This window comes from Jaculus jaculus, chromosome 1 (genome assembly GCF_020740685.1).
Source record: "Jaculus jaculus isolate mJacJac1 chromosome 1, mJacJac1.mat.Y.cur, whole genome shotgun sequence".
In the NCBI taxonomy this organism is placed as follows: Eukaryota; Metazoa; Chordata; class Mammalia; order Rodentia; family Dipodidae; genus Jaculus; species Jaculus jaculus.
In genome coordinates, this window is record NC_059102.1 from 307850498 (window position 1) to 307994676 (window position 144179).

A 144179-nucleotide genomic window follows, 5' to 3' on the forward strand; every position below is an offset into this window, starting at 1 on the left:
CTTTTTTTTTTGCAGAATTATTCACAGTAGCCAAGACATACAACCAACTGAAGTGCCTTACACTTGGTGCATGTATGTTGCAAATATCATATGAACTTTCAGGATACTATGTTAAGTAACATAACGCAGACACCCAAAGGCACATACCGTCTTCTCTCACTTGTGTAGAAAATTTTTTTAAAAGTTGATCTCACAGAAGTAGAAAGTGGGAGCTGGGGAGATGACCCAGTGGTTAAGGGCACCAGCTTGCAAAGCCTGCTGGCCCGGGTTTAATTCCCAAGCCCCCATATAAAGCTGGTTGCAAAATGTGGTGCAAACATCTGTTATTCATTAGCAGCAACAAGACACCCTGGTGCACACATGTGCACATACGCGTGTGCACGCGCACACATACAGATAAATAATTGAAATTTTTTATAAAAGAAAAATAGAGTGGAACAGTGACTTCCAGAGACTGAGAAGGATGGAAGGAAGGCAACTGCACAGCATTAGTTAAAGGATACAAATTTTCAGCAAAAAAAGGAAAAATGAATTCAAAGAACCTATTGTACAACTTGGTAACTATATGATAATTTATTGTATGCTTTTTTAAATTCTTCAAAATATTTTAAAACACAGTTCGGGGTACACAGGTGGCCTTAACGATTGTGGAGTGCATACTGCCTGCAAGAATCTTAACGTCAGTCTCCTGGAGTCACAGAAAACCTGCAGCAGGAGTGGCGTGGAGAGATGGCAAGTCGCCGGGATGGCAAAGGCACATGCAGGCCTGATGGTGGGGTCCGTGGCTCGGGCCCGAGTTTGTAAAGCAAGAGGCCCAGCGCGGGCCAAGCCACTACTTGCCGTTCCTAGGCTTTAGCTCCTCGGCCGCATTGCGGAGGAAGATGTAATTTTTCCTTTTGGGATTGTAAAACTCGTGTCCCTTGGACCAGTCATAGCTGGAGGCATAAGCAAATATGTTTCCGTTGTGGTTGAAGCAGCAAGCCGAGATGGGCTGGTCCAGCGGTTCCGAAGTCTTCAGTTTTGCCCTGCCATCTTTGTCCCAGAAGTTGAAGCGACCGTCAGACCCCACCGTGGCCAGGGTGCCGTGGATCGGGTGGAAAGCCATCCCGTTCACCGCGTAGATGTCCTGGGAGCCTGAAGAGTTGGCTCTATTGGAACGATGGCATTTGAAGGTGAAACTGTCTTTGACCGAATTTGGGACGTTGAGGTAGTGGAAGGCGATTTTCCCCTCGATGCTCCCCAGGGCAAAGCCGTTCGGTTTGTGGTGCTTGTCCTTAAAAATAGCCACGCAGCGATTTTGGAACTTCAGCGAGGACTCGACCCTCCTGACCTCCGAGGGCTGGTTCTCCAGCTGATAGACGATCAGGCCCCTTCTGGCCGTGGCCACCACGGCCATGGGGTACACCACGTCAGCGCAGTAGCAGCGTTCTGGGAGCTGTAAGGCCATCACTGGGTTTGACGAGCGGGTATCCCAAAACTTCAGCGTCCGGTCCCAGCTCCCGGTCATCACACACCTGTAGTTGGAGGCTTTGATCCAGTGGACGGTTTTGATGGGGGCGTCGTGCTGGGCGATCTGAATGGCGAGGTTGCTGTTGAGGTCCCACATCTTGGCAGTCTTGTCGCACGAGGCGGTGAACACCTTGCTCCCGTCGTCGCTCCAGCACACCCCGAGCACGGGCCCCGCGTGGATGTGCTGGGCTTTGGGGACCGTCTGCCCGTTGTCCTGGACCTCCCAGCAGCGCACGTCGTTCGCCCACGACCCTGCCACGAGGAAGTTGCCCGGCAAGGATGCCGGGCTGAACGACAGGCAGCCGATGCTGTCGTCGGGAGAAGACGTCACCTCGATGTCCTTCATGGGGTTGTGGTGATCCGCGGCCGCGCTGCCGAACGTGCCCACCGAGCTCCCGTTGCTTCCAAACTTCGAGGTCGTTCCAAACAGGCTCATGTTGGCTCTGCGCCCGAGAAACCGGACTTAGGAGGGAGCTGGGGACGAGCGACCAACGCAGCCATCAACACCGTGAGCTCGGTTCCCCCATGGAAAACAGGGAGGAAGGGAGACTCCGCGTTGCTCTTCCAAGGCCACTTCCAACTCTGATCCCGCCTCCAGGGACCTCTGAGGAAGCTCGGCCAGTAGGTGGCTCGAGCCTCCCCCCTCCCCAACGAACAGTGACGCATGCACTGGGCAGGGGGGTCAGGCGCCCCAGAACAGTAACTGCGACCCTCACAGGGCCTGACTGAGGGTCTCACTACCTGGGAGCCCACAAACCTGCTCTGGTTCCTGGAGTGTCCCCAAACCCTGGGATTCAGTGTATCATGGGGAAAAAAAAATTGCTGGGTGGATATAGCATTCTCACCATTTAAAAGACTCCAACACCTCTCCACTGTTTTAACCCACCCCATCGTACTTTAAATGGTTTTACCAGGGACCTTCTGGATGTTCCATGTATCGCCTCTTCACTGATCTTTCTTCACCCTGGTCCCCTTCAGAGGATTTACTATACCTGCCAAAGACATCATTTTAAAATATAATATATGCCAATTCTCTTTGAAAAGAATCACAGTTCCACTTTTATGAATGATACTCAAAGTCTTTTGTAACCCAAGCCCTTCTCACCCATTCATTCCAGCAACATCTCTTGCTACTGTCTTCTCCTGAAACACCTCCAGCAGCCACGATGGCCTACTTGCTGTCAGGCACCTCGCCAGGCTCTGAGCCTCCCTCTGAGCCTCTGTTGTCACTGCTCGCTTTTCCTGATAACGGGTCCCCTCAGACACAGACGGGCATCTCTTGCTCACCTTCCTGAATTCTTTGTTCAATTGTTGTTTAAAGCTTCCCCTGAGCACCAAATTTAAGACGACAGACACACATCGATCCTTGGATGATGTGATCTCTCCTCTCTGCTCTGTTTGACCTCCAAAGTCTTCACACCTTCTAATAAAATAATGGTTTACTTTTTGGTTTTTTGATTGTTCTTCTCCTTCCAGGAATTCTTTGTCTTAGGGGGGAAAAAATCTTTATTTAATTATTTATTTGCAAGCAGAGAGAGACAGACACACACACAGAGGCATGCCAGAGCCTCTAGCCACTCCGACTTCAGATGCAGAAGCCCTTGGTGCATCCGGCTTTACATGGGCACTGGAGACTCCAATTTGGGTCGTTAGGTTTTGCAGGCAAGCACCTTAACTGCTGAACCATCTCTGTAGCTCCTGTTTGTCTTTTATTTTAATTGATTTCTTAGAGAATAGTATAGTGCCTGGCACAAGGGAGCTGCTTGATTCCTGTAACCAGAATAAACCTGGGTATGAGAGTGCAAGTATATGAGTGAGTAAGCATGCATGAGCAATGAAAAGTAAACATTTATACCTACAAAGTCTAATACCACACACAACATATAACCCATGTAATATACAACCCCTTATAGAATATACTTCTATGCTTCTTCTATTTTCCTATTAGTAACTTATCTTTTTTTCTTATTGGCATGTCAGAATTCGTTATGTATTACGTCTAAATTATTGTCATGGATATTGCAATTTTTTTCTCTAAGTTCTGCTGCTTGATGTATTCATGGATCAGATGAATGTAAATTATTTTGAATGTTCAAGTGCTCAGATGGAAGGTAGGTTAATGGCAGTTCATTGAACAATTTGATTAATTGAATAAAATATAATGGTCACATGTAGGCTAATGCTGATAATGTAGACCTAATTGTATTATTCAGATCTTACCAACACAAATAGAATGCAGATTTTTTTTTGTTTTGTTTTGTTTTTTGAGGTAGGGTCTCACTCTGGTCCAGGCTGACCTGGAATTAACTCTGTCATCTCAGGGTGGCCGTGAACTCATGGCAATCCTCCTACCTCTGCCTCCCGCGTGCTGGGATTAAAGGCGTGCACCACCACGCCCGGCTAGAATGCAGATATTTCTAATCAGCTGTCTGTCTTGGAGACTGTCCTCTGAAAGTGACTCAGGAAGCAAGACTGCTCTACACTTGCCAACCCCTATCCTGGAGAGTCCTAGAGGACATGACAGCATGGACAGGCTTACCTATGCTTAACCACCCAGAAGTGGCATGGATTCTTTCCTTACATTTCATTAGTGAGAAGTGGTGATGTAATCCCATCTGGAAATGAGTATTTAATGGGACAGTGGGGGATGGGGTTGAAGCTGGGAAATATAATTGAGATCAGTGCAAGATTATGTGCAAGCGTGTTGCAGTCAGGTTCACATTGGTGGCAGCAATCACCCGACAAAGAGCAGCTTGTGGGGGAAAAAAGAAGATTTATTTTGGCTTACAGACTTGAGGGGAAGCTCCACAATGGCAGGGAAAATGACGATATGAGCAGAGGGTGGACATAACCCCCTTGCCAACATCAGGTGGACAACAGCAGTAGGAGAGTGTGCCAAACACTGACAAGGGGAAACTGGCCATAACACCCATAACCTACCCCCAACAAAATACCTCCTCCAGGAAGCTTTAATTGCCATCAGCTGGGAAGCCTAGTATTCAAAACACCAAAGTTTATGGGGGACACCTGAATCAAACCACCACAAAGTGTCAATAAGTTCAGCATGCCCTCTCACAAATATGTGTTTAAGATTAATCCAATTGTGCACCTAATACTCAATTATTTTAAAGAAAAAAAAATTTAAGTTTTTTTGGTTATTTAACTATGTCCCAGTACAATTATAAATTAAAATGTTATATTGTAGTTATTTTTCTCCCTAAATAGTTTGATATGCTTTTTCAGATAAATACAGTAACATTACTGTAAAGAAAGTTTAGACACTATGGAAAAGTTTTTAAATAAAATTTTAATTAATATTTTATTTATTTGAGAAAGAAAGAGGCAGAGTGATAGAGAGAGAAGAATGGGCACACCAGGGCCTTAGCCACTGCAAGTGAACTTCAGACACATGTGCCATCTTGTGCATCTGACCTACAAGGATACTGGGGAATTGAACCTGGATCCTCAGGCTTCCTAGACAAGTGCCTTAACCACTAAGCCATCTCTCCAGCCTGAAAAGATTTTTTAAAGTAATTTTTATCCCATTGCCCAATGATAATCTCTTAACCACTGTATGTGGATATTCTTCCAAACCTCTCTCTAGCTCAATAGACCTATGCATTTATCATTCCACACTCTGTCTGCAGCATTCGATGGTTGTTTATCTATCATATGTGCACAATGTGGGAGGTCTGTGCTAAGCACTAAAGGGCATTGACCCATTTAATCCTTCAAGCAATATAATGGATTAAGGTGAATTATTATCTACATTTTATAAATGGAGAAAAAAAAACTGAAGCTTGGAAAGTTTAGAAGGCCAGGAACTCACTTGCTCTCACAAAGCTCAGAAGGAAAAAGTGAAGACTCAAACCCAAGTCTGCCAGATTCAAAATCAAGGTATTAATCCATGCCATCTACTATCATATAATCTCTGATACACCACAGGATGCCCTTTTGGTGGACCCTTAATTTATTTTTACTGAACTAGACCACTGTGCAATAACAATGTATACGTTTTTTTTAGTTCTGTGCTTATCTGAGGATCTCTTTAGCATGCTTCTTCAGGAAGCTTGTTTGAGTCTACCTCTGAATTTGAGACATGCTGCTTTCTTGAAAAGCTGGGTAAAGGTTATGTGTATAAAAATAAAGCTGGCTGGGCCAGCCGTGGTGGTGCACACCATTAATCACAGCACTTGGGAAGCAGAAGTAGGAGGATTGCCATGAGTTCAAAGCCACCCTGAGACTACATAGTGAATTCCAGGTCAGTCTGAGCTAGAGTGAGATTCTACCTGGAAAAAAATAAATAAATAAATAAAGCTAGCTGGAAGATAGTTCTTGGTGTTCAGTGCTTATCCACTGATCCACAAAGCCAAATTTGTGCTACAAAAGGCAATCTATGAGTACTGATACATAATTTATGAAACTGTAGCTTATAATATGATACAATAGGATTTAATTGACATTCCTACTAATAAGGTATGAAAGTATCTGTTTTCCAAAACCTTGTCAATACTGGGTTTCAACAAATTATTTTAGCCATTGAATAGATATACATAATAGGTTATAGGTGATATTTCATTGCTATTCATTTCTAACTGCTCGAAGAATAAAGCCCATAACCTTTGTGAATTCCTTATAAACTCCATTTTCATTAGACGTACTCACAACTATTTTTTAATTACATTTTCAGGGATAACAATGCTAATTATGCAGAAAAAGTGAAGGTCCTATGTAGGCACATGCTTATGCAATTCTGACTTTCAAGCAACTGCATAGCCTGCCTGCAAACCTCAAGAGTGTCTGCTCTAAGAGAAAGTTTCAGCCTTAAAACAAAATAAATTTTTTTCCTTTCTGTTTCTTGCCTAAGATCAAGACCAGGCATTTCTATGAAAGAGAAAAGTGCCCTGTAGCTGTGATATCTTACACAAATCCCTGATGATGAACACTATTGTTACCCAGAACTTTTCTACCGTGGGTCTCTTACTGACCATGGGTACCAGGAGAAGCTCTCCCACAATCAGCTTGAAGGAAACAGCCAGTCACTTGGGGATTTCAGTGATGAGTGCTCTCATCTTTATACAGGAAATTGTATTTGTCAACATCATTGAAATAAGGTAGCAACTGGTGACACTATGTATGCAAAATATTTAATAGTAAGATAATATGAAAATCACACATCTAACTATCATACTCTTTCTTGCTGCATATAAATTAGACCACAGACTCTATTAGATGTACAGTGGTACAATTAAGGAAATGAAAGGAAGAAAGTTGGGTCATTTATGACTACATTTTTATCTTCAACTTCAGAATGATTAACAGAGACAGTTGTATCTGATATGAATTGAACACATTGTCTAAGTACTTTATGTAAAATATTGCTCCAGTCAGATTCGCATTGCTTCCAGAAATCACCTGACCAAGAGCAGCTTTGAAGAAAAAAGGAATTATTTTGGCTTACAGACTTGAGGGGAAGCTCCACAATGGCAGGGAAAATGACATGAGCAGAGGCTGGACATCACCCCCTGGCCAACATAAAGTGTACAATAATAACAGGAGAGTGTGCCAAACACTGGCAAGGTGAAACTGGCTATAACACCCATAAGCCCACCCCCAGCAATACACTGCCTCCAGGAAGCGTTAGTTCCCAAATCTCCATCAGCTGAGGAAGCTAGCATTCAGAACACCTAAGTTTATGGGGGACACCTGAATCAAACCACCACAAAACTATCTTAGAAACAGGAAAAAATAATGAAAGAATAAATCATGACTCGTACTCTGATAAGTGACATACATATTTGAATATGAATATATATACATATATAAACGTCACTGCAATATGGCAAGCACCATGGTAGCTTTATCAGTTACTAGAAATGAAACATTGACTCTATAAGGTCCACAAATGATTCTGGGGTGACTAAGGCATAGACTCATTCTCGGGCACTAACATGGGACTGTTAGTGCTGATTATAGACTGTCACACAGTGAAGCCAAAGAAAGTACCAGAAAAAAGTGCACTGCTTGGGTAGTTTGGTTTTGTTTTTGTGATTAAGTCTCTTTATGATCCTAATGTTTTCTTTTGGACCTGTATCAATAGTGTATGGTAATGATACCACAGCAGCACCAACCTCTGTGCTCCCAAAGCACGTCCTCTGTATGCTTGTTTCTTCTTCCTTTCTACGTATCTTTTATATTATTTCTGCTGTAGAGACTTCCTTAATCCTGACATAGCTAAATCTGTTAAATTCTGACTTCATTACAAAAACAAAGGATGAAATATCCTGACCTTTAAATGGTAATTTTGGGGCTGCTTAGTGGTTCAGGCACTTGCCTGCAAAGCCAAAGGACCTAGTTTCATTTCCTCAAGACCCACATAATCCAGATGCCCAAGGTGGTACATGGGTCTGGAGTTCTTTTGCAATGGCTAGAGGCCCTGGCATACCCATTCTCTCTCAGTCTCTCTCTCATAAATAAAATTAAAGTATTTTTAAAAATGGTAATTTGGGGGTCGGAGATTAAAGGCACTTCTTGCAAAGCCTGATAGGACAGGTTCAATTCTCCAGTATCCACATAAAGGCAGATGCACAAAGTGGTGCATGCATCTGGAGTGGCAAGAGGCCCTGGTGTGCCTATTCTCTCTCTCTCTCTCTCTTTCTCTTTCTCTCTCTCTCTCTCTCTCTCTCTCCCCCCCCCCACCTCTCTCAAATAAATTAAAATAAAATAAAATGATTGTATATGTTTGTCCCCTTTGATCAACAGTGCTCTTGGTTAAAGCACTTGGCTTTTATGGGTGGCTGTGAATAGTGGTGAGACCCAAAACCCATCAGAATGACAAGAGAAAGTTGAGTACCTTACAAGAGAAAATCATACCCACCAGGGCCAGAGAAACATTACAGAGGAAGAGGCAGATTAATTATGAGTGCTGCTCTCGTGACTAGCTACAGAACCTTCTTCAAGGAGATTGTAGTAGACACTAAGAAGATGAGTTTTGACTCATCAAAGCAGAAAATGAGAGACTGCCAAGAGCTCAATAATAAAGCAGACTTCTAACATACCCTCCAAAGCTCAGAGAACATTACAAAAGAGGGGATAGAAAAGATATAAGAGACACAGGGTAGGAAAGTCTACTCTAAGGCATTGGCCTTCCCACAAAAACTGGTGCAACCACAACCACACTGCGATTACCAATGCATCACTGAAGAGGACCCTCGGGGGGAAATAAGGGCAGAGGAGAGGAGACATAAAAGGAAAACCCAGCCGGGCGTGATGGCGCATGCCTTTAATCCCAGCACTCGGGAGGCAGAGGTAGGAGGATCGCCATGAGTTCAAGGCCACCCTGAGACTACAGAGTTAATTCCAGGTCAGCCTGGACCAGAGTGAGACCCTGCCTCGAAAAAAAAAAGGAAAACCCAATGGGATTATGGCCAATCTGCAACATGGTTACATATTAAATTTCCTAATAAATTTAAATTAAAATATATGTAAAAGCTTAACTACAGTGACAAATATAACTATTGGGAAATAAATAATTATACTCAAAAGAAATAAAAAATCAACTTGGAGAGAGAAAGTTCCAATTAGAAGCTGTGTTTGGGAAGAGTTCGATTGTGGACACTAGTCATAGAGTTTGCTGTCTATTAGATTACTTGACTATTCTTTTTAATCATTGTTTTAGGTTTATAGAAAAATCCAGCAGCAAGTACAGAGATTTCTCCCAAGCCCCTTCCTCTTGTACAGGTCCACACCATGTCAACAGCTCTTACCTGAATGCTACACTTATCATAATTGATGACCTTACATTGACACATCTATAATCCACCATCCATGGCTTATCTTTGTGCTATGCATCCTATAGGGTTTGACAATTGTGACATGTCATGTATTCTCCCCAATGGTCTAAACAAGTTGTGCTACTCTAGAAATCAAGGGCACTCAGTCTATTAATCCCTTCCTCCCCACAGCCTCTGGAACCACTGAATTTATTTACTAACCTCCATAGTTTTACCGTTTCTAGTTGGCTTCTTTTTTTAATGATAGAGCTTTAAGATTCTTCTAGGTATTTTCCTAGCTTGAAAACTTATTTATATTTAGTACTTGTGACCATTAATTTTCATTGTGAACTTGATTTGAAATCACTTAGAAGACACACTGAGGAGGAAAGACCATCTTGAATGTAAGAAAAACAAATTATGGGCTGGGTTCCCAGACCAAATAGAAATAAGAAAGCAAGTAGAATACCGAAATTCATTTCTCTCTACTTCCTGTGACCAGGCACCTCATGCTTCTCTCACCATGACTTCCCTGACAGGACAGACTGAATTCCTTTGAACTGTGAGCCAAAATAAGTTTTTCATCCTTAAATTGCTTTTTGTTATGATATATTCAGCAGTAAGAAAGGTAACTAATATATTGCTAAATAATACTTCTTTGTATGGTTATATATTTTTCATTTATCCACTTGTCTATGAAAAAACTTTTAATTGTTCCAACAGTTATTAATAAAGCTGTTATAAACATCCATATGTAGGTTATTGTATGAATGTAAGTATTCAATACATATGGGCAATTGTCACAGCACAATTGACAGATCATATGGTGAGACTATTTTTTGCTCAAGGAACTATAAGAATGTCTTCTAAATTATCATTTCTTTTCCAATAATAGTGAATGTGTATTCTTTTTGCTCTATATCTTTGCCAGCATTTGATATCATCAATAGTTTTGATTTTACCCATATAACAGATATGTAATGTTATCTTTTTCTATTATGAGGTATGATGGAACACCTTATATACTTATTTACCATCTGTATGTTTTCTCTGATGATATTATTTTTATAAATCTTTTGCTCAAGTTAATTAGATGGTTCATTTGCTTACTGCTGAGATTTAAGGGTCCTTCCTATAACTTGTGTTTGAGGGCAGTGTCATTCTTCAAATATCCTTTGTAAATACTTTCTTTCAGTTTGCCACTTCTCTTCTTAATCCCTTGACTATGTCTGCCTCAGAACAAAAGTTCTTCATTTTCAGGAAATCTAAGTTATTGGCTTGTTCTTTCATGAAGAATGTATTTGGTGTCATATCTGAAAAAAATCATCTCCAAACCCCAAATCATCCAGACGATTCTCATGTTTTCATCAAAGAGCTGAGCAGTTTTATATCTTACTTTTAGGTCTATGGTCCATTTTAAGTAAATTTCCACAAAAGGTGTTTACTTGTGTGCTGGGGAATCAAACTCAGGAAAAACCAGACCCTCTCAGATTATCTTGCTTTTATGGAAAGAACTTCTATTTATCAAGCCATCTCCCCAGCCTTAATTCCCAGAATTTTTGTGTTTAGTTTTCAAGACTATTTCTGGGCTATTAGATGTAACAATGGTAAAACACTTGCCTAACATGCATGAAGTTCTGGGTTCAACTTCTCAGCACCCCAAAGTATATTTAGGAAAAGATAGATAGATGGCAAAAATGAGGATAAACTATATATCAAATTCCTTTACGTATTTTCTTTTCACCTAAAAGCATTCATCAGTATATGGTACAAATACAACACTTTATCATTTTAATGGCCATAGAGAATTCCCTTGAAAGCATGTGATAAAATTTATTTACTCTCCAGTTAACAGACATTCAGGTAATTTACATAGAGGGAGCTATTACAATAACTGCAATGAACAATCCTTTCCCATATATCTTTATGTGCTTATCCAATCATTTATTTAGACAAAGTCCCAGAAACCACAACTATTGGGTTAAATAAATGGTATCCATTGGTCTCATTGATGAGAATCATTATACCTCAGTAGGAGAAAAAAAAAAGTGCTAAGTTTGGAGTTTTTCTTAATAAAGTAGCACAAAGCTGGGCATGGTGGTACATGCCTTTAATCCCAGCACTCTGGAGGCCGAGGAGGAGGATCATGGTGAGTTCGAGGTTATCCTGAGACTATAGAATGAAGAATTCCAGATTAGCCTGGACGAGCATGAGCCAGTACCTCAAAAAAATAAAAATAGAAAGTGGCACAGAATCCTAATGGCAGTGACCACACTGATAATAGCACTGGCGGTATGAGACCTGATTCACCATGACAGGGTAGCAATGATGTTCGGGCAGCACAGGGCACCTCACACCACTTACTCAGCAGTTTCCATTCTCTGCTGTCTGGTTCTCCTTTCTCTCTCTCCCTCTCTCTCTCTCTCTCTCCCTAGCACATGCTTACATACATACTATATCTTTTGCAGAGTCTTGCTGCTATGTAGTCTTGAGTGTGAACTACATAATGACATTAGTGGAAGTCACAGTGGTTCTATGTGGTTTATTGAAAGTAACCAAAGTTGCAGTGAAATTTCGTCACCAGTAGTGATAAATACTTTCATAACCATTAGTTCTTAGGCTTATACCTCCATCAGATGTTTCTCAGAGGCTAAACTTAGTCACATGAGCCAAACTTTCTCTAGTCAGTTCTTGCCTTTGCTAACATCAGTATCAAAAAAGCCAGGTTTCTTGTCTCAGTATGTCTGACCTCTCCATGTATTTTCATGAGTTCTGACACCAGGCTATGTAAGTAGAAGTTCAAACAACCTGTTTAGGTACAAAGGTTTGATTTTTAGTTTTTGCAAAGGGGAATTTGAAATGAGAAGAATAATCCAAAAATTTACTTTCATTTGGCATGGAATAAGTTAAAAAATAAGATATGATTTCATTTTAAAAAAACCTCTAGGGCTGAGGAAATGGATTAGCAGTTAAGGCACTTGCCTGCAGAGCCACAGGACCTACGTTCAATTCTCCACTACCCATGTAAGCCAGATACACAAGGTGGCACACCCATCTGGAGGTCATTTGCAGCAACTGGAGGCCCTGGGGTACCCATTCTCTCTCTTTCCCTCTCTCTCTGTCTGTCTCCCTCATAAATAGTAAATAAATGTATTTCTTTTAAAACTCCACTTAAAGGCTAGAGAGATGGCTTAGTGGTTAAGCGCTTGCCTGTGAAGCCTAAGGACCCCAACTCAAGGCTCAATTCCCCAGGACCCATGTTAGCCAGATGCACAAGGGGTGCACACATCTGGAGTTCATTTGCAGTGGCTGGAGGCTCTGGCGCACCTTCTCTCTCTATCTGCCTCTTTCTCTCTTTGTCTGTCACTCTCAAATAACTAAATAAAAATGAGCAACAAAATTTTTTTTTAACTCCACTTAAATCTTCAAAACATAAATCAGGCTAAAACCATAAAAGAAAACATTTTCCTCATTTTTTTATCTTTTTCTGCCAAGAATTATTAAGGACAGTACTGAAAGAACAGTGCACGTAGAGTCACCATGGGAAGTTACAAGAATTCTCCATTTGAAACACACTTGAGAAAGATTTCTTCTTGCTATCCTATAAAAGATAGAGTTTTTCATTTGAATATACACTAAAGCTTTGTCATGGGGAAATTTTTGCAATCTGGCTTATGACCAAAGAAATGACTTCCATGCACAATCACACAGCTCAACCATAAGGAAGGTATTCCTGAGAACTCAGAAGAAGGGTTGAGAGGTGAAAAGTGTTGGGGTCAATGCAAAGAGACCCTCAGGAAGAAGACTGACCATCAAGTGCAAGAAAGGGATAACCTGTAATTTATACACGTCAAGACTAAATCAGACTAAGGTGAGTGGAAGAAAGTGACAAAGAACAATCTAACAATCTATTTTGTCCACTTCCCAGAGGTATGAAATAGATGGTGACAAGGCTTATAGTAAGCGTCCTGATGTAGAGCTATTTGATCAAGCAGTTAAGATCGGCCAATCTATTCAAGTTGGAAAACCATATATGCAGTTTCCAATCTCATAACACCCAATGTGCACTAGTTTTGACTTAACATTATCTTCTTTATTTGTGAAATGTTACCCTTAAGAGCTAACCTATTATATAGTGATGAAAAACCCAGGTTGTTGAACACACTGTCATATTCATATTTGGCTTAATTATTTCATAAACACATGACCTTCTGTAGGTTACCAAGTTCTTTTAAATTCTCTGTCTCAACTTCTCTAGCTATATGAAAAGGAGAAAATAATCCTAAATGCCTCATGTGGCTGTCAGAAGAATTAAATGAGTTAGCACATTTAAAATACTTAGACTCATTCCTGGAATGTACTAAGACCTCAATGTGTATTGATTGATGTCATTGATATAGTATTAATATGATGAAAAATCTTAATGTATCTGAGAGTTAATGCTCTTAAAAGAATAGTTTGCACCAGATGTAGTGGCAAATGCCTTAATCCCAGCACTCAGAAGGCAAAGCTCGGCAGATCACTATTAGTTCTAGGCCAGCCTGGGACTATAGTGAATTCCAGGTCAGCCTGGGCTAAAGTGATATGCTACCTGGGAAAAATGGGGGGTTAATAATTTACAATCACATTATGTGAGGGAAATTGCCAACTTAATTCAATAAGTGGAGAATAAAATATGACTTTTGCTTAAATACCTGAACAACCAAATAGTTTTTACCAATTTACTATATACCTAACCTTCATCTTACCCTATTGTTTTTTTACATTTCACTTAAAATTTAAGCACAAAACCCTGACCTCTTTGTACATTATTTGCTGTTACTAGAATGTGCAAAAGGAAGTAAGGTACAAGGAACAACCATATCTGTTCTTCTTTAGTGTCATTTCTTTATCAAAACTGTGTTAAATGCCTTTGAGAATTCCTCCAATGAGGATTGCTGGATATGATACAGGATAGGATTCTCAGTTAAACTTGAATTTCAGATAGACAATAAATCATTTTTAACATAACATTTTACTTATTACATTATACCTATTTATACTAAAAATGTCTTTGTTCTGAAAACCCCATATTTTAATTTGCTTAATCTGGTGGCCCTGCTTCCAACTCTGGGAACTTGAAACTTATGTTTGCACAGGTCTCAGCTGTTACTGGCAAAGAGAACACCACTTTCCTGGTAGGTTTTTTTCCCTAACCAAAATCTACTCTCATTGCTTTTCTAATACAAGCAATTATGATCTTATTTGCATATGACTTTCCTCTCATAAAGCATGTCAGTGTTTCCTGGTTTATTTAGTATAAGCCAGTTAAGGGGAACAGAAAGCAGGACAAATTAACATCTATATCTTCTATTTTTCTCTCTTATGGGGAATGGTTTTCAAATGGGCAAAGATAAAAGAAGCACTTTAAAGCAAGATAAAGTTGAAGATAATGGTAAGTGGCTAGAAGAGAAGATAGACATCTTAATAAGCCCAAGTCTGGACAAGATGAATTAGGTGTATCCAGACCATGGCCTAAGCTCTGCCTCTTCTGTCACTATAGTTGGGACCATTCATTTTTCCCTTGGTAGACAAAGTCCCACATTTGACAACTAAAACATCTGAAAATATCATCATATCCACACATCTATCTTGCTGGGCGAATACCCAAAATAAATGGCAAACAAGTCCCTATTACCCTTTAAGGTAACTGATGGAAGATGCCCCTTTTTCTCTCCCAATCCCCTGGGCACAAGGCAAAGGTAATCAAGTAGTTACTTCTCCCTAAAATTATAAGTCTACCAGGAGTGAGAACATGGTTTGGGACAGTCAGAGATTTCTTGTGATGGGAGTTGGAGCTTCCATTTCAGAAACCAAGACAGCCATTGATGAAGGCAGTGACATTCAGGGCTGCTTAGTAAGAACTCACTGTCACTGTGAATCCATCCCTGGATGTCTGCTTTCTAAGTCTAGTTCTCCAGAATTTCTGACCATCTGGCAAGTTACTCAATAGCATTCTTGTCTTATGCTATCTAAGTTAAATTCTTTCATTTTTTTTTAAATCCCATACTCCTAAAGAGAACAGCCCCTAAGCCACTGCCCTGTACCAGGCCAGCCCATTTCCAGGATGCCTCTGATCATGCATTCTCTGTATTCCTTGGTACTGCCCCCCTTATGGACAGGAGCTCTGAGTAGAATCTAGTTCCTCCCTGATTTGCAGACTACATAAATGAGATGACTGATTTTCAGAAGCACCTGGGCTCAGCTTCCATGGTGCTATGCTGGACCAGCCTATCTGAGTCCTACAGTGAAATCCTGACTGACTTGTGAACATGGACGCACTGACCTCATCCACTGTGTGCCCTTGGGCGACCTCAAGAATACATGCCAGTGTGCTGTGCTAACAATATGAGAGCTGGTCCTACTGTTCTTGCTCTCCTATAAGACTCAGTATGACCTAATCAATCATGGAAAATGAAATGTTACAAGGAGATAGAAAGCAAGCAAACATTGTCTCCATTTTCACATGCAAACATGTGATAGATTTCACTGGCTTGACCTAGCTTCTAGAATAGATTAGTAAATAATTAGGGAGTATTTATTTTTAAAAAGAGTCATGATGAGTAGAAATCAAATTACATTCACTAAAAAATGTCACATCAACCTAATTATATATTCTTTAAAACGTTTTCAACTATCACACATGAACATGGTTTTTAAAATGCCAAATACTCCTCAAAGACAAAGATTCATGATGAAAATAAGAATATTTAATTCACCCATTTTCAGCTGTCAGTGTGTTCTTTAAAAAAGAACCACATTCAACTCTTAGCTATTTATTCTATAATTGCAATTTTCTTTTTCTTTCTGTCACACCCACATTAATGCTTATTTTTCAATTTTAATGGAGTATAGATTTTATTAACTTGCAATTATAACATATCAGATTTTTCTTTTCTTTTTTCCCCCACTATTTTCCCTCTTCAATCCTCCCAATGTAGTAATAGAGGTTTATTCAATAATTCTTTATATTTCTATGAATATAAAGGTTGCTAATGGAGAGCCAAACAATGTATAATCTTTACCTTTTTTGTTTTCCTTGGAATATTTTGTTGTTTTTTTTATTTTTCATTTTGGTTTTGTTTTGGGTTTGAGATAGGGTTTCACTATATAAACTGGCCATGAATGCACACCTTTCCTATTAGTACTTCCATGTGTGAGGATGACAGGGTGTGCACCTCCATGCCCAGATCCTTGGAATTTTTAATTGACTTTTTACTTACATTTCTTGTCCTGAAGCTTTTTAGGAAATGCTACATGCCAACTAATCTCCTGAGTTGCCCTTATTTTTGGAGTTCTCTTGCCTATGTTTTCCAGGTGTTACTTTAAGACTTGCATTCTTGCTATCTAGAATTAAAAGCACTATTTCATGGGGTCCATCTCTTCCTCATCCCTAAATTATCCCCTTTCTTTTGCTGGAGTATATCTTCAAAAAACTTTGTAAGAAAAGATTCATGTAGAGGAAAACAAGACAAAGGAGTTAATTTTTAGATCTTTTCATGGAACATGTCTGGGACTGGCATCTTAAAGATCACAGGCCTGACATCTGTGCTCTCTGAAGACTCCATAAAAAAAAAAAAATCTGAAGTTTTATGTGGTACTCAAAGTACTTCCATGTCTCCACCATTCTAAGATGTCCACTCCTCACATTTGTAGTGTTTCTTAAATTGGAATTAGTCTTATAAAATTTACATAGAATATAGCAGCATCTTTTTTCTAAAAATATTTTCCTTTTAAGTGATTTTACTTTATTTTTTTTAAATAATTTTTTTTGTTCATTTTATTTTATTTATTTATTTGAGAGTGACAGACACAGAGAGAAAGACAGATAGAGGGAGAGAGAGAGAGAATGGCATGCCAGGGCTTCCAGCCACTGCAAACAAACTCCAGACACGTGCGCCCCCTTGTGCATCTGGCTAACGTGGGACCTGGGGAACCGAGCCTCGAACCGGGGTCCTTAGGCTTCACAGGCGAGCGCTTAACCGCTAAGCCATCTCTCCAGCCCGTGATTTTACTTTAGAATAAAACAATGGTGACATTTTAATTAAGCACTTGTACATTCTGAAATATCAAAGAATTCCATGATTCTCTTCTCAGATCCTACAATCATGCCAGAGTCTCAGAAGTTGCTTGAAGCTGTTTAAATTTCTGTGTAATAACAACAAAAATCTAAACTTTAAACAAAAGTAAAAGGAAAGAAAAACAAATCTTTACTAGGGCAAGGGAATTAAGCTAAAAATAGACAAAAGAGACCTTGTTCCTGAACCAGGTGGGAGATGATAATCAGTACTACTGAGTGAACTAGCTTAGACCAGAAAGAAGCTTGTAGGCATCTGAAAAGAGGCTTGAAGCAATTCAGAGATCCATAGAACTTGACCCTTCATCTTCCTTCTGCTTACAGCATGGTTAGCAGCATCTTTTGCCTCATGAAAAGCCACAAGATATATCACAACCACCCTGGTTTTTATTTTAACTGCTTGAAGTCCCAGCCAGATTAAATGGGAATCTCTTGGGATCACTCAGAAGTTTGTAGGAGATAGAGTCCTAAGTCAGATGTCCATCCCTAGACCACTCCACTGCTGCCTGCAGAGTGAGACTGATGATGGCAATAGGGAAGCTCTCATGCAAACATCTGTACAGGTGATAGAGATTGAATATTGGAAGGAGAAGTCATGTAAATAATGCATGACAAACAAAACTAACCTATAAAGACTGAACAAACAAGCAGAAAGACAATGGCACTCATGAAGGCAGATTCTGGAACTTAAATTGAAATGTACCAATTCATCAAGTAGTAGACAAACACACAGCAAATTCCTCCTTTCCTTCTCTCCATTGAGATTGGAGCAATATGAAGATTTATTTACTTGAATCAGAAGTGATGGTACAGTTTCTGTAAACTTATTATAAGTGTAGAAAGGAGCATGCAGAGATAGTAGAAGTGGTGTCAAAGGTTGAAACCTTCTCCCCAGTTCTGGTTTTCGGGTGCTTCTGAAAAGTTAATCCATGATTACATCAAATGAGGAAAAATATAATGTGCTACTACTTCTTTCACGTTGCTCAAAACTTCAAAGATGTAACATATTGTTTATGTTTTATTTCTTCTTTTTTCATCCATTATGTTACATCTAAGACACTGTTATGTTATTATTTAAGACATTCCCACAAGTTGTTCTATCTGGATCACCCTTTCCCTTGAGTCAAACCATGTTGGGTATGGTGGTGTATGCCTGAAATCCCAGTTGTTTGGGAGGCTAAAGCAGGGAATTCCCAACTTCAAGGCCAGCTTAAATCACTAAAGTGAGACCCTGTCTCAAAATAAGAAGTAAAAAGAGGGCTGGGGATATATCTCAGTGGTAAACCACTTGTCTAGCATGGATGAAGTCCTAGGTTTAATCCCTAGTATCATGACATGGCTAAAACACTTTTAAGGTAGTCTTCTCCTATACCTTAGAACACCAATGTGTTAAGATTCTCTTTATTTCTGAAGTATTGTTTATATGACAAAGAATGAGAACTTTTACACATTCCCATCCAAATAGCTATGAAAATACCCATGAAAGTTTGCTCACTGTGAGTGGCTCTTATGTTGACTCTGCCTCTGTCCTGTGCTCTAACCATTATCAGTTCAGTTTACTATGGTTGCTACCTGTCATATTGTAGTAACCTTAGGAATATTTTCCCTGCTACCCGGTGATTGTCCTGCTTAAGGGTAACAAAGGAGACTATGACTCAATACCCAACCCCCTAACCCTTAGAGAAGTTATTCCTCATGATATTCATGTCTTAACTGTGACTGAAAATATTTCCTCCCTAGCAAAAAATGTAATCTATGAGCAGTTGTGCATTTTCTCATGCTGCAAAATTCAAATGCTATTTACAAGTGACAACTGGGCATTTCTGCTTCTTCTGGTTCCTCTCTGCTCCTCCTACTACCTATGAAGCATCCAGGTGCCTTCTAGAGAATATTCCCATCTACTCCCTTATTAGTGATGTATTCAGCATTTCTAAGTAACCTAGAGGTATTGAGAGCAAGTTGTTTTCCATGTTCAAAGATCTCTGAAGGCAAAACTTCCATATCATTTCTCTTGGTTACATTCATATTGACAAGTAGCAAAGTACTATTTCCAGAACTATCCCTATAAGCTCTATTTCCTCTTCATGCTGACCAGCCAAAGAACAAAGTGATTCTTCTGTTGGCCATCCTGGGCAAAATCCTCCTCAGTTTGTTGTACTGCCTGAGAGGAAGGTTAGTGACTTCTCCACTGTCAGTTCAGAATGTTTGTGGTAGACCACCTTACAGCTGAGTTTGGGGCAGGCGGTGGAGTAGGAAGGAAACAGTGTCTATTTTGAAAGTGTTGAGTGGAGGAGAGCTAGAAACAGAGGGGGAAAACTGACCTGTTCTTCACCCCCAAGTTTCTCAGCCTCTGCCACTCCCTGGTTTAAAATCTTACTCAGTAGACTTTCCATTGGGGGGACCTGTAGTGTTCTCAAACCCCTCTGTGGAGATAGAAGGTCCCCTGGGTGTGGGACCACCAACACAGATACCTCAATTGCCTGCTGTGGCGGGGCCATCTGAATGTTTGAGAGAAATCAGAGGTCTAAGTGGGCTGCTATATGAATGGAAAAGCTGATCTCCATTCCATTCACCACTACACAGGATCTCACTGTGAAGCTCTTTTATGAAGCTTCAGCAGAATGTAATGAGATGTAGAATTCAGTATGTCTTCTAGATATTGTATACCACAAAGCACATGGAGCAAAAGATAACTCTTTTCAATGATAACCACATGCCCTCCTGGTAACTATTGCTTTTATATAGACTTTTCCTGGCACTGTTGTGAAATGCCTTAGAGGTCCAGTCTTTGAGAATATTCTTGGCATTCTCTTGGTGTCGGGTGAGCCAAGATGTTCTCTGAACCCTTCAAAGCACACAGTGCATCCCAAGATGCACAAGTTTCTTGTGGACTAAAGTAAGAATAAAATAAGTTAAGACTATGCTTCTGGAATATTCACTGTATGTAGAGTTCCATCTTCCATGGCATAGACTATATAGGCAATTTAAAATGCTAAGCCGTGGTTAAGGTGCTTGCCTGCAAAACCTAATGACCTGGGTTTGATTCCTCAGTACCCACACAAACCCAGATGCACAAAGTGGAAAATGTGTCTGAGTTCTTTTGCAGTGTCTGAGGCCCTGGTATGACCATTCTCCCTCAATCTCAGTCCCCCCCCCCCTCTTTCTTCCCCTTGCAAATAAATAAAATATTTTCAAAATAAATAAACATAATAAAATGCTGAGCCAATCATTACTTCATATTTGACAATTCACTTCTATTTCACTCATTCACTGAATTGATGTTTTGTTGCTCTTTAACAATCTTAGGTTCACTGATATCCTTGAGGATGATGGATGAAGCAAGAAAACTACTCTAACACAGAGGAATAATGCAATCACAGCAAGAAGCAAAGGGCTTACAGAGAGCACAGAGAAGGTCACCTCCTCTTGTAATAATGGAAAGGGAAAAAGAAATCATAAAGGACTGGTCACTCAGATGAAGAGAGATTGCCCAGGTATGAAATAAAGGAAGGGAGTTTCAGCACTCTAGATCAAGAAAAACTCCATAGCATGGGGAAGATGGAAGGGTGAACAGTTTGGACACCAGCAGGCACGCTGGTGAGGAGTAAGATGAAGAAAGCAGAGGTAGGCAGAGGTTAGATAGCAAAGTGCTTCACCTTTTAAACCAAGACATGGGAAGCTGGAAGTGGTGGCACTTACCTGAAACCCCAGCACTTTGTAGGCTACCCTGATTCAAACAGAAAATCAGAGAGAGAAAATAAAAAAAATATGACATCGAACTAATGCATATGAATTTTAACCTCAAAGTGTTTGTGTGCTACCACTGAAATCTTTAAACAAAGCAATCATGTTATCAGGAAGTCCTAAGTAGGAGAATTCTGGTGAGATTATCATCTATCCATCCAAACTAGGGTTCCAATTTTCCTATGCTCCCCTCAATGTCAGGTATAAATGGACCTCTCAAGATCACATGTTAATTTTCCTGTAATTTTTATTTCAAGTCTCAACCTCTTTAAGCATACACAAAACATTCGCATTTTTATCGTCTTACCATGCATGAAAGAATATACAAAAAAGCTTAGACCTGTCTGTAGTTCTTTACTTTTCTGCTGGTCTCGGATGTCATGTTTACTGCGGTAGGGGAAGGTGGGTGAGGCAGCATGAATCTGGCCAGAAACATCAGCACTGTAATGAGTAGAGGCCAGGTAAGTGAACTGTGGTGAGTTTCTCACCCACAGACCAGTAGTTGTACAGTGTGCAACAAGTCAAGAAATCAAAAATGCAACTTGCTCTACCAACCCATTCTATCACCTTCAACAAATTATTGCAGTGAAGTTTCATCTTCCCCTATAAAAACTGAAAACAATGCGATCAACCCAGCCCACCAAATATGGTTTCAAAAAGCAGAGCATGACGGCTTAGGGGGATGGCCTGGTGATTAAAATCATTTGCTTGCAAAGTCTGCCAACTCAGGTTCGATTCCCCAGTGCCCACATAAAGTCATATGCACAAAGTGGTACATACATCTGGAGTTTATTTTCTGCAGCAAGAGGATCTGGCACAACCATACTTACTTCTCTCTCTCGCTCTCCCTCAAAATAAATAAATTTTAAAAAGGGCTGCAAAATAGAACATGAGGACATACCTTGTATACAGGAAGATATTCTAAGAGACTAAATTGCTGTGCTTGTTAGTGGGTCTGCATCTGTGTAGAGTTAACTAAAATTGCTTCTGCATCTTAAAATATTTTGCTGTGCCTAGCTTCACTTACAAATATTAGTCCTATCCTAACCTCTAGTAAAGAATAATAGACAGAAATAATAAATTTACAATGTTTGCAAAAGCATACTCATGAAGCTACTAGAATAAGTTCTTAATGAAGTGGCTTTTCTTGTGATATTGTCAAGAATTACACACATGTTAAACTTGCACACATAGCCTCCTACACCACAGAGAAGTGATACTGTCTCCTTTTAGAAGGAATTGTAGTACTGAGAGACTTTATGACTACCCAAAGTCACACAGATGGTAAGCTTAAAAGTCATTTGTCATCACCAAATTTCTCTATCCTAGCAACAATTCAACAGCAATTCAGTTCTAGGAAACAAATGCATACACAATAAATTGTTAAAATACATAGTCAGGAAAAAATACTGCTGTTATTTTTTTGATAACTGAAAATTTTTTCATGAAAGATTACCATGGTTCTGTGGGTAAGGACATCAAAACGCATTCCACTTAAAAGGATAACAAAAGTCTGTTTAAATGTATGCTTGGAAAGACCAATGGTTAGATCAACTTCTGAGAAAATGGTTTATCTTTACCTACAACTTATTTCCATTTATTTATGCAACCAACAATTAATTGAGGCCTACAGAGTGCCAGCCACTGTTTCTATGAACTAAATGGCTACAGAATTAGACACAATCCTTTACTTAGTAAAGCAAACATTCTGATGGGTAGGAATGACAACAAACAGGATTGTATTGGGGCTGGAGAGATGGCTTAGCAGCTAAGCACTTGCCGGTGAAGCCTAAGGACCCGGGCTGGAGACTTGATTCCCCTGGACCCACATAAGCCAGATGCACAAGGGGGCGTACTCGTCTGGAGGCAGAGGCTGGAGGCTCACCCATTCTCTCTTGCTCTCGCTCTGGCTCTCGCTCTCAAATAAATAAAAATAAACAAAAATTTTGAAAAGAAAACAGGATTGTATTAGGAAAGTGTTCAGCACCAAGTGGTAAGTATTAAAGAGAGGTGGGGAAAAGGAGAATAAAATACTGGTGAAGGAGTAGCTGAGATGTTAGATATGATATCTGACCATGTGGAGCTCAACTGAGGCTATGACTTTTGAGCAAAAAATCTGAAGGAAATGGGGGAATTGCTCATACATACATTTAAAGAAACAGCATATAAATAATCCAAGAAAGCAAAGGAAACAGCAAGTACAAAGGCCCTGAAGTAGGAGTGTGCCTAGGATACTAAAGAAATAGTCAAGATGTCCGAATTACCTGGCTTGAGAAAACAAAGAGAGAGAGTACTGGAAGAAGTAAGAGGGAGAAAGACCATGCTGGGCCTTTGGAATTTTTGTGAAGATGTTGGCTTTTACTCTCAGTAGGAAACAAGATCATTGGAAGGACACAAGAGGAGGCATGACACAATCTGACCTAGGCTTCAACAGGTCCTTCTGGCTGCTATGCAGCCCATAGATTTCAAGGGACTTAAACATGGGAGGTCATTTGGGAGGCTATTACAAATATCCAGATGAGATATGATGGTAGGTTGGATCAGAAAGGTGGCAGAGGCTGGTGAGGCAGAGTCCTGAGCTACTTCTGTTTTAAACATAGAGCTAACATGATTCCCTGACAAACTAGGTGTAGAATAGTAGCTAATGAGGAGAGCAAAGGATGATATCAAAGCTTTGTTTTGAGAATCAGAAGAATGGTGTTACTGTTAACTGGGTTAGATGGGGAAATGTAGAAGCTGCTGGCTTGGGGAAATATTATGAGCTCAGTTCATGGCATATTGAGCTTCAGACAATTAGCAGATGTCCAAATGGAAATGCCACATAGATAAATATATAAGTTAGGAGTCAAGAGGCGCTCTCTGAGCTGGAAATAATCATTCCATAATCTTCACAATATGCATGGCATTTAAAGTCATGCTAATGGGCAAAAACACATAGATGGTAAGAGTTGATAGAAAAGAAAAGTTCAAAGACTGAATATTAGGATTCTCCAGTCTCTATGGGTTGAGAAGATAACTGGCAAGGAAAATTAAGAGGTGATCAAAAACATGGGAGGAAAACCAGATTTGTGTGGTGTCTGTAAACCAAGATAGAAGAATGTAAGAGTAAACACCTTTGTCAAATGTTGTGAGTACATCAGAAAATGCATATTTGGAAGTGGCACTTGGTTTCAACAACATGGTGATCACAAATGATGAGGGGAGAGGTTGCATTCATAGAAATAAAAAGCTTAGTAAATGAAGAAGGGTCAAAGAGGTCTTGGAGATGCCCTAGACAGTTAGTGTATGTAATTCTTTAAAGAGAATATTTGAGACCATAAAGGTCTCATAAGTGTCACTATGGAGATTTAAAGAAAAAAGGGATTGTAGCAGAAGGTGGAAGTGGATTGAGAGAACATTTTATTTATTTACAAATAACACCAAGTTTTATAGAAGTGAGAATGAATCAGTGGAAAGTTTATTAATTAGTACCTGCCCTGTGTTTCAATCATCCCTATTAGTTATCCTTCCAACAATTTGAATTCACAAATATACATCTCGTAGAAAATGGTTATGCATGGATTCTTTGTTTTCAATCTCATTACTTTTGCCTAACTAGTCAAGGGAAAGATTCAACCATAATAATCATGCTTCTTCACTCAAAATATGACAGCTTTTAAAGTATCACCTTTACTATAGATATATAGATATTATCTATCTATATACATATATAATTATATATAATGTTATATAATTATATATAATGTCTATGTAAATAGACATTAATGGAAAGCATTTACCCCATGTTTGAACAGAAAGAAAAGTCAAGCTCAATCCCAAAACTAGAAAAAACTGCGTCTCCAGGCTTAGAATGAGTGCCCTCCGCCCTTCCTCTGCTAGTTCTGATGAGCATCTGCTGTAGTGCTGGGTCTTCATGCAAAGCTTCAGTGGAGGTGGAGTTAACTACTCCTAGAGGTCAGGTACCTGTGGAGCTTCTTGTTGTAGGAGAGGAGCTTTGGTTGGCTTTTGAAGCTTGTCCACAGAAGTCACCACCTGCATCAGCAGTCACTTTCACCACCATTAGCACCACTGACTGCTCTTGATGTTACCTTAACCAATTCCTTCAAGCAACTGCAGTTCTCAAAAGCTGTGGTTTCCTACCCCACTACAGTCTAAACATAGCGAGCCATCCCTCTACTCTTTCTTCCTCTTGCCTCTGACCTTGTCTCAAATTAACAGCAGCAAAAACCCTGCCAAGTTGTTCTTCCTGAGTTTCCCTCCCACACTTATTCCTACTTTCACTCTAAGCAAAATTACCCAGTAACAAAAAGATTCATAATTCTCATTGCAAGACTTTTTGTCTTTTTCCTACTAAGTATTTCATATCATGTTCAGCTTATCCCTTCTACCAGATGCCTCAATTTTTTATTGTTTTATAGCCTATTTATGTTCTTTCATTCATTGAGTCTATCCATATATCTACCCTCCTGCATGTGAATTTTTTTAATATTTAAGCATTTTGAGCAAAGCAAAGAATAAGAGTTGGACTACAGTTGCCTCAGAAAGGTGAGGTGATATTTGATAAGGTCCAAATGCTTCATAGAGTGCCAGATACAGAGTAACTTAATGAGAAGTGTTAGCTGAAATTATAAGCAATTTTATGCTATGTAATTAAGTGAGAGGACCTGTGTTGAAATAAAGAGTAGAAAGAAAAAACTGAGAACTAGGGATGTAGCATTGATAGAACACTCGTCTAGCATGTACGAGGCCCTAAATTCACTCCACAGGACCAAAAATAAATAATTAACTTAAAAATATCACAGGCTGAAGAGATGGCTAAGCAGTTAAGTCCCTTGCCTTCAAAGCCTAAGGACCTAGGTTCAATTTGCCAGTACCCCTGTAAAGCCATATTCACAAGGTGGCACATACACCTGGAGTTCATTTGTGGTGGCTAGAAGCCCCAGTGTACCCATTTTCCCTCCCTCCTTCCCTCTCTCTCTCTCTTATTGTTTTATAGCCTATTTATGTTCTTTCATTCATTGAGTCTATCCATCTATCCACCCTCCTGCATGTGAATTTTTTTAGTATTTAAGCATTTTGAGCAAAGCAAAGAATAAGAGTTGGACTACAGTCTCTCTCTCTCCCTCTCAAATAAATAAATATATATATTTTTTTAAATAACCAGCAACTATACTGGTTTCTGGAGGTGTATAGGATATTGTCCCATCACACAGTCCACAGTCTCCCATAAGTCAATCTTGCTCTCCTTGTTTTGTTTGAGTACCTCTCCTTCTCAAAGCAAAGCACATTATATTCTTTATTTGGGGCCTGGAAGTTAGGGAGAAGTTTTATTGTTTGAGCGTGCTCTGAAGTCAAGCCATACAGCACAAGCATCTTATTTAAATATTCCAAACAAATCCAATACCTCCTCTATTGGAGACCTTGGTGGATGACGCACTGTTCTTCATCTCATTGCGTTCATGTTTAGAGTTGATGTGGGGACAGTCTGAGCGTACAGTGGGAAAGCTATTGGTAGAAGGCAATGAACTCAGCCCTTACTACTTAACAGGATGACATTTGCTTTTACTTCCATCTACTTCCCCATCAGGCAGTATCAACATGACATGCTTAACACAAGAGGGGGGTTTCATAACATTTTATATTGGGAGTTAAGAAATAGAATATGAAGAGCATGTGTCTTTTAAACAATGTTTTCCAGCCACACCCCTCCTGAATGTGAAGGAGCTAGACATCCTACATCATTCATTCAACCCCCTTAAATGATAGCCCCACCCCACCCATACGAAGCCCTAAAAGGTTACTACTGAAGAGAATGAGGGGCGGCCTAAGAGAGCATGCTGACATTTGCAAGACGCCCTAGGGCTGAGACAGTATAATAGGTGGGTGAGAGGGAAACCTACCACAGCAATGGTGACAGATTACTATTGTTTTCCCCCCAAGATGACATGTACTCACAGCTGAAAGTAACCCAGTCACTTGGTCACACTCACAGCTGCCTGCAGGCAAAGCCGCAGAGCCTTTCACTGCAGCTCCTCCTGCCCTCTGACACAGGCCTCACAGAGCGGGAGCTGCGACCTGGGCCTGCTCCCCGCCGGCTCCTGAGGCATCAGAAGGCAGAAGAGGAGGAGCTGCCAAGTTTCATATTGAGAGATTCATTTTGATCCCCAACCATTCACCCTGCCAGCCTTTTGGGATTTTCATTTCTCCACATCTCCAAGGGTTCCTGCGTAATCACCAAACCTGCTTTGCCCAAAAGGCAGAAAATGACACTAAGCGCCACAGGAAGTTGCACTTTGCAGGCTTGTTCCTGTGTTGACTCTGAGTCTGAGTGTTTTGAATTCATTTTACAGATTGTCGAAGATACTGCACGTGCTGAGGTAACAAGGTGACGAGAAAAAGTAACCCAAAGAGCAAGCAGAATGATTATAAAGGAATGAGGCTCATCTTAGAACTTACTGGAGACATTTTTCTTTCCTCTAGCATGTGTCTCATTCATTATGTCTTTTTTGTGACTTTTTTTTTTTTATTCATTTATTAGAGAGAGAGAGAATGGGCACGTCAGGGCCCCTAGCCACTGTGAACTCGAGACACATGTGCTACCTCATGCATCTGCCTTACTTGAATGCTGGGGAATTGAACCGGGGTCCTTAGGCTTCACAGGCAAGTACCTTAACCATTAAGCCATCTCTCCAGCTCTCTTTTGTGATTTTCATGAACTCTATAAGACAAAGAATCATTGAAAAAAAAAAAAAAGAGTGATGTTCATAGCCAGAAGTAACCTGAAATACCTTTGTAATGAGAAACAAGGCTTGAAGGAAGGTGAGTCAGCCTGCTGTTGGAGAAGGAAGAGAAGAAAGACTTTGGAAACTCCTACCTAGCCGCTGACCAGCAGGACACTGCAGATCAGTGGAGAAGGACAGCAGACAACTTAATAAGTAGCGCTGGACTATTGCTATTGTTAGCCTGTCTATCTCTTCTGACCTCAAAATATGAAATTTTAATGATAACCTTTTATTTTTATTTTTTTTTTAATTTTTTGTTTATTTATTTATTTGAGAGCAACAGACACAGAGAGAAAGACAGATAGAGGGAGAGAGAGAGAATGGGCATGCCAGGGCTTCCAGCCTCTGCAAACGAACTCCAGATGCGTGTGCCCCCTTGTGCATCTGGCTAACGAGGGACCTGGGGAACCGAGCCTCGAACCGGGGTCCTTAGGCTTCACAGGCAAGCGCTTAACCACTAAGCCATCTCTCCAGCCCTTAATGGATAACCTTTTAAAAATGAGGCCCTAGTTCAGAAAAATGATAGAGTGGTGGGAAACAAGTACATGGATGTTCACACCTTAGTCTGTGATTCTCATGAGATTGATATCAAATTTCCATCATATACTCAGAGCAAAGGAGACTAAGTATCAGATTTTTTTTTTTTTTTTTTTTTAGAGAGAAAGCAAGAGAAGAGAGAGAGGTGATACAGAGAATTGGCACACCAGGGCCTCAGCCTCTGAAATTGAACTCCAGACACTTATGCCACCTAGTAGGTATGTGCAACCTTGTGCTTGCCTCACCTTTGTGCATCTGGCTAAAGTGGGATTTACTTTGTAGGCAAGCACCTTAACCACTAAGCCATCTCTCCAGCCCAGTATCAGAAATTTTAATTTTGACAATAGATCTAAGAGTGCATTTGAGTTATGGTTGGTAGAATTTGTAATAAATTTGAACTATGTCAAATCTGGTCAACCCTTTATATAATAAATTAAAATTACAAAAATATTTTCAGTACTCTCACAAACATTCATACTTAAACTATTAACTAAAAGGACTCAAAATATCACTATTATGTTTGTATCATAAAGAGAAGCAGTACAATGGTGTGTGAATAATAAAACCTCACAAATACCAGATTAATAATAGTTTTGTGTATAATTCACAGTACTCAAAGCTCTACTATACTAAATATTATGTCAACTACCCCTTAAATATAAAGGCAAACCAAATGTTATCACACTCCAAGTCAGCTTATTTTGATGAGTAAAAGTAATATCACTGCCCAAGCTTTGAAAGCATGTCCTTTGGCCATGAATTGTGAATCTCAACTTGAGTACCTAAGGTTGGTGACCTCTTTTCATATACTCTGATAGCTTTATAAAGAAAGCACTTTCCTTTGCAACTAAAGACTCTTTGAAAATTATTTCTATTTAATAATATTCCCCTTAATTAGGTAAAATAGAAATGTGGGGAATTTTAAGGGGACCTGAGAAAGATAAGGAGTGAGTGCATCACTTCCCTATAACTCATTTAAGCCTCTTAATGACTGAAAATCAAGAAAACTTCACAGGCAGGATTATGAACCATGATTATATATAGTCAGACTATATGTCTTAACCTCCTGTGACCTATGTATATATTTATATGTGTTTCTTATCAGCATTCCCTAGCTATACAATGATCTTAATAATTTAACTTAGATAGATATTACTTCCTTTGAACAATGTAATTTCAAAAGCTACAAATTCATATATAGACATATATATACAATTACATATATGTATGTGTGTGTGTGTGAAAAAAAAAAATATATATATATATATTGCTGGTGGCAGCCTCATACACGTTGTGTTTATTCTCTCTCTCTTTTCTCTCTCCTTCTTGACCCTACATCCAACCCTTCAGTATATAATGACTCTCTTTTGTTAATAAACCTCAACCTTGTTTGGCAATATTGAGTTGCACCTCCTGCTGCGGGTGACTATAGGAGTGTGATATAATATAAACAAATATTTCTCTGCTTATTGTCATCTCTTTATAGCAAAGAGAACCAGTATAGATTCTTTTAATTGTTTTGTATTTTCTCTTGTGGTTGACAATAAATACCAACTCTTAAACATCAAGAAATTTTTGAAAAAAATGTCAGTTTAGCTTGTAAGGGTAGAAATTAATCCACAAAATTTTCAACAAGTCTAACAATGTCATTAACTGTGTTAGGTATTAGGCATAAAGTCCAGAATAAAATAAAATTGCAGTCTCCTATGGCTTCTTAAAGTGGAAGAGACAGAAAATAGGCATAGTGTCATATGGTGTTAGGTAGGATAGTGGGAAATAAAACAGACTCAGGAGGAAGAGAGAGCGCTTACAGAGAGGTAATGTCAAATGTCTTGGAGTGAAATAGAGAACGGACCACTGCATTTGGGACCTGGAGGTTAGTGGTAGATGAAGTCATCATAGAGCTACTGCACATTTTGCAGAGTGAAGCAAGATCATCTTGATGCGTGGCAGGCATAAGGCTGATCTGAACACAAAGTGGCGTGTGCATCATTGGCGGTAGCTGGAGGTCCTGGTGCACTCATTTTCTGTCTCTCTCTCTCTTTATTTTTCTCTCTCTGTCCTCTCTAGCTCTCTCTGCTTACAAATAAATTATATATATATGTATATATATATATAATTATTTATATAATATAATATAAATATATAAATATAATATATTTATATATATATAATAGAGAGAGAGAGAGAGAAATGTGGCTTTTAATTTTGTTTTGTTTTATGAGTAATGAGGAAATAAACTTGACTATAATGTGCTCAAAAGCAAACATGAGAAAAGGAAGTGGAGATAGCTAGTAGGAATAACCCTTCCATTAGTTTAAGGGACACATATATTCCAAAGAGACTTATTTTTAGATGGGAGACAGTTTTATGCATTTATAGTGATTGGGAAAGCCAGAAGAGTCTAGAAATATGGAGCAGAGTCAGCAACCAAATGAATGGCATCCTTGATGGCATGGAGAGCCAGAGGAGCAGGATCCTAAAGAAATGCTTGCTTGGGCAGATTCCAGAAGACTTTCTCCAAAGTGTAAGAGTCAATGGGGGAAGCAGCTGGAATTCCTCCTTCAATTGTTTAGATTTTCCTGGTGGCTTCAGGAAGCCAAGTGGAGGATACAGCCAAGTAGAGAGCAGACAGACTGGCTTCTGTATGACAGATGCAGACAGGCCCAGCTAAGTCACTGTTTCCACTCCAGCTGGCTTGACTCCTTTAGGGAAAGTATTTACATCACCCATAATTCCAGCAGATGCCCTAAATACATGTGTAGGGTGAAGAGATTGCCTTCAATGGTTAATCTCATCAACTTAATCAACTTGAATTAAGAAATCACTAGGGGATTAATGAATCCTGCCTCTATAATGGAGTTTCAGGAGACAATTAGATTGGGGGTATTCAGGCCCAATCAATGGATTAATCCCTTAATGGATTCATAACATGATAGTATTACTGATAAGTGGTAAAAGATAGAAAGTAAGGCCTAGTTAAAAGAGGAGAGGTAAGCCAAGCTGGAGAGATGGCTTAGCAATTAATGCACTTGCCTATGAAGCCTAAGAAGGTAGGTTTGATTCCTCAGTTACCCATGTAAACCAGATGCATAAGGTGGCACATGTGTCTGGAGTTAGTTTGCAGTATCTGGGGGCCCTAGAATACCCATTCTCTATCTTCCTCCTCCTCCTCCTCTCTCCCTCTCCCTCATAAACAAATAAATAAAATATGTAAATTTAAAAATTTTTTCAAAGGAAGTATTGTGGGGTCATGCTCTTGGAGGCTGTATCTTCCTTGTCCTCTTCCTAAATCCTCTACTCTGTCTACTTCCTGACCATCGTGTTGGGAACTGCTCTGCCTTGCCATGCCCTTCCTGCCGTGATTGCTTGACATGTCTTGAACTGTGAGCCAAGATAAACAATTCCTCCCTTCAAGTTGCTCATGTCAAATATTTGGTCATAGCCATGAAAAAGTAACTAGTGCACTGGCTCTCTAATCAAGCCCTTGTGGGAACATTGGAGTACACTTGGGAAGACAGTGTAGAAGTGAGATAATTTATTTGTGGCAATAGGGAATAAAGCACTTGATTAGGCAAGAGGGGACCTGATGCTATGCTCAGATCAAAACCAAAAACTGACTCAAGTCAATTTGCTCATGTCCTGAGCTACACCCTGTAAATTCTAATTGAATGATAGAACCCTTCCCCAGACCTCTTAAAGGCTTTAGGAAAGGAGGAAAATTCGCAAGAAGGCAGTCTATTGTTTGTGGTTTCATGCAGAAAAATGGTAAGGTTTAGTTAACTGATGGGTTGAAAGGAGGACTTCATAAACAAAGGACAAAGCTGGCAGATGTCCTAAGTGTTCAGGTCTGAGCACAGCACTCCCTCACATCATACAGGGAACTCCACTCATCATCCTCTCCTCAATGTCCACTCTGCCCGCTCTGTGGTCGTCCCTCTCTACACTTCCTGTGCCATGGCAGGAAATGACACGTACACTCCATTCTTGTGTGACCTTGAGGTACCTTAGCATTTGCCTGTACTTTTATTTTTAACATAAATATGAGCCATCAGTTCACAATAGCTCTCACAAAACTGTTCATACTTGCCTGAGTCCAGACACCCTTGGACGTCCACCCTATGAACTTAGGATATCAAAGTGAGGATGCTGTGCACTATGGTTTGAATATGATTTGCAGCTTATGTTGAAAGTTATTCTTCATCATGAGACATTAAGAAACGGGACCAAGCTGGGTGTGGTGGCGCACGCCTTTAATCCCAGCACTCCGGAGGCACAGGTAGGAGGATCACCATGAGTTCAAGGCCACCCCTGAGACTACATAGTGAATTCCAGGTCAGCCTGGACTAGAGTGAGATCCTACCTCGAAAAACAAACAAACAAAAAAAAAAAGGCCCAGCACAGGAGGCAGAGGTAGGAGGGTCGCCATGAGTTTGAGGCCACCTGAGATAACATAGTAAATTCCAGGTCAGCCTGAGCTACAGTGAAACCCTACCTCAAAAAAAAAAAAAAAAAAAGAAAAAGAAAAGAAAGAAAGAAAGAAAAGAAATGGGACCAGTTAGGACCTTTAGAAGGTGATTAAGTCTCTTCCCTCATGGCTAGATTAATCTATTTATATGATTAAGGGACAGCTGAGTTGATGGGTTATCTTGGGAAAGGATTTGCTATAAAAGCCAAGTTGTCTAGGTATCTGGGACTTCCTATTCTCTTGCCACTGCTTGGGGACCCTGATCAAGACGGCCCATCACCAGGTATATGTCCCATTGATTTTTTAGAAGAACTGTGAACCTCAATCATCTTTTCTTTGTAGATTAAGCAGTCTATGGTGTTGTATTATCAGCAACAGAAAACATAGTAAAATACTGCTGACATCCAAAATGCCATGGGTTTTATATGACATCACCTAATCAGCAGGTGAGTGTGTGAAGGTGCTGGGAGCCCTTATCCCAGGGCTTTAACCCCACTGTCACTGACCTGCCTTACTGTCTTCCTTGATGTTTATACTATAGTGACAATTCCCTCCTGCCTTTCCTTCCTTTCAGATCCCTCACAAGTTCGCAGACAGAGGTGACTACTAAAAGGTTCTAAGACATGCATGCACTTGTGCATACTAACATGTGAATCTTTTGAGTGACCATCAGCACACTGTTCAAGTGCTCTTAAGATGGACCACTGGAAATGAATTCCCAGCAGTCTGACTCTGCCAGTGTAAAATCTGATAGGAGGTGACTTTTAACTGAGGATGGCAACTGGAAGAGCAACTTGAATCTGAGGATATGTGACATGAAGTTTTGCAAGTGTTCAGGATAATGTGTTAGAATTGCCCACACTTTTCTAACCTTCTTAATTTAGGCAAGAAAAATCCTCAGTTTAGCATATCAGAGGCAGAGGAAGAGTAGTTTCAAAACCTTGTGAGCCTTGGCCATTTCTACCTCTTCGTAAAGTCTCTAATGATCAACTATACTAAACTTCTCCATGGAGCACCTGAGCTCTAGGCACTCATGGTGGTTAAATCTACCTGGCTTCTCATCATTTACTGGCTTTGTAACTAGTCGAAAGCATGCTTGCCTCTCTGCCTCTAGATCCTACCATTAAAATGAGAATGAACGCAGAACATATTCCATACAGGGATAGAAAGAACACACAAGATAACGACTGCGTATCCGGGGTCTGGGTTGAAGCCACACAGAACGTGTGTGGGCTGATGTTGTTGCTCATATGTCCGAGGGTTCATTCCACATATCTGCCTCACAGTCAGCATGTTCAACATGCTGCTTGGGTTATAATTAGAGTGGATAAAAATCACAACTTAGTGAATTGCCTTCACTCAGAATGGAGTTTGAGCATTCTCTTGTGAAATTTAAAAAAGAAAGAAAGAAAAGCCTTTATTCAAGATAATAGAACTCCTGATTTTAGCTGAAGGATGTGATGACATCCTTATTAGGCAGGAGAGCTTTCTCCAAACCCTGCAAAGGACTCTGTAATGGGGCCGGTCAGCACTGCTGCTCTGCAGCTGGCTTCTGTGTGGAGATGTGATCCCCATGCCTCTCAGCAAGGGCTGCCAAAACCTTTCGTGAAGACTTGGGAAAATCATAACAAAGCGCAGCAACAAGCTGGATCTTGGCTTTATCTAAAGAATAAGATTGAATCCAGCTCTCCCAGGCAGCACAGCACGAATTTACATGCATTGCTTACCTTCCAAGGGCTCAATTTCCCCTAATGTAGATAATAACAGAACCTACTTCTCTGTGATGCTCTGGGGTAGCTCCAATGCTCTAGGGGACTGGATGAATAATCTGGTTTATCACTCATTAATCATTAATTAAACATTAATCAACTCCATGACTGCAGACCGAACAGCTTTGTCTCCAGGGACTTCAGTTTCTTCATCTGTAAAACAAAGGGCTCAGGTTACATGATACCCATTCCCTTGCATCCTGACACACTGTGCTTCCCAGGCTGCAGTGGACTCAGCAACTGTGACTTTACTAACATTGTTCCCTTCCTCCCTGGATGTTTCCACTTCTTCCATCGATTTCTGATTATTGATATTCTTTCACATTATAAGAGAATCTCATTTTTTTAAATTTATTTTTGAGAGAGAGAGAGAATGGGCACACCAGGGCCTTCAGCCACTGAGAACAAACTCCAGATGTGTGCATCCCCTTGTGCACATGTGTGACATTGCACGTTTGCATCACTGTGTGTCTGGCTTACATGGAACCTGCAGATTCAAACATGAGTCCTTAGCCTTCACTAAGCTATCTCTCCAGCCCAAGATTCTCATTCTTCAAGCACTGTTCTAAAAGGATTGAGAAATCAGTATGTCAGAGGAAAACCTGACAGCATCACCCTAGGAAAGTGAGACCATCTCTGACTTTGCCTTCCCTCTGTGAGTGGGTAGTAGTAACGTCTACCTGCGCACACAGCCCCCTTCAAGGAGTTATTTTGTTTGCTGTCCTTTTGATGGATAGTTGTAAACCAGGTCTCCCCAGTTGTCACCTCCTCTGTGAGCCTTTCTTACTCTTGGCTTCTTCTGCACCATGCCTCGTGTTCTTCAGTGCACTAGTCAAGTACCAGCCACTTTGAGGGTAGAGCTTGAGCCTTGCTCATTCTTCCACCAGCTCAGTTAGCTGCCGTGCCTACTCAATGCTCAATGAATACGTATTGTGACCTATTCAACAAACACTTATAAAACCAAATCGGATTAGGAGATACAACAGAGAATGGGACACTCTCCCTGCCTCTGTGGAACTTACTGGTCTAGATGAGTGATAGCCATTACACAAATGAAGAATGGGTTATTTATAGCAATAAGTAGTAAGAAGGAAAATCACAAACAGTAATAGTGTATTCTTAAATACTTAACTTAATGTGAGGGAAATTACGCTGTAAAGGAAAATCTGAGTGTGCTGAGTTTGTTACTCTGATCTGTGGCCAAAGTCAAATTCCACACATATGTGGTTCCTCCATGACACTGACCCCTCTAACAAATCACAACCAACTGTCATGTGATCCTCACCAGCCTCACACGAAACTGAACAGCCCAGCTTACTCCTGGCCCATCACTCCCTGCACAGAAGTCTCACAGCACCATCACCTGCCTTCTGTTCCCCCAGCCCATGGTTTCCTTCCTCCCCTTTCCTCAGCTACGTGCTCCAGTACTTCATGCATCCCCACCACCCTTCGTGATGAGCTCAGACCCTCACCTCTCTGTTCCTCCGCCACCGCCCCTAATTTTATTCCCAACCCCACAGAAATATTTGGTGAGAGCAGAGGCTTTGCAGGAGCTTCTCTATCTGCAGTAGTTTCCAGGCACCCCTACCTCAGTCCTCCTTCATCACTAATTCTGGAAATGTATCTCTCCTTCACTTGCAGATGCAAGACAGGCTTGGGACCAGGGGCTCAGGTGGCCCTGCTGTGGCCTCCGCCTAACACTTCTGCAGAGACCACATAGCCCACAGACGTTCCAGAGGTATTCTGTAAGTAGTTGTGGCATTTAGCTTTAATAACACGTGAGAAGTGGACTTTCCCCTGAAGTGACTCAATGGCACACTGTACAGTGCTTGAGGAAGGACATGGGTTATTTTATGTATTCAAATAAATACTTGTGAAAGGCGTTATGAATAATACAAAAACCAATTGGGTTGCGCCCCCCCAGGCCACAAAAGAAAATAATAAATTCTGTATATGTATGATATTGCTGAAATGAGCATTTAAAATATACAAACAATATGATCCTAGTTAGATTAGATAAGATATAAAGAAGAGATAAAAACATTACAGAGACTTCAATAAAATGATATAATTAACAACAGCTAACACATAGCTACAAAAATGCGGTGAATTCTCAAGAAATACTTCCTGATTGGTTACAGATAAAAGGAGATTCCTACAGAAAATAATAATAATAATAATAATAATAACAACCATGCAGGAGCATTTGTCTGAGGAAGAGAGGCCCAAGAAAATGCTGAATGACCAGCTCTGGAGTCCTCGGAGGTACATGTGAGGAGGTGAGTCCTCTAAGATAGTGAGCACACACTTCCTCATATGACTCAGTATAGAATCCAAGGAGGGGCAGGTTACACAGTCAATGCCTTTAAGGGAAGGTTACATAGTCAATGCCTTTAAGGTACAGAAGAAAGTAAAGAGGGGGGACTAGTAAGCCCCACAAACCTAGACTACTTGCTTCATCTCAGGGGTAAACTTAGAGACAAAAATCTGGAGTTTTTAGAAAATACCCAGGCTGGGAGTTTGGGATGGCATAAATCTCTGCCACATGCATAGTGTTCCTCCTGTATAACCTGTGTGCCCAAAAACAAGACCAAAAACCACCTGCTGCATCATTACATGGGTAAGTGTGGCCATGACTTCTTTTGGGGTAGTTGACCCCAGAGTGGAGGAGTTTCTAACCATAGATGAGCCCCGAGGCCTCATGGACTATATCTGGTTCATCCCACTCACTTATTCATTATCTTAGCTCTGCTTTAGAGGAAGTGATTGTACAGGGACTAATTCCTACAGACTATTGTCCATACACAGCTTTTCTCCACAGACTAATTGGCAGAGCATTCAGAACGGAGATTAAGTATCACAGATGCAATATTCCAGAAGTGTCTGACTTTGGAGTCAGGTTAAATGTCTGGAATTAACTTCCTAACATATCATGCTCCCCCAGAGCTAGGAAACAAGAGAAGCCAGGCAGCAGGAAGGAAATCTCTCAGGCCCCTGGCCTTCCATTGGAATAAGTTGCCAGCACTGCCCGGGAAGCCTGTTGTAAAGCCCCTCACAAAGGCAGGGGTACAGAAAGTTCATTCTGACAGAAAAGCAACAACCAGGCCTTCCAACGACTGACAGCATAAAGCCCATCTGTATCTATATAAGCTCCGCACTCAGTTCTTCCATTACAGACCTGTCATGAAGACATTAGACAAAGGTAGACCTGTCCTGCCTGGTGGGTCCCATGGCCTGACTGGGCTTAGACTGCCACACCCAAGGATCCAAAGCCTGCTTTTTCTGGGGCTCCTTTATCCGCTCCTGACTCAGTACTTCTCCATTGCTCTGGGTGATGAGCATGTTCCTGCCATTGAAGACCAGAGCTGCTCCCAGCCTGGATCTGCTTCTACTCAGCACCTGTGGCCTCCAAGCTTGGACTCCTTCCTGCTTCTCAGAGAGACCCATAAGGACCTGCTGCCTTGGCAGTCTCTGGCTCCTGCTTCAAAGGAGACCTACTGCTACCCTCACAGCTTCTGAATCCTGATCCTGCGGGGTAACCCATTCCTCTGGTGGTCCTAGTTCCAGATTCAGTACCTCTTAACTGGTATCTCAAAGCTGTCAAAGATTCAGAGCTGTACCATTTTTATGTCCTTTAGTTCTGTTGGCAACCCACTGCCAAGAATCACCTGTAAAAACGTTTATCTTCTTGGTTGAAAAACCCATACCACCAGGAATCCAAGTATATATAATTGACAAATTCTATACTTATAGACAACAAACCATGGTATTTTTTTTTAATTTTTTATTTTTATTTATTTACTTGAGAGCAACAGAGAGGGAGAGAGAGAGAGAGAGAGAGAGAATGGGTGCGCCAGGGCCTCCAGCCACTGCAAACGAACTCCAGACGCGTGCGCCCCCTTGTGCATCTGGCTAACGTGGGACCTGGGGAACCGAGCCTTGAACCGGGGTCCTTAAGCTTCACAGGCAAGCGCTTAACCGCTAAGCCATCTCTCCAGCCCCAAACCATGGTATTTATCTCCCCTCCCCCACTTTCCCCTTCATAACTCTGCTCTCCATCATATCCCCTCCCTCTCTCCACTAGTCTCTCTTTTAATTTGATGGCATCATCTTTATCTCCTATTATGAGGGTCTTGTGTAGGTATTGCTAGGCACTGTGAGGTCTTGGATATCAGGGCCAATTTCTGTTCTGACAGTTGTTTGTAAGGATTGGTACCCTTCCTTTGGCTCTTACATTCTTTGCACTACCTCTTCCACAATGGACCCTGAGCCTTGGAGGGTATGAGATGTTTCAGTGCTGGACACTCCTCCATCCCATCTTCTCAGCACTATGTTGTCTTTTGGGTCATCCCACTGGTCATCACCATCTGAAAAGAGAAGCTTCTCTAACCAGAAGTGAGAGTAACATTAATATATGAATATGAACATTAAGTATAGTGCTTTCAGGGCAATTTAGTGAGAATAACATATGCATTTTCCCAGACAAAAGCAGGCTTTATACCCCTAAGGTTCATGACCTCACCTGCCATAGGCTTTTGATTAGGTTTTCAGTACCAGGCATGTATTCCCTCCCATAGAGCTGGCTTGAAGTCCAATTAGAGAGCAATTGTTTTCCCCCAGAGCAGTCATGCCACTATTGCACTCGTTTGGTCATTTGGCCTGCCTGGCCAAATTTGAGGCTTCCAGTGTCCACTGTTTTTACCTCTGATGACTTCTGTCTCCCATAAGGCTGCATAAAGTGCAGCCTTTTCCAGCTTTCAGTTTTCTGGGCTGCAGGGAAAAGGTTTTCTGCTCAGCACCAGATTGATTTCTCAGTGACTTTGCAGCTCAGGCATGTGAAGTCTTCAGCAATAGGGTATTATCATCTCTTTCTCTTGGGAAACCAAGGGAAGTGGCAATAATCTGTAATGTTTTGGAGGCAACAGGGACCTTCTTGGCCAACAACTCACCAGAAGGTATGCCATCCCTGGCACTGAAAATGTTCAGGTAACAATGTGGCTTTTGGATGTTCCATTATTCAAGAAAGTAGATTTTCATATGTCTTATTCAGAATATCTTGAATTTTTATTAACCCTTAAGAGTCTAGTTTTTGTTCAAGTTGTTACATCCCATGTAAATAAATCCCAGTTTTTTCACCCTTTGCTGCATGTCTATTTATTCTTCAGGTGGACGGACAAAGAAGGACTCAGAAAGAACAAATTGTTCCACTATGGCCAGTACCACAAGTCTTACTCCCAAACTGAGGTGACCTCTTCCTTGAACTAGAAATGCTGAGTGGAAACTGAATCCTACAGCTTTGTACCTGAAAAGAATCAGAGTTTATCCCGTGCCTTCCTTCTGCTTTGCAGATTAGGGAATTGAGGTAAAGATCCCTCAGGTGAAGTGCTCCAAATAAATAATATCCAAATAAAGACAGAATTATAATTAATACCGAGCCTCTGGATGCAGTAAGTGACAGTAGCTCCACAGTGTGACACTACAGCAGAAATCTCTCCACAACTCCAGATAGCACATTTTGTAAGAACAATATTTTAAATGAATTTTCTTCGAGGTAAAAGAGAATCATTTTGCCCAGCACTATCATTTCTTGTAGTAATAGGCAGGTAACCATTATGAATACTTTCTCAGTGTACTGACTATGCATTTTATCTGCCTTATTTCATTCAATCCTCATAGTAACTTGATTATATAAGTATCATTGTTACCCACACTTGACTGAAAAGAAATCCTAAGTCATCAAAATTAATTCTTCTTGGGCCTCAAAGCCACAGAGTTGGAATCCAGACCCAACATTGACTCACACAATGACACAAACAACAGACTGACAAAGCACGAAACCTACACTGAACCAACACGCACAAAGTGGACACGCTATAGGATAGTGGCCCTGTGGCCCTCTACTTTTTATTCATGGTTTACTTTGCCACCTGAGCCTCTCAGCATCTAAAATCCCAGCTCTCCAAACTGTCAGTCACCATGGAGAAAATTCTGTCACCTTCTCCGCCACTGACAGCCCTCTAGCCTCCAGCCCAAGATTCAAGTGAAGCTCGAGACATGCTAGTGTTTTGAAACTTCTGTGCCTGCAGTGTCTCTGTGTGGATCCTGCTTGGGATTCAGGACACACCAAGGATCCAGCATGAAATTAGCCACTGCTGTTCTCTCACATGCTCCTACATTCTGCAAATGGAAGGGCAAAGATGTGAGAAAGCTCAACTGTTCTCTTAGGGGAACCAAGAGTGGTGAGGGAAAACAAAAAGGAGAGAGAAACATAAAATGGGCCTGCATAGGGCTCTCTGGAGATGGAATTAGGTATACAGAGGAAATGAATGCATGTGTACCCTGCTTTATTTCAAGTTTATTAGTTCATTTTAGGATCTGTTATAGGAAATATTATCAAAATATTATGTATCTAACAAAATCAACCAGCCTAGCAAGTTCACACTTGTGCAACAGTGGCACACAGCCAGTTCATGCAGAGTATATAAATGTAGAGAACATCACTGCAAAGGCTTAATGAGGAATCTCTGAAATCAACCATAGAAAGTTCTAGAATAACCCTAATTATGAGAAGGCACAAAGGCTGGCCGGCAGACAATTCTCTGTTGACAGTCGTCTATTAGATACCCACCAGTAAACTCCCACACAGATATCTGGGTCTTCAACAAGCAAAGAGAGGCAATACCTTGTAACTGACAGAGCTCACAGCTAACACTTGGCTGTGGTGGTCAAGTGAAAAATTGAAAATTCAAGCAGAACAAAGGGGAGCCTTACCGAAAACTGTTAGTGTTGGTGGGAACAAGGAAACTCCACAGCTAGCACTTGAACTTGACCTTGAGGGTTAAGAAATGTCTCTGTCAGTACCACTTCTTCGAGAACAAGTTAAACCTAGAGAAACAAACCCGCAGTCCAAGCACTGTGAGCACCAGTGGAATTGACTGTGCTGCCTCGCCTTGGTCTCTGCTGGGCTTCCTAGCTGAAAACTCCCAGGCCCACAATCTCTCTGCTGCAGAAGCTGATGGTGTCAGAGAACAGACAGAAAGAAAAACGGCTGCAGGTAGTAGAACAGACTTGTGGACTATGACATGAAATAGTGGATTCCAAACATTGTAGCACACTTGCTTGAAAGGGTCAGTTGCGGGGACGTTGGGGGGTGGGTTGGGGCAGGGGGGAGCCAGCTCTTCCTCCACAGTTACCTGAGCACAGCTGTGATGCGGTAACAAGGAACCTGCCTCAGCTCTTTGCTGAAGACGTTTCTGCAGGAACCTGACTGCACTCCAAAGCTGAGGGTGGTTCTCACCAAAGGTGTGCCAAACCTTCTCAAAGTCCTTATGCTCTGTCCAAGGGACAGGTACAGAGAGTGTTTCACTCAGGACACATTTTCTCATTCTGCCCTTCTGGCACCATATTCAGGAAGGGTTGTTTACCCTGCTTATAAAGATAATAAGCCGAGGCAGTGTGTACAGCTAGACTGAGGTCACCTAACACACAAAGGAGTTTAATCAAAGCTGTAGTGAGCTGATAAAAAACACAGATCCAGGCATCTGACTACCAGGGTTTGAAGCCCAAACCTGGTACTAACCAGCCGAGAGACAATCCTGCTATGTTCTTTAAATATTTCTTTGCCTCAGTGAGGAAAATAATAATAAAGTATTATGTATATTAAGAGATATAACACACATAGATTTGAGCCTGAATATATAGTGCTATATAACTAGGGAATACTTAGGGAAGTAAGAGAAGGAATAAGAAACAATGTTATAAAATTAATTATATTTCATCTATGCCTGGATCTTCAACATTACCTTCTATTCCCACTTCAGAAAACAGACCAGAGCCTCACCTATTCCTCAGGGTCTGCTGCAAGCTTCTCCATAAATAATGGGCAAGTAGATAGATACACAGATGGACAGATGAGTTAGACAGATTAGATTAGATGGAGAAGTGATTTTTAAGTAGTCTTATAACAAAGTTCTTTGATCCTACATGGAGATTGCCCTATTGACCAAAGGACACCAAAACTGAACATGGATGCCTCCAGTGTTTCACTCTCCCCTAGTTCAGCAGAGGCAGCAGTTCTAGGTTCTGTCTCACCTTCACAGCTGCAGAGCTGTTTGTTCTGTAGAACAGTGGTCCTCCGGATCACTGGGCCACTAAGCCATACTCTCAGCAACAGTGTGGGAATTCCCCCAGGAGGAGGGAAACTTGGCTCCTGGGAATAGTAACAGCTCCTAATTAAGTTACTCAAAGAAGTTCAAAGGGTACAAAGATGATGATGTGAAATTATCCTAGCTGTTGGGGGACCATCATGGAGCAGTAGAGAGGGATAGAGACTTGGAGTCAGAGGTCCAGGGACTGGAGCTCTGAAGTCTTCACTGTACAGCTATGACCTAAACAACTCACTTCACCTTCCTCATGACCACCAACAAAATGGGGATAATAGTTTTATGCCACACTATTGGGTAACAAAGAATTTGATCTTGGTCCAGGCTTGCTGGGACAGAGCCTTATCAACTTTGGGAAATGCCTGAGTGAAAAGAACTTCTTAGGTTTTCATGGGAAACCTCTGGCCCACACTTGAGCTTATGCTGCAAAGACACCTCAGGAAAGGGTTATTAGAGCCAGAAAAGCCAACCAGGTGATTGACTTTGAGTTGGTGTCAACATTCCAAACTCCTGACCTCTACAGAGACAAGGGAGCTAGAAACTGGATTAAACTATGTGGCCAATGAGTCAATCAAGCTTATCTACTGAAACCCCAATAAAAGTCCTAAAAAATGGGGATCAGGTGAGTGTCGAAATGGGTAGTAGACAACACAGTGCCAAGGAACATGCACTCTGACTCCACGACAAAGAAATACTGAAAACTCTAGGGGCTGAGCCTCACCCAACTTTGTCCCATGTGTTTGTTAATTCTCCTGGTTCTAATGTAATAAAACTAGAATTTTAATTACAATGCTTTCCTACATTCTATAAGTCATTCTATAAAACACCAAACTTGAGGAAGTAGTAGTAATACTTAAATTTATGGGTAGTATAAGGACCCTTGAACTTGGGACCTCCATCTGAAGTGAGGACAGTATTGTCATGAAGAGTACCTTTAACATGTAGAGTACAAAATAAATCTAAATTAATAATAGAATCATTCATTGTACAAGGTTCTTATACGAATGAAATGCAATCCTATATGCAAAAACTTATGTGATAAGACAAGGCTATGTTTTGTGGAAAAAAATCAAGAGAGACTTTGAGGAGAAGAGAGATTGAAACAGAGTCTTACTATGTAAGCTAAACTAGCCTTGAACTCACAATCCATTGGCCTTTGCTTTCCAAGTGTTGAGATTACATGTGAGTACCACTGTACCCAACAGGAACATGTTCTATGAATTTCTGTTGTTCCCCCAGTAATCTCTTATTGAACCCCCTTTTGGCTAAATGTATGTAATACTTCAACACAATTTAATATGAATGTAATATTCACAGAAGTCTGTGACAGATATAAAGCTAGTCAGGGAAGTGTGAAGACTAAGATGCCAAAGGAATCACACCTACCTTCAAGAACTGTGCACAATAGCAGAGGAGACAAGGTAATAAATACCAGAACAAGCAGAAAGTTTATACAAGACAAATATAATTAAATTAAACAGAAGTATTATTGCTGAGGATTTCAAAGAGAACTTGCAGAAAGAATAACATTTGAGGCAAAGCAGGCCTTCAGAAATGCATGAGATCGAGAGTCACAGAGTAGCCATGGTACTCCCTACTTCACAATGGCTGACACTACACAAGACCTGCCAAAAAGGAGGGGGAAAGAAATGGTGACATCAAAATAGAAGAGAGACTAGTTTAAAAGAAGATGGGATCCAGTGGGGGGGGATTCAGGAGAGAGAAAAACAAAGGTGGTTGAAAGGGGACCATGATCATGATATATTGTCTATACTTATAGAAAGTGTCAATTTAAAAAAAAAAAGTATTTTTCAAAGACCAAGGAAGTAAGAGATCAAAAAGAAAGATTATTCCATGCTGAGGATGCATGAAGCAAAAGCAAAAATATAGAAATCCATTTGCATACATGGAGTGGCACCCCCCACAAGCAAATGACATCTCAGAAAGTCAGAAAGATTCATTGGAGCCAATGCATCATAAGTGAGTTCATAGCATAGGCAAAAGGAAACTTGTGAAAGATCTGAGCTGGCTATTTAATGTGCATGTGTTTACTTTCCTATTAAGGAAAATTTGATTGAAAAGCTTGAGAAGCACTGACCAGTTCATTTTAAAGATGACCAGATGAGGGCCTAGAGTTTATATGCTGTGCCTAGGCCCACACATATAAATGATGTGAAGTCAAACCAGCCATTGGGCAGGATTGAAACCTTTTAACCCAGCACCCTCCCTTAAATACCTTCTCTCACATAAAGCAACATTTGAATTTGTATCAGTAATAATTTAATGACCTGGCCTTCACATTGAAAAAGATGCCCCTAGTTTCTCTGCCCTCCATAGTCATTTATTGCAAAAGTAATACAGGGGGCAACAACACACAGTGATAAAGGATCTCAGATGGTGTGGTAGTTTGGACAGATGGTCCCCAATATTTTCAGTGTTTTATTAGTTTGTAGTTTGCATCTGCAGCCACCTGGCTGGAGGCAGTGTCACTGGGTGGATCTTAAGGTGTGGGGGTGGGTTTGAGATTCCAATCTAATCCTAAAGTGTGCTGTGCTGTGTGGCTTTTGGCTTTTTCCTCTCTTTGCCTGATCCTTGAAGAGGGAGCTATCTTCTTCTACCATTATGGAACTTCCCTGAATCTGTAAGCTTCAATAAACATCCCTTTCTTCATAACGTTGCCTAGTTTGGAAGTTCATCCCAGCACACCTGAAGCTGTCTGCTACAGATGGCTTGACAGTATGGCTCATGAGGAACAAATCATGCTCTAGGTACAAAACCAGCTCCTCAGAACTGAGGACACAGTACTGGCCCCATTAACACCAGCCAGCAGCAGTTACATGTTGCCTGTGAGGAGATCCAGTGCCTGCACAGCATCAGCTAAAAATAGCAATGGGACAGTTAAATGGAAAATATAAGCCGTCTCTCCCTGAAACAGCTGGATCCTGTGACAGGTGAAATCAAACACCACATTCCTCTGTGGCCAAGAGGAGAAGGGGTCTGAACAGTTTGCTCTACCCATATTGCTCTGCTTCCCTACCTTCTCTTCTGCGCCCAGGATAGCACTGTGGCCTCACTCAAGCAAAGCAAACACTCTACTAGTGAGCTTGAGCCCAAGCCCTTTTCTGAGGCAGTGCCTCAGTTGCATCCCCCCTGCATTTACACATCCCTTCTGTGACATCTGAGTTCATTAACTAAGACACTGGGAAACTCCTCAAGAGCCTTTGGCTTGGAAAGGACACCCAGAAAGGGGCCACAAACAGCTCAGCATGTCTTCTTTCCCACCCTGTTTTACTCATATGAGATTCCCCAGACAACAAGGAAAAGTGATGCGATGATGCCTGGATTTTATTTACCATCAACATTTCCTAAAGTCCAGAAATAATAGCAAAGTTGACGTTAATCATGAAACTAAAGGGAAGGACTTGTTCCTGGGTCCATCTTTAAAGTGTGGTACCATGGCCTCGGGATGCAAAGAGTCGCTGACTTTCCCGCTGTGGTTTGGGAAGAACTGTGTGCTAGTTTGTGAGGAGTCCTGCAAGCTGGTGAGGCTGGGAAGCATCCTTCTGAAGGGAGACCATCTGGCCACCTTGTACTCAGATGGGAGAAGCCCTCCCATATTTTTTTCTTATTTATTCATTTATTTATTTGACAGAGAAAGAGGAAGATAGTGAGAGTAAGTATGGGTGCACCAGGGCCTCCTGCCACTGAACCTGAACACCAGATGCATGAGCCACTTTGTGCATCTGGCTTTACATGTGTGTACTGGGGAATCAAACCCTGGCCTTCAGGCTTTGCAAGCAAGCACCTTTAACCACTAAGCTATCTCTCCAGCCTGAGTCCTCCCATCTTCCCCACCAACCCACTACTTGTTTTGTGGCTCATTTCTCTTAGATGCCTCTAAGCCTACCTGGACAGCCCACGTGGGACACACATCACTTTATAAGAGGGATATGTTCCAAGAATATGTAGGTTAGTGAATTGGACACTGTGCAAACATCACGGCATGTGCTTACACAAACCTAAGTAGTATGGACCAGTCACTTGATACAGCTCCTTCAGGTGATCAAGAGAGGCAGTAAACCCAAAATGTCCGAGGCTGCCACCAGCATCACCAGGATACTATTTTATAGGAAGCTTTTTTTGTAAATAATTAGAAACCTACTAAAACAAGATGAAGATCTTAATATAGTAAATTCACAAATCAAGTATTATATACTGCACATGCCTGTGTGTACTATACTTTTGTGCATGTATATGTATGTGTGGTGTGCGTGCATGTGTGCATGCATGTGTGTAGTGTGGAGGCCAGAGATCAACATTAGGTATCTTCTTCCTCAGTCATTTTCCACCTTATTTGTTGAGATAAACTGTCACTGAACCCGGAGCTCACTGACTTGGCTAGACTAAGTAGCCGGCAGACCCCAGGGATCTCCTGTGCCTAACGCTAACCCCAGCACTGGGGTTACAGATATGCCCCACCATGGGCAGCTTTGACATGTGTGTTGGGGATCCATACTCAGCTCTTCACGCTTGTGTGACAAGCACTTTACTGACTGAGCCCACTCACAAACCCATGTCTTATATTCTTATGTGTCTGTCAGAACAACCAGGTTTGTTTATACCACCACCACCACAGATGCATGAGTAATGTGTTGCACCCTCATATGACTTACATGATACAAATGTTTCAGCTCCATCTCATGTATTCAGTGCCATCACTGACTAAAATGTCACTGTGTGGCTCATGACTACATATCACCAGGATTATTGGGAGACATTCCAAGTTAAGAATATTTCCTTATTCTTTCTCATACAGAAGTTTTTTTTTCATTTATTCTAGATTAACAATAATCCATAATGAGTCTTCTTGGGGGCTCCCATCGAAATATTTTCTATTTATCTTTGTCCAATCAATAAAGGTGATTATTTCCTCGACATATACTACTCACACAGCATCCATGTATATATTTGGGAAATATTTATTGTGTCAGCTATTGTTGTAGATAAATCAATTAAGAAATCAAGTGTTTCTCAAAATGTATAACCAAGCTGTAGAGCAACTATAATAGGACACAAACATGCATGTATAAATTGTCAAGTAGTGGTAAATTCTATGAAGAAGAACAATAAAGCAGAGCATGAGGACAAGGAGTATGTCCTTGGTATTACTTGACGCATGTCACTGATGGCCTCCCCTGAGGGATGGCATGGAGCTGGAATAGAATGAAGTATGAGGACAAGCCTTCTATGGTTCAGTGTATTTCTGTCTACATGACTTATATCTCCAAATAGACTATAGGTATTTTGAAAAAAGACCCAATTTCTCCATTGTAACATAATATTTCTAGCATGGGCACTGCATATCTAGCTATTTGCATCCTATAAGGACCTAATAAGTACTTATATTCTTGAAAAACAAAGCTAGTGTTACATAGTTGTTCATTCCTTAACATTGTGCCTGTCAAATTACAGAAACTCTATTATCTTCTCCAGTGAAACAAATATGATAACACAAAAAACGGTAAGATTTCTTTCTATATACAACCTGCCTATAAACCTAAGCAAAAGCAGTTGCATATATGGAGAGCAAACTCTGACAAACCCAGAAGGCAAGACACCAGTTTCAGAAACCACCACTTATTTTTTATTCTTTTCTTTTTAAAAAATATTATTTATTTTATTTATTTGCAAGCAGAATGAAATAGAGGAGAGACAGAGATAATGGGCATGCCAGGACCTCCAGTCACTGCAAACAGACTCCAGATGCATGTGTCACTTTGTGCATCAGGCTTTACTTGGGTACCAGAGAATTGACCTTGAGTTCTTAGGCTTTGCAGGCAAGCACTTTGACTGCTGAGCCATCTTTCCAGCCCTGCTTTTCTTTCTGAGACAAGCATCAATGCTGAAAGAAATCACTATCTCATACCAACAAAATCGAAAATCCCAAACGAATTGTGTTAAGAAGTAGTTTCATATATAAGGAAGCAGTTTGCTAACAGCTGCTTAGCTAGTTAGTAAATAGAAACAGTACCTCAGGGTCTAACCCTACCTCAAAGTAGTACACTTACTCTAGAACAGACTAATATTTCTAAAATAAACTGTTGCTTTTTACAGAAGAAACCAAAATATGTGCTCTCCACTTTTAGTTATGATCACAGTATAAGAGAGCAACTGGACGTAAATGCTGTGACTGCTGAAAATACTGCCTGGCCGTTGTAGTCTTTCCCGCCAACGACCCTAGCAGATGGCAACATAGGCCCTGTATAAGGCATTCAACAGGCTAATTTCTCTGTTGTACAACCTTACCCTACTATTCTAAAATTTTTAAAAGTTAAGCAATTTTCTTAATTGAATACTAATGCATATAACCTGTTGAGATCTGACTTCTTTTATAATAGAACTGTTAATAGAATGAGGGTTTATAGCCAGGACATGACCAATAAAATTATAAATGAAATTATATCTACTGAAAATACTGAACAAATGATCTAGCTTGGTTCATGATCACTCTAATGCCCTTGAAACTACCTTTCTCAGAAACACAAAAATACTAAAGTTGAACTTCAATAACTTTGTTTTATGCATGGTGCCAAATATGGACAATTTCTGAAGAAAACATACTAGGAAGAATAAATGTAGACTTTTAAAGCCACATTGTGGGTTAGTTTCCTTCCTTTTCAAGTACATTATAAGAACATGGAGATTCATAGTTGAACGATATAATGAGTGAAGAAAAGTGTCACCATGTGTATGTAGTACTTTTCTCATCTCAAAATACAACTTAGGAAAGATTCATTTGTTCACAGTGCATGGTACTTGACTGTCAGTTCTAGGGGGAAATCTATGGGGATAAACAATGTCATAGCAGCAGAAGCATGTGGAGGAGGAGGAAGGTGTACCCCTCCTGGCAGACAGGAAGAAGAGAAGAGAAGAGAATACAAGAAGGAGCCAGGTTAAGATTGAGCCACCAAGGACAAGCCCCCAATGGCCTACTTCCTCCCAGTTTCCACCACCTCCCAAAATAGCACCACCTGCTGGAGAGTGAGTGTTCAACACATGAGCCTACAAGGTACATTTCATATTCAAACCATAACATCAAGCCCATGATATTTGTTATAATATTAGTCAGAACCCAGAGAAGAATATATACCACATTTCCCTTCCCAAAGCCTGCAGAAATGAGACGTACATTGGCCTCCTCGAGGATGTTGACTGTTATTCTGTAAATGTTTAATTTCTTCTGGAAACCAGAGAACCTGAAGTGATTTAATGTGTGAGTTTCATGAACAGGGATATTTTTTCAGAATCTAAGCTCCAAAATGCATTAAACCAAGAGAAGATCCATCCATCTGATTAATAAAAAGTCTGAATGACAAAATGTTTTGTTAAAGAAATATAGTTTTATTATTTTCACATACATATAGAAGATTATATGAAGTTGAACAAGTATAAAGTACTAATAGTCCTTACAGAAGTTATTTTAATGACTATGTATCATTTGTAATTATCATACTATAAGCTTGAAAATATATGTTGCTCTTAAAATAAGCAATACTCCAAATCTTTTTGCTCACCTCATTTATATATTATGTAATAGTCTTAAGAAAAACTACAATTCCAGCTCCAAAGATCTCAGACTTATTATCACTAGCATCTTAAATATCTCATTCTTTATTTATTTATTTATTGGACAGAGAAAGAGAGAGAATGGGTGTGCCAGGGCATCCAGCCACTGCAAACGAACTCCAGATGCCCCCTTATGCATCTGGCTAACATGGGTCCTGGGGAATCGAACTTGGGTCCTTTGGCTTTGCAGGCAAGCACCTTAACAGCTAAGCCATCCCTGCTGCCCCTTAAATATCTCATTCTTGATCATCATAGATACACACACACAAAAATACAAAGCAGGACTGTGCAACCTAACTGATCTAATACTATTGTCAAATAAAGAACTTTCTCACCCATTAAACTAAATCAAAGAAAGAGCATAATTAGCATATATAATATCTGAAATCATCTCTCTGGAACTATAATAAAACCAGGTAATAACATTTTTCCTCCAAATTTCTAGAACATTCTTGACCTCATTTGAATAATTTAATACTACAAAAACTTTAAGATTTATAGTCCTAAATCTAAATTTTCCATAATCATTGGCCAAGGGATTTCTGTGGCTTTTTAAAACTGAATTTAGAAAATAAATTTATGTTACCATGTGGCTTATTTTTCATTTTGTCATTTGTACCAAATCTTAAAACCACTCTAAATGCCTTTTAATATTTTATGAGCAACATTTAGTGCCCGTAAGTGTTGTCATAGGTGTTTAGATAGCTGGCCTGACCTATATTTTAGAACTATGCTATCAAGGCTTACCAAGAGAATGGTTCTAATAGCCATCTTGAGTGTTGCCTTGGATTGTTTTTGCTTCCACTGGTATCATACTGATAGTTCATTTTCAAGGTGAGTTTGTTGCCAAGGGAGTGGAGAAATATTAGGAGAAGAAACATCTCTGCAAAGTTTCTTTGTCCTTCATTTTCACAAAATTCTTTATTGGTAAGCACACAATAGAGATAATTGAGGCTTTGGAAGATTATAAAAATAATAAAAATGTGTGCTTAGGGAATGAATCTGGAATTATGTTATGCTAACAAAAAAAGAATTAAAAAAATGTATGTGGCTCCTGCATGGTGGTGAGTTTCATTTGATAGAAGCCTGACAAGAGTGTCATTTGCTATTGCTTCATGGTTTTTGGAAAGAAAATAGAAGACAAAGAAGTGAGACTTTTCAAGGGAAAAACCAAGCACTAAAATAGAATAAAACAAGTTGAACTTGTTGACACTCAGTGGAGAAAACAGCAACTACTTTCTGTATTCATCTATACATAATGAAGAGGCTTGTATACCCACCTCTGGGAAGACTGTAGAGATACGGTGTGTGGTAGTGTCCCACACATGCTGGACATAGGCAGATTGTCTAGGGTGGCTATTATCTTGGGAACCTAAAAACACTATAGTCAAAATCTCATCCCTACTGACCCCCCAGGCACAGTCCTGTAAACCCAGTTATTTGGGTGGGTGACATAGGAGGATTGCAAGTTCAAGGCCTGCCTGAGCTACTGAAACTCTGACTCAAATTAAATTTGAGGATAAAAGAGGGCTGGGGATATAGGTCAATGGTAGAACACTTGACTGGCATATGTGAGGCCTTGGGTTTAATCCCCAGAGTTACAGGAGGAGAGGAGAAAGAAGAGGAGGAAAAAGTTGGAAGAGAGGAGGTGGAAAAGCCCTCATCCGCAACAATCCAATCCCATGGGCAATTCGGGAATGGAGATAACAGGCTCTAGAAACCATCCCTGCAATTCTCACTGCACACCCTCAAACCTAGCAACCAAGTCGTAGAAATGCTGAGTGTTGCTGATGCTTGGATCTCAAAATTCTCCCTGAGGAGGCCACATTTTGGCAGAATGCTGCAGAAGAACTTCAAGGCAGAGTGGAGGGTGAGATCAAGACAAATACACCAAGTAGGAAGCTACAACCACAATCCATGGGGTTGCTGATAAGGATTTAAGATACATACAGTCATATATATATATATATAAATACACATATATATACACACACATGTATATATATATATATACACACATATATATATACATACACACACACATATATATATAATGTATAATGTGTGTGTATATGTTATAGTGAGATTTTAAAAATGAAAACTTCAGGATCGTTTCAATTAAAAAAAAAAAAAACAGCCAGGCGTGGTGGCGCACGCCTTTAATCCCAGCACTCGGGAGGCAGAGGTAGGAAGATCATCATGAGTTTGAGGCCACCCTGAGACTACATAATAAATTCCAGGTCGGCCTGGACCAGAGTGAGACCTTACCTTGAAAAACCAAAAAAAAAAAAAAAAAAAAAAAACCAAGCAGCACTTCATGCAGATGGCCATCTCCTGACCCAGAACAGATCAACAGCTGAGGCACCTTCCACAGGAGGACTCTTAAAGATGAACTTGGATGCTGCAGAGCTGCGTGTCACCCCTCCACACCTGACGAGCTCGAGAAGGTGGAGGGGCAGCTTTGCCAAACATCTTCTGTGACGACAGTTCTGGAGACACAATGCATCGATTCAAAGCCCAGGCTTGCCTCCTCCTCACCCTGAGCCCTCTGTAGACCTTCTGTGTAAAATAGTCTTCCTTGCCCACTCCATCTCATCCCCTCCCTGTCCTTAGTCCTCACGCTGCTCTCCTGGATTTCTGAGCACACGTCACTAACTGCTACTGCATGTTTGTTTATGCACTTCTTTCTTAGCTCTGAGTTTGCATCACTACCTCTCAGAGAAGGGCAAGAGTTTTCTTTTTCACACCAAATGTTCCTACCTAGAACAGATGAGGAGAGGCAATAGAGGTCAGAGCAAGGCAGTCTGCGTGAAAAAGCCAAGGAAAGGAGCTCACAGAGACTGAGCACCCATCCTGGGCTCTGCTTCAGGCACCATCATTCCCTCCATCCTGTAACACAGCAATCCTGCAAGGTGCTCTTGGCACCTTCCTAAGGACCGTGGAAAGTAGTTTGCAAGGGGTAAGGAAATGTCCTCAGCATCAGCCATCACAGAGCTTGTATATGTTGAGGGGAGTTTCAAATGCAGATATGTCTAGCTGCAAGCTCATGATCTTCTCACTAAGCACTATAGACTATAAAGGATTTCTCAAAAGCCTGAGTATTTTTTTTGTTTGTAATGTGATGTGGGAGATGTGTCCTTGACATGCCCCATATGCTCATTAGCTGCAGGGGGCACTTGCCTACTCACTGTGGGTATGTTGTCATAGGACACTATGGTAGCCCACACACAGATCAGCTCAGGTCCAGTGTAGTTGGCCTGCCCTAACACATATGTACACTTTTATTCCAGGACCCTGAGGCCTTCAAATGTTCTAAGTGATGTCAGCTATAGGAACAAGGTTGGCTTGGCCTGTGCCAGGAAGGCAGCTTGGCAGAGGAGTGTACAAACCTGGGGGAGGGGAGTTCATGCACATGCTTCACGGAGAACAGGAGAGCACATCGGGCTGCTCTAAATCCAGAAACACCACCTGTGATTCAATGGACAAGTCATGTAAGTCTCAAGTATTGGGTGAAAAAGGCAGCCACAGCCTCCCAAAATGTATGAAGAGGCACAATAGATTTAAAGTGAGCCTAGGGATCATTCCAGCGTACAATTACTGTCTACTCTGCTGACTGATGGAAATTCATAAAGAACAAGATAGTCATAACCCCTCTACTAACTTATACCCTGTCTAGTGAGAACACTGACAGATAACTTCAGTATGACATTGCAAATACTGTCATAAAGGGGCGAAATCAAGACCAGTAAAATTTATATGGAAACTTTTTATTGCAAGAGCTGAGAAAAAGAGCAGAGACTGCAATAAAAGTTAAAAAAAAAAAAAAGATGAGTTGATATAGGGCAAAAGAAACAGAGGAAGAGAGAGGTAAGACTACTTAAGAGGAAGGTAGACTTGATGGTTCTTGCCTTTTATCCCAGAATTTGGGAGATGGAGGCAGGAAGAGCAGGAATTTAAAGTTGTTCTCAGCTACATAGCAAATTTCAGGCCAGCATGGGCTACATAACACAAAATTTCAAAAAAGTTTGTTTTTTTTTAATTTTTAAATTTCAATCAATTAAAATAGGAAGCTTAGTTCAGTCTTGAGGAGTAGAAAAACTTCCTGGAGGAAGCTACAAGACTGAGATTTGAACAAACAGCAGCACTTCTTACCAGATCTCCTTGTTGGTTATTGAATTTTTCTTGACTATGTACAATTATTGCCAAAGAAAGAGAGATGAGAAAATAAAATACAGCAAAGTGGAGCAATGTACAGTTAAACTCCAAACAACATGATTCTTCTAGTCTTCTGATAGGGACTGGCTTGACAATCATTCAACCAGCTCCCCACAAACTATTTCCAGATTAAATATAGATCACTACTGCAATGCAGAATTTTAAGCAAGGCTGTAAGGGAAGAAGAAATCATGATCGATATCATGATCAATGATCGATAGCATACATATAATAAATACAGTAGGCAAGTTACATGTGATGGAGAAAATAAATTCAGTTAAAACATATGCAAAGAGGTGTTACACTATGCTCATTATGAACTAAATAGATTTCAAGAAAAAAGGATGAGTAATCTTCCTTGGGGAAAAAATTATCATTCTGAGACCAATAAAACTGCATCAGGAAAGAAGTATTGCAACTCTCTATACTTCTCTAATTTCCCCAGAAAGAGTAGTTTCATATTCAAAAGCTTATCCTGTATTCATTGGCAGCTAGTAGCATTTTCCCAAATATGTGTTTGTCCGGCCATTTTATACCTTCTGGATCATTTCACCAGGCATTTAGATTAATCGAATCAAAGCAGGAAGCAACTGTTGGTTATATTGTATCTCATATTACTTCACTTCTGGTTAATAATCAGATTTCCCTCAATTATATTCTTTAATGCATCAACATTCTATAAATGTGATCAAGGAATGTTAGCAATTTATTTCTATTGGGACATTTATTTCAATTGTGGCTTGGAACTACAGTAAACTTCCACTAGCTGAATCTTTTGAGAAGATAGATGATAGTAGATAGATAGATAGATAGATAGATAGATAGATAGATAGATAGATAGATAGACAGATAATGGAACTTTCTGATTACTTAAATAGTATCCTATATAACATGACCATTCAATGCAATTAAAACAGATGTTCTACCAGAACCAAAGAAAGGAAAAAGGGAAGAATATAAAGGAAAGGAAAAACAAAGAAGAAAAGTTTGAGTTGAAGGATATTTTTTACCCTTGAATTTGAGAATTGTAACTATAACTTCATTAACAAGCATGTTTAATGCAGTAATATGTGCAAGGACCCTTAGATATTACTATATAGGCCTTTCTCCTCAAAAGAGAAGGAACATGGGGTTCACAAAGACCTTATTAACTTTTATTTAATTTACCATACAAAGTGTTTTTTCATTCAACAAATATTTGAGAAAAGCAATACTTTTAAAAACATGCTGTTGTAGTCAACTCCATGTTTCTGGGATGAACATCCAAACCAGACACAGTTTATAGAAGGGTTTATTTCAACTTACAGATCCAAGGAGAAGTTCCATTAATGATGAAGAAGCTGGATCCCATTCATAAATCCAAGCACAGTAACACTCAAAGGTCCAGCACCACAAGCAAGCACAATTGGGCAGTAAAAAAGCAGGGGCCGGGCTGGAGAGATGGCTTAGCGGTTAAGCACTTGCCTGTGAAGCCTAAGGACCCCGGTTCGAGGCTCGGTTCCCCAGGTCCCACGTTAGCCAGATGCACAAGGGGGCGCACGCGTCTGGAGTTCGTTTGCAGAGGCTGGAAGCCCTGGCGCGCCCATTCTCTCTCTCCCCCTCTATCTGTCTTTCTCTCTGTGTCTGTCGCTCTCAAATAAATAAATAAATAAAATTTAAAAAAAAAAAAAAAAAAAAGCAGGGGCCGTTAGCAAGCATCAGGGACCCAGGCAGAACTCAGAGGACTCTGCATTCCTTAGGCTGGAATTCAGATCTGCCTCTAGAAACACTTTAGGGCTGGACCCTAGGATCCTTCCACAGTGATACCTCCTCCAGCCAGGTGGCTGGAAACCTATTATAATTTTTAATAAAATATCTGAGTGTACTGAGGGACATACAATCAAACTATCACAACTGCATAGTCAAGAATGCTTTTCCTTGAAATCACCTAATATGGTAGATCATTATATTTTATACAAGTTAACTTTGTGAAATGCTGGTGTAGGCTATTTCTAGTGGCTTTCTCTGTTTTCCATATTTGAACACCTTTCACTTCAGGGTAATTATATGCTTGTATGATATCTACCCCATTAAACAGTACTCTGCTTAAGGACAGTTCCCCATCACCAGCACCTTTTGGAGCACCTGGAAAAGGGAAGTACTCAACACATATAGCAGGGGTGTGCTAAATACTTGTTGAACTGATAGATACTCAGCATGGGGCTGGAGAGATGGCTTAGTAGTTAAAGCGATTGCCTGTGAAGCCCAGATACCATGTAAGCCAGATGCACAAAGGAGTATAGGCATCTGAAGTTCGATTGCAGTGACTGGAGGCCCTGGTGAGCCAATTTTCTCTCTGTCTCACTTTCTTTTGCTTGCTCTCTTTCTCTTATAAAATACTAACAAAGAAAAATAAATATTCAGCATGATAATAAATGGGATAAATCTTAAGAAGGGCCTCTTTGGAGCCAACTGTCCTCATCTTACTGAATTACAAGATGACAGGTGAAGAAATTGTTAGGATCAATCTTCCGTAGTTAATGCCCTAGGACTATCTCCTCAACATAAATGTGTAATACCAGTGTAATATCTCCCCCTTTCTTCTCAAAAACTGAACAGAAAAGCGGTATGATTAACCAGCGATTGTGCTTCCTTTCCTGTTAAATCATCAGTGTCTGCTCTAACATGGATTCTGCTTTGGTGACCAAGGCCTGGAGGTTTTCCAATATTGATTTCATGTGTCTATCCCAATAAGTGGGCTGTGAAATTTACTGGAAAAAAATGCTGCTGTTCCATTTATTCACAATAATTTCCACTAGAAAACATAAACACAAAAGCTTCCTTGATCTTTTCCTAACAAAATATTTCTCCTTAAGCCACTGAAGTAGTTCATATGTTTTATTAGTTTCAACATTTTATATTGAAGGTTTTGTTATTGCTATTCCTAAAAACAAGGCAGCAGTATGATTTCTGAAAAGGTGTATCTAAGAAAAGCAATCTGCCTATTTTCCCTCATACTGTAAGCCAGCCAGTCAGTAATGCTGCCGCAGAAGCAGGCACTGGGCATCACATTCCATCCAATTCTGACCATATTTACCTGGAGATGGCATCAGACCAAAAGGTTGAGATTCCAAAATTGCTCCCTCCCACTTTCATAGGATTTTGGCAAATCCCTGTTTCTTTTTGCATGTACTTCTGATAGTTATAAAACTTTGTTCGCATACCCTTTCCCCTTTGATTAATTTGCTCAAGCAGCTCACAGAACTTAAACACATTTACCAGTTTCTTCTTCCCCTTATATTCATTACTGTATGTATTTTTATTAAGAATTTTTATACATGTTATAACTCACTTTGGTTATACTCCCCTGCCTTTACCTTCTCCTCATCCCCCTTCCTCCTCCACTTCCCAATTAGTCCTTCTACTACTTTGATGTTTTGGTTTTTTTTTTCCCCTTATGTATATATGTGACCCACTGAGTTAATTAGGGTTTCCTGAATGGACACGGATGGAGAATTAATTACCAGAGAGCTGGGGTCCTGGTAGTTGCTACACCACTGCAGAAAATGTCTCTTGCTCCCCCAGCAATCATTAACTTCCAATACGTACTCAGGGATGGGACCACCAAACCCCACTCCATCACCCATGATGGAATTGATGAGCCCAATATTGTGCAGGTCTTGGCAGGTAACAACAGCTGCTGTGTGGTCATGAACACAATGGCCACATCATGTCCTGAAGACAGTGTTCCATGGCACTCCTCCCTATCTTCTAGCTTTTACAATCTTTTTTTGGTCCCCTCTCTACAATGCTCTCTGAGCCTGGAAGGAAGTAATATAGATGTTGCATTTGCTGCTGAGACTCCAAAGTCACTTGTTCTCAGCACTTTGATGAGTTTTGAGTCTCTTCAGAAATCACCACCATCTGCAAAAAAGAAGCTTCTCTAACCAAAGGAGAGGACAGCACTTACCTATGGCTTAGTCATACATAGTCAGAGAGCAGTTTGATGAGCACAATATATTTATTTAGCCAAACAATAGTAGTAGCTTCCCACCTGAGGCCTTGACCCTCCACGCATGGGCATGTTTCTTACAAAAGACACTGCAAAGGGTCCTGATGATGTCAGCATGGAGTAAGGTGTAAGGGAAGAGGACAGAGCTTTGGTGCTCCCTCTAGGCACACAACCCTCAGGAACCTCTGTGTGGTCAGTTGTTCACAGGTGCTGCCAACCCTGCCCTTTGAGCTTATAAAATGTTTTTAACTTATTTGTACATGGATAATAATGGGCATGTGTGCCACTGCATTTTTGGAGGTCAAAGGACAACTTCTAGGTGTCTGTACTTTACCTTCTTTGAGGGAGGGTCTCTTGCCACTGCACATGAACTGCAGAAGTGCAATGGGCCCTGTGAGCTATGGGCTATGCCACCCACATTCAGTTTTACATGGGTTCTAGGGAACTGAATCCACCAAGCCAGCAAGCCTTGCAAGCAAGCACCTTTAACAACTGAGTCATCTCCCCAGCCTAGACCTTTGGATCTTTATAGAGGCTTAATTACATAGGCATGATGGCTAACAGGCTGAGTGGAAAAAAACAAGGAGGCCAGGCTATTCTGATTCTTCTTGGTCTCTCTGTGTATCAGGCTCTTGAAACCTGCTATTAAACTAGAGTAGGGCTTTATGTCCAAGTTCAAGACAGAAAGGTGAAGGAAGATCAATATTTTGGCAACTAGGTTTGAGGATGAGCTATTAACTATGAACAAAAACTGAAATATACATATCATAATATCACAGGATAACAAAATGCCTATCCAATTTATACCCAATTAGGCTAGAGCTCTAATATATAAACTATAAATAATAATATGAATATTTTGTATCCAGACAACACACAACCTAGCGGTCTCATGATTTATAACATTTCTTATTATTACTTTCAATAGAATATCTCCTCTAAGTGGCCAAGATACTTTGTAAACAACCTTCCCATTAATCATATCCCTGATGACAAGAAATGGGATGAACACACCATTACCTTAATTTTACAGAGTAGAGAAAGAAATTGCAGATTTAAAATTTTTTTTTGCCAAGGTTACCTAAGGTTTCACTGTGTTTTCTGGCTTCCAGCCAGCCAGGAGGGCCTGGTCTTCCTGATTCACAATTTCATTCAAAGTACAAGACAGAAAGTAATTTAATACCTGAAGTCACCAATACATCAAGCATGTGATAGATGTTACAGCAGCATTAATATGCAAATAGATGAATATAAAATGATTTTTCTTACCAAGCACAGTGCCTCCCACTTCTCAGAAAAATTTATGTCTAGTTGAAAAGAGAATAGAATTGCAAAGGATAGCAAGTTATTCCTTAATATATTTTCATTAGCATATGAGGGAGTACATGCAGCTATATTCCACTCCTAGGAATAACCTAGAATTTGAGAAGACAGAAGAAACCTTCTACCTTTATAGATATATTATAGAAACATGCTTTCTCCAAATATTATCTCTCTAAATGGATTTAATGTTCTATGAAAAATTTCAGATAAATGGCTAAAAGGTGGCCCCACTATACCAAAGCAATTAAGAGCATTATTCTCTCTTCTTCTCTCTCTTGCATTGAATACATTATTAGAATCAGACATGTGGGTTTTTCTGGAGGCTAAAGAGCTGGTGAGGAAAAATAAATCCTGTGATGAACTATAATTTGTTGAAATGATGAGCATCTATGGATAGTATCCCTAAGTGCAGAAGGGAATGGCATCCAGCCCTGCTTCCCCCAATGCTCCACGGAGACTCTGTTGTCTACATTCTGCAAAACAAAAGAAGACACCATCAGAAACCAGTCCCTTGAGTTCAGTAATGGGTGAGAAACTTAGGAGGAGAAGATGGGTCTTGGGTCATTTGTTTCTTTTTAATTACAGAAAATTTAAAGCATAAAAAAACAAGCAGAGAATAATATCTCCTGAATTTCACAGTACTAACATGTTGCTATGCACATACATATTATATTTCTTTTTCTTTTTTTTTTAATTTAATTTATTAGTTTTCTTTTCAGTAAATACAGGCAGTTTGGTACCATTATTTAGGCTCATCTGTGTACATTTCTTTTTCTTAACTGAAGCATTCTGTTTTAATATTTTTATCAATTTGTGCGTGCGTGTGTGTGTGTGTGTGTGTGTGTGTACACACACATTAGTGCCAGGTCTTCTTGCTGGTACAAATGAACACCAGACAAATGCAACCCTTTTTGCATCTGGCTTTATACTGGTACTGGCAAATCAAACCCTGGCCAGAAGGCTTTGCAAGCAAAAGCCTTTAACAACTAAACCATTTCCCCAGTCCTTAACTGATGCATCCTAAAAAATGGCAAGCAAAATTTCATTTGCCCTTATTATATATGATGAACAATCTTGATTGTAAACTTGATGAGACTAAAAATAACCATGGAAACATATCCCTGGATGTGTCAATGAGAGTGTGTTTCCTGAACTGGTAAAGTGACAAGGGAAGACTCCTCTTCTGAATAAAATCATAAAAAGAAAAGAGTGAGCTAAGAACCAGCATTTACCTCTCTCTATTTCCTGATTGGGGACACAGTATAACCAGCTACCCCAGCCTCTCACCATGCCTTCTGCACCATAATGGACTTCTGGAACTGTGACCCCCTCCCCCCCCAAAAAAAAACACTTTTTCCCTTTAAATTGCTGTCCCCAACAAACACACCTCCTCCAGCAAGGCTCCACCTCCCAAACTGATACCAGCAGGAGAACAAGCATTCAAAACACATGGGTTTATAGGAGACATTTGATTCAAGCCACCACATTTAACCACTGGCCCCCATAAACTCACAACACTCCATGATCTAAAATGCAATTCATTTAGTCAACTTTAAAAGTCCCCATATTGTCAATCCCAACACTGTTCAAACATCACCATAGTCAAAGGTCTCTTCATTGTGAGCCTGTCAAATCAAAAGCACATAATGGCACAGAGAAAACATTCACACTGAAAAGATGGCATTGACAGGTAATATGAAACCAGTGCAAGATCTAAAATAAACAAGGTAAACACCAAAATCCTTTAGCTCCACATTCAATATCTGTAACCAGGGACAAAGTCTCCTTGTTTCCATTTCCACCCCTTTATCTGGATTGCTCACTGATTGACAGGAAGAATGTGGAAGGATTCCTCCTTGGCCTAAGAGATGTCTTGAAATGCTGTAAGCCAAGTTTGATGAACTGTTTATTCAGTTTGAGAGTCCATAATGCAGAAAGAACTGTGGGCTGTGTAGACTTGGCTTATGAGGGGAAGAAAGAATTGTGCCAGGACTAGTATAGAAGCAGTTTGTGTGAGAGGCTTGCTGCATTCTGCCTGACTACATGATAAGAACTTGAACAGGGTTGAATTTAGAAGAAATGGAGCAGTGTGAGCAGAAGGATATAGCACAGAAAGAAATGAAAGTTTCAGGCTACAGACAACAGTTCAGCTGCAATTGAGAGATTACCACCACTGAAATTGGGCCAGCTCTTCTACATTTGGACAGCAGAAAGAATTCTGACTCTTGAAAGTAGAAGGACTGAATGCTGAAGGAGTATCCTGCTCTTCAAAGTTGGCTTCATTCCCCCTGTATCAACAAATTTGGTAGCCCACCTAGTATTATGATGGAAGTATAACAAATGCAGGAAAGAAAAGGTCATAGGACTTGCAACATGGTTTGCTTTTTGGAAATGGTCACTGGGTTATGTGAGGTAGAGTGGTTGGAGTTCCAACATAGAGGCCCAGTGAAGTCATGGGAATGAACTTGTGGGTTACAGTGGAGACCATGGGATTATTAAGATTATTATTAAGATAACCAGGACTGTGGGATCACTGTCAAGGAGGGCTCATGCCCCAGGACATTTTCCTTAAGCTGCAAGCAGCCCAGCTTGAGAGGGTGGAATTGGTACCCCAGAGACTTCATCACAGGTTACAGATGTCTAAATTAAGGCTACAGGATTTAATATTTGCCCCATTTGTTTTAGATCTTGCATTGGTTCAATCTTTCCTGGCAGTACCATCTTTTGCAGGGTGAATGTTTGCCCCATGCCATTATGTGTTTTTTGTGCTACAGGCTCACAGTTAAAGAGACCTTCAACTATGGGGATATTTGAATGGCACTAGAATTGGAAAAACTATAGGGACCTTTAAAGTTGGACTGAATGCTTTGTATTTTTATATCATAGATGGTCATGAGTTTATGGGGGCTGGGGTGGGATGTGGTGGTTTGGATCAGATGACCCCCCCATTAAGTTCATTTTGTATATTTGATACTCAGTTGTGACAATTTGGGAGGTGTAACCTTGCTGGAGGAGGTATGTTTCTGGGGACAGACTTTGGGGTGTTATAGCCAGGTTCCCTTACCAGAGCTTAGCTCACTCTCCTGTTGCTGTTTTCTACCTACTCTCTCAGAGGTAATGTCCAGCCTCTGCTAATGCCTTGCTTTTCCTTTCCATCATAAAGCTACCCCTCGGGACTATAAACATTATAAATTTTTTCTAAAAATTTAATTAAAAAAAAATTCCTCCCAGGAGCTACTTTTGGTTGAATTCTTTACCCCAGCAATAGAAGGTTACTATAACACAGAGAAAAGCATGGCATCAGCAGAGGTCGGACATCACCTCCTGGCCATCATCACATGGAAAACAGCAGCAAGAGAGTTAGCTGAACTCTGGCAAGGAAGGGAGAGCTAGCTATAACATCCCTAATCCTGAACCCCCATAACACCTCCTTCAGCAAGATTCTGCATGTCAAATTGCCACTGACTGGGGACCAAGCATTCAGAATACAAGAGTTTGTGTGGGACATCTGGTTCAAGCCACCACAAATGGCATGATCCTGGAAGAATTCTGACCATTTGTAATGCATTCCTACAGGCTCAAAGTCATATAAACCCTTTGTCATCTATCTGCAAAATTAAGTGCTCTTCCACTGAAAGGCTTTAGAATCCCCTCATAGCCTTAGTCTGCACTTCCCCTTCCCTCTCCCCAGCTATTGCATATAATCAGAGGTGAGCTCAGCTCTCTCTTCAAGCTTTACCCTAAATCCTTTTCTTTTTGATTTTTGCCATCCTTTGACAATACCAGACAGTGACTAATGAAAATTTTCCAGATGGTCATGGGTACACTTAAAATCTTGATACCAAAGAAATTATCTGCTCATTGGTTTGGCCTGAATATGTCAGACAAATACAAAAATTATATAAACCTTGTATATCACCCAGAGGAAAGAATGAAAACCTTCCTTAAGACAAAAACAGGTTTTGGTCATGGTCTGGTCATTGTCATAGAGCAAAGAAGGCCTGAGCATGTAGAGTGGCCATGGAAAATAAACTCCGGTTGTAGCTACCTGCTTGTCTCTGGGGGAAACACTCAACCAGAAGCAGCTTATGGGAGGACAGGATTTCTTTCAGGATTACAGATTCCAAGTGAAGCTTCATCATGGTGGAAGAGGCTGGCTCACTTCATACATCCACAGCAGAGAGAGAAAACTCAACACCAGCAAGCACGAACAGCCAGAGCTCAGGCTGAATTTCAACGTACCGCGTAGGGCTAGACTCATGACCAGCACCCAGTGGCACGCCTCCTTCATGGCTCTTCCTACTAGACACTTAAATGGGAAGCCTAATCTTAATCAAAAATACCTGAGTCTATGAGGCCATTTATGGTCAAACCACCACATCTCCTCATAGAGATAATTGAGGCCCTAGAAGCAAGTTTCCCATAGAATCATTTAAGCGAACACCCAGTGACTCAGAAAGTTGTGGCTGAGGACTTTGACATCTTTTCTCTGCCCTGTCTAAATTCACAACCCACAGAAACATAAGCAAATAAAACTATACATTTTTTTAGATTTTTTTTGTGTGTCACAAAGAAAGAGATACATAGAGAGAGAAAGAGAGAGAGAGAGAGAGGGAGAGAATGGGTGTGCCAGGGCTTCCAGCTACTGCAAATGAACTCCATACGCATGTACCCCCTTGTGCATCTGGCTAACGTGGGTCCTGGGGAATCAAGCTTTGAACTGGGGTCCTTAGGCTTCACAGGCAAGCGCTTAACCACTAAGCCATCTCTCCAGCCCAAATTATGCATTTTAATCCACCACATTGTGGAGTAGTTTGTTATGTAGCAAGAGATAACTTACACACAAACTAACAACATTCTCTCCTATTATGTATATACTGAACGTTTTGCATCAGAGTAAGTGTCCTTCTAAAGCAGAACAAATTTTTTTCTGAAATGGCTACTTTATATTTTAGGTTCTACAAGTGAAGAAGCAAAAACAAAAAGTGATTATGAAGATGATCTTATCTCTCTTTAAAATGCAAAGCCCCAGGCTGAGGAGATGACTCAGCAGTGAAAGGTACTTGCTTATAAAAAGAAAAGCCCTGCTTGGCTTAAGGACCATGAGAATTTAAGTTTAAGGACCATGAGAATTCAAGCCGCTGACTGCATTTGACCCATGGGCAGCCATTTGCTGACTGGTACTGTGTAGGGCTGCTTTGGTGTTTGCATTGTGCCTCTGAGAACAGTTCCCTGTTACATTTTTAAACAAGTTCCTATTCTTGAGCATTTAGTTTATTTGCAGTTTTTTCACAACTTCAAAAACTGCTGAAATAACTCTGGTGAGTCCATGGTTATTTCCCTAGATAAGTTCCTAAAAGTGAAATTGCATGCATCCATTATGCCTACGCAAAAGAGTGCTGAGGACTGGCCGTGTACCTTCCTCAGGCCAAGCACTCCACTACATTTCCTCCTACCCACCGGTGACTGGCACAGGGCTTTAATGCCAAGCTTGACTGCATGTACCTGAGAGTGAGTCACACCCTTCTCCATCTGGGCCAGTGTGTCATTTTTGTCCCCAGGCTTCCCCTCCCAGCTCTTTTCTTCCTATTTCCATTCTCAGCCTCCAACCGGCCTCCCAAGCAGGCCTCAGCATAGGAATCCCTCATGATGGCAAGTCCAAGGCTTATTGAACTGGCTCCCACAGGCCTGCATGTGTTCATCTTGTAGCCGGGTGGTCACTGGAAACCCAGCACTGCTGCGGATGTCATCTGTATATTCTTAAACCACATGTATGCCCGTTGCTAACCAGAGGGCGTGGAAAGCAGTAGTGATGCAGGGCTACGGCAGCCGCTCTTGTTCCCGTCTGTCTCCCCCCCTGAAATGCTTCTCTCTTCTCCCTGCCCTGCCAGATCCAGGGCTTTCTGCTAGATGCCATAGGCCTGCTGCCCCTTTAAGAAGCCCAACTTCTTACCCACCCCCGGATTCTTGGCCCTGGAAACCGCAATGGATGCTGGTGTCTTCCTGGCATCCCACAGGAAGGGAAGCTGGTTTGGGGGAGAGGTGAGCGCTGAGGCCGAGGGCTTACGTTATCTGGGAATGACGCCCTAGCATATAACACCCAATGTCTGGAGTCATTATGGGGCTTGAGAGTTAGGCCCGCGAGTTTTCTGTAGAGAGTGCAACAGGAGTTAAAGATGTTAATTAGATCATGGGGGGATGCCTCCAGCATGGTCACTAACTCACTGGGCTCTCTCACCACTGGGACTTCCAACTAGTTCTAATTCCTCTTTGCCTCAGTGGTCAGTATCCTGACACTCCATGAAACCAAGTATAAAGAAAACAACAATATTCGTGAAGAAAAAAAAAGTTAATGGACCAGGAGGCATCCTCCCTAGGCTAGGAAAAGCACTTATCAGCAGGAGAGTTCACTCAGTGATGAAATGGCTTGCATTATTTACCTCCAAGCAAGGCGATGCATAGAGTCTGAACTCCATGCTGTTAAATCACATGGATGGCCTTGAGTCAACTGTGCAAAACTCACATTTCCTTCCCCTTCATTTTATGTTCATACTGTTCCAAGCCTCTCAGGCTGCTTCTATATTTCTTTTTTATTTAGCCTACATAAAGCCTGCTTTATGCCTAGAAACTTGAATTGGTTCAGTCATTTTAGCATAAATGCCCTTAGGATATTTTGTGATTAAAATAAATGAAGATTCTATTAACATGCCCTGCTAGAAAAGATCATCATTTATTCAAAGCTCTGGTACCCCAAATCTTCACATTTATTATTTTTAACTAATACCGATTTTATGCACATAGCTCTCCCTCTATCTCTTTTTGAAGAGACATTATTAGCCTGCTTAACTCTAGAACAGTTCCTAGCACATGAAAAACCAACCATCAGTGTTTTTAAAATAAGCTAAAAGGTAGATAACAGTATTTATAGCAGAAAATGGAAAATAAAATGCTCCTTGTTAGAAAGTCATTTACCTATAGTACAAGTGAAAGTAATGGAAATTCAATATTTAATCTGCTGTACATTATTGTTGGCATGTGTGAATTAGAAACCAGTGACTCGTTAGGGGCATTTACCTGTTTTCCCTTTAGCTGGGAAGTTTTATAAGTGGTGGTATCTGCAGTAGGAAGTAGGTAAGGCCAGGAAAAGAAAGAAAGCTCTACTTCCTTCAGTTTTCTGCTGAGAAGAAAAGTATGATACAGAGAGATAGTGGGTTGCCTGGTTGAAATAAAGGATGGCTTTGCTAAGGGCATTCATGTTCTGTGTTCTGCACAGATTTTTCAGATGGCTACAAATTGCTGACCAACCAAGGTTTTCAGATCAGGAACCCAGAATACTGTAGGGAGGCATCAACTCACATAGCATAATTATGTTGGCTATGACAAGTGCTGTTCTAGATGATTTACATGCATTAACATACTTAATATTCTCTACAGTCCATCGAGGAAGGTATTACTACTTTCACTATCACCTTACAGAAAAACTTATGGAAAAATTAAGGAATGAAGCAGTTAGATAGCTTGTCTATGGGACTGGTAAAATGGCTCAGTCAGTAAAGTGGTTTCCACTCAAGCATGAGGACATGAATTATTAGATCTCAGCCCCTATGTAGAGGCCCAGCATGACAGAGGCAGGAGGGTCCCTGGGGCTTGCTGGCCAGATAGACTAGCTGAATTGATGAGCTACAGGTTCACTAAGAGACCCTATCTCAAAGAATAAGGTAGGGAGAGCAATTGAGGAAGACAGCATCTACATGCATGCACACCCACACTCACACGCACTGATACACATGTGCACACAGCGCGTGCACGTGCACACACACACACACACACACACACAAGAACTAAGCGGCTTGCCCATACAGTAAGACTCCAAACCTGTGCTCTGGATCATCACACAACACTGCCCCTCCACAAGCAAGATGGGGTCAGGTGTGGACAGGTTTCCCCCAACTGTCACTGCAGACAGGGATGAGCAAAGCCACAGCGACATCCTCATTCCTCCTAGCCAAGAGGAGCATCTGAGGACTGCCTTCCTGCTGGGCCTGAGTGGGCTTTTTATGATTGTCTCTGGGAATTCAGCATACCCCCGAGGCTTCCTTGGAATCCCTATGTATTAGCTGACTTATGGATATCTTGAGGAGGACAAGCTATAGCTTAATGATAGACTAGGACATGAATCACTTCTTAAAATAGTCTCTCCTATTGGATTACAAAGGAAGCATCATTTATAAGGGTTTCTCTTTCTTCTCAACATAATTAAACTTTCCAGAGACAAGAAGTCACAGAAGGCACCACTCCCACCCCCACTTGGGATATAAATTTGGACCAACTTGGTATTGTACGAGGAAAGTGAACGCCATCTTTCCCTAGATAGATAGTTGACTTGTCCCACAGAAAATAAGAATTGATAGCCAGAAATGTGATTTTTTTTTTTTTTGACCTGTGTCACCACTAAGATACCTTTGGTCTGACAAAGAGAACTTTCCCTCTTTCAAGAAAAAAAGGTTAGGTATGCACAGAATTCACTTCACTTATCACTAGTAGAATACTGTGACTCTAAACTTACAGCCCACAACCATTGCATTGTAATAGGCTGGTCAACATTCAAGGCCAGCCAGGTCATCTGTTACTATACAACCCTCAACACAGCCCCCAAACTTGCATCCACAGCTCAAAGCCTTGCTGAAGGGTAAGAGTCTGTGTCAATACGGGCACGCAATCATGTTCCCTATAACTTTTCATTAGTTCCTAGCTATGCGCCATCTCATCTCAGTCACTTTTGTTTCTTATTGGACTCTATAAAGTAATCTGTTAGGACATTCCTCGTGTAGAAAGCTAAAAATAAACTGAGCAGGGTCCAGGCCCAAATACAGAGAAAGGGTGACTCCATGCTCAGCCATATATTTTCCTGAAGCAGGAAATAAAACCATGGCTAATTCACAGTTCTAGTTCAACCTCTAATTCTTTTTTTTTTTTTCATAAAGCATCAATAACTATATGGCAGGTGCTATGCTAGGTAAGAATTTGGTGATAAGGAGACTTGATCCCTCAGCGAAGGCTTGGCCACTGAGTTAATAGATAGTTCCTGTCTCCTCTCTCAGCCAAGAATTCCTCCCTCTTCTGCCTGAAAGATGCCACTATTGCCACCCAGTTGGAAAGACAAGTCCAGACTAAGTGTGGCTAAAGGTGTCTCTGTCTGGTGAGAATCTTGGACTGGGAACAGACCAGGAAATAGACTCGGGTCATGAGCACAACTTGAGCAGAGACGTCTGATTACTGGCTCCATTCAGGATGTCTGCAGTGTGGAGACTCACTCACCCCCTCTGGAAAGATAGCCTCCTCCTCTTCTCTTATGCAGGCAAGATCAGATTAATCACCCGGGTGTTTACTTTCAGGACATGCTGTTCTTTCAAACTTAGCCAAGTGAAAGGATGGCATTCTAAACATTCTTCTCATGACTGCCTTAAAGCCAAGAATGTCATTGGCCGTTCCTGTCTTTCACTCATTAAAGGCTTTGGCAGATCTAAGTTACATGTGAGTGTGACCTCATTGGATTAGGAGCTTTATATTTCTGAAGGCGGCATAAGAGAACTGAAATCTGCCCCTCTGATCCTGAAGACAAAGGATTGAGTGAGATGACCTGTATGGACCTGTCTGTGATGAACACAACCCCTGAAGCTTGGCCCCTCTCCTCTCAAGCTGGAAAAGTGCCCAGCAGGTACACATGACCACCTGGACACAGCTAGTCCCAAGCAAATCCCTAAAGCCGGAAAAGCTGGCTAGTGGACACTTAATACCCAATTTCTCTTGTCTAAAATTTTCTCTGCTTTTGCTAACTTTCATTAGCTAGATTTTGTGCAACTCAATTGTATTAAGCCATATAATGGAATGCTATAAGATGTTAAAATCATACTGATGGAAAGATTTAGCAGCATAAAAAGATATTCAGGTGTTCTTGCTCTCAAAGTACAAAACTTGCCAGGTATTTTATTCTGGCATTGTTCTCTCAAAATGCAAAACCACGCCATTTCCTGTCCCAAGTCAAGGTTTATGGTCTTGGTTCTAAGAATTGGTTCATAAGTAATGAAACAAATTATTTCCTGTTAGACTAGATTAGCAATAAGGAAATAGACTCTCATGGTTTATTGTTTTGATAAACAGTACAATTAATGTTCACCTAGCCTCAGAAATGCAAGCTTCTCACTGGAGTTTAAAAGATATCTATTAGAACGTAATTAGTTCATACTATTGTTTTGGAGTAAGATATGAACTCTGGACCATCACTTTATGACTGGAGGATTTTGAACATGTAACTTGATATCTGTGAGACTCCCTTTCTGCATTGATTTCAATAGGATTTCAACAGTACATATCTCTTAGGTTTAGATAAAAATCAGTATAATATTGTGAAAGAATTTCGTATAAGCTATGATAGTAGGTGGTTAATACATGTCACTTATTATTTAAACTTGATACCAGCAGCTAACAAGTGGGTTCTTCTTTATCCAGTGAGGAATTAAGAGATAGGAAGACAGGTATAGCAAAGGAAGACAGGTATAGCAAGAAGGAAATAAGAGTTTATTAACAAAAAACACCCTCGGACAGGGAAGATTCTGTGGTTACTGCTAACTACAGAAGGGGAGCTGGAATTTATTACTTTCAAGTGATCCTTCCATTCCTTTCCTTACCCTTTGACTGGTTTCCAGGGGGACAGGCTCTGTTATTCTGCTGTTTCTAGGCTTGCGCTTAGCTCCTCCTCTCCCCACCTCCCTGCCTTGGTCCATGTCTCACTTTGGTCTACATGATGTTATCTTGGGGAAATGAGACCATGTAAGAGAGGTGCAAGTCCTGCAGTCCCATTGCTCCCCTTCAGTATTATCCTCCAGCCTACACATAAGAAGGGACACGGGAGCAGGGCGTTAGGAAGGTCTCATCCACGTGTGCAAGAGCTGAGTGCAGGAGCTGTGTGGGCTTCCACGCTGCCCTAAAGAGAGCTCAAGAATTGAAGACCAGCTTGGTATGATCCTCTGATTTATTTCCATCCCAGTCTCTTTCTCTCATGAAAATCAGTAAGTGATGCCACCACTTCCCTGAGAGACACAATAGTGACGTGGGACTGTGGGGAACTGGTACTTGCTGTGGGCTCAGGCATGGTGAGGGGGAATTGGCCTCAAAAGAGAGAAAAGCCAGCTGAGTCCAGAGCATTGCGGCAGTGGCAGGAAAAGATGAGAGTGAGAAACTGTCTCAGAGACAAGTGGAAGAAAGCCCAAATCGATTCCAGTCATGCTACAACTCCTTCCAACTATTTTGGGAAGCCAAAACTAAGCTTGGTGCATTTCCCTACAGATTTGCACCTTAGCCGAGAAAGGAAAATTTCATTCAAGTAAAGAGTGCTATTTAGAAAGCCCCCACAACGAGGAAGTTGTCTGCGAGCACTGAGCTAGTCATGGAGGTGAGCAACAAGCCCAGTATCTACAAATCTAACAGCTGACTCGGAATGTGACTCCTACACTAGGAGAGGTTCCAGGTGCTCATGGGCGGGGGGGGGGGGAGCCCCATGGACTGACCAAGAAATGTGAGCCGGAGTCAGAGGCCTGTGCAGCGAAGAACAGGTTGTAGCGGGGAGGGCAAAGGGAAGGAGGGGTGAAAATCAACATGAGATTTACAGCAAGAACATCTCCTTTCTGAGTTTGCCGACGTATCCTGGGCTTTCCGCCAGCTCTGACCATCACTGTGAGAAACCACAGTGGGAAGCAATTTTCTTCCCTCACATTCATGTGGACTTGTTCTTTCTGCCCATTAGGTTTTGCCTCTCTTTGTACTTTCCAAGAAATTATAACCATGGGTTCAATTGAAAACAAGGAATATCTTTTTTCCCAGCTTGTTTTTATCTAGCAAAGCACTGTGGAGATGTTTGAATGACAGCTTACCAAAGCCTGCTGATGTGTAGTATTTACCTTTCTGCCCAGGCCTGCTCTATAGTCTGAGATGTGGCACTCATTGTGAGTGGCTAGAAAATTCATTTTCCTCCCTGCTGTTTTCAGCCCACACTTTCCCCTCAAAAAAAAAAAAAAATACTCCTTCATTCTTACTTTTGAGAGAAGACTTCTTTTGGTCACAAAGACAAGGGGGAAACCATATATTTGTTCTGAGAATGTACATAGTTTCCCATTCCCCATTCTGGGGAAGACAAGATGAAGCCTACATCAGTTCTCCCACTGGGTGTCCTGGGGAAATGGACATCAGCCACATAAGTGTCACAAGCTGGGGAAGAGGACTGATGAACAGCAGGTTGCACGTGACAGGATTCACACAATCATTTACACTAACCAAATGTAACTGGAGTATTCAATATGTGACAAAGATCACAGCAACTCAATCCCTCTATCCAAGCAGTCCATAGGCTACTACAAGGGAAGACGGCAAAAGTATTATAGCATGGTGTGGTCACCTCTACAGTCAAAAAGAGCAGGGGGATAATAAGACAGGATGGATAATAATGTCAAGTTGTAAGGCTGAGAGAAGGCTTCTTCCAAAAGGGAGGCAGATGTGAGAGTCCATAGCTATGCCTGTAGTTTGCCTAGGCTGGGTAGCAGAAGAAGCCATGGAAGGGATGGAAATCTACATCAAAGACAGCCAGGACTCTGTTGTATTGCCATCAAGAGTATCTCATCATTTATTCATAACTTTTTTATTTTTTGAAGTAACAAGAATTGAACTCTGGACCTCATGTATGCTAGGCAAGTACTGTACTACTGAACTATACCCTAGCTCTCAGTTTAATTTTTTTAAAGATAGATTTATTTACTTATTTATTTATTTAAGAGAGAGAGAGAAAGAGAGAGAATGAGTGCACCAGGGCCTCTAGACACTGCAAACAAACTTCAGACACATGTGCCACCTTGTGCATCTGACTTACATGGGTCCTGGGAATCGAACCAAGGTCATTTGGCTTTGCAGGCACGTTCCTTAAGTGCACCCATTATCCCATTCTCTTTCTCTCTATCTGCCTCTTTCTCTCTCTGTTGCTCTCAAATAAATAAATAAAAGTAAACAAAAAATTACTCTGCAAAGTAAAGATAATTAACCATACTTTGTAGATTATAACATTAAGGTTTAAGTTTATCAAACTGTGGAGTTTCAAGTTGCTCTAAAATGTGTTATTTCTCCAACACTGAGGGTCCTGGATACAGAAGGTTGGCCAGCATTTCTAATGCTAAAAAAAAAAAAGAGAGAGAGAGAGAGAGAGAGAGAGAGAGCTTGGCTGTCATCAGTGACTTGATGACAGAGGTAGGAAGACACACACAGCTGCTTAACGACAGAGCCAGCCTCTCCTCCCAAACGCACAGTCATTAGTAACAAGCTAAATTTAAAGCCAGAAAGCAGCCAGCCCCTTGCTAAACAAAGTCATCTTAGATAAATCTTTGTTTGCTTGCATTTTGAATCAATAAATTATGAACACCTCCAGACAGATGAGAGGTGAGGGAAGAAAAATGAGAGAGGGCATTAAGCCAGATCTGTGGTTCCCCCAGCCTTTTCAGTGACTTCTTGTGACCTTGCCAAGACAGGAAAATTGCCACTCAATGCTATGTGTCTTACAGACTGCCCACATGCAGAAAACAAACCTCATGTTGATGATCTAAAGATGGAATTTTCAAAGAGAGCTGCTTCTTACATATTTCAAATTCCTTCTAGTTATGTGGTGGGAAGGTGTTTCAGAATAAGTAAAAGTATATCATATTATCAAAACACAGAAATACAGGTATAATTCCCTGTGTCCTGATACCTGTCAGCTTCACCTTACAATATCTCTTTGTATCAATAAAGAGTACATGGCCAGGTGTAATAACTGACCCTGACCTTGATACCACCCCTGAGCACACTGACCCTCCCTATAGTGACCTCCTTGCCTGGAGCCACCCTTCTCCTTTGACCTGAACATTCCCTTATCTGCCTTGTCAGAACCTCACACTGGAATCAGGGTAGGAACCTATTTGATGATCCTCAAAGATCAGAAGAGATAGCCATGCATGGTGACAATAGACCATGTCTCAAAATAAGTGTGGGGGAGGACCAGGATACATCAATATATCAAAGATACAGAGCCAACTGTCTACCATAAGATGGGTCACCTCCACCTCATCTGCCCAGGCCCAAAAGTCACTACAGAGGAAGCAGTGGCATGAATACTGCTCTCACAGCAGGCCTGAAAACGGCTCCCAGGAAGATAGCAGCAGACACTGTGATCACTCAAACCTCATCAAAACAGATCCACAATCTACAAAGAAAGCAACAACCAATCAGATCTCTATCTTCCCTCCAAGTCTCAGGGAACATTGTGGAAAGGGGGATGAAAAGAGTGTAAGAGCCACAGGGTAGGTGGGAATAGCCTGAGGTACTGTATGCCCCTCCCAGAGACTGAGGCCTCTTGGTCACCTCAGTGAATATCAATACACCAAAAAAGACCCTCAACATAATTTGGGTGGGGGTTAGAGGGCCTAAGAGTATAACTTTTTTATTTATTTATTTTTGCTTGTTTGTTTGTTTTGCAAGGTAGGGTTTCACTCTACGCAGGCTGACCTGGAATTCACTGTGGAGTCTCAGGGTGGCCTCGAACTCACAGCGATCCTCCTACCTCTACCTCCCAAGTGCTGGGATTAAAGGCATGTGCCACCACGCCCGGCTTAACTTTTATTTTAAAAATCAATAAATAATAAAAAATTGAAAAGCAGAAGAGAGAACAATTTACAGCCCGAGTGTCACAGAGCCAACACTAAGACACTAGGAAGAAGGCAAACAGGCCAGGCAGCAAACTTCGAGCACAGACTTTCAGTATTTCTCTTTATACCCAGAGAGTTAAGCTGTAGACCTCATCAACCTGCAGAACCCAGCCCAAGCGGCAGTCCTGCAGGCAGGAGTAAAAGAAAAATCAGATTTTCTGTCTGGCTCCTTCAGAACTCCTATCAGCTCTCAACATCCGTGGCATGCTCGGTCTCCTCCCTTGGGTACAACCTGTCCTCCTAGAAGAGAACCCAACAGGTGAGCACAACTAAGTCTTATAATTGCTGGGGTACAGAGGAGGAAAAGCTGACAACAGAAAGGGAAGGGACAAAGCAGGGCTCCTAGAGCTTGCGCGGCCAACTCCTGACATCCCACCTCAGGTACCTGGTTCAGGGGCACAAAGAAGCGCTGGCAGCCGAGTGCGCCTGCGCAAGACGCCTCTGGCATCTGCACACGGCCCTGAAGCCGCCACCACCCCGGCTGTTTTGACCCGCTCTCCCACTGTTTTTCAGAAACATTCACCCTATTTATTTTTTAAATTTTATTTTTATTTATATATTTATTAGACAGAGATAGAGAGAATGGGTGTGCTATGGCCTCTAGCCACTGCAAACAAATTTCAGATATGTGCACCACCATGTGCATCTGGCTTACATGGGTTCTGAGGAATCAAACCTGGGTCCTTAAACTTCAAAGGCAAGTGCCTTCACCACTAAGCCATATCTCTCCAGTCCTCTGTTCCCCATATTCAAATTTCATTTATTATGAAATTTTACTTATCCCTTTCTTGACATTTTAAAATTTCTTATCTTGACAGAAACCTGAAGGCAATGTTTCTAGGATGAGAAGCTTTCAGTTGCGACTTTAAATTTTGTTGGTATCATAATTAACTCCTTTATTTTAAATACTATATAATTCAGAGACACTTCTAATACCCCAAAAGAATTTGCCATAAGACTAATGATTCATATGACTATCTCTAAACTTGTTTGAACATTTATTCCGTGAATAAAAATTTTGAGTATGTACCCTCAAAATACGTTCACTTATAAATTTTGCATATAAATCATTGTCATATAGTACATACTGTTAGAGCTGAATTTACTTCTGATTTCTAATATAAAAAAATATACATACAAAGTTTCTACTAGATAGATAGATAGATATTCCTGTACTAAGATTTCTCAGTGGTTAAGGCACTTGTCTGCAAAGCCTAAGGACCCAGGTTCAGTTCAACACTTACATAAAGCCAGACACACAAGGTGGCACATGCATCTGGAGTTCGTTTGCAGTAGCTGGAGGCCCTGTCACAACCATTCTTTCTCTTTCTCTCTCTCTGCCTCTTTCTCTCTCTCTCTCAAATAAATAAACTATACACACACACACACACACACACACACACACACATATATATCAACATTTTATTCCTGAACACTAGATTTTCTTAGAGAAGGCATGCTTACACTCACTTTGAAGGTGGTAATAAAAAAGGCAGGAGGTATAAGTGGATTGTTGTGTGGCATGTTATCGCTATAGTCAAATACCTGGCAAGAAGTAATTTCAGGGAAGAAAGGTTTGCTTTGGCTCTTGGTTTAAGAGGCTATAGCCCATCGTGGTAGTGAAGGTTTGGGGGCAGGCAGTTGCATGGCAGTGGTAGCATAAAGCAACTTGTTCATGTCTCAACAGATGACCAGGAAGAAGAGAGAACCTGGGGCTGGAAACAGGCCTAGGCTATAATATTCAAGGCCTGCCTTCTAGCAACCTATTTCCTAAATGTTCCAGGACTTCCCAAAGTTGCACCATCAGCTCACAACCAAATGTTCAGACACATGAGGCTGTGGGGGATATTTAATATCCAAACTATAATAAATGCCTGGTCATTCCTGCAATGGCAGTAGCAGCATTCTTCTCCCAACCAATAGGATCTGCCCCTACTAGACACATGGACAAGGTCCTCTGGACTAATATACACAATTCTCCAGCCCCAACATCAGGGGAGGCACTGTGCCTTGAATAGTCTCGCGACATTATCCTTGCCGTTCGTTCCAGCCTCTCCCTCTCATAGCATGTGCTTTGTGCAACCGCCCACTTGCAGCAATACTGACTTATTTGCTATGTACTTCCATGATTTAAGTTATCCCTGTATAGGAATGCTAATGAAGCTGGGTGTGGTGGCACACTTGTCTTTAATACCAGCACTCAGGAGGCAAAGGTAAGAGGATCACAATGAGTTCAAGGCCACCCTGAGATTACATAGTGAATTCCAGGTCAGCCTGGACCAGAGTGAGACTCTACCTCGAAAAAAAAAAAAAAAATGCTAATGAGCAGGGGAAACTGTGAGGTTCATCAGAGCAGAAGGAGGATGCCTCCAAAACTGGGTATTGGCGTCTAAATCATCACCAGGCTACAAAGGCATCACTGTGCCATTAGGCCACCTAACAACCAATTCCGTGTCTCCTAGACAGCCATGTACTTACAAGGCTGCATGTTCATAAAAATAAGATGAAAAGGCCTGTTTAGATCAGAAAAGGAACAGAGGAAGTTTCAGCATAGCTGGGTTCCAACCTCTCTTTAAGTTGTAGGAGCTGAGAGAGAAAAAAAGAAGCATGCCCTTGTGTGCTTTGTAAGAAATAGTCTATGAAGATCCTCCCAGCTGTTCTCACTTACTACTTCTCAAGTGCAGTGCATCCAACAAAACAGAGTGAATGGGGCAGTTCAAGAGGCAGGAGGAGCCCACTGACAGGCAGGAGCCTACCAACAGCAACGCTTGCGGCAATCTGACACTGCTAAGTGACCTTTACCAGGTTAATAGCCAGTCAAGTTCACCACTTAGGATAGACCAACTGTGGTGATTTGAGTGTGAAATGTCCCCATAGCATCATGTGTCTGTGATTATTCCCCATGCTGAACCCCCAGCTGACAGGGCCTTTGGAAGGCGTAGCCTTTCTGGAAGAGGGGTGTTACTGGGGGGTGGGCCTTGAGCTCTGTTAATCCAGCCCATTGTGGGTCCAGGGTTACTTCACTCCAGCTGCTTCCGCCCTGCTGCTGCTGCTGTGTGAAGATGTGAGGCATTTGCCTGCTCTGCCGTGCTTTCTCCACCACAGTGCATATCTCCTAAAAACTGTAAGCTTGGGAGAAACCCTGCCCTCCCATGAGTGGACTCTGGTGGGGTGTTTTGTCCCAGCAATGCGAAGGGAACTGTGACACCAACCACATCTCCTGGGGCTGGAGCTGGGAGAGGGACTAAATTGGGTGTGTTAGGCTACAGAGATGGGTAAGACCTAACCCTGCTCCTAAGGTGATTACAGTCTATAAGGCTTGAGAGGAAAGACACTTTCAAGGGTTTGTAGTTACCTTCTCATTGCTCGGACAAAGCACCCCAACAAAAGCACCTGATGGGAGGGAAATTTTTTATTCAGGCTTATAGTCTCTAGAGGAAACATCCTGAAGACAGAGAAAAGGATGCCATGAGCAGATGCTGGACATCACCTCTGCCACAGCAGGTGGAAAACAGCAACAGAAGAGTGAGCCCAACTCACACTAACAGACTAAGGCTAATGAACCTCAAGGTCATTCCCCCCACCCCGGTTACACATCCCTCCAGCAAAGCTCCACCTTACAAATTGCCATCAGCTAGGGAAAAAGCATACAAAACATATGAGTTTATGAAGGACACCTAATTCAAAACAGCACAGGGCTCTCACATTCAGACTCTGGACTGTTTCCCATAAGCCTCTGAAGTAATCTCTGACATGGACTGAGAAGGCAGTGGACATATGGAAACTATAGGAATTAGGCCACTTTTAATGTCACCATGAAGACATCCCTGTGTTAATCCCTAGGATATGAAATAAATGACACATGATCCATTCGGTGGATCCCTTATTTGAATAGAGAGGGGAACAATATCCCAAGGCACTCTGACATTAGACTGTATAATCACTATGGTAACCAGCTGGTAGGCTGGCAAATGTTCCTTGGTGAAAATCCTGAAGTCAAATGACAAATATTGCCAAGCACTACTGTGAACCCTGTTATTTATCATGTGACCCTTGTCACTTGGCCATTCTTTAAATAAGATCTCCATGGGAACTAGCAGCAAAAAAACCCAAGGAAAGAGTCTCAGCCTCCTTGCCTACAGAAACTCCTGTATTCCTGTACACCATTGCCCAGGCAGGGCTTGCTTACATCAGACCTTGTTCTGCACCAGTGAACAACACTTAAGCTTTGAGCAAGTATTATTATACAATACTTGTTACTGTCTCATGTCCAGGGAATATGGAAGTAAACAAGGCAGCAAAGCCCAGCTGCATGGAGTAGATCTTAGTTCTATATGTTAGATGAATGGAAAATGTTGGAAATCCTTTGGAGAACAGTAATTCTGGGAAGGTAGGAAGAAGAGATGCAGGCTGGAGAGATGAGTTAGTGCTTAAGGCACTTGCCTGCAAAGCCTAACAACCCAGGTTCAATTCCCCAGTACCCACATAAAGCAAGATGCACAAAATGGCACTTGCGTCTGGAATTCTATTGCAGTGGCTAGAGGCCCTGGTGTGCCCATTCGCCCATTCTCATGCCCTCTCTCTCTCTCTCTCTCTCTCTCTCTCTCTCTCTCTCTCTCTCTCTCTCTCTCCCTCTCTCTCCTGGCAAATAAAGAAATATTTTTTAAAAGCAAAGAAATGAAGAACTGGAATCAACACAGATGCCCATCATTGGATGAAAGGATAACCAAGATGTGGTATATCTACATGATGGAATTCTATTCAGCAGTAAGAAAAAAATGACACAATGAAATGTGTAGAAAAATGGTTGGACTTGGAATAGATCATTCTAAATGAACTCACACAATCACAGAAAGACAATCATCGCATGGTCTCACTCATTTGCAGTTCCTAACCTGGACCAACCTGAGTTGCTGACATACCTGAATGGCATCTCAAGGCTCAGACAGTAGGGAGAGTAGGGCTTGGGGGAGGGGAAGGTGGGGGACACAAAACTGAACCCAAATTGAACTGGTACCATAGAAACCTATATTCTGAAAGTTAGACTAAAATGTAGAACCCTCAATAGGACCTTAGGGGGAACACCTGAATTGAAGGGCCCTAGAGAGGATGAGATAAAGCCTAGCCTTACATTTCTTCTGTTTCTCTTTCTTCTCTTTTTTGTGTTTCTTTTCCCTTGGTGCAGGCTTGTAATTCCTTGTACTAGGATGTTGTTTCCATCCACAATGAGCTGTTGATGAGAGAGACCTATAAGGTCTCCCAAAACAAACAAGACAGACTTCTGTCAGAGCGCTTCACTACCCACCAGAGATTAATGATAAGACCCTACTGCTGAATACACCACGTTATTGGCACAGGCCATGGAAAGACCTGATTGGAATCTTGAGAGCCAGTTCCCAGACAATGAGCCCATCTAGGGCTGAAAGGCACTACATGAGCTACAGGGGTAAAGTGGCCAACAACTGTCTCAGAAACTCAAAATCTAAGCAACTCAGAAGCAAACAACCTGATGTGATGCTCACACAAGTGCAATAGTGGCACACAGCCATGGTGGGTGACCAACTGCTCTTGGATTGGCTAACAGATCTGCTCAGTGGAAAGGAAAGCATATCTGGAACTAGGAAACAAGTCAGAATCATATCCAGATAACAATTCAACTTTCCATTGTCAAGCTCCCATTAGTCTTAGGCAATAAGAGGATCTACACTCTTTAAATCCTCTCTAAATTAATAATGGTTATCCCATTTAACCACTCTCCATTGGAGAATCTGGGTTCTCTTTTTCAGATGGGAGCTGGACCTGAGGAGATGAACGACTCAGTGTACCCCACCTTGGCCCCAGCTGAAACCACCGAGGAATTGGGAAAATGAGCAAGAGTGCTGCTTTCTCAGTGAATCTAATATCAGCACAAGGGTGAAAGTGACAGACACTGAAGAAACTCAAAACCTACCAAACCAGAGATCCAGAGGCTCCTAAGAGCCCATCACTGAAGTAGACTTAAAATACAGCCAACAACGGTTCAGGGAATTTTATGGAAAAGGGGACAGAAAGATTGTCAGAGCCACAAGTTGGGACATTTTTTACAGAGACATTGCCATCCCCCACCCCATAATGCATGGCCCACAGTCCCCATGGGGTTGTCCCGCATCCCCAGTGAAAAGGGCCTCTTCAGTAAAAGGGCAGGGAGGGAAATGATGGTAGCAACATCTGTTGTTTATATACTAAAAATGTCCATATCTAATAAAAATTAATTTTAATTTTAGAAAAAGCAAAGAGGCCAGGCATGGTGGTGCACGCCTTTAATTCTAGCACTCAGGAGGCAGAAGGAGGAGAATCATCATGAGTTCAAGGCCACCCTGAGACTACATAGTAAATTCCAGATCAGCCTGAACTAGAGTGAGACCCTACCTTTAAAAACCAAAAGAAGCAAAGAGATGGGCTGCAGTGATGGCTTCATGGTTAAGGTACTTGCCTGCAAAGCCAAAGGACCCAGGTTTGATTACTCAGGACACACAGAAGCCAGATGCACAAGGTGACACATGTGTCTTGAGTTCATTTGCAGCAGCTAGAGGCCCTGGTGTGCCCATTACCTCTCCTTTCTATCTTCCCCTCTATCTCTCTGTCAAATAAATAAATATTTTTTAAATCATTTTTTAAAATAAAAGCAAGGAGAGAGGCCCCTGGGGGTATGGGTAAGCCTGGAGCTTTCCCTAGTTCTGTATGTCAGGTGAATGACAAGTGCTTTGCAGAACAGTAATGCCAGGCGGTAGAAATGTAGAGATGTACCTGAACATGTCCGTGTGGGAACTGTAGTTTAGGGCTGCAGGGTGACCTAGAAATCCTGTATGTGGTGACTGACATCAAGTGGATCAAGGCCCACATATGGTCATATTTGATGGCCTCAGTGCTTGTGGTGAGGCAGTGTATATTTTGGAAGACAGGGCTGGAGTCTCAGCAGGAGCACTTGAACCCATTGGCCCCCTTCTCCTTCTCTTGATGACAACCTGACTGCCTCATGATAAAGCAGTCTCATACAGACCACAATGGGCCCCAACTCCTTCTTTATCCCTATAAAAAGATCAAGGAAGTTGGGAGAAACCATTAGTCCCATATGACAATTAAAGAATATATAAATAAGGGCTGGAGAAATGGCTCAATGGATAAATCACTAGCCATACAAGCATGAGTACATGAGTTAGAATCCCCAGAACGCATTTAAAGCCACTCACTGTAGCAGGGGCAACTATAATCCCAGCGTATCTTTGACAAGATTGGAGATAGAGAAAGAAGAATCCCCAGAAGCTCACAGGCCACAAGAGCCCTGCCTCAACCAAGGTGGAAAGTGAGGACAGAACCTGAGGTTGTCCTCTGACTTCCACACATGTGCTGTAGCATGTGCATGCCCACATTCATACACACATGGAAGGAAGGAAGGAAGGAAGGAAGGAAGGAAGGAAGGAAGGAAGGAAGGAAGGAAGGAAGGAAGGAAGGAAAAAAGAAGGCAGGCAGGCAGGCAGTGGTTGGGAGGGAGGGAGGGAAAGAGGAAGGAAGAGAGAGGAGAGACCATACTTTTGCTCTGTTCTTTCCCTACCCTAGATTTGTTCTGGATAGTGGCCACATTGCCTTAGGCTAGACACACCATCTGATACTCAGTTCTGGAAATTATCAAACCATTTGGGATGGTTAATCTTCACTGTTAATATGACCAGATTTATAATCACCTAGGATACACACCTCTGGGCATGTTTGTCAGGACATTTCCAGAGAGGTGTCACTAAAGAGGGAAGGCCCACCCTGAATGTGGAAGCACCATCCTATGAGCTGGAGTGTCAGACTGAATGAAAAGGAAAAAGCATGCATATAACCAGTGTTCATCCTCCTGTGTACTTTGTTATCTCAAAATTACTATTAATATCTAATAAACACAAATGTCACACAAATGTTATACTGTTTTGTTCAGAGAACAGTAATGTAGAAAAAAGCCTATATGTGTTCAGTACAGAAACTATTTTCAATGCAGAACCCATGGATACACAGGAACCGCTGCAGCTGCCTATGCTGCCTCTCTGTCATCTAAGTGTTAAGGGATGTGTCAAAAACACTTTCCCCTCTGTACAAGTCACTTTTGCATCACTGTGGTCAAAATACCTAGCAGAGGGTTAGAGAGATGGTTTAGCAATTAAAGCGATTGCCTGCAAAGCCAAAGGTCCCAGGTTCAATTACCCAGGATCCACATAAGCCATATGCACAAGGTGGTTCATGTGCCTGGGTTCATTTGCAGTAGCTGGAGGTCCTGGCGTGCCTGTTCTCATTCTCTCCCACATTCTCTCTCTCTCTCTTTCTCTCTCTCTCTCTTCTGCCTCTTCCTCTCTCAAATAAATAAATAAATTGTTTAAATAAGAAAAAATGCCTAACAGAAGCAAAGGAAGGGAAAATATTTCTTTTTCCTCATACAGATCCTGAGAGTTTCAGTTCATCACAGAGGCAGCATAATGGAAGAGCACCATCCTGTAGCAGGAGTGTGAAGCTGTGGATATTCATACTGTGGTGAAGGTAATCAGCAAGGTGCAAAGCCAGGGGCTATGACCAGCTATGACCTTCAAAAGCCTGCCCTCAGTGCCCTACATCTGCTGTTAGGTCCCATCTCCTAAAGGGTCAACAGTGTCCCTGATTTTAGATCCAAACCACAACTCTTTCTCTCACCCATCCTTTCCATTATCTCCTTCTCCTGTGCCCAATTCCATCTCTGTTCTCTTGAGAAAAAGTCATAGAAATTCACATGCAGAGAAATCTCACTTAAAATAAGACCTATAGTCATTTCCATTGTCAGCTTACTTCACTGACCTCACATTATCATTTTTAATTAATTTATTATTTATTTATGAGTATGAGAGAGAGAGAGAGTCAGGGAAGTGGCCATGCCAGGGCCTCTGGCTGCTATGACCAAACTTCAGAGTCATGTACCACATTGTGCATCTGACTTTACATGAGTACAGGGGAATTGAACCTGGGACTGCCAGCTTTGCAAGCAAGTGTCTTTAACTGCTGAGACATCTCCCCTGCCCTTGACCTCACAGGCTTCATTGTCCCCTTTGCCACCTACTCAACTGGCTGGCCAGCGGCTATGCTTTTTATCTAGTCTGGGATCCCTGCCCATGGGATGATGCTCCCACAGTGAAGGTGGGTTTTCCCACTTCAGTTAATCGAATCAAGATTATTCCCTCACAAGCATGCCCAGAAGCTTGTTTTCTAGGTGATTCTAGGTCTTGTTAAGTTAACAATCAAAATAAACCATCACAGCCTCCATTAAGAAAGGAAATCTCAAAGGCAGGAACTGTGTTTTGACCTCTGGAGTATTCCATACAGACAGGTCTAGGCCTGACACATGACAGGAGTTTCATCCCCACCACCCTCCCCCAATGTAAAAGCTATTTTCATAGCCAATGTGAGTAAGATTAAAGTCTATGAAACAGCAAAGCCAAGAGAAAGGAAATGGGTAAGCTTTCAAGTGAAAATCAGGTTTGCAAAGCACCAGCAAATTCTTGAAAACTGCACAGAAATCCCCTTGAGAATCTTCATATACCTCTTATCCATTTTTAATTAAATGCATTGTTCCACAAGGACTAACATTCAAAATAAGCATGGCTTAATTCATTTCTTTTTTGGCTTCTTTTGTTTAATCTTTGACATTATACCATTATGATCTTAAACTACTTCAGATACACTCTATTTCTGCTTCATTCTGAGTTATACTTAAGCTAGGTACCTAATTAGAAAGTATACTATTTCTATGTAAAAATCTTCCTTCTGAGTTCCAAACAACCAGCTTGGAAAACATATTTTTCATTTTAATCTTTCAGCAAATTGGGAACACTGTTTAAACTGCTTTTAAAATCTTTGGAATTCCCCAGTTGATTTTTGTATGAACTTTTCCTCTACTCAGCAGAAGAAAAATATAAAAATACCAATAGCAAATGCAGAAAGGAAAGATATACATGGCCCAAGTAAGCTGCCATTTCCATGCAAAATACACCAATACAGAGAGAGAGAGAGATCTTTCAGTGTAGAACAGAGAGAGGGCTAAAAGTAGATGCCATGAGGCTAATGGTGAGATGGTAAAGGAGGCATTTATTTGCATGCACCAATTAGGGCCCACGTGAAAACTCAAGGTAGACCTCTCCTGCCCTTGAGGGCTGCTTGGACTTGGGCCACCAGACCCCAGACCTCTGGAGCTGATTGCGCTGAAGCTCAGGCACCTCTTTCTACCTCTGAGAGCCCTCGATGCTACTTGAGCTTGGGGCGCTGGACTACAAAGCCCCCAAGTCACTTGTGCTCTGGGTGCTAAACTTGCCCCTGCCTTTGCAGACAAGAGCTACTCCCACTGGACCTGCTTCTGCAAAGCACCTGTGCCCTTGGTGCTTGGACTCTCTTCTGCCTCTGAGAGGGACCCAGTCAGACCTGATGCCTTGGCGGCCTCTGGCTCCCATGTCAGAGGGGATCTGCCTCTGCCTGCGCAGCCTCTGGTCCTACGGGACCTGCTATTGCTCTGATGGCTCCAGTTCCTGCTTCAATACTTCTTGACTGGCATCCCAAAGCCTCTCAAAAGATCCAGAGCCGTAACACTTTAGTGCCCCCTTGGTGGACAGATAACCTGCTTAGAGCTATGGCCTTTTCGTGCCCTGTTGGTAATCTGTCACTATCAAAAGTGGGCTATTGCTGAGCGTGGTGGCACACGCCTTTAATCCCAGCACTTGGGAGGCACAGGTAGGAGGATCGCTGTGAGTTCGAGGCCACCCTGAGACACCATAGTGAATTCCAGGTCAGCCTGGGCTAGACTGAGACCCTACCTCGAAAAAGAAAAAAAAAAAAAAAGTGGGCTATAACCACTTTTGTCCTCCTGGTTGGCAAACTTGTGCTCACCAGGAATCCTCTTTTTGTTCAAGTTGTAATAGTCCCCTGTAATTCTTGTCTGTTCATCCTTGCTTGTCAGTCTAGTCCATCCTCCAGGTGGAAAGGCACAGGCCTGGAAAGACGAGGCACAATGAGCACCTTGTTATGACAAGAAGAGGCTGAGAGGAGCTCGGAGCCTGCCCAGCATCCAGTGTTGGAGGACAGCCAGTTTGTCTGCAGGGCCCAGGCTGCAGGAATCCCCTAGGTAAGGACATTGGTGACTTTGATTTTAGCAACACCAAGGATTTTATAGGCAGAATAATATCCCCCCGCCCAAAGTCCCCAGCGACCTGTGACCATGTTATTTGTTGTGGCAAAGGGGAACTAAGGCAGAACACGGAACCCTTCAATTCACTGTAAAGTTAGATCACCGTGATCTATTTGGGGGGCCCCAGTGAAATCACGGGGCTCCTTAAAATTGGAAGAAGGAGCCGGGCGTGGTGGTGCACATCTTTAGTCCCAGCACTGGGGAGGCAGAGGGTGGAGGATCATGGTGAGTTCGAGGCTACTCCGAGACTACATAATGAATTTCAGGTCAGCCTGGGCTAGAATGAGACCGTACCTTGAAAAAAAAAAAAAAGTGGAAGCAGGAGGAAGAGCAAAGGAATCAGAGAAAGCGACTTGGTAATAAGAGCAGAACCAGAAAGCAGCGTCATGGTGGGCTTTGAAGGCAGAGCAGAGGGGCGGCCGGCTGTGGAGGATAAGCCATCTTCAGTAGTTGGAAAAGGGGAAGAAGTGAAATGCAGCCGAGCCACGCCCTTGATTTGCCTCTCCCCTGCAGAAATGTGAGATGACGAAGCTTTGGTATCTTAAACCACGAAGTTGGTCCTAAATTGCTACAGTGGGACAAGAAAACTAGCTGGGATGAAGAGGAAGCTTTCCCGACCCAAAGCGCGTGTAGAAATGCGGAGGCTGAGCTTGGCGTGGTGGCGCACGCCTTGAACCCCGGTACTTAGGGGGCAGCGGTAGGAGGACCCCGTTAGCGTGAGGCCAGCCTGGGACTGCAGAGTGAGTTCCAGGTCAGCCTGGACTAGAGTGAGACCTTATCTCGAAAAAAAAGTGAGAAAAAAAAAATAATAATACCCACAGAGGCTACAGTGAAGTCAACACCGAATCAGACTGCTAACAGACCCGCAAAGGCGCAGGGAAAACTGCAGAAAGGGGGCAGAAAGATCGTAAAAGAGCCGCAGGGTTGGTGGGAACGTCCCGAGATGCTGCCCCACCCCCTGACCGCGGCACTGTGAGCCCGCAGTGAACACCATGAACACCCCCCTCCGGGCGGGCCCCGCAGGGAAACCAAAGAGGGGACAGAAGAGCATAACCTTTAAAAAAAAAATTAAAAATAAATAAAAGAAGATAACACACACGCAAGAATTCATGATGAGGCTGAGGGGACAGTCAGCAGGCATGTTTGGCCCAAGTGAAGATTAAAGGAGAGGAGGATGCCAGGTCACGGACGACACACGTGCTTCTCAGGGGCAGCCCTTGCCAGGAGCACAGGAAGTCATACACAACCATTGTTCATTTTCCTCCAGTCAGGCGTCCAGTTTTCTGCTGGAAAGTCTTGTCACTGGTTTGGCATGTTATTTTCACAGAATTGCACATTATAGTGTTATGCAAGAGGTAAAAATTTGGGGGAGTGTTTTTAATTTTTTTTTTATTTATTTATTTGAGAGCGACAGACACAGAGAGAAAGACAGAGAGAGGGAGAGAGAGAGAATGGGCGCGCCAGGGCTTCCAGCCTCTGCAAACGAACTCCAGACGCGTGCGCCCCCTTGTGCATCTGGCTAACGTGGGACCTGGGGAACCGAGCCTTGAATCAGGGTCCTTAAGCTTCACAGGCAAGCGCTTAACCGCTAAGCCATCTCTCCAGCCCATGGGGGGAGTTTTTAAGATACAAACACTTCAAAGAATATTGTCACTTGCACCGACAACAAGCTCTAAATGCTGTCTCCCAAGACTCCTTCTCTTCTCTGCTGACCGAGCGAATTTAGAAACCCAGCCATGTAACTACTGTTATGTGAGGCCGACTCCTCTCCCTGCGGGCTGACGCTGCCCGGCCCAGGTTCTTATCCTGTCTGACTCGGGATATGGCTGGTGGTTCGTTCCTGGCTGGTCCTGCTGCGTCCCATCTTTTCTTCTCCTTTTCTTCTACACTGTGTCCAACGTTAGCTATCTAAAGGGAAAATGGAGTCAGACTACCCCACCACTGAGCCCTCTCCAGACTCTTTCCCATCACCAAACCCCATTCCAACCTCACAGGTCTCTGCCTGGACCACATCTCTTCAGCATAAGCTGTCCTTTCCCACCTAACCAACACTGCATCATCTGAGAAAACATCTCTCCAGCAATTCTCTTTATAATCATGCCGTCCTTAGGGAAAACAAAATCTTCATACATTCTCTTAAAGGAACTTAATTTCTTTTCTGCTTGGGGGTATAATTTGTCCTTCATAATTTTCAGCCTTGTTTTCTCAAGAATCATCAGGAGTCCACTCATATGTTATGACCTAAGAAATAATTTTGCTGGTTGCTCATGCCTGTAATCCCAGCAATCAGGAAGCTGGGGCAGGAGGACTGCTTTGAGTTTGAGGCCCGCATAGACTACAAAATGAGACCTTGTCTCAAAAAAAAAAAAAAATCCAAGAAATGATTAATAATTAGCTGATTAAAATAAGATATATTTTTAAGAACTAAAACATAATTCTCGGGGATTACAGAAGTAGGCCACGACTTCTGGCTTTTCACATGGGGCCCAAGGGTTGAATTTGGGTACTCTACCCTGAGCTGCAAGCACTTTATCTACCGATCCTTCTCCCCCACCCCTCCACAATTTTCTTAGATCTTGTCTCATCTACATATCTAATCCCAAAGTGCAAATTGTTAAATTGTTTAAAATGGCTCAATAAACATATGTAATTGACTTACTGTGATTCAGTGGGCATTCTTATAGAAACTAAGGATTATGATACAAATGGGACAGAACCCTGCTCTGCAGAAATTACAGTTTTGTAAAATGTTAATTTCTAGCCCATTTCCCAGAGCCAGTTGTTAGCCACCAGGAGATATAGACATCATTCCTTCCTAACCAAATAGACCTAACAGAGGCCCAAGAAGAAGGCTTCTCCACACACCCACCAGCACACTTCACTCACACTCACGCATGAGTGAAGGTGGCTTCTCTTTGAAGTAGAAAGTGACTGGGCCCTCACCTCCCCTGCATATTTTGCCTCAACCTGTGGCCCAAAGTCTTCTGTGCAGAATAGGCATAGAGAATTCAAAGCCACCATTTATTAACTGGATATACTCAGCCATCAGTATTCTCTTTAGCTCAGGGTGGTTATCAGTTGCCTCTGGCTATTCTTCTCTCAACTCGGATTTTCTTCTTGATCCATTCTGCCTCTCCCACAACCACCCCTTCGCCCCATCGGTTATTCAATCTCCATGGAATTGTACCAGAACTAGTCTCTCAGACGAGGCAGTAAGTTTATTTCCGCGTAGCTGTGGTTAACACTGCCCTCTCCATGGTTACCAGAACTCTGATTTGCCTTGCATTTCTGATTCTGTCCAGAAGTCTGCCCAGACTTACCTGATTCTTTGCTTAAACTCTACCAAAGGAATTTTGTCCAAGAAAATATCTTTCGATTTTATCATCTCTTTGTCTGCCTTACAATTTTTACACTTCCGAAAACCTCATTATACCTCAGCCACCTGGATGAAGTTTACAGAATCCCTGATATGGAACCAAAGCAGTAACTACTGGTAAAATCCAAGTAGAATCAGATGAGTGTCAATTTTCTGCACAGAGGAAAACTGGAAAGGAGGAGACACTGCATAATCTAAGTCCACAGGTCTAAGTGAGTGCCTGAAAAATACTTCCTCATGTATCCCCTGAAGCAAGAGATCACCCAGCAAGAGGCAAAGACATCCTGATCAGCTTCCCTGAAGTCACACAGCTGTGGGAGATCATCCTCCATTCTGGAAAACAGAGGAGCTCAGGTTGCTCTGTCCAGCCCCACCATGCAGGTGTGACCACAAAAGACTGACACCAAGGTTGTCCTCTGACTTCCACATGTATTCTCTGGCATGTGCCTCTCTGCGCGTACACACACACACACACACACACACACACACACACACACACGCACCAGCCATTAACATCATCTGGTGAAAAGGCCCAAGGACTCCTTGTTAACTCAAAGGTCAACCCTCAGAACTGAACAGGATCATCCCTTCTTACTTTCTTAATGCCTCCTCCTCCTTCCCCACCCATTTTGCTAGTTGCTCCCAGATGAATGAATTGTTCAAGTAAATACAAGCCAACTAAATTCCCAAGGGACAAAAATATGTTTACTTACATTTTTCTTAGCAACCAGAGCCATGCTAGGCACATTGTGGCTTAAGGCCCCCAGGCTACCTGAAGCTGCTTCAATTCCATTACCCATAGCTCCATTTCTTGGACTTACAAGGGCTCAGCTTGAACCTCAGCTTTCTAAACATACCTCCCCACTAGCTCAGTATCTGTGTGAGCATTAGCATGTCTGCGAGTGGATGGATGGAGGTCAATCAACTCTGGACTCACCGTATTAGAGTAACAGCGTGATTTAGCCTCTAACAATGTGTCATCTTGCATTATTCTCCACTTGTGATGGGCGCCTCTGTCAGTTCTGCTTCCCAAACACCAGAACAGTCATGAGTTCAAGTCCCAGCTCCCAAACTTACAGTAGAATAAATCAGAAACAATGGACTTATTTTACAGTGCTTTTGTGAAACTACATACAATAATTCAAATAGAATGTGTGACATAGAGTGAGCCTCGGTAATTACCTCCACCTGGGTAAAAACCATCTTTCACTTCTCATTTCCCCTTATTATCTAAGCACACATAAGTGCTAGGCACAGGATAGGGGATTAGTGCGGGCACACTGGCTGATTAAATAGCTCCTCCAAAGTGGCTGAATCCTTACAAGAAGCTAATTAAAAATAAATGCCTGCCCCCAAATTCTGATGAAGATGTTTACTTTCAGCAGCTATTAGGTTCCCATTCGGGAGTATCTGTGTCGTCTTTTTCTCTAAAAGAAGAAAGAGTCCCTTCCCCCACCCACCCCCTGCTGCTCCTGTTGCTAAAGGCAACATGGCTGCAGTGATGAGTCAGCAGCTTGCCCTGCAGTTTGCAGCTCAGGCCTAGCGTGGACCCATAATGCTTGGTGGGTCTCTAAGCAACAGAGGCTGTGCCCAGGGACCCCCTGGCAGCATCTACCTGCAGCACTGCAGATGCATCGGGGCCAAGCATCACTGTAGATTGGAGTATTTATAGCCCGGTGCTGATGCGTGTGTTTCGCTGAGCTGCCTCTGATTTCTTCACAGTGCCTGGTGCCTGGTGCCTACAGGCATCAGTTAAGAAATCAGAACGCATTGCTGACAAAGAAAATCCTCCATGAGGCATCCTAGCCGCCATCTGGATACCAGGGCTAAATAAGTGCAAAGTCATCTCCCTCAGTCGGGCAAGCATCATGGCTGACTGTCTAGCTAAGAAGTGAGAAAGAAGGAGAGCCCTTGGAGCACGCCACCTTGGGGAACTGTCTTGATTAAGCCGAAAGGAAAATATAGGCTCTGTTTTCTCTTCATAGACAGTGACTTGACAGCAAGCTGTTTAGAGTTCCACCAGCTTCCCTCACACCTGTCGGGCATGTAGCAGGTGTTCCAGGTGCTCCAGTAACATTTGATGAGAGACGACAATGGTGGATGGATGACCATACCCTTAGGTAAGAGTATATAAAGTTGCACATCCCCCCAATCTTCTGGTCACCACCCTTGTCACTTTTGTCTCCTCTCCTTTGACCTCTACTAAACCTTTCCTGCCAGCGTCCCCAGGATCAAAAGAAGAGCTCACTCACATTTTCTCCATTGGAATTTGGTTTGCAGTTGCCTCCATCCAGTTAGAAAATCTGGGGCTTCTTAGACGGAGTACAAGTCTTGTGCCTACTAAATGCAGGTCACAGACACATACATACTGATCATGATGCTGGTGTCAGTATCGGGTTGATGAAGGGTCTTGTCTTTCCCCAGTGGTCACCATAAGCATCTATAGTGGAGATGGAAATTAAAGTGAAGGAGTCTCCTCATACTCATTTCTATCTGCCTGATACAAATGCCTCCCCCAAATCCTACTCAGTATTGATAGCACCCCCTTCCTCTATTTCTCTCTCTCCGCCCCCTCCCCTCCCACAGATAAACATACTGTTATGTAGTACTGGAAGCAACATTAGAAATTAATTACTGTTGATAAACAAAATGAGACTGAAGACCACAGATAAGTTACCTTCCCAAAGTCACATGGTCAATTAATGACATTACTAGCTTCATGAATTCCATTCCTGTGATCTTTTCCCCTCAGTTTGAAATCATTTTGAAATCACTAGGAGATGTTTGCTTCTCTGAATTTGCCTCCAAAGCAGACTCAATGTCAGATGCTTCCCACCAGAGACGTTGCAGGATCTCTCAGATAAAGCTCAGCTGTTGCAGGTAGATTTCCCCAGAATTTTACCTTCCTTATATTTCCCAGAAGACATAATCTCACTCAATATGGGAGACCCTGGGCCTCTCGCCTTCCCATGTGATGCGCGGCAAATATGCTTATCCTACACAGAGGCTGTGCAACTTTTCTCTGTTACAATCCAGGAAGTTAAAGCCAGTGTTTTTAACTGGAGATTCATTCTCGGTAAAAGCAATCACTTAGGCTAAGATCATGGAAAGGTTGCTGTTCCTAAACACCGTCATCTGTGCTGCAGAACAAGCCCTACTACAGTTTCATATGTTTAGGTCAAAGGATGTGACTATCTGGCCTGAAGTTCTGATCACCTACTTTTGCCCTGGTCCCCTGGATTCCTGAAGACTGCCAAGCCCTTAGTTTGCAGTTTAGTGTTTCAAGAGAAGAGCGCCACCTGCTGTCTCTGCGTCCTCTCTGCCTGCAGAGCCTTGCTTTTCAAACCCTCAGTGCTCTTACTTTGAGGTTGCTTAAGTGCCTACAGATATTGGAACACCACAATGAGGGGAAAGATGGCTCCTATAAAATTGGTACTGACGCTCTGGGGCAGACTGTAAACCAGTGGCTCTCACATGTCTTTTCCTTCCTGTTAGTTCAGCTGAGGACCTGCAAGGGAAAAAAAAATGGCCAGGGTCACACAGAAACCCCATTTTATTTGACACAGACTTTTCCCACATCAAATGGAATTCATGCACTTCAAATTTTCTTTTTCTCTTTGCCTACAATGAAAATGTTGCAGCAGAATTTTCTTCACTGCAACTTTGCTGACCTCACCCATGCTGGTCCCAACTAGGGTCTTGTCCTTCTATATTATGTTTTGTACTGGGGACTTTTATATACAAATCTTGTCTCCTCTAATAAGGCCACATCCCTTGAAAAGAAGGATAATATCTAATTAACCATTGCAGCATTTCAAATGGCTTCCTTCCAGTTAGCATCTGAAGATTTTGCTGGCCACATCGTATTTTCTTTTCAATGGCCCCAAAAATCAAATCCCCTTTCATAGCACCTATTGGCCTCCTAGGGATCCTATACCCCCAAGATTGACTGAAAAGCACACAGCATTCTAGCTCCTTTCTGGCATCTTCTTTGCCCTTCACTGCCTCCCTCTCCACCCACCTCTTATTATTTATTTTAAGGGTTGACTTTCTTTTTTCCCCCTTCTTTACTTTTGAGACAGGGGCCACTAAGTTGCTCAGGCTGGTCTCAAACTCACAGTCCTCTTGCCTTAGCCTCCTGAGTTTTATCTTTTTTAAAAAGACTTTATTTTGTTTATTTATATATATTTATTTGAGAGAGAGAGAAAAAGGCAGAGAGAGGGAAAGAGAGAATGGGCATGCCAGGGCCTCCAGCCACTGCCAGAACCATAACAACCCCAGGATGGTTTCATGTGTAAGTCATAAGCAACCAGAGACATTGCTGTAGTCAGTTCCATGTTGCTAGACAAACTTCCAACCAGAAACAGTTTATAGGAGTAGAGGGGTTTATTTCAGGCTTACAAATTCCAGGGGAACACTATCAATGGCAGAAGAAGCTGGCTCACTTTCATAGATCCAAGCAAAGAGAAACCACCAGTAGCCTGTACCACAAAACTACCACAGCTCAAAAACTGGCTTTTCACACACCTTAGGGCTAGACTCAAGATCCACTCCCCAGTAACATACCTCTTCCCCATTAGGGTTCCACCCACTTCAGACTCTCAAGATTCAAGCCTGAGTCTATGGAGCCACATATTTAAACTACTACATTCCACCCCTGACCTCCATAGACTCATGACCATATCACAATGCAAATTGTATTCAGTCCAACTTCAAAGTGTCACCATAAGCTTTACCAACTTTAAGACTGTTTCAAAGTCCCAAGTCTCATCTAAAATTTAAGGCTATCTCTTAACTGTGAGTCCTGTAAAATCAAAAGAAGTTATATACTTCCAAAACATAATGGCACATAGTAAACATTTACACTGCAATAAGGCATAACAAGAAGAGGCTGGACCAATACAAATCAATAACCATCAGGTAAACATCAAACATCTACAGTTCAAGACCAACATCCATAACCAGTGATGATGGTCTCTGGATTTGCTAATTCCATCCTTCCAGCTGAGTTGAGGAACCCCAGGATAACGTTCATCCCAAGGCAACAGAGCTCCATGGTAACTGTTTTAAAGTCCTGGAATATCCAAAATATCTTTGGGTCTACATTGCAAACTATAGTCCATCTTCACAGCTCCATACAATGGCCTTATTTGCCCTCCAAACAGTAACATATCCCTGCTGCTCATTGTTGCCTCTCAGCAGAAACTTCTGGAACCATATGCAATTTATGGCCACTTCCAAAACCAATACCAGGTGAGCAGCAGTTCACCCAATTTGTGAATCCAAGGATGAAATGAATCTTGGCCTTGAAGAGCAGCACACACCTTTAGAATTCTTCCTTTAAGTCTCTTCCTTGTAAAAGAATTTGCATTCCTACTTATTGAACCTTTCTCTGGGTGGATTTTACCCTCAGGCATCTTTTCTATTGTCATAGTACAAAGCAGTTAGCCCACACTTAGTGGTGGGAATCAAATTACAATTGCAGCTTTAGTAACATAAACCTAATTTGTACCAGTAACTTTAAATTTGCTTAAATTTTCCTGTGATAAAATGCATATCTTTCATAACTATCTGTTCTATATACCTTCCACCAAGCACACCAGTTCATTACTTTTAAATGTAGCCAGCTTCAAATCCTCTGGACACAGACAGAAGAATGCAATCAGCCTTTATGCCAGTGGCTCAGTTCCAACAAAGTTCTCTGCTATCTCTCCTTCCCCTTTGAAAGTTTACAAGCCGAGCCATCACAATACACAATTCTCTCCACATTTAGTATTTTCAAACTCACATTAAAATAGCCTGTAGAACTTTGCTTCTGTACTGTGAAGCTTCTACAGCCCAAAGAGCCAAGTCCTTCCATGTTCATCCAGCACACAAGTTACAAAAGGCCAAAATCAACATGACTAGGTTCATGGCAGGAACAGCCCCACTTTTGGGCACCAAATTACTGTTGCGGTCAGCTCCACTCTGCTGGACAAGCACCTGAACAGAAATGAAAAGAGTTTATTTCAGGCTTACAAATTTCCAGGATATCAGTGGTGGAAGAAGATGGCTCACTTTCATAAATCCAAGCAGATAGACGTCACCAACAGCCAGCACCACAAAACCACCAGAGCTCAAAAACTGGCTTTTCATACACATTTAGAACTGGACTCAAGATCCACTCCCAATGGCATACCTCTTCCCCAGTAGAGACCTGCCCACTGGAGACTCAAGATTCAAACCTGAGTCTATGGGGCCATACATTTAAACCACTGCAGAAATCCAACCAGTTTAGATGGAGATAAAGAACTGAAATTATTAGGAATGCTAGAACTACTTTGAAAATGTATGTTATAAGAAATCACATGTTTTCAAATGGCCATTTTGAAGTTTTATTTGGCAGTTTCATACATCTGTACAACATATTTGATCATAACCACCTTCCTTTACCTTCTCTTTTCTCCTTCCCACTCCGGCTGAACTCCTTCCTTTCCCAACTAGTCCCCATTCTACTTTCATGTCTATTTTTGTGACTCAGTGAGTTTAATTAGGGTTGCTTGCATGCATATGGGTGAGGGGCTTTTTACCAGAGTATTGACAACTTACTAGCAGTTACACCACTGAAGACACTGTTTCCCCCTCCCCCAGCAACCCCTAACTGCCAGTAACTCCTCAGGGTAGGGAGAGACTTCAAGACTTCCTCCTTCATCCATGACAGAACGTTGACAGTCCCAATCACAGCAGCTATGAATTCATGAGTATAAGAGCCATGAAAGACAGCATTCCAAAACACCCCTCCCCTTCCTCTAGCTCTCTAGCCCCTCCTGCACAATGTTCTCTGTGAAATAGACAGCCCACTTAGGGCTGAGCATGCAACAGTCACTTCTTCTCAGCACATGCACTGCTATGAGTTTCTGTAGTAACTTCCACTCTTCAAATAGAAGCTTCTCTGTTCAAAGCTAAGAGCAGCACTCACCTATGGGCATAAGCATAAATATTTAGAAGGCAGTTTCTTGGGAACAATACGTTCATTTAGTAAAATAACAGTAGTATCTTCTCCACTAAGGCCTATGACCTCCCTAGCCAGGGGCTTTTGACCAGGTTGACTTAATCAGACATGAATTCTCTCCTCCAGAGCAGATTTCAAATCCAATTAGAAGGAGATTGGTTTCCCCCATAACAGTTATGCCTCTATTGCACCGGTGGACACATCTTGTCTGGAAAGTCAATAGTATAGCATCCAGGGTCTAGGGTCTACAACTAAGTAAGACTGTTGATGACTCTCCTCCCTCAGCACTTTCTGGTGCTATGAAGGCTAGCCTGCAGGGAGGAAACCTCCAGCTCAGTTCCACCTTGATTTCTCTATGCCCCACAACCAAGACATTTGATGTCTTCAGCAATAGGGTCTTCTGCTGATTTGAATATAAATGCTCCCCATAGCCTCTAGTATTTCTGTTTAAACTTCCTACTTAGTCCCCAACTGGTAAAGAATTTTGGAGGTAGAGGCCTGCTGGAAGAAATGTGTCACTGGGTGACCTTGAGTGTAACCCACTGGATGTGGAGGGCTAGTTGTTCTACCTGATTTTCTCTCTCTGCTGTGGATATATAATGAAATGAGTCAGCTTTCTCCACCATGATAAAGCTTCCCCTAAAAACTGTAAGTCTGAAGTAAATCCCTTTCTTCCATAAGCAGCTTTTGGATTGGTGTCCCAGCAATGAGGAGTTAGCTGCTAAGGGTCTGACCATCTAATTCTTGTGTACAACCAAGAGCTATTTTTATCCTTTGATTGCTTTAATTATACTACAACCCTCTTAGCCTCCCTGACTTTTTAAAATCCAAGGGTTTCGTTCCATGGTCATAAATCCAAGCCCACGTGGATGCATGGCAGTGTTGTCCATGACAGCCACCCTCAACTGCGCCTCTTCTTCATGCAGCATTCATGAGCTGCCTGTTCAGCTTTAATCATGGGTGCAGATGTTCATGGTTCTCCAACATGGGTGCATACTTCAAATACTTTATTGTTTGTTAAATTGGAGATGCCTGCTTCCATAGTCCCCAATCTGAAGCAATGATAGTATTTTCAGTAAGTTCCCAGGTATCTCTAATGCACTTTAAGAGTGATCATCTATTTTGCTATTCAATATGTAATCAATCAATGAATGAGGAGCACCAATATCTATAAATATGTTAAAATGTAAAATCTTTTTTTTTATTTTTATTAACATTTTCCATGATTATAAAATATATCCCATGGTAATCCCCTCCCTCCCCACCCCCACACTTTCCCATTTGAAATTCCATTCTCCATCATACAATCATTGTAATTACATATATACAATATTAACCTATTAAGTATCCTCCTCCCTTCCTTTCTCTTCCCTTTATAAAATGTAAAATCTTTAGCCCCACTCTGGGCCTATTGAGAAAAAATGTACACACACTCACACACACACACGAGCTTGGATGATTTTCATCTGCACATTTAAGGTTGGAAACCACTGTCTTAAGACAAAGGATGTGCCAGGCGTGGTGGCACACACCTTTAATCCCAGCCCTTGGGAGGCAGAGGTAGGAGGATCACTGTTAGTTTGAGGCCACCCTGAAAATACATAGTGAATTCCAGGTCAGCCTGAGCTACAGTGAGACCCTACCTCGAAGAAAAAAAAAAAAAAAAAGATGAAATTTCTGCAATGTGAGGTAAATGAACCTGTCACCACTGCAGTGACTTCCTGTTCTACTCACTGAATAGAACCCAGGGCCATACAGTGGAAACAGGTGGTTGATCAAGACCTCTGACCAATGTTCAAATTCCCTTCTCATTGATGTTAGATACTTAGACTTTTCATCATTGGAGTCAAATCCCAATGCATCCACTTTTAAGTATGTCAACTCCATGGGAACCACTTAACCCCCTAACCATTAGTATCCAGATATGTAAAGTAGAGGGCACCTAAAGGATTTCAAGGGCCTCTGCAAACTTTTCATGTAATACTGATCCTTCTCAATCTACCTTACAGGTATGCACAATTAGTCAGAAGTGATACAATATCACCCGATCCAAACCCTGTCCCCAATGTCTCCATTGTCCCCATTTTCCATATGAAGAGCCTGGGCTTGTCAGACCATGTATAAAGTTCTCCCATCCCACATAGAACTCAGAGCTTCTGCAGCCAAGCTCAGTGTTGCCTTGTAACACACTGCCAATATCACTGTTGGGTTGTCTAGAAAACGCATGAGACAGATGGACATACAGGAAGGATGGGGGGTTGCTGATAAGAACAATAGCTCAGGACAGAAAAGATTGGACAAAGAGAGAAGTTAGATCTTCAGGAAGCTCAGGGGCTAGAATGTCCTACAAAGTTGTCTTGGGCCTCTTCCACTGCAAGTGAACTCTAGATGCATGCACCACATGGTGCATCTAGCTTCATGTGTGTACTGGGGAATCAAACCCAGGCCATTGGGCTTTGAAACCAAGCGCCTTTAGCCACTTGGCCATCACTCTGGCCTAGATGGCAGTAATGGTTAAAGAGGTCCTCAGATGTGTGCCATTAGCAGCCAAAATTCCCGGCAGCTGGGAGACAAGTACCTTGGTCCTGTGTGGAAGATCTCATGGAATTCTGGTTGGCTCCCACAGGAGTTGTTGTGAAAGAGCAAGACTGGCCCCTCTTTGCGCTCAGCTTCCCTATCTTTTCATCATTTCTCCTGCTCAATGCATGCTCCTGCCATGATACCAGCTGCCATGAGGCAATACAGCCAGGGAGCCTTTGCAACGCTGTTTGAACTTACAGCTCCTAAAACAGTGAGCTAAATAAGCCTCTTCTCTTTATAAAGCCTCTAGCCTAAGGGATCTTGTTAGAGCAATGGAAAATGGACTAATAACACCAAGCTATCTGTGACACAAATGTGACCTTTTCTTCCTCTACAAGCTGTTCATAAGACAGTCTCCATGGAAGCTATATTTGTAAGTCTGTGGAAGAAAGGGGGTGACAGGGCTCTGAGCCGCTTGCATGTAGCTTCCTGTGACCTCTGGTACTGCTTGTGCTCCATACTGGGTAAACCACTCATGGCTTTCAGATTCACCCTGAAGAACTCAGCTCAGCTTGGATGTGCCACAGTGAGCACTTTCTGGAGAGTCACTCAGCTGTAAGTTATCCTCTACCAACACTTGGGCAGCTGGGAAAACCTTGGCCATAAAGAAAGAATTTCAGGGGCTAGAGAAATGGCTTAGCAATTGAGGCACTTGCCTGAGAAGCCTAAGGACCCAGGTTCAATTCTCCAGGCCCCACGTAAGCCAGATGCACATGGTGGCATGCATCTAGAGTTCTTTTGCAGTGGCTAGAGGCCCTGGTGAGCCCATTCTCAATCTCTCTCTCTCTCTCTCCTTCTAATAAATACACAAAAAAATTAAAACAGCTGTGCTGTCTATTAAAAAAAGAAAAAAATCTCAAAAGAACCCTGCAGAATAGATGATAGCAGTGTTCCTCAGAATCAAGTTGTGAGGAAGCTAAAGAGGATGTCAGGATCATTACCTCCATTTTACCAATAAAGCACCTCAAGTCTCTCCACAGGCAATGGAAAAGCAGCCCAGCCTTCAAACAATAGTCTCTGAACCAGCATGGTTCCATAGAACTACCATGTAAGCCACATATGGGATCTGAAATTGTCTGGTAACATTACAAATAGTAAAAAGAAATAAAAAGAAATTATTTTAATGCCCTATTGTATTTAACTGAATAGACCTAAAGTATAGTTGAGTTAATATGCAATAAATATTTTAAACTATGAGATATCATACATGTTTTAATCATACTGTCTTTGAAATGTGGCATGTGTTTTGCTCTGAGAGCGTATCTTAACTTGAACAAGCCACATCACAAGTGTCTAATAGTCATGCAAGGCTAGTAGCAACTGTCTTGAAAACCACAGCTCTAAATTCTCTGTGCTCTCTTCCCTGATACACTCCTTGATTGACAGGCCCTAGAGCAGAGGGAGATGGCTGGGCAGTAATCATGCGTCTGTGGAAATCTAAGTCCTTGCCGTCAGTAAACCACTACAGTCCCCACTGCTTGGTCACAGAGTGTTCTGCTGCCTCTATTTCTCTTCATGGGTGTTGCTGCCAATTGCTGGGAAGGCATAATTTGAAAAGAAAAGGGAAAAAGGCCACGGTAGACAAATGTTTAACTCCATCTCTGTTTGTACCCTATAATTTACTGCTAAATCCAGCTCAATTTGGTTTCTGCAGCAACCGAAGGAACCAGCTCTCCACAGCTCAGCCTATCACTCCTTGTCAGATTTCTAGATGGAGGGTACGTGCAATACACTCAGCATCCCAACGTCTGAGCCCTGAGCCTCTCAGAGGCCCTGGATTCTGAGCTTTAGCTACAGGCACAAGAAAGCAAGGCAGAAGACTCTAATCACAGAGAATGCAGGAAATGAAAGATGGGGGAGGCTCTCTTTGTAGAAATCTTTAGAAATGGGACAGATCTTCACTGGCCTGGGGAGACTTAGGAGGATGCGGGGGAGGCAAAAGAAAGCTGTAGACTTTCCTGAGAGATAGCATCCTCTTGCAGACGTGGATCCCAGGGCAACATGGACCCTCAAAAGCAAATGTGTCTACTATTGTTCTTTTCCCTTTGGCTGGCATGCATGGGATATAGGAGAAGAGGGTTTAAATCCTGAACTACATGCCTCAGGAGTTTCTCTGACTTTGGGACAGGGATGTAGCACCAATCTGGAAAATCCTTGGACAGTCCTGAGCAAGGTCAAGGTACAGCCCGCAGTGAATGATGGACTCATGGTCCCTCTGACGGGTCAGCCAGCCCCATTCAGTGTTAAGGTCTTGCCTATTGGCTCTACATCCGTTTCCTCACCAGCCTTCGATTTACAGACTTTGGGCTTTTCATTCTTTTTGTTGTTTTGAACTGCAATACAAGATGCAAATAATATCATGATCTACCCTCCTTCCCAGTAAATTCCTTCAATATATTTTGCATGCTCACACCATACTAGACCTTTTAAATCACAGTTTAGCTCAACATGGTAACTTCCACCTACAATGCCAGCCCTAGGGTGGGCAAAACAGGACGCCTGTGAGTTCAAGGCCAGCCCAAACTACATAGAAAAGCCTTGTCTCAAAAAAAAAAAAAAAAAGGAAAGAAAGAATGAGAAAAAGAAAAAACAAACAAAAAAACTCCACCACATTTTAACTATATAAAACTCTTCTGGTGATCTACCACTGCTCTCGGAATAAAACAAAGCCCCATTAGCTTGGCTGAGAACACAGAGCAGGTGGCTGGCTCCACATAAACCTCACCCTGCCCCAGCCTTCACACTCTGAGCCGCTTTCCCACCTCCACCCCAGCCGCCGTTCTCCCCTGAGTTCTGCAGTGGGGAAATCTTTTGTTTCAGCATGATACATTTGACATACACTTGTCACCATTGCAATGTTACATTTGTTGGCATGATGATTTCGATAACCTCTAGCTTTCCCACTGAGAATTAAGATGGGAAAGTACAGAAATAGCTTCTGATTTTTCTCAGCCTTTATTCCAGTACCTGCTACTACTCAATAAATATTTGTTGCATGAATAAATGAATTTCAAGTGACAACACCTGACTAATGTCAACACTTCATGGAATTCTCTGTTGGAAAGATTCCAGCTGGGCTTGGTGTTACAGGTCTGTAATTCCAGATACTCAGGAGGCTGAAGTAGGGGGATCACAAATTCAAGGCCAGTCTAGGTTACAAAGTTCAAGGCCATATTCAATAGTTTAGTAAGACTCCGTCTCAAAATAAGAAAGAACAAAGAGAGAGAGAAAGCAAGCCAGCCCAAGGTGTGAGGGAGGGCCATGGACTACAAGACTTCAGATACTGAAGGGACTGGGTGAAGTTTCAGAGAATGTTAAAACTGGCCAGCAATACCACCAAAGTCCTGTGGTTGAGGGTAGCAGCAGGAATCATCCTTTGCCTCAGTATTCTGGAATCAGACTTTCTTAGATAGGTCCAGACCCTACAGCAGCTTTCTGAGGTTGGTTAAGTGCTAGAGTAAAAGCTCAAGACTTACCCAAGTCTTCATAGCTAAAAGCCTCTCTTACCATGTGAGATGTCAAGTTTTGAAGGAGTAATGTCTTCTCCTCTGTGGCCCATCAATCCTCCCCTCCAAGGCACTCAAAGGCAAGAAGATCCAGTGTTTACAAAATATTTTCCTGACATCAGCAGAAAGTTTAGTTTGGCCACAGATCCCCACGGCTAACAAGGTCAGGACCAACCCAGCTCCAAGAAAGAAGCCCTCACCCTGAGCAAAGAACAGGACCAGCCCAATAGCACGGTCCACCGGCCCCTCACCAACCTCCATCCGCCCAAGTGTGAATTAGACCTAGCAGCCCGCATTGCCAGGTTAACAGGTCGTATGTGCTCCCAGTATAGAATTAGAATCACCCAAGGACCTAAACAAAGAGTCTACTAGTCCATGGCAGAATGACATCTAGCTATGGTGTTTTGGCTTTTTTCTCTCTTTCTCTCTCTCTCTTACTCTCTTCCTTCTTTCCTTCTTTCCTTGCTCTCCTTCTTCCTTGTTTTGTTTGTCTTTTGGTTTTTGTCTTGTTTTGTTTCTGTTCCTACCACTCCTCTTTACTACCTCAGGTGGCCTCCATGCCACCCTGCGAATGCCAGCCAAGTGAAGTGAGGAAATGTCATGAGCAGCCCCATGCTGGGAATGGAAGCCGTCAAGTGCTGCCTGAGCCCCTCTCTGGCACCCATGCTGCCCTGAGCAATGACGAGGGCCTCCACCCTCGCCCCTCTCCCTCTGCCTCCCTCCCTCCGCGTGCAGGAGACCATTCTGCCAGTCACTCCTCGTATTCAGGACTGTTCTTGGAGCCAGCAGCATTCTGAGTACAGACGCCAGTCTGTGAGCCACGTAGTGTTGGGTATATTTTCAATAGGAATTATTTTTCAGGCTATACAGTTTAAAAAATAAATACCCGGGCTGGAGAGATGGCATAGCGGTTAAGCGCTCGCCTATGAAGCCTATGGACCCCGGTTCGAGGCTCGGTTCCCCAGGTCCCACGTTAGCCAGATGCACAAGGGGGCGCACGCGTCTGGAGTTCGTTTGCAGAGGCTGGAAGCCCTGGCGCGCCCATTCTCTCTCTCTCCCTCTATCTGTCTTTCTCTCTGTGTCTGCTGCTTTCAAATAAATAAATTTAAAAAAAATTTAAAAAAAATAAATAAATACCCGATGCCTCAACCGCAATAGAGCTCCATGTCCAGGATCACCTGACACATGTGCAGTTCTCACGTTCGGGGCTTTATTACACTGTCACAAGCCCTTGGAACGTTGACGGTGAAGTCAACCCAGCTTTGAGAAATGAGTGATTCAGTGAGGAGCCAGCAAGGGGAAGAACTGGAGCACGGACCCCGAATTTGAAATGCGACAGGTACGCCTCCCCTTGCCAGTTCTCCGCCTGCCTCATCTGGTTTCAACAATGCGGAGGTTCTGGAAACTTTGGGAAGGAGGACGAGGCTGGAGGCAGTAGGTCACTGGAGGTGAGTGCGTGGAGTTGTGCTGGCCGCTCTGCTGTGCTCTGCTCCCCCAGGCTGTCTTCAGCACAGTGGACAGAACCTCTGAAACCATGAGCAAAAATAAACCCTTCCTCCTTCTACATTGCTCTGTCAGGTGTCACACTGGCACCAAGGTAACTAACACCCTGAGGGAAACTCTGTTTGTCCATTGTTTACCATATGGAACGCCTGCCAGCCTGCAGCATAAATCAGGAAACTGACTTTTTTTTTTCCAACTTGGACTTTTAGCCTCTTTCCTGTGGTTTACTAGTCACTAATTTCTACCAGGGTACTCAGTACTTTCTACAAAGTTATGGCAGAAAGTTCTGAGAGCAATACTTGGTTCTTGTAGCATTCTGTGAAGGCTGGACAGTCAGAAAGTTCCCAGATTTGAGCCTAGACTTCCCAGTGCAATCTTGGGTTGCCATCCAGAGAACATATCCTTTCAACTATAAACCATACCTCATACTACTGACCTTCCTCAGATCATAACAAAGATTACTGTGCTTTAATGCTAGTTGGGCATAGGGAGGGCCTGGCACAAACTAATGCTAAGTAAAAACAACAATAAATGCTAGCTTTTCTTTGCCCATACCCACTTAATTCAGTTTGAGATGTTTCTACCATGCAGACACAACCATCTTTGGAAGTACATTGGCACAGAATGTCAAGGTCACATGTCAGAGTCCTCCATGGGCTCTGAAATACAAACCATGCGTAGGGTTTCAGACCTGTTTCTGAGCTTCATACCTTATAATCTATCCCTTCTGGGGGTCACTTTCACATCCATATTAAAAGGTCTTCAGAGTTCCTATGCTAACTAGCTCTGCAAACATACTTCATAGTCTCTGGCACTGGGCAAGTGTGTCTGGACATGAGTTTCCACATGCTGACAGCCTCGCTGGCCTCACGGGCTCTGCCTCTCTCTGGTGAAGCCTGCAAGGGCTCCATGTTCACCTGTCCCAGTGGCAGAGGCAAGCTGCTCGTGCCACCTTGGGTGAGACAGCGATTAATTATAAAAATCACAGGAAATCTGCAGGAGCAAGGCCTGGACCGTGGCTCGAGGGGAAGAGGGCTACCACGGAGCATCTGCTGTGAATGAAGGGCACATGTCATCTGTGTGTTCCCGTGTGATTCAGTCTTCTCAAGGAGATTCTCTAGACAAGGAAAGCGAGGGAAAGTGAGTGAGGCCTACTTAAGCTCATGCAAGGTCACACATCTAAGAGGCCCAGGCAGAAGTCACACTGGGTTTACCTCACTCCCAACAACAACAAAAAAAAAGTGTTTTGCCAACTCACACTGACACCCAGTGAGCAAGAGGTAAGAGAAGAAAGGAGGGAGGGAGGAAGAAGGGAGGAGCAGTTAGAGTTGAGCTCTCTCGCCAGGGCCCTGAGCAGCACAGGAGCGTGGGGAGGCTGCCCAGGGCTCTGCTGGGGAGGCATGAATCCCAGCACAGCCGTCCATCCTTCGTCCTTCCCTCCCCTCTGCACAGGGCCTCCGCGCTCCAGGCTCACCTTGCTGCAGAGCTCTCCCTCGCTGCCTGCGGAGAAGCATTTGTCTTTGGCAGACCTGGGCTGCCAGGCTCCTCCCCCGCACAGTGCAGCGATTCTTCAGAAAGGTGGGCAGCCTGTGCCTCTGGCCTGTCAGGATGAAGGATTCCAGTGGGGCCAGCTCTCTCCATTTATATGCTGATCTGGTTCCCTGCAGCTCATTTTTATGCCCGCTGTCTTTTCCATGTGTCCTTCCCCTCCCCGCTTTTCATTTCCCTGATATAGTACAGCACTGTATTTTGCCACTGCTGTGCTCCAAAAATAATTCTGGGCCAGGGCTTTTTTCTTTGCTGTCGTAGGCCTGCCTGGGCTCACAGAGTTCTATCCACAGGGCGTAACACTTGGTGTACTGGAGGAGTCGTGGTTGATAATGGGTTATTCTGAATAGGTCGTCCTGAAGGGAATATTTGCAGAGAAAGCACCAGAATAAACATTTGCTAGGGAGATTGTTTTTCACAAGCTTTAGATATAGATGACAAAGAGACAAGGGTAGAGAGGAGATAAACACTCTTAGATACATACAGGACAACCTCTGATCTCCCTCTACCAATGTGTGGATTTGTTTGGTTTGTTTGCTGTCTTTTCTTTATGATTTTTGAGACAGGGTTTCACTCTATCACCCTGGTTGGCCTAGAACTTATAGTAATCCTTCTGCCTCAGCCTTCCAGTGCTGGGATTCCAGGGTGAGCCACCACTCCAGCCTTCTCCCAGTGCTGGGACTTAGGGGGAGCCACCACTCCAGCCTCAACTGCACATCTGACTTCTTTTGTCCTCTGTCTTTCCCCTGCAGCTTCTCATCTTCTTTCTGACAGCTACCTTGTTCCTTCTCTCCTTCTAGCTCATGAATTCGCACCGAGCGTTTTGCAGCAGCAGCTCTCTCCTCCCCCTCTATCTCCTTCTCTCTCTCTCTCTCTCTCTCTCTCTCTCTCTCTCTCTCTCTCTCTGTCCCTCTCTCTCTCTCTCTTTCCCCTGTACTGAGCAGAACCAATTCCCTGGAGCACTCCAGTCCAAATTCCATCAGTGGCTCTTACCACCTAGAAAACAAATCTCAACTACGCAAGAGGACATTCCCTACCCCGAAGTGCAGTGCTCTGCGCTTTGCTTTGTCTGCTCCACACGTCTTTGCTTGGTAACTCCTGCCTGTGCTTCAGGATCCAGTCTGACAGTCATTTACTGTGTGGACATCTGCCGATTCTAGCTCTTGCCCTGACTCTGTTTGTCTCATCCTTACACACGCACACACACACACACCTCTAACAGCCTCCTTATTACTGTTTTGGTTTTTCTATATTATGAAAACTCTTACATTGTTTATGTGCATCCATCCATCCCTCAGCACTCTGATAATATGGATCATGTTTTGTTAATCTTTGTCTCTTACACAGGGGATTGTACATAATAAATATTCAATTGGTATTTATTAAACTGATTTCAGCACAAACAAAGACCCTACAAGTGGATGCATAAAAAATGGAAATAGTCCTTTCCAACCACCATTATATAATTACATAATTTATCTAACACTATCATAGGATCTAAATGCATTCTAATGGAATCGTATTTCTGTTGCTGCTGTCTATAGCATAACTGCTTCCTGTCTGAGAACTTTCTGGGACCCAAATTGCTAGTGCAGCTGGAATCAGGGTGTCTGAGAAGAGGCAGCTGTCACTTCATATTCTGCAGAACGTTCCACAAACATTGCTCCACCATGCTAAAATCTTTCATTAGAGAGAGCTGACTCATGGGAATTAAGATACAAATTCTATATGGCTGATTCTGTTGAGGAAAATAGAAAGAAAAAAAAATAAGCACTGGCCTTGTCATCTCCTTCCATTTAAGACCAAGCCTGGACACACAACCTGGTGGGTACTGCATGGCCAGCTGGTAGGAGGGAATGTTAGAGGTGAACTTTCCCAGACAGGAGCCCTTCTAGGTCCTAACAGAGTCTCTGAACAAGTGCCCAGATCTCTCAAGCTCATTGAGCTATCACTTCCTTGGGTTGGAAGTGTCAAGAGAGAAGCCCAAACCAAACCACATTAGCCTGCTACAAACCAAGAATTCTGTGCCCCAGCTAGTAGCTATGTTTTGCCACTGACTCAGCAAAATATTTTGTGACAATGTCACATCACCACTTGGGACATGGCATTAAACATCATTTATCATTCTCTCTTCTCTCTCTCTCTCTCTCTCTCTCTCTCTCTCTCACACACACACACACACACACACAAACTCCCATTTTGATAATGGGTTTCTCCTGGTTGACTTTTAACAACTAGACTTCTCCCATGAGAAAAGTGAGCTTCCTTTATCCTTCTATTTACTGGCGCCCCCTTCTCTCCCTGTGTTGCAAATGCTAGGACTCCTCCAGGCTCATCCTCACATAGCCATGATTAGCCCTCTCCTAGACTCTCTCCCTCTAACCCTGGTAAAAACATCCTCACTGCCTCCATTGCCGCATGATCTAGTTGCCTGTTCAAGCCCAGGTACCCCTCATCCCATGGCCACTGGCAGGAGGACTTCTTAGTAACTCCGTGAGACATCTTAAAGGTATGATGAATTAAAGCAAAATCAACTACCTTCCCACAACCCCCACAAGAAAACAGATGAGCCTTCTTCTTTCAGTGTCTCTAACTTCTTGAACGACACCACCCAAGTATACCACCAACTGGGTAGGTAAGCATAAACCTGGAAACTATCTTGACATCATCTCCCTGCTACTTCCCACAGCCATGTCAGCATCAAACCTCATCAATTTACCACCTCAATGTTTCCTTAGCTCTTTGTAGATCTTCCAATGACAGGCCTTTCTTGTACTACCTGGAAAGTACTTCCTTCTGCCTAGCTATGAACCTCGGGTCAATGATCACATAGTAAGAGAAGCTGGGCCAGACCTGTAACAGAGTCAAATTCCCCTACTACTGCTGAATTATTATGGCCCTAGACACTTTTCCAATTATAAGTTTGTTGATGTGGGGATTTAATTAACATATGCCTTTTCTCATATTGACAGCGTCTATAGAGATCTACTGAGCCTAGCATTGCAAACCTCTGCAAAAAATAGAAACATTGTCTCTGTGTTTTGTGCCACTATGTAATTAGCACCTGCCAGAGCTCCTGCACATAAGCATTTGTTTAATGAGTGGATTAGCAAAAGAAATGTCTGCAGTTATGGTGACTGTCATTGGAGAGATTCTCTAACACACTGTCACCTACAGACCATTTTGGTCATCTGGGGAAGATTTATGAAAATCATTCTGCAGTAAAGAAATAAAACAAAATACAAAATGAGTAAAACATATTTTATTGCTCATGTCAAAGCTTGGGAGGCAGAGGTAAGAGGATCCCCGTGATTTCAAAGCCACCCTGAGACTACATAGTGAATTCCAGGTTAGCCTGGGCTACAGTGAAACCCTACCTTGAAAAACCAATAATAATACCAACAACAAGATTGGGGCTTCCAGTTAAGGTAGCAGCCTCCTACCACACTTCAGGTCCTGAGGTAATATCAGAGGAAGTAAGACCCTAGGAGATAAATCACCCCTCACACGTCATCCAAGGCCCAGGTGAAGCCACAGAGGAATTGGTGAAATGAGCAAAAGAGCTGCTTCCATGGTGAGCCTGACAATCAGAGTCAGGGTGAAGGAGACAGGCTCTGAGGATACTCAACACCTACCAAAACAGAAATCCAGAGACTCCCGAGAGCTCAACACTGAAGTAGACTTAAAACATACCCACTAAGGCTCATGGAATTTTGTGTAAATGGTGTGGAAAGACTGTAAGAGCCATGGGTTGGGATGGCATATCCAGAGACATTCCCCACCACCTGCAATAACTGACTGCTGTTCCCATAACTCATAATCCAAAACCCCATGGGGAATACTAGCAACCCCACTGAGGAGGATCCCCAGTGGAATGGAGGCAGGAAGGATGGAAAAGATGGGATCAACACATGATGTGACCATACAAAGTATATTCTTAATTTTAAAAAAAAAGAAAAAAACAAATTAGTAAGAGTAAAAATATTAAAAATAAATAAATAAATAAACAGCAAGATCAGGCAAGAAGGTACTTGCTTGAAAAACCTAAGAACCTGGCTTTGGTTCACCAGGACCCACAATGTGTAAACGCAATGTGGAGCATGTGTCTGGAATCCATTCTCAGTGGCCGGAGGTGCTAGTGCATCCATTCCCCCCCCCTCTTCTGGCAAATTAATTAATTAATTAAAAATAATAAAATCTAGGGCTAGAGAGAGAGACTTCTCAGTGGTTAAGGCACTTGTCTGCAAAGCCTAAGGACTCAATTTTGAGTCTCTAGGTCCCATGTAAGCCAGATGCTCAAAATGACATCAGAACTCAAGGTCCCACATGCACACAAGGGGGCGCACACATCTGGAGTTCCATTGCAGTGCCTGGAAGCCCTGGCATGCCAGTTCTCTCTCACTCTCTTTCTCTCATTAAAAAAAAAAATTACAAAAGGGCTGGAGAGATGGTTTAGTAGTTAAGGTGCATGCCTACAAAGCCTAAGAACGCAGGTTCGATTCTCCAGGTCCCACGTACCCAGATGCACAAGGTGGCACATGGGTCTGGAGTTTGTTTACAGTGGCTGGAGGCCCTGATGTGCCTGTTCTCTCTTTCTCTCTTCTCTTTCTCTCTTTCCTTCTTTCTCTCCCCCACCCCCCGTTTTCTCTCCCTCAAAGAAATAAAATAAAATAAATTGTTAAATGTTTTGAAAAAGTAATGTTGGGCTGAAGAGATGGTTTGGCGGTTAAGGCATTTGCCTGCAAAGCCTAAGGACCCAGGTTCAATTCCCCAGTACCAATGTAAGCCAGATGCACAGGTTGGAGCACATGTCTGGTGTTCATTTGCAATGGCTAAAGGCCCCGGTGCACCCTTTCTCTCTCTCTTTCTCTCCCTCTGTCTCAAATTAAAAAAAAAAAAATTTAATTACAAGAAAAAAATAATTTAAAAAAACTGACAAGATCCCTAGAAGTTTCTTTTGAAACATTACACAAGCTGAGGTGGCTGGCCACAGAAGGGTTAATAACAAAGACAAAACAAACAGCAATCATCTGAGCTCCAGCAAATGCTGTGGAGCTCTTTGGTCCTAGAGAAGCGCTGGGAAAACATCACTTTCTTTAGGACAGTGATTCCCAGGTCCTGGTCAAATCACCAGGAGCCAGTTGCCCTTTGGAGCCTTTGTCTTGTCTCCATGTTTTTCCAAGTCCTTTGGACAACTAACATCATCCAGAATGTTCACCAAACACCACCCAAGAACCAAGGAGCCTGGAAGTCAGACACTCAGGTGGTCCCCAGGTAAGCAAAACCTTGAAAGCAAGACTGGTTCTAGAAACAAGCCCAATTCACAGCTTTCGTTTGTCTCCTGCTAACCCCCAAGTGATGGCAGGAACCTGCCAAACACTACAGTGAGAATCTCTCTCCTGGGAAAAGGGATGCCTTGTTTTTAAAATGCTATAGGGCTAAGTTTGCTTTAGAGGAAGATAACTTGGGTCCCAAGAATGTTGAAGGATAGTAGGTCTCTCTCTGCAGTTGAGCTGAGTGTGGTCTTCTAAATCCCTGGCCAGCTGCGACGTGGACTCAGCAGAAGTCAGGACCATACAAAGTTGGGACAGTAGAAAGCTGAAGGAAACTTTGCCCATGAGCAACTGCAGACCGTCCATGTGGACAAAAAGGGTAGGAATGAACAGGAATCAGCAAAGAGCTCCCTTGTTTGAAACATAACAGAAAATCCCTCTACTACATTTGGTTTGGGGATGTCTCCCAAGGTCTCCTATACTTTCAGTGTTTGATCCCAGCTGGTGGCAATTTGGGAGGTGGAAGCTTACTGGAGGAAATGTGGCATGAGGGGTGGATCTTAAAGTTTATTAGCCCAGCTCCAAGCTCAGTCATGATATTCCTTCCACTCAGAAAATGTGTGCCAATTTCCTGCTCATGCCATGTTTCTCCCTGTCACAATGAAGGTTTCCCTCAAAACTGAGAGGGCTGGAGAGATGGCTTAGCAGTTCAAGTGCTTGCCTGTGACGCCTCAGGACCCAGGTTAGACTCCCCAGTTCCCATGCAAGCCAGATGCACAAGGTGGTACATGCATCTGGACCTCATTTGTAGTAGCTAGAGGCCCTGCCATGTCCATTCTCACTCTCTCTCTTCCTCTATGTATCTATCTGCCTCTCTCAAATAAACAAATAAAATATTTTTTTAGCCAGGCATGGTGGTGCATGCCTTTAATCCCAGCACTTGGGAGGCAGAGGGAGGAGGATTGCTGTGAGTTCAAGGCCACCCTGAGACTCCATAGTGAATACCAGGTCAGCCTGGGCTAGAGTGAGACCCTACCTTGAAAAACAAAAATATATATTTTTTAAAAAAAAATCTGTAAGCTTGCCTGGAGAGATGGTTTAGCAGCTAAAGAGCTTGCTTGCAAAGCCTAAGGAACCAGGTTTTTTGATTCCCCAGGACCTAAGGAAGTCAGATGCACAAGGTAGCACATGTGTAGAGTTTGTTTGCAGTAGCTAGAGGCCCTGGCCCACCTTTCTCTCTCTCTCTCTCTCTCTCTCTCTCTTTCTGTGTGTGTGTGTGTGTGTGTGTGTGTATGTGCCCCTTTCTCTTTCTCTCTCTCAAAAAATTACATAAATAAATAAATACAACATCTTTAAAATAAAATTAATTAAACTGTAAGCTGGAATAAACCTTTCCTTCCATAAACTACTTTTTGTTTAGAGTTTTGTTCTAGCAACATGAAGCTAACTACATTATAACATTATAACTCCTTAGATCTCCCATATTTCTTTCACTTTAGGAAATGATATTTAAGCACAATTATCTCTAGGATGGACTTATCAATATTATCAATTAAAATAGATGACTGTGTACCATAGGAGGTAAATTATTGTAGTAAATAGTAATAATACCTCGAAATCCGTGGAAAGTGACAGGATTATTAGCACCATACATAAAGCTAACACTTGAAATGTCGAGTAATCTTTCCAATGTCACACAGCTGCAGGAGTGGAGCAGGATCCGAACCCAGCTCTACCCCTCTCCACCCAGCCATGCTCGGTGCTACATCAAACCTACACAAGGCAGTGACAGCTGCATTGCATCCCTGTCCAAAGCTCCCCCAAATCTAGCTTGCCTTCCTATTTCCACTCTAGATCTCTCCCTACCTTGGCATTCTGCCCAAGGTCAAGTTCTGTTGTAGTTCTGGGATTTCCTAGACAATGAGGAGTCACATTTCTTTTGAACAGGCTCTCTACATCCTGACTATTTTTTAAACTTTTTGGTTGTTTGTTTTTACTTATTTATTTGAGAGCGACAGACAGAGAGAGAGAAAGAGAATGGGCGCGCCAGGGCCTCCAGCCACTACAAACGAACTCCAGATACATGTGCCCCCTTGTGCATCTGACTTACATTGGTCCTGGGGAATCGAGCCTCAAACCAGGGTCTTTAGGCTTCACAGGCAAGCACTCAACCGCTAAGCCATCTCTCCAGCCCCATCCTGACTTTTTTTAAGTACATCCATTTATTTGTTTGCAAGCAGACAAAGAGAGAGAATGGACACGCCAGGGCCTCTTGCCACTGTAATTGAATTCCAGATGCATGCACCACATTGTGTATCTGGCTTTATGTGGGTACTAGAAAATCGAACCCCAGGCTGTTAGGCTTTGCAAGCAAGTGCCTTTAACTACAGAGCCATCTCTCCAGCCTTAGGTCCTTTGAAGATGTGCATTTATTTTTCTTTTTAATGTTTGCATGCTTGGCTCTGAAATTTTTCACTCTCTCTAGCTTTCCTTCTATATTCTGAGAAGAACATTAATTTTCATAACTAAGATTTGCATGCTTAAGAACCACTTTTTAAAGAAGCAATAGACATGTCTTGAACACTCTAGAAAGTGTGTGGATTAAGCACTTACCATGTGCAAAGTACTATTAATACATGAGCTCTGAGCCCAATGAGTTACAGTCTTTTCCTTTCTTTAAAATACTTTTATTGGGCTGGAGAGATGGCTTAGTGGTTAAGCGCTTGCCTGTGAAGCCTAAGAACCATGGTTCGAGGCTTGGTTCCCCAGGTCCCACGTTAGCCAGATGCACAAGGGGGCGCATGCATCTGGAGTTCGTTTGCAGAGGCTGGAAGCCCTGGCGCGCCCATTCTCTCTCTCTCCCTCTATCTGTCTTTCTCTCTGTGTCTGTTGCTCTCAAATAAATAAATAATTAAAAAAATAAAATAAAATAAATAAATAAATAAAAATACTTTTATTTATTAATGAGAGAGAGAGAAAGAGAGAGAGAGAGAGAGAGTGTGTGTGTGTGTGTGTGTGTATGGGTGTACCAGGGCCTGTTGCCAGTGCAAAAGAACTCCAGACTTATGTGCCACTTTGTGCGTCAAGCTTTACAGGAGTACTGGGGAATTGAACCCAGGCTGGCAGGCTTTGCAAGCAAGTGTCTTTAACCACTGAGCAATCTCCCTAGCCCAAGAGTGTACTATCTAATGAGGGCATGAGTAACATGCACACCTAAATAATACAAAGAAAATGGAGAGTAAGGAAAATTTGAAGAATAGAATTAATGCATCCATTGATTCCACTATTATTTCTACTCACAATGTAACTCTTCTCTACCCCCACTGTACCTGAATCAGCCCCATAACCTCTCAGCTGAACCCCCTCTTGCAAATATGTTTCTATTCCAGCCCATCTTGCCTGCCTAAAACAATTCACTTTACTCAAACAACCCCTCGCCATCCTTCAGGACTTGACTAGAGGACCACTGAGTTGTGTCACAATCAATATATTTATTTGCTTTTTTTAAATTAGTTTTACATTCTGCAAGTACAGGCAGTTTGGTACCATTATTAGGCTCATCCGTGACCAGCATCCTCCCCATTGGCCCCTCTTTGTTGAGGTATATGGGTCGTGCATTGTGGAGTTAGCCCACAGTTATTGGTACGATAAATGTCTCTGTATATCATGACCCAATATGTGGCTCTGACATTCTTTCCGCCCCCTCTTCCTCAAAATTTCCCTGAGCCATGTTGGGTTCATTTTTGGTCTGCTTCAGTGATGAGGTGTTGGGGGCCTCTGGGGCTCTGGGGCTCTGGCTCTCTGATTTGGTAGGCGTTGATTTTTCTCTGTGTTGGTCTCCTTCCCCCTTGTGCTGGTATCTGGTTCATCAGGAAAACAGCACCCTTGCTTGTTTTGCCAATTTTCCTTAGTTTCAGCCAGGGCCCTTTTGAGGTATGATGGGGTGGCTCTCTCCTTAGGATCTGCATCTATCTGAAAAAGAGAAGCAGATTCTCCAACGGAGAGTAAGTTAGCACCAGGACAAATGAGATAGCCCTTACTTTTTTTTATAGAGAGTTTAATAGGTGTAGGCCCTCTTGTAGCCCATGATTGATGGTAGCTTGATATTGGAGAGTGGTCTTATGTTTGGATATGGTTCTGACTTGTTTCCAAGGCAACTTTGGCTGCTTTGCTGTCTATAAGTGAGACACAGAGACCTAACCCTGTGAAAAACGGAAGACAGAAGAAGATCCAAAATGCTATAGCCACATTGCTCAGCTTACTCTTGCTCATGTGATCGTTATTCTTGATAGTGAGTGGGTGGAGGGATTCGATATCCTGGAGAGGTTGTGTTACAGACTGTGCTCTGCCTGGAATCCAGGTCTGTCACTGATGTACATTACGATTCTCCAAGCCAGTGTTACACACATTTTATTTGACAGAATTTCTAGTTTTTATCATTTACAGTTATAATGAAACACTTTGCCATAAAAATTGTATGCATCTAACCCACACAGCGTGCTGTTCTGCTTCATGTATATGCTATGAAAGAATCAGTACAATTGAGCTAATGAACAGGTCCATCCACAACTCTTCATAGCTAACCCTTGTGTGACTGTGGTGAGGGTGAACAGATTAACATAATCACCTGTTGTAGACTGGGACAACAGAAAGAGTCCTTTCTTTCTAACTAGCTGTAATTTATCACCTACTGATCAAAATCTCACTGGGTGTGGTGGCCCATGCCTTTAATCCCAGCACTGGGGGGCAGAGGTAGGAGGATCACCATGAGCTCCAGGCCAGCCTGAGACTACATAGTGAGTTCCAGGTCAGCCTGGGCTAGAGAAAGACCCTAATTCAAAAACCATCCCCCCCCACACACCCAAAAATAAATCCCCTTCTTCCATTCCCAGCTCTTTACCTCTTTGAGTCTGACCTTTTTAGAGTCTACATATAAGTGAAGTCACATGGTATTTGTCTTTTTGCTGGTCTTATTTCATGTAACATAATACCATGTACTACTTCAAAACAGTTAAAGGTGAGGATTTTAAGTGTTTTCACCACAAAAGAAGTTACAAAGATTTGAGGTAACAATTACTCTGATGTAATTATTCCATAGTACATACACATCAAACTATCCTTTCATACCCCCTCAATATATTCAATTACTTACCCATTAAAAAATAAAACTAGGGGGCTGGTGTTTGCCTGCAAAACCAAAGGATCCAGGTTTGATTCTCCAGAACCCACGTAAGCCAGATGCACAATGGGGGGGGCACATGCATCTGGAGTTCATTTGCAGTGGCTGCAAGCCTTGGCGTGCCTATTCTTGCTTGTTCTGGCGCTCTCTCTCCCTCTCTCTCTCTCTCTCTCTCTCTCTCTCTCTCTCCCTCCCTCTTTCTCTCTCAAATAAATAAATAAAATAACATATATTTTTAAAAAATAAAACTAATATGAAGTCTATTCTCTCACCAAGTTACAAGTATATCTTATAGCACTGTTGGCTGTCATTCTCATGGGATACCTTAGATCTCCAGCGATTACTCATCTTTCATAACTAAAGCTTTGTACCTTTTGACCAACATCACCCATTTTTCCTTCCCTCCAGTTCCTGGAAGCTACCATCCCCCTGTATTTCCATAAATTGGACCATTTTAGATTCCCACATACAGGTGAGGTTTCCATCCTCTTTACATCACCCAAAGCCCACTATCACCATTCACCTTCCTTTTCTTTAAGTAAGTAACCATCTGTGAATGCTCGCTGACATGTGCAGAGGAGAGATTACAACTTTAGGTCTTCAGCCAGTGCTCGAAAAAACTGTGTTGCATCTATCAACTGCTGTGAATAATTGATCTGTTCAAGCTTGTGTACTGGGCTAGTTGAAAGCATGTTCCTATGCTAAGTTGCTGGGAAAGTTCAAATCTGCTGAGTGGCATACAGCAGAACCAGGCTGGCCCAGGAACTGGTCAACAGTAGGAAAAGTAAAACTCCCCAGTGGCGGGCTCATATTTGCAGCTTGTTGGAATAAAGCAGTTTAGAAAGACTTTTGGAAGCCATTGGAAATGTGTGTGTAGAGTAGGTATTAGCTGATGATGGGAAATTATTATTTACTCTGTAGATTAAACTGGATACAATGGTGCAGACCTGTAATCCCAGCACTCGGAGGCAGAAACATCTAGAGAAATGTAGACAGTTTGGGAACAACCAAGACTACATAGTGAGACCCTATCTCAAAAAAAAAAAAAAAAAAATCAGCAGCAAAAATAAAGTTTGAAAGAGTTAAATCTAACAAAAGACCAACAATTGTTATATCGAGGTGATGGAAAAGGTTAATTTCATTATTCTTTTTCTATTTCAAACAGGTCAATATGTGAGCCAGGCGTGGTGGTGCATGCCTTTAATCCCAGCACTCAGGAGGCAGAGGTAGAAGGATCAATGTGAGTTTGAGGCCATTCTGTAAATACATAGAGAATTCCAGGTCAGCCTGAGCTAAAGTGAGACCCTACCTTGAAAAACCAAAAACAAAACAAAACAAATAAAGGTCAAAATGTTACTAATAAGTTTTTTTAAAGAGTTTTGGTAGCGGGGCATGGAAAAACAATCTAATATTTATGTTCTCAACTTTTTATAGACCCTCTTTCTTATATTATCTGTTTTCATTGTAGCAATAACAAGTGAAAGGGCCAGAGGGATGGCTTAGCAGTTAAGGTGCTTGCCTGCAAAGCCAAAGGACCCAGGTTCAATTCCACAGGACCCACGTAGGCCAATGTACAAGGTGATGCATGCAACTGGAGTACATTTGTTTACAGTGGCTGAAGGCCCTGGCATACCCATTCTCTCTCTCTCTCTCTCTCTCTCTCTCTCTCTCTCTCTCTCTCTCTCTCTCTTCCCCTCACTCTCTCTCAAGTAAATAAACAAATTTTTTTAAATGAGTGAAAAATTGACCTCATTTTGTTATAAAGTCATCTCTACAGCTAAGGACTCCACTTTCTGGTGCTAAATTTAATTTTAGTGAGATCTGAAGATTCTGAACATCTTCTTGTCCATTATCCACTCTGAATCATGCTTCTGAGTATGTTTCCAGATGTCACAGGAGTCTCATGGTGTTGTTGTTGACAAGCTAAAGAGGCCTCCTGCATAGAACCAGGCAAATTCTGAATAATTCCTTTAGGTGGATTTCACATGACTTTCCCATAGAATTAGAAACTTGTTCAGTCAGTAGAGAGGGCATAGGCAAGCCAGGCATGGTGACACGATGCCTGTAATCCCAGCACTCTGGAGCAGAGGCAGGAGGGTCAGCACAAGTTCCAGCCAAGGTTAAAAAAAAAAAAGAAAGAAAGAAAGAAAGAAAAAGAAAAGACGTAAAGACAAGTCTCTACTTCTGACTGAAACTGTGATGATAACAGATTCAAGGCTGGCACCATCCTTGACTATCATGTCTCCTCCTGACTTCCAGTGTGCATGCTCTTCACCACAAGTGAATGGTATTGTAACCACTTCGGGAATCTGCAGACTGCATGAATGAGGCTCTTTGGGCAGAAAATCAACATGAAGTTCAGCACCCTGGCCCCACCCACCCCCACTCCCAAGCCAATGCAAGCACCGGTCGGTCCTCATAGTCCAGTGCTCCGGAGATGTTAGCCCAGGGTTGCAGTCAGGTTCACGTTGCTGGCAGGAATCATTCAAATTGTGGCAGAAAAGGGGTTTATTCTGGCTTACAGGCTCAAGAGAAAGCTCCATGATGGCAGGGGGAAATGATGGCATGAACAGAGGGTGGACATCACCTCCTGGCCAACATCAAGTGGACAACAACAGCAGGAGAGTGTGCCAAACACTGACAAGAGGAAACTGGCTACAATACCCATAAGCCAGTCCCTAACAATACACTGCCTCCAGGAGGCATTAATTCTCAAATCTCCATCAGCTGGGAACCTAGCATTCAGAACACCTAAGTTTATGAGGGACATCTGAATCAAACCACCATACCCAGTTTTCCTGAAAATATGCTTGGAGATTTTCTTTTTTAATCTAGGAAAACTGAAAATGGAAGCCAGCACAAATTGTCTGACCATAATGATCACACAGGCCTTAGAGATGTCTAGGATTCACTATCAGACCACCAAAATAGAACAAAAGTACAGTTAAGCAAGTCACATGATTTTTTTATTCCCCAGGACATATAAAAATATGCTTATGCTACACTGTAGTCAACTAAGTGTGCACCATGTCTAAAATATGTACATACTTGGACTGGAGAGATGATTTAACAGTCAAGGGACTTTCTAGCAAAGCCAAAGGACCCAGGTTCGATTGCCCAGAACCCACATAAGCCACATGCACAAGGTAGCGCATGCGTCTGGAGTTTGTTTACAGTGGCTGGAGGCACCAGATGCCCATTCATTCTCTCTCTGCCTTTCTCTCGAATAAACAAATAAAACTCAAACATTAAAAGACAATAATAATAAAATATGTACATATTCAATATAAAAGTACTTTGTTGATTTAAAAAGGCACTAATGATCATCTGAGCATTTGGGACAATGGCATTCATTTGCTCCATCCAGTTGCCACTACCAACCTTCAGTTTGTAAAAACACAGCATCTCACAAGGGGGCGCACGCGTCTGGAGTTCATTTGCAGAGGCTGGAAGCCCTGGCGCGCCCGTTCTCTCTCTCTCCCTCTATCTGTCTTTCTCTCTGTGTCTGTCGCTCTCAAATAAATCAATAAAACATTTGAAAAATAAAACAGCATCTGTGGCACACAGTAGAGCAAACCCCAATAAAATGACATCTATATTAGCAACACAGGTAAGTAAAACTAAGGCTAGACAGTTCTTTTGCAAAATATCTGTCTCAGGAGCTGCATTTTATGTTTAAGGAAGGCACCTTTTATCTTGAGCTCCAATCAGGGCTGAAACTGTGAAAGAGTGAGTCAGTTATTTTCTTGGTAGTCTCCAGAAAATATTCCCTTCATTTCTTGACTGGTCCCTGAATTCCTTTCAAGAATGACTACTTTGTATGAGGAATTGTGCCTTAGACAGAACAAAATAGAAAGCAGAAAAGCACTCTTGAAGTGGTTTTCAGAATGGAGTACAAATAAGATGCAGATGATGACCTCAGGTATCTCAGATACTGAGGGTGCCAACCTGCAAGGTGCCGATGCCTAACTGCGGGGCAGGCAGGGGAAAGGTGGGGAAAGGTAGAAGGGCCATGCTGACGCACTCACTAAAGTAACTGTCCCTGGGTCCCCTCGGTCACATGATGCCTTCCAAAGACATGCTTGCATTAGTAATAAGTTCCTTGCCATGTTTAATTAGAATCTGAGACACACGCTTTTACCCAAAGTAAGGATAAGAATTTTACCCAAAAATATTAGAATGAGAACTTACCCAAAGTAAAAATAACATCCTTTATCATATTTTATTTTCCACTAACCCTTTTGGTAATGTCATAAAAATCCTGAAATATTTAACTTTGCTTTGGGCTGAATAGTGACTACCCAAAATTTCTCTGTTGAGGTCCTAACTCCTGATACCTCAGAATGTGACTGTTTGGAAATAAAAGCTTTAAGGGGTAATTAAGGTTAATGAAGGTGAGCCCTCATGATTTATGTCCTTATGGGAAAAGGAGATTGGAAGTGGTATTCATCCCAGGATGCAAGGATGAGTCAACTTATGCAAATCAATAAATGTGATACATCACAGCAAGAGAATGAAATATAAACTCCATATCAGTAGATGCAGAAAAAGGTATTTGATAAAATTCAACACACTTTCCTGATAATCAGTCTCAGCCACTTAAGTATAGAAGGTGAATAGTCCATATCAACATGCTCAAGACCACACGTGACAAATCACAGCTGACATGCTGAATGGGGAAGCATTGAAAGATTTTCTTGCAGGACCTGGCTGAGATACGAGCGGGGATGTCACCCTCACCTCTTTTTGTAAGACACAGTCTTGCTATATAGCTGGGCTACAAACACAAATCCTGCTTTGGTCTCCCAGTTCCACCATGCTCAGCTAAAAATGCCCACTTTCCCTACTTACATTCAATACCTAGCCAGGGCAATAAGAAGTAAAGGATGGGCTGGAGAGGTGGCTTAGCCATTAAGCACTTGCCTGTGAAGCCTAAGGACCCCGGTTCGAGGCTCAATTCCCCAGGTCCCACGTTAGCCAGATGCACAAGGCGGCACATGCGTCTGGAGTTGGTTTGCAGTGGGTGGAGACCCTGGCACACCCATTCTTTCTTTCTCTTTCTCTCCCTCTCTCTCTCTCTCTCTCCCCCTTCTCAGTCTGTCGCTCTCAAATAAATAAATGAAAATAAACAAAAAATTAAAAAAAGAAGTAAAGAAGCAAGTCAAATTGTCCCCAGGTGCAGATAACATGATCTTTTATAAAGAAATAAAATTACTCCTCCCCCCACCCCCCAAAAAAATATTAAAAGCAACAAGCCAATTAAGTTACAGGGTACAAAACCAGCATACCTCCCCATACCTTTGCTAGCTCTGGATGCTGCCTGCATCCTTGCCTCAGGCTCCTGTCTCCATCTTCAGATCTTTTTCATATGCTTTTCAGGACAGTTATAATTGCCTTGTGTCATGTGAAGAATCTAGATTAATCCCACATCTCAAATCTTTCACATAATCCTATATGCAAAGTCCTTTTCCCCTATAAGAAAACATATTCACAGGACCCAGGGATTCAAATATGCACATCTTAGGGGCCTATTCTGCCTGTTGCACGTACTATACGCAGCCACTATAGCTGCAGCACTGAACCTTAGTCAATAAGCTGAGGGGTGGGCTGGAGAGATGGCTTAGCGGTTAAGCGCTGGCATGTGAAGCCTAAGGACCCCAGTTCGAGGCTCGGTTCCCCAGGTCCCACGTTAGCCAGATGCACAAGGGGGCGCACGCGTCTGGAGTTCGTTAGCAGAGGCTGGAAGCCCTGGCGTGCCCATTCTCTCTCTCTCCCTCTACCTGTCTTTCTCTCTGTGTCTCTCACTCTCAAATAAAATAAATTTAAAAAAAATTTAAATAAGCTGAGGGGCTGGGGAAATGGCTCAGTCAATAAAGTGCTTGCCTCCCCACGTGTAAGGACCTGACTTTGGGTCCCCAGCACCTATGTAAAAATGCCAGACATAACAGTGGCAATGTCTGTAATCCCAGCGCTGGGAAGGTGGAAATGGGCAGATCCCTAGGGCTTGCTGGCTGGCTAGTATAGCTGAATTAGTGAGCCCTACGTTCAGCAAGAGATTCTGAGTCAAAAAATAAAGTGGAGAGTGACTGAGGACTACACAAGCAATCAACCTCTGGCTTCCAAATACATGTACCAGCACCCACTCTTACATGTGTTCCCACACATACATGAACAAGATACACATAACATACACGCACAACCACTGCCACCACCATACATAAAAAGAACCTGGAAGAAGTAGAAAGCTGTTTAAGTTCTTCCCAAAGAAAGTATCTCCGAAGACTTCAAACCCAAGTCAATGGTACCCCCAGGTATATGGTCTGTCCCCACTGTCTGTCACATTATAGCTATCAACAGACAACACAGATGGTTTTGATTTTTGTAAAAAAAGAAAGAAAGAAAGAAAGAAAGAAGGAAAGAAAGAAAGAAAGAAAGAAAGAAAGAAAGAAAGAAAGAAAAGAAAAAAGAAAGAAAATGCAGTGGAATGTCCCTCTGAGGAAACTTCTGAGAAAAGGTGCCAGCGATCCCCAGAAACTAGAATAGGATCGGTAATACGACCTGACAAGGTCACCATGCTTTTTGCTTTGCAAGGGTAGATGTGTCAATCAGGGAACTATCAAGATGGAATATGTCTAATCTACCTCACAGAATCAAATGGAGAAATACAGGCAGTGGTAGAATGGTTCTGTGTGTGGCCAGTTAGCTGAATAATCCTTGCTTAAAGCATATTGGCAAACCAGACATGGTGGTGCATGCCTTTAATCCCAGCACTTGGGAGGCAGAGGTAGGAGGACTGCCATGAGTTCGAGGCCACCCTGAGACTCCATCGTGAATTCCAGGTCAGCCTGGGCTTCAGCAAGACCCTACCTCAAAAAAAAAAAAAAAAAAAGATTGACAAACAGATTAGTGTCATCTTGTAAGTCCCTAATATTGAGCTACAAGGCTAAGGTTTGACATGTTTGCCAGTGTTTTTATTTTAATTATTTATTTGACTTTTATTTATTTACTTGAGAGAGAGAGAGAGAGAGCAAGGCCTCTTGCCACTGAAAATGAATTTTAGATGTATGCACAATATTGTATATGTGCCTTGCTTTACCGGGGTTCTGAGGAATCAAGCCTTGGCAGGACCTGCAGGCTTTGCAAACAAGTGCCTTTAACCACTGAGTCATCCCTCCACCCCATTTTTTAAACTTAAATATTTTTATTATTTATTTAGTTATTTGAGAGAGAGAGAGAAAAAGGCTGAGAGAGGGTGAGTGAGGTACAGAAAGACAACGGGTGTGGCAGGACATTCAGCCACTGCAAACAAACTCCAGATACTTGCACCACCTTATACATGTGGTTTACCTTACATGGGTCTTGGAGAATCGGACCTAGGTCCTTTGGCTTTGCAGGCAAACACCTTAATCACTAAGTCAACTCTCCAGCCCTAGCCCACATTTTTTAAAATATCTATCATGGTCTAGAGAGATGGCTCAATAATTAAAGGACTTGCCTGCAAAGCCTAAGGCGTGGGTTTGATTCCCCAGGACTCATATAAAGCCAGATGCCCAAAGTAGTGTATGCGTCTAGAGCTTGTTTCCTGGTGGTTGGGGGCCCTGGTGCACCCATTCTGTCTCTCTTCTATCTCCCTCTGCTCACAAATAAATAAATATTTAAAAAATAAAATAAAATTGATCATGTTTGAGGAAGGCAGCCCCTCAGAAAGGAGATCACGAGCAGGAAGCCTCACGTAGTTAGCTCACACCATGGAGAGCGGGTGAGGCTGGGGAGCTAGGCTGGGCTGGACCGTTACTGAGGGTGGAGACATGCTCAGAGACCTGCTTCAGATCACATATGTGACTGAACTGCACAGGCACAACAGAATGCTACAGAGCAGGTAGCTTAGGCAGCAGAAAGCATTTCATCCATTTTAGAGACTGGGGAGTCAGAGAGCATGGTGCCAGAATGGTGAGGATCTGCAGCCAGCTCCATCTCACTGCACTCTCCCAGAGAAGAGGAGGCAGGGAGGGAGGGAGGTTATCTTTTACCTCCCCCTTACAAGGACACTAATACCATTCACAAAGATCTTGTGTTCTTGACCCAATTGCTTCCTAAAGTCCTCATAGCTCAGTAGGATTTTCAGCATAAGAATTTGGGATGTGTACAAACATTCAGCACCAAGCACGGTGGTCCTATCACAAGCAACAAAGACCAAACCAGAAACTATCCAAAACTATGGAAATGCCATAAAGTATTACAGGCAAGAGAAGAAGCATACTGGTGAGCCTGAAGGTGTAAGGGGGCTCTGGGAAGGTTCACTGATGACAGACCTCATAGTCATGGGAGAGGAAGGCATCACTAGAAGGGACACAATTTCTGGGAAGCTGAGAAAGCACAGGATCAAGAGCACAGGAGGCACACCTGAACGCCGGATGAAAGAATGACTTCGTGAGTTACAGTACAAACCCACTACTCAGTTTAACGCTGTCACTTTAGCAAAATTATCAAATACTATCTAGTAGCAAGGATTGGTATAATAGTAATATAAAATATGTAATATTAATTTTAATTTCACAGTAGCATTCAAACCTGGGCATTATACAATAGAATCGCATTTTGTTATTTGAAAACATATGCCTAGGAAAAAGAAATACAAGAATGACTTCAAAATGTTAATAACAGTTGTCTCTAAGTGATGGGGGTTATGAGTAACATTATTTTCTTCTTTTATGTCTCCAAATTTTCCACATAAAGAAAAATGGAACATATTTAAATCAAAAAATAATCTCAAGGGCTAGAGAGATGGTTCAGTCAGTAAAGTATTTGCCATGCAAGCAGGAAGACCCAAGTTCAAATCCCCAGCACCCATGTAAAAGCTAGGCACAGGGGCATGTGCCTATGCTCCTACCTCCAGGGAGGCAGAGACAGAAGGATCCCTGCAGCTCAACGGTTAGTCTAGCAGAATCAGTGAGCTCTAGGTTCCATCAGAGACCCTGTGTCAACAAAAATAAAGTGGATAGAAATTGAGGAAGAACCATGCGTGGTGGCGCATGCCTTTAATCCCAGCACTTGGGAGGCAGAGGTAGGTGGATCACCGTGAGTTTGAGGCCAGCCTGAGACTACATAGTGAATTCCAGGTCAGCCTGAGCTACAGTGAGACCTTACCTCAAAAAAAAAAAAATAAAAAAGAAGTTGAAGAAGATAACCAGTGTTAACCTCTGGCCTCCAAACATATACACACTTGAACACATATGTGTAGTACACACAAAATAATAATAATAACTTCTCAGGAAAAAACAAGCATGTATGGAAGAAAGAAACTCCAGAAAGAAAAATAGAAGGTAGGGATCTGTGAGGGGACTCATGGCCAGGAAATGTCTCAGTTAAACCAACAAGTTCATGCTTAAGAGGCAAAGCTTCAAGGAGGCAATTTTCCCCTTAAATTAAAAAACTGACATTTAAAAATTTTTGCTTCATTTTAGAATTTTAGCACCTTTCAAATGAAAAAAAAAATGTCTGCAAGAAGCATACTGAAATTAATCTGCAGTTCAACTTTTCTCCAGATTTAACAAAAACCATTAGGAGTCCACCAGCCCCTGCTGATTGACTTTAATAAGGCAAAGCGGGAGAGGCCTCTTGGCTTGTGGGTAATTATTCCAAGCCACCATCGCATCAGCTGCCAGTCTTTGACAATGCATTGGCCCTGAAAATTAAGCAATCAGCAATAAGTCATCGTCCATAGCCAGCCAATGGCCTCGACTCTATCATCTGCTAAATGAAGACACAGTTTTGCCATCTGGGGAGAGGCAGTGGTAGTCACATCACAGACACCTGGGAGTGATTGCAGCCTTCTACCCACCAGTAGGAGGCTCCCGGCTAGAGTTTAATGGTTTCCTCATTGTGAACATACTACCTTCCTGTTAGGAAACCTTTGTACTCATTTTATGGATAAGGAGAACTGCAGCTCAGGAAGATAAATGGACTTCTCCAATGTCTCACAGCTGGCAGTCAAGGAGAGAACCTGTAGACGAGACGACAGGCACCTCTCCCTCGCCAACACTTCCTGCTCTTGGGAGACAGGAGTACGAGAACAGTAGAATGGACAATACTATTTATTTGCCAGTAGAAGCGCAGAAAATGCCTCCTGGGACTGAGCAAAACATGTCCCAGGGAGAACAAAGACAGAAGAGGCAGTAGCCATAGGAACCGCGGTCCTGGCGTTAAAGCAAAACCTAAGAACTTTCTGAATTCCATTCATATATTGATCAGTGTGAGGTAAGCAGAGTGTTAAAGAAAGTCTATGGCACTGCAGTGGCGCAATCAGTCACTTACAAAGAAAGACTACCCAGTGCAAGTCCGTAGCTGAGCCTGTTTCCTTCACAAATGGGAATAAGCACTTCTTTCCTTACATGATTATGTTTGGAATTAAAGAGATATGTATGGGCTGGAGAGATGACTCAGCCATTAAGATCGCTTGCTTTCAAGGCCTAATGGCCTGGATTTGATTTGTCAGTACGTAAAGCCAGATACAGAGTGGCACATGCACCTGGAGTGTGGTTGCAGTGGCAAGAGGCTCTGGCACACCCATTCCCTCACCCCAGCTTAAAAATAAATAATAAATAAAAATATTTTCCTAAATAAAGAGATATGTATATAAATCACTTGGCATGGAATTCATACATTAAATCCTTCAGAAAACATAAGCACTAACATAATTACTGAAAGCAATACTTACTTATGGCAGTGAGAAAACAGGGAAACTGGTATTTCTTTAGTTCCTATAATTTTATTCTCTCCAGATAAAAACTTCCAGTTCCATAGAGTCATAACAATAACAACATTTCTGAAGATTAGAGAAAGATTTTTGTTTTGTTGAGCTATTTAACTCCCATCAAGTTTGAGTCCGAGGGTGTCAGGTTAGTAAAACTGAGCACGTTTTCCCGAACTGGTCTATCTGTTTGCTACTCCTGCGACAGAAGGAAGGAGTTTTACCAAGGAAGGAACTGTAACGCCTTGTCCTAGGCCCTAACCACACAGCCAGGTACCACTCCTCCACTGAGGAGATACTTTTCTTAACACTACTGAAGGGGCTTAAGGAGAAACGTGCTTACTGCTCTTTAAGAGTTTGTTGACTGCACCAGATTTAAAGTAAAACAGACAGAATGATTTAGACACTGATTTTTCAGAAGGAAGGGATTATAAACTGTGTGATCATAAGTCATTTTCAGAGCATTAAAAACTTAGTAAAGCGAGTGATCTTCCAGGTGGCTTAATTTTTAAGAACGAAACAGCAGTTCCTTTCAAAAGATGAATAAATTTTAAAGAAAGTAAGACAGACCATGCAGCGCCGGCGCCCGCCCTCCCTAGGCCAGCTACCTTGATGCTAAGCCGCAGCCTCACACAGCCTCTGGCGTCTGAGTCGCTGCGTCAGCAAGTCTGCCCGCAGACACGGCAGCAAACCCCTGCACTGCACCCTGCTGCTCCGCTCAGCGAGAAACACTTGCACTGGAGTTACAAGACCATCTAAGACTGAAGGAACTGGAGCAGAAAGGATCCCTTACACACACCCAAATATCCTGAAATATTTTATCATGGATTACCACTTAGGTTGCTAACTCTCCAACCTTCACTTCTGGACTGTCACATGGTAGACACAGGGACAATTTGACAGAGCCTTAGACTTGAGCATCTAATTGTGTGCCAGATGTTCTGAGGGACGTGGACCATGAATCGTCTCACTTTATTTTCATAATAATTTCATAGGCAGGAACTACGATATCCATTTTAATATGGAAAAAAAAAACCAGAGGCTCACAAAGTAGGGACTGGGAAGATGGCTCAGTACATTAAGTACTTGCCACACAAGTGTGAGGATTTGAGTTTCAGATCCCCAACACACACATAAAAGCCAGTCACTGTAATGCCTATCTATAATCCCAATGCTGGAAGATGGAGATAGGCATATCCCTGGGATTGATAGCTAGCTAGTGTAGCAGAATTGGTGAGCTCTAGGGTCAGTGCGAGACTCTGTCTCAAAAAACTAAGGTGGAAGAGAAAATTAAGGAAGATGACTAGTGTCAGCCTCTGGTCTCCATAAGTACATGCACACACATGCATGTGCACACACACACACACACACACACACACACAGGGAACAGGCAAGAACTGAATGCAGGCACATCAAGTCCATGCTTCCTTATTGCATCCCTCAGCACCAACCACAGCTAGCCACCACCACCATTTACCTATGCAGACTGGCTGTCTACTAATGGCCGCACTATTAGCTGTTCTGAGCATTCTGTAAGGTGCTAAGGGAACACAGGTAAGAGAGGTGTGCTCTGCCTCCAGAAACTCACAGCCCAGTCACTTTAGTGCTAGAGGCAGGCATATAAATAATCAATGACAATTTGGAACTTTAATAATGCAGTAGTTGAAATAGGGCAAAAAGGCAAGAAAAAAAAATAGTTGAGTTTGCCACATTTGATTTTCTGTCTATTGCTTCTCCTGTACGCACCTGTCGTTTTCAAACGAGCAAAGTCAGTAACCACTCTTTCGGAGGCAAAAGAAGACTGTGTTCCCCATCTTTCATGCTGTAGTTGAAAAGAGTAACCTCCAGAAAAGAAAGCAAACTGTTTGAGATTGTGCCGTGATTGACGCTTTAATGGTTGTCCTTTTGGGTTTTGTATTTGTTTTGAGACAGGGTCTCACTACGTAGCCCAGATTGACCCCAGGCTCGAAACACTCCTGCCTCGTTCCCTTGAGTCTTGGGATTACTGGCCTATATACTACTCCTGGCTTGAAGTTTCTTGACTCAAGATTTTTTTTAGTACATATAATGGCATCCCAGAATGTTATTGACTAGAGATGGGGAAAGACTTTGCAGGCAATAGTGTGTATATTTGGTTTTCTTGTTTTGCATTTGTATTAGCTACTTTTCTCAGTGCTATGGAAAATACCAGGTAGATGATTTTATTTTGGCTCATGGTTTAAGAAGGGATATAGTCCATATCAGGAAAGACAAGGCAGTAGAAGTGTGAGGGATCTGCTCACACTGCACCCCCTATTAGAAAACAGAGACAAGGGCTAGAGAGATAGCTTAGCAGTTAAGGCATTTGTCTGCAAAGCAAAAGACCAAGGTTCACTTCCCCAGGACCCACATAAGCTATATGTACAAAGGGGGCACACGTATTTGAAGTTTGTTTGCAGTGGCTGGAGCCCTGGCACACCCATTCTTTCTCTCTCTCTCTCTCTCCCTCTTTCTCTTTGTCAAACAAATAAATAAAAATAAAATATTAAAAAGAAAGAGAGAGAGAGATGAGGGCTGGACAGATGACTTAGTGGTCAAAGCTCTTGCCTGCAAAAGCAAAGGACCTCAGTTCAATTCCCCAGTCCCACTTAAGCCAGATGCACAAAGGTGAGGCAAGTGCAAGGTCTCACATGCCCACTAGGTGACACAAGCATCTGGAGTTCAATTTCAGCAGCTGAGGCCCTGGCACACCAATGCCCTCTCTCTTTCTCTCTCTCTGTTATAAAAAATAAGATAAATAAAATAATTTTTAAGTTGAAGAATATGGAGTCTTGCAACACTAAGGGCACTGTTCACAGTTAAATGACTCGATTACCTCTCTTCAGCCCTTTTCCCTTATATGGTTTTTTTTTTAATATTTTTGGTTCATTTTTTTATTTATTTATTTGAGAGCAACAGACACAGAGAAAGAGAATGGGTGCTCCAGGGCTTCCAGCCACTGCAAACGAACTCCAGACGCATGCGCCCCTTGTGCATCTGGATAACGTGGGACCTGGGGAACCGAGCCTCGAACCAGGGCCCTTAGGCTTCACAGGCAAGCACTTAACCACTAAGCCATCTCTCCAGCCCCCTTACATGGGTTTTGCTTGTTTCCCCCGTATGAATATAAGTTGCTTCTCTTACAATCCACAGATATTGATTGCCTCATGGATAAACATTCATGCTGTCTAGGGTCTACTAAGACCATTCCAAAAGGGCAGGGCATCCAAGAGCATGCAGTTATTACCTCAGAGGAAGGACCCTGGGCTTTCTGGAGAACATGGCATAACATAGCTCTGAAGAGAAGACACTGCTTGGCCCCTCAAGGTTCTTGTCATCATGATCCTGAATCTCTGAACTAACCCAATTCTGAAGTAGAGAACGTAAATGTATTGAAAATTAGGGAACTTTTAGGAATAAGTTTCTGCTGAAGAAATTTAATTTTACTATGCCTTCTCTCTTGAGTAAAGGAATTAAAATTGATTTCTTAATAATATAGATTTTTTAATTGGATCTTTTTGCTTTTATGGCACAGTTTAGTGCCCTTCTACCAGGGTTCCTGAAAATTACCAGCTAAACTTCATAGGATGGAAAGCACTTTTATTCTTGCTTTTACCCCAGTCTTTTCCATCTTAAAGACCCCAAATGTAATTAAACTCTTCTAATCTTCTTCTTCTGCACACTAAGGAGCTACCAACCACCTCCTGCAGGGAGTGTCCAGTGCCACTCTTGATAGGCCTTCTATGGAAATCATCATCCGTCTCCTCAAATTCTGGCTCCAGGAGATTGAGGGAGATATGGCCTACCTGAATCACTTATACCTGAGTTCAGTAAGGGTTTTATGAATTGAAAAAGTTTTGCCATGTAGACAAGACTTAAATGGAAAAACAATGGGCTGGAGAGATGGCGCTTGCCTGTGAAGCCTAAGAACCCCGGTTCGAGGCTCGGTTCCCCAGGTCCCACATTAGCCAGATGCACAAGGGGGCGCACGCGTCTGGAGTTCATTTGCAGAGGCTGGAAGCCCTGACGTGCCCATTCTCTCTTCCTCTATCTGTCTTTCCCTCTGTGTCTGTCGCTCTCAAATAAATAAATAAATAATTTTTTTTTAAAAAAAGGAAAAAAATAATGAAAATAATCCTACAAATGTGATGGTTAGAGATATGTGTATAAGCTTTGAAATTTAATGAATGAGCCAGGCGTGGTGGCTCACGCCTTTAATCCCAGCACTCGGGAGGCAGAGGTAGGAGGATTGCCATGAGTTCAAGGCCACCCTGAGATGACAGAGTTAATTTCAGGTCAGCCTGGCCCAGAGTGAGACCCTACCTCGAAAAACCAAAAAAAAAAAAAAAAAAAAAAAAAGAAATTTAATGAATGAATACCTTCAAAATCAAAAGGGGATAAAGTAATATAAAATAAAAATTCATCATTAGCAGTATTTCTGTTCTTTCTCTGTGGCAAAACCGGGCTACCAGACCAAAGTCCAGAATCTTATTTCCACCTCTAGATTTCTTCTCCGAGATCCATTTGTGTCTACTTTGTCACTTGCCACCCCTCTCCTTTCTCTCCTCATGTGTGAGATCATCCCAGAGACTCTGGAGACAGCTGTCGTTTCACCTGGCTGTGTGAGGAATGGCTTATCTCCTGACAAGGAGTCAGCTGCCCTTTCTTATCTGGTTGATAGATTTTGGTTGTCCTTGGTTCTCACTGCTTTCTGAAAAAGAAAAACCAATCCTCCAACAGACAGTGAGATCAGCATAGGTTCAAGGGAATGAGTTAATTTAGAGATTGCCTCATGGATAAACATTTATGCTGTCTGGGGTCTACTAAGACCATTCCAAAAGGGCGAGGCATCCAAGAGCATGCAGTTACTACCTCAGAGGATGGACCCTAGGCTTTCTGGGGAACATGGCAAAACACAGCTCTGAAGAAAAGACACTGCTTGTCCAAAAACTAGTGAGAGCTTCTCATTGGAGTCTATAATCTTGGTCTCCATAGGATTCTGACTCGTTACAGTTCCAGCTATGGGTTCCTTTCCACTGAGTGGATCTCATAGCCAGAGAGCCACTGGTTGCCCACCTAGGCTGTGTGCTACTGCTGCACAGGTGTGTACATCCCGTCAGGCTGGTTGCCTTCATGTAGCAGTGTCCCCTGCTGGCTCACAATGTTGTTGGTCATTTTCCCCCAACAGCTCATGTAACGCTTTCCAGCACTATATGGGCTAACCCTCTGGGAACTACCTTCCTTCCAGATTCCAGCCGCATCTCTCTATGCTTTGTGTCAGCAGAAGTCAGCAGGTGGTGTCTTCAGCAATTGAGTCTTACCTTGTACCTCAAGTGGGATAATCAAATGCTTTGACAGAAGCCTGTCCTGTTTGGGGGACCTCATAGGTCTCTCCAATCAACAGCTCAGTGTGAGTTGTAACCAGTTCCTGGTGCTGGGACTTACAAGCCAGAGCCAGATGTTTTAGGGATAGGTGTTTCCTTTCTTTCTCGATGCACCTAATCGATTATATTTTAGTCATATATCTTTTCCCCTTTACTCATTTCTAAGTTGGTAATTCTTTCAATGATTATCCTTGAAATTACACTATGTATTAATGTTTTCAAGATCTGGTGTGAATCGACACTCTAGATAATGCAAAGACTTTAAGGCACTAAATTCCACTCACCATCTGAACCCTCACTGGGTGCCACTGTTGTCCCACATTGAATTCTGTATATGTTCTTAAATTCCAGGATACATAATGACGTGACTATGCATCGAGATTCATTCACTTACCCATATGCTAATGTTGCTCATCTCAACTTTTTTCTAAACTCCAACCTTGTATTTGGCATCACTTTCCTTCTGCCCAAGGTTTGCTCCTTTAGTGTTTCCTCTATTGCTGATTCACAAATTCGGTTTGTTCTGTCAGAAAATGTCTTTATTCTTCCTTTCTATAAGTCTCTAACTTGTTTCCTTCAGAATTTTCAGTTCTGTCCATTTGGGCTACCATGATTGTAATTGAGAAGTTAGCTGTTTTCCTAACTCTTGCTACTTGAAAGACAATAAAAGGTATCTCCTTGCTCTTGCCTGTCCATGGCTTTTCCAGTGGATTCTGTTTGAACTATGCTGGGATTCTTGAAAATTCTACTGATACTGCCTATAAGTTTCAAAACTTCCCATATATCTCAAGTATCACTTCTGTCTCATTAGAAAAAAATGTCACAGAGGTAACAGTTCCTCCCTCTTCCACCTCAGATAACTGCCCAACTTCCTCACTATTCTTCCTGTCTTCTTGCCCTCTCTTTGGTGGTTCTCATCCTTTTGTATCTCCATGCTTTGTTCTTTAAGGATTCTTCTCATAACTTTCAATTTAATAATTCTTTCTTCAGCTATACCCAGTTTTCTGTTAAATCCATCTGAGTTTAGATCTAAGATTTCAATATTATAGTCTCAACTCTCACATTATATTTTTTAAATTTTCAATTTGCTGGAAAGATAAATTTAAAAATTTCCAAGGATTTTCTTGAGCCAAGAGTAGACAAAGCAGTTTTACAGCCTATGATAATTCCAATAGCTATTGCACTTACATATCAAGTTGTCTTCTATAGCTAATGGCTCCTGTTCATAGTGTTTTGTCACCTCGTGTGCTGTATTATCTTTAATGGTGCATTATCCCCTTCCTCCTCTTCTTCCTTCTGGTCCATATGTGGTGGTTTGACTCAGCTGTCCTCCATAAACTTAGGTGTTCTGAATGCTAGGTCTCCCATCTGGTGGCACTTTGGGAATTGGATCCTCTTGGAGGCAGTGTATTGTTGGGGGCAGGCTTGTGGGTGTTATAGCCAGCTTCTCCTTGCCAGTGTGTGGTGCATTCTCCTGTTGTTATTATCCGCCTGGTGTTGGCCAAGAAGTGATGTCCACCCTCTGCTCATGCCATTGTTTTCCCCTGCCATCATGGAGTTTCCTCTCAAGTCTGTAAGCCAAAATAAACCCTTTCCACCCACAAGCTATTCTTGGTCAGCATGCTTTTTACCAGCAATGAGAAGCTGACTACAACACCATCCCTCTCAAAACCACTATCAATCAGATGTTCTAACAGCTTTGAAACTTACCTAAGACAGAAATTTACTTGACCATTCCACTGTTGAAGGTAGTTCTCTTAGGACATCCTCTCGTGGCTTTGGTGACAGGGAAGAGGATAGAAGGGGATCTTTATGTCAGAAATTGCAAACATTGTACTCTGCTTAGAGATGATCTCTTCTCTCCTCAGTCCTCCTCTTTATGTCTACACAGTAAAGCTCTTTGAAAGCATGACTGCCCCCTTCCACTCACCTTAGTCCTCTGAATCTAAAATACATGAGTGTTAAATCTTTTGAACTTTGATCACAATGCTACAAGGAAATGTACACTATAGCTAATATCATCCTATGACACTGAACAAAGATAATGGACATGGATGCTCATTCATGTTGCTTACAGTGTCTTTGTATTGTGAATACTACCATTGTTAACATTAAGCATTCTCCTTTTTAATCTTTTCATTGTAATGTTTTCTATCACATGGAAACAAAATGATCGTTTTTAATTAGAAAAGTACACTAATTCCAAAAAACAAGGAATTACTGTACTTTTCTAACATTTGTTCTTTTTGTACAATTAGCTTCCTTCCTCTCCTTCTAACACTAGCCAAGTGCACAATGGTGTTGGCTAGATCTTCCAGAGCTTTGCAGTGTCACCATGCTTGTAAGTTCCCTCTGTCTGTCAATATTTTATCAGAGGGCAACTGAGAGGACCATAGCCCACCTGGTCTGGGGAGAAGGAAGAAGGAGATTAAAGAGGCACCAATTTGCTGCAAAGAATTGAGGAAATGGAATTTTATTTTATGTTATTCTTACAGTTTGTTTTTGGGAACAAATCACTGATCTCTAAGGAAGAATCCACTGATTTATTGACTCAATGGGGGAGTTAGGTTCCAAGATACAGGCATTAACTGGGGGAGCATGTAATTAGAAGATCAGGGTACAGGTGGTTGGGAAATACAAAAGGCAAAAAGACCAGAGGGAATAGTAGATGAAGTTGGGTTGGAAATGGCAAAATAAAATGGTTCCATCTATGCATTTATTCCACTCCATGTCTCCTTTCCTCAGCAGCCACACCTTTACCACTCCCTTAAGGACTCTGCCCAAACAACTCCCCATGACAGGGAAGATGGAGACCAAGAGATGGGAGAACCTTCAACTTCGTGAATCCCACCTTCCGCTTTCTCTGTTCTAGGCCTCCCCTTGCTCTTTTGTTCATGTCATGGGGAGAAGAGTTTCTACTTCCCAGTCTGGGGTGAACCCTGCAGCCTTACTCAAAGCCCACCAGCCTCCTCCTCACCACATTTCGGTCACTTGGTCACAGTTTCAGGGTTGTACATTTCAATGCACTCAAGGTTTTCCCATCATTAATGAAGAAAGTTCTCTCAACATAAAACTCATTTTCCTACCACCACTTCTCTGGTTTTTGTTTTTGTGCTGTTTTATTTGTCTGAGTCCTTCAAGACAGAACTCAAGGTCCAATACTTTTATCCTTTTATATGCCCCCCTCAGCTATCTTCTTCCACTACAACCTTGGTCACTTACTGTGATGGTCTAATATGGCGTCCTTCCAGTTGTTCAGATGTTGAAACTTAACCTCAATGTGATAAGATCTGGAAGTGGGCCTTGGAGTGGTGATTCAGTTAGGAGGGTTGAACCTTATGAATGAAATTAGTGTCCTTAGAGAGCTGCCTTGACCACTTCTATCACATGAGGACACAGATAATATATGCCATCTGTGAATCAGAAAATGGGCCAAATCTACCAGTGCCTTCATCTTGAACTTCCAGACTGCAAGAATCATGAGAAGTAAGTTTCTGTTGTTTACAACTTACCCTGTCCACAGTATTTTGCTACAATAGTCCAAGTGAATTAAGACACTTATGCATGAATGACTCCCTCCTGGGACTCCAGATTCAAATATCCAATCATTGACTGGTCACTGTCATTGGCATTTCTCAGAGATACTTTAAATTCCAAATGTCTTTCTGGACTTAGGATCTTTCACCACTATTCAAATCTTATCTCCTACGATTCTTGTCAGTTAATGGTCTCAAAATATCTTTAGTCCTTTAAAGCACAAAGTGATGTCCTTTTTAGACATTCTCTTATCTACCGCACCCTACAGCCACCAAGCATCTCTCAATTCTGTCTCTATGTTCTTTGCTACCACCCACCAACTGCTGACTAAACTGCCTACATGTTGCTTGCCCTATCCAATCCATTCTCTGTAGCAGTAAGAGTGATCTTTACAAAAACGCAGATCTGAATCCATCACTCTCTGGCTAAAAATGCTTGAATGACTTCTTAGTGATCTTTGGGGAAAATAACCAAAATCCCTAGAATTGTGTAGTAACAAGAATCCTATTTTGGAACGCACATAGCCCACACACTCTTCTGCCTTCCCCCTCCCAAATAAATGTCTCCCTAGATGGCCAGAAGCAGCCATCTGCTCAGGGAGAGATTCTGACTGCAAAGGAGAACTGCAGAGGGGACGGGAGGACACGCTCACAGGCAGAAATTTTAGTTTCAAAATGGAATTTTGCAGCAAGATACAAGTCATGCAAGACAGGACTTTCTGAATTCCTTTATCTTCTCTTGGCTTAATTCAGAACCAAATCTGGCTACCCAAACTATAAAATTCCCCCAAAGTGCCAAGGAGCCCTTCCACGTTCTCTGGAAGGAAACAGAACGCAAGTCCACAGAGCCCAGCTTCCACACATCTCAGCTATGGTAAGTATCAGGGAGAATGAGGGACCTCAGGAGTAGGGTTTGGAACACCACGCTTCACAAGCGTCAGGGGAAGCTTGGGGTATCTGACAGAATACAGCAAGAGCTAAGGCAAGGTTGGATCATCCAGGGGGAAGCTGTTGGACTCTAATCAATCTGATAGGGAAAAAAGAAAGAATCTGGATGCAAGGTACACAAGCAGCAGCCTACAGCCTCCACAGCAGCAGAGAAACTGGTGGCCAGGAAGACAAAGAGCCCTGCTGCAGAGGTTAAAGGGGGAAGAAAACATTCCAAGTCATGGAACTGTACCATGGGACTTTCAATCACTGATGCTGCAAGTGACCACTATATCAAAACCCACTGTGATGCTCTTGGAAGCCATCTTGAATAGCTGTAAGCAAAGGGATCTGAACTTAAGCATGACTACTCAAAAACTGTGTCTGAGACCAAAGGAGAGCTTTTGGTCAGAGCAGGTAAAGGGAATGAACATCTATGACTGATGGCTTTGCAGGATGGTCACTCCAAGGTGGAGGGACAGTGTGGTAGGACAAGTTACATCCATGAGAAATATATCATAAGCCTGAACCAACTGAAATAGACCCTTGGAAGCTGTCCTTGATTTTGTTCTTCTCTTGGATCCCAAGATAACTAAAAGCGGGAGGAAAGCCCCTCATCTCTGCCTTAATTTCATGACTGTCTCCTTTATGTTGGCTGAAAACATATGGTTTTTAACCTTTCCTCTGAGTCACTGTGGATTTGCAACCAGCAGAGCCTCATAGGACAGAACATCCCCTAACATAAGGGCTCATGAGAGTGAGACACACCCAGGAGCAGAAGGGATCACCCCTGTGAACTACCTTGTCTCCTCGAACAAGGACTTCTTCAGACCTTGCTGGACCAGAGCTGAGATGATGGCCAACAAGACTACACCTAGACCGGGACTGCTGGCCGATGCACACCTCCACCCCTTCCCCAGGTCTTCCTCCGTGTGAGCCTAAAGCTCAAGTCAGTATCCCAAAGACAGACTTAAGAGTCACTGGGCACCTGCATGTGCTCCTCTATGCAATGTGGCTGCATTGAATACATCTCCTTTCACTGCCTTTTTAACATTATTTTTTCTCTTTAAGTGGTGTATTGAGGATGGCCAAGCCTAGCCTATTGGAACTGCTGGAGTGTGGGCTTTAACTCTAAACTGGCTTTTCAACCAGAATTATTTAAAAAGTACAGACAGTCAAGGGGCTTGCTACCCAGTAACAGGATGTGGACATCCCAACCCCACTACTGTGTTCTTGCCATCCAGCCAGTGAGGAAAAACTTGTTAACTTCAGATTAACACCAGCAAGGATTTGTTGTTTCTCTGTCAGCTGTCACTACTGCTCAAAGCAGGGTGTGCATGTGTGTGTGTGTGTGTTATGTAGATGCACATGTGTGAATGGAGTATAGACATGGGTAAGACACAGAACTAAGGAACCACCTGATGTCCGATATATTTTTATTGTTTGGTTGTTTGAGGTCGGGTCTCACTCTATCCCAGGCTGGCCTGGAATTCACTATGTAGTCTCAGGGTGGCCTTGAATTCACAGCAACCCTCTGACCTCTGTCTCCCAAGTGCTGGGATTAAAGGCTTGTGCCACCACGCCCAGCAATTCCCCCTTTTTTGGTTTTTTGAGGTAGGTTTTTTTCCCTCCTTTTTTGGTTTTTTGGGGTAGGTTTTTGCTCTAGCCCAGGCTGACCTGGAATTTACTATGAAGTCTCAGGGTGGCCTTGAACTCACAACAATCCTCTAACCTCTGCCCCCCACCCCCAGCACTGGGATTAAGGGCATATGCCACCCCACCCAATTCCAATGATTTTTAACTCAACATTAGAAGCAATGTGAGAGCTATACCAACAATATGAGGTAAAGACCCTTTTACCAGAAACAGCCACTACTCTAGCACCCCCCCCCCCATCTGAAAGGCTAATTAAAATGTTTTCCTTTGGGTCCTGAAATAATTTGTCTCTACAAATATTTTATTAAAATGAAAATGACTTTGGGTGGGGGGGGAAGAGGCTTAAATTTCTAGCACTTTGCATTTTAGGGAGCATTATGACAGATAATTAAGAAGAGCTTGAAAAATCAGGTCCTGGATTGTGAGTGGGAAAAAGAACAGAAAGATAGAAATTAGTCCAAGAGACAGGCTGCCAAAGGTGAGCTCTGTCACCTTTAAACGTCATCTCAGGGCTGAGAAGACAGCCCAGCCAGTCCGGTGTTTGCTGTGCAAGCATGAGAATTTGAGTTTGGGTCCCCAGCACCACGTAACAGCTGGGAATAGCGGCACACACCTGTGGTACAGACGCTGGGGAAGTGGAGACTGGAGGATACCCACTACTTGCTGGATAGTAGTTTAGCTGACTCAAAGAGCTCTGGGTTTAGTGAGAGACCTTGCATCCAAGAAACACGATAGTCATTGAGGAGGACACTAACACTGACCTCTGCCCTCCATACACACACACATGTATCCACATGCATGCAAACACACATGACCACATACACATGCAAAAAAAAAATCATTGCTACTATTTGTTGTTTTTTTTGTAATTTTGTGGGGGGGGGTTGTTTGTGGAAAGGCTCAAGGGATAACTATTTCTCCTTCAAGGAATGAGTGGCAAGGACAGTGGATGATCTCAGCCTAGATTAGATGAAAAAGAAAAAGGACTGGTCTCGTGAGAGGGTTTTCTGACCAAGAAATGGCATATTGGGGATTCAATGTCCTCAAGTTGTTTACAGCCTGGCCATTTTTAGAGGCCGTCAGTGAGAAGTGATAGCAGATCAACTGGGTGGTAGAACGGGGTCTCTCTCCCAAGGTCACAGGGCCCAGGTGGGCGATGCCCAGCATGTAGGGAGCCTGAAGAAGTGGGTGTGGAGAAAACAATGAAAGAAGGATGGAGGGAGGGAGAAAGAGGAAAGAGCAAGGCAGGGAGGGGGGCAGGTTAAGCATCTGGAAAATTACTGCAGTCTCAGGGCTTTGGCTGTGCAAAGCCAGATGAGTCATCAGCTAGTTGCCTAGGCAACTGCTATTTTCCTCCTGCTGCTGATCAATTTCATCTGCACAAATGTCCCATGAAACTGTGAGCTGTGAAGATAATAGACTCCAGTTACAGAAATCCCTGCCAAACATGGTCTGCATTTTAAGTATCTGGAGCCCGACCAAATGATGTGTGCCTGGCATGTCCATCCCAAAGACCTATACTGATAGCCATAGACACAGCCAGAGGAGGAGGGGGGAAGCAGGAGGGGACTGTCGTCTCTGAAGTACCCTAGTTATGATCCCAGGACCAGTGGGCATGTGCTCATACTGTCGTTTCATTTCCCTGGACAGAAGGGTAAGGAAACAGACCCAGAGGACAGTCAGGTTCCCTGCAGTCTGTGTGGCCACTGTCAGAAACAAATCTGTACCTTTGCCTACTTTAACTTCCCTTCCATCCTAACACTCGTCACTACGTTCTGTATGTGAAATGGGTAACTTGTGTTCTCCCCATTAAAGCAAATGTTTCTTGAAGTGGGGAATGATTCTACTCACCATGTACCCTTACCTTCTAGCCTACACACAGAAAGTGAGCAGTAAAAATTGGTTGAATGAATAAATGAATGAATGACAATGTTCTATGATGACCTTTAAGGCCACAATTATGAACCTCTACACACACACACATGCACACACACACACTAAATGGGCTAAATACCTTTCTTTTTAAACTATTTTTTATTATTTATTTCAAACAGAGAGAGAAAGGGGGCATTCCAGGGCCTCTTGCCACTGCTAATGAACTAGAGATGCATGTGCCACATTGTGCATCTGGCTTTACATGGGTACTGGGGAATCGAACCTCAGCCATCAGGCTTGTAAGCAAGTGCCTTTAACCACTGAGGCATCTCCCCAGCCTCCCTTTCTGAGGTCACTTCTATAGTATATACCATAAATAGTATATATCATATGCTACAACATGATAAATCCAAAAGTAGTATTATGTACTCCCCTACTCTATAACTATCATGGCTTAAAGGTCTTGCATTAAAAAATAAATAAATAAGTAAATTAATAAATGTATTATATAAGACCATGTACAACATTAAGAGATACCATGCCATTTATATGTTGGATATTCACAGAGTTTGCAAGGTATCACATTTAATACATACATTCTCTCATTTCATCCTCATATCAACTCCAGTGTAAATATTTTATAATTCTCATTTTGAAGATAAGAAAACAGAAGTAAGGAGAAGTTAGACAGCAGGTCTCTGTTATGCGCATAGCATATGGATGGTAGCCTCAGTATTTGTCCCTGATATGGACAGGTGGCCTCAGCATCCAATGGAGTTCTTCTCCATCATCTAATATTGCCTCGCTGCTGGCCATATCTCTCTAGTTTCCATTGTAGCCCTGTCAGAAGTATTTCCAACAATGCTTTTCTCCCTCAAACATCCAGAATGCCCATGTTAGCCTGAAGTATTTAGCATTTGTATTAAACTCACTGTTTCCCAAGTGTTTTCATATAAGTTATATTATTTGATGTAATCATTTAAACCTCATACAACCTTCTTTGATGAGCTGGGCAGGCATTATCCTTCACATATTCTAGATGCAAAAAAATGGGGGGAAAAATGTTTAGGTGACATGCTTGGAATCTTTGAGCTGAACAGACTTGGGACTCCCACCTTGGTCTCTCCCAGAGATCTCTACCATGTGATTCCAGATGCTCTAGAAAAACAAATCCCTGTTACTCACAGTGCAACTGACCCCAAGCCCCGAAACACACTCCACCTGAACTCAGGGCCCCACCACTCTTCAGAGCTATCCCTGAGAGCTGCATGCTGGCAAAGCATGGATGCACCTTGCCCACTGCTGGTAGGGGAAACTTGTGGACCTTCCCCAAAACCTGCAACAACAGGAAAGCAATTTAAGATTGAGGAGGAAATCTGAATATTGAGAGAAGAACCAAAATGCCATAACTTAATTTAGAAAATGTACCAGATATTATAGCTAATTTTAGTCTTTTCCTTGTCCTGATCCCCCCAGCCTCAGTCCAAACCCACCCATCCTCTTTAATCTCCAAAAAGAAATAATAGTGCATTATACCCTACTAAATAGAAAGGCTTCAAGTCCTAGCATTGTGGACATTATCCTGAGAAAACAGATCTTAAAAGGTCCCTACCCCCTGGCCTTCAGGCTAGGTGGGAATTATACATTTCATTTATTTATTTATTTATTTATTTATTTATTTATTTATTTATTTTTAGGTAGGGTCTTGCTGTAGCCCAGGCTGACCTGGAATTTGCTATGTAGTCTCAGGGTGCCCTTGAACTCTCAGCCATCCTCCTATCTCTGCCTCCCAAGTGCTGGGATTAAAAGTCTGTGCCACCATGCCCGGTGAATTACACATTCTAATCCAAAGTCTTGAGAGCTTGTCTGGAGGTTCTAGCAGAGGAGCGCAGCTACTTGTACACCCCTGACTGAAGACAGGTCCTCCTCTACTAGGGGAAGGTCATCGTTTTGACCTAGCATGCAGCTTTGGGAGGGACGCACATGGAGTGGTGAGGGAGGAAGGAGACACCCACCTAGCCAGCCAGATCAGTCAAATCAACCCTGGTGATCAATGGGGAGACAGATGTCATAGCCAGATCGTCTTCACATACATCTAATCCAAAGTCTTATGGAATGCCATGGCTATACAGAAACTCGCAAGCACATAAAATGAACCTCTAAATGATCACTAAACATGCTGAATTTTGTCATAAGTGGATTCTTGAACCATCAAACTTAAGAAAAAAAAACTACTTTAACCAAAATTAAGTCCGACCTTAATTCACCATTTGCTTGCCTGACTCATCCTTTGCTATCAGCATAATTTCATTTCTCTGTAGCCTGTAAGCCCTAGCTATACTGATACTGGAATTTGAGGTGTCTTAGAGAGCACCAGAGCCTTATCTTGGCTCTTTGTGAGCAATAATTCAGGAACTAGGATCCCAGCAGCCCAACATTCACACAAAGGTTGCACTGAGTCAGTGGTCTGCTGGTTCCTTACCTCATGACTTTTGATGAATGAAACCCACAGATTAAAGGATAAGATTTAGAAAGATTTTCCAGGGAGGTCCCTGATTCCCCAACAACATAACAGGCCATTGCCAAGGCTCCCACCAGGTTTGGTTTCCCACCAAGAATAGATGGTATGGCCTTATTGCTGAAGACTCCACATGCTTGGGCTGCAGGATCACTAAGAAATCAAGCTGGATCTGAGCTGAAAACCTCTTCCCTGTAGACTAGCTGGCAGAAAGCTAGAAAAAAACAACTACACTATATATAGCCATATGGAAGAGAGAAGTCTTCAGAGGAGATAAATAACAGTGAACACTGCAAGCCTTAAATTTAGCCAGTCAAATGAGCCAAGAGATGCAAGAGTGGCATGTCTGTTATGGGGAAAACACTTACTTATTGGACTGGAGACCCACTCCACAGGAGGAAATACATGTCTGGTACTGAAAACCTATGACAGAGGAGTTCATTAGCCCTAGGGGTGTAACACCTTCTGGTGTCTGGCTAAATATATGTATTATGCTCACCAAACTGCCTGGTAAACACTTTTCTTAATGCTCATACCCATATATTAATGCTGCTCTCACTTTTGGCTACAGAAGCCTCTCTTTTCATATGGCAGTGACCTCTGGAATGACTTAGAAGGGACCATGGTGCTGAGAAGAAGTGACAGAGGAGTACTCGGCACTGAAATATCTCTATCACAACTTCCAAGACTCAGGGTCAGTTGTAGAAGAGGTGGTGAAAGAATTTAAGAGCCAAAGGAAGAATAGGACTACTTACAATGCAATTGTTCAGACACAAACTGGCTTCATATCCATGACCTCACAGTGCTTGGTACTATCTACCCAAGCCCATCATAATAGGAGGAAAAGATAATGACATCAAAATAAAAGAGAGACTGATTGACAGAGAGAAGGGAGATGATACAGAGTGGGTTTATGATGGGGAAAGTGAGGGAGGGGAGGGAATGATCACAGTTTATTGTCTATAATTATGGAAGTTGTTAATAAAAAGTTTAAAAATTTAAAAAGATTTAGAAATAGTTTTATTTATTTATTTACTAGAGACAGAGAGGAAGGGAGAGAGAGAGAATTGACATGCCAGGGTCTCTAGCCACTGCAAATGAACTCTAGATGCATATGCTACCATTTACATCTAACTTATGTCAGACCTATTATAGGGAGAGATTAGAGCTTGAGAAAAGGAGGGAAATAGAGCTGGGTTCCTGGAACATAGGAAGGCACACATAGATACTCACATCCGGGTCATTTATGGGACTGGTTAGTCTAACCCCGACTCCAGGTTTCTAAGTAGAAGGTTACGTTTCTGGGAAAGACCACTCGTCCCAGGAATCTTAATCCTCCAGGAAGGGTATAACCATCTCAGAAGGGGGTGATTACCTCTCCTAGGAAAGGGGAACCCCTCTAGAGGAAGAAGAGATAATAAAAGGCCAAACCCCTCTGACATGTTTGATCTCTAGCAAAGTGGAATGAACCAAAGTCTTCCCCTCAGAAACATTTATCACTTTCACTTTGGGTGTTGGGGGGTGGCTGTTACTCCAGAGTTGCCTCA

General features: G+C 42.3%; 1 protein-coding gene and 1 long non-coding RNA gene across 2 annotated transcripts; both read right to left on the minus strand.

Annotated features, from left to right (window-relative positions):
• Positions 1–832: 832 nt before the first annotated feature.
• Positions 833–1945, minus strand: LOC101597788 (mRNA export factor-like). Its single transcript, XM_045141759.1, has one exon. It carries the CDS (start codon positions 1943–1945, stop codon positions 833–835), a length of 1113 nt encoding a protein of 370 aa, XP_044997694.1.
• Positions 1946–2450: 505 nt separating this feature from the next.
• LOC123457651 lies at positions 2451–105540 on the minus strand. Its single transcript, XR_006635096.1, has 4 exons — positions 105443–105540; positions 92829–92896; positions 91641–91828; positions 2451–2501 (listed from the first exon to the last, which is right to left on the minus strand). It is a non-coding gene; the product is annotated as an uncharacterized LOC123457651 (long non-coding RNA).
• Positions 105541–144179: the final 38639 nt, after the last annotated feature.

Coding starts and splice junctions, on each gene's coding strand:
- LOC101597788 (XM_045141759.1), bottom strand. CDS start 1,945: ATGAGCCTGTTTGGAACGACCTCGAAGTTTGGAAGCAACGGGAGCTCG.